The sequence below is a fragment of the Arachis stenosperma genome, chromosome 3, assembly GCF_014773155.1.
Source record: "Arachis stenosperma cultivar V10309 chromosome 3, arast.V10309.gnm1.PFL2, whole genome shotgun sequence".
Taxonomy (NCBI): domain Eukaryota; kingdom Viridiplantae; phylum Streptophyta; class Magnoliopsida; order Fabales; family Fabaceae; genus Arachis; species Arachis stenosperma.
In genome coordinates, this window is record NC_080379.1 from 161111063 (window position 1) to 161254778 (window position 143716).

The 143716-nt window shown below is 33.8% G+C and overlaps 12 protein-coding genes across 17 annotated transcripts; 7 read left to right on the top strand and 5 right to left on the bottom strand.

Annotated features, from left to right (window-relative positions):
• Window positions 1-7155: 7155 nt before the first annotated feature.
• LOC130969614 (cyclin-dependent protein kinase inhibitor SMR6-like) lies at window positions 7156-7967 on the bottom strand. The gene has a single exon (XM_057895418.1). It carries the CDS (start codon window positions 7671-7673, stop codon window positions 7308-7310), a length of 366 nt encoding a protein of 121 aa, XP_057751401.1. The 5' UTR covers window positions 7674-7967; the 3' UTR covers window positions 7156-7307.
• An 8120-nt stretch (window positions 7968-16087) lies between these two features.
• LOC130967112 (uncharacterized) lies at window positions 16088-18034 on the top strand. Its single transcript, XM_057891934.1, has one exon. It carries the CDS (start codon window positions 16088-16090, stop codon window positions 18032-18034), a length of 1947 nt encoding a protein of 648 aa, XP_057747917.1.
• Window positions 18035-27563: 9529 nt separating this feature from the next.
• LOC130969665 (uncharacterized) lies at window positions 27564-33023 on the bottom strand. Of its 3 annotated transcripts, none has more exons than XM_057895505.1 (10): window positions 32524-33018; window positions 31833-32318; window positions 31583-31740; window positions 31322-31405; window positions 31171-31223; window positions 30504-30585; window positions 30162-30269; window positions 29886-30009; window positions 29660-29745; window positions 27565-28240 (listed from the first exon to the last, which is right to left on the bottom strand). In XM_057895505.1, exons 1-10 carry the CDS (start codon window positions 32891-32893, stop codon window positions 28019-28021), a joined length of 1773 nt encoding a protein of 590 aa, XP_057751488.1. In that variant the 5' UTR covers window positions 32894-33018; the 3' UTR covers window positions 27565-28018. The 3 variants fall into 3 exon arrangements, with proteins under 3 accessions (XP_057751489.1, XP_057751488.1, XP_057751491.1); XM_057895508.1 differs by lacking the exon at window positions 27565-28240 and adding an exon at window positions 28850-29398 and having other exon boundaries at window positions 32524-33023; XM_057895506.1 differs by lacking the exon at window positions 30162-30269 and having other exon boundaries at window positions 27564-28240; window positions 32524-33022.
• A 16803-nt stretch (window positions 33024-49826) lies between these two features.
• On the top strand, window positions 49827-52884 carry LOC130967113 (protein POOR HOMOLOGOUS SYNAPSIS 1). The gene is made up of 8 exons (XM_057891935.1): window positions 49827-50102; window positions 50375-50491; window positions 50808-50873; window positions 50992-51095; window positions 51722-51921; window positions 52008-52054; window positions 52212-52239; window positions 52602-52884. The coding sequence occupies exons 1-8, from the start codon at window positions 49827-49829 to the stop codon at window positions 52661-52663; spliced, it is 900 nt and encodes a 299-aa protein (XP_057747918.1). The 3' UTR covers window positions 52664-52884.
• Window positions 52885-55364: 2480 nt separating this feature from the next.
• Window positions 55365-58371, top strand: LOC130970327 (lysM domain receptor-like kinase 3). 2 transcript variants are annotated; one of them, XM_057896380.1, is made up of 9 exons: window positions 55365-56156; window positions 56322-56528; window positions 56605-56744; window positions 56832-56921; window positions 57014-57119; window positions 57329-57480; window positions 57573-57670; window positions 57762-57903; window positions 57952-58371. In XM_057896380.1, the coding sequence occupies exons 1-9, from the start codon at window positions 55484-55486 to the stop codon at window positions 58231-58233; spliced, it is 1890 nt and encodes a 629-aa protein (XP_057752363.1). In that variant the 5' UTR covers window positions 55365-55483; the 3' UTR covers window positions 58234-58371. The 2 variants fall into 2 exon arrangements, with proteins under 2 accessions (XP_057752363.1, XP_057752364.1); XM_057896381.1 differs by having other exon boundaries at window positions 57970-58371.
• A 2309-nt stretch (window positions 58372-60680) lies between these two features.
• On the top strand, window positions 60681-64640 carry LOC130969205 (AP-1 complex subunit mu-2). The gene is made up of 11 exons (XM_057894842.1): window positions 60681-61118; window positions 61425-61571; window positions 61690-61752; window positions 61902-62078; window positions 62179-62282; window positions 62678-62785; window positions 62918-63014; window positions 63118-63215; window positions 63393-63534; window positions 63621-63743; window positions 64268-64640. Exons 1-11 carry the CDS (start codon window positions 60990-60992, stop codon window positions 64364-64366), a joined length of 1287 nt encoding a protein of 428 aa, XP_057750825.1. The 5' UTR covers window positions 60681-60989; the 3' UTR covers window positions 64367-64640.
• A 395-nt stretch (window positions 64641-65035) lies between these two features.
• On the bottom strand, window positions 65036-66740 carry LOC130967114 (tryptophan aminotransferase-related protein 1-like). The gene is made up of 5 exons (XM_057891936.1): window positions 66619-66740; window positions 66233-66536; window positions 65889-66151; window positions 65470-65771; window positions 65036-65359 (listed from the first exon to the last, which is right to left on the bottom strand). The coding sequence occupies exons 1-5, from the start codon at window positions 66738-66740 to the stop codon at window positions 65166-65168; spliced, it is 1185 nt and encodes a 394-aa protein (XP_057747919.1). The 3' UTR covers window positions 65036-65165.
• Window positions 66741-69409: 2669 nt separating this feature from the next.
• On the top strand, window positions 69410-71870 carry LOC130966144 (pentatricopeptide repeat-containing protein At1g60770). The gene is made up of 2 exons (XM_057890913.1): window positions 69410-69715; window positions 70443-71870. The coding sequence occupies exons 1-2, from the start codon at window positions 69488-69490 to the stop codon at window positions 71685-71687; spliced, it is 1473 nt and encodes a 490-aa protein (XP_057746896.1). The 5' UTR covers window positions 69410-69487; the 3' UTR covers window positions 71688-71870.
• Window positions 71871-73976: 2106 nt separating this feature from the next.
• Window positions 73977-79069, bottom strand: LOC130969474 (uncharacterized). 2 transcript variants are annotated; one of them, XR_009081856.1, is made up of 8 exons: window positions 78432-79069; window positions 78271-78357; window positions 77956-78171; window positions 77219-77383; window positions 76933-76986; window positions 76176-76322; window positions 74289-74719; window positions 73977-74114 (listed from the first exon to the last, which is right to left on the bottom strand). XR_009081856.1 is itself a non-coding variant. In XM_057895211.1 (7 exons), the coding sequence occupies exons 1-7, from the start codon at window positions 78597-78599 to the stop codon at window positions 74342-74344; spliced, it is 1215 nt and encodes a 404-aa protein (XP_057751194.1). In that variant the 5' UTR covers window positions 78600-79069; the 3' UTR covers window positions 74123-74341. The 2 variants fall into 2 exon arrangements, 1 of the variants encoding a protein (XP_057751194.1); XM_057895211.1 differs by lacking the exon at window positions 73977-74114 and having other exon boundaries at window positions 74123-74719.
• A 6869-nt stretch (window positions 79070-85938) lies between these two features.
• LOC130969475 (uncharacterized) lies at window positions 85939-87080 on the top strand. 2 transcript variants are annotated; one of them, XM_057895214.1, is made up of 2 exons: window positions 85939-86177; window positions 86605-87080. In XM_057895214.1, exons 1-2 carry the CDS (start codon window positions 86112-86114, stop codon window positions 86905-86907), a joined length of 369 nt encoding a protein of 122 aa, XP_057751197.1. In that variant the 5' UTR covers window positions 85939-86111; the 3' UTR covers window positions 86908-87080. The 2 variants fall into 2 exon arrangements, with proteins under 2 accessions (XP_057751197.1, XP_057751196.1); XM_057895213.1 differs by having other exon boundaries at window positions 85975-86177; window positions 86475-87080.
• A 137-nt stretch (window positions 87081-87217) lies between these two features.
• On the bottom strand, window positions 87218-101068 carry LOC130969473 (alpha-glucan water dikinase, chloroplastic). The gene is made up of 34 exons (XM_057895210.1): window positions 100816-101068; window positions 100309-100607; window positions 99775-99816; window positions 99561-99670; window positions 99363-99441; window positions 99160-99251; window positions 98905-99058; window positions 98296-98538; window positions 97801-98154; window positions 97575-97685; window positions 97368-97466; window positions 97136-97273; window positions 96945-97033; window positions 95947-96081; window positions 95588-95750; window positions 95421-95510; window positions 95156-95341; window positions 94736-94798; window positions 94577-94639; window positions 94428-94487; window positions 94177-94329; window positions 93693-93776; window positions 92541-92717; window positions 92354-92460; window positions 91996-92209; window positions 91277-91380; window positions 90757-90895; window positions 90472-90597; window positions 90028-90138; window positions 89719-89817; window positions 88648-88821; window positions 88428-88520; window positions 88020-88135; window positions 87218-87655 (listed from the first exon to the last, which is right to left on the bottom strand). Exons 2-34 carry the CDS (start codon window positions 100573-100575, stop codon window positions 87451-87453), a joined length of 4440 nt encoding a protein of 1479 aa, XP_057751193.1. The 5' UTR covers window positions 100576-100607; window positions 100816-101068; the 3' UTR covers window positions 87218-87450.
• Window positions 101069-129912: 28844 nt separating this feature from the next.
• On the top strand, window positions 129913-132224 carry LOC130969751 (H/ACA ribonucleoprotein complex subunit 3-like protein). The gene is made up of 4 exons (XM_057895621.1): window positions 129913-130030; window positions 130479-130556; window positions 131176-131218; window positions 131985-132224. The coding sequence occupies exons 2-4, from the start codon at window positions 130503-130505 to the stop codon at window positions 132080-132082; spliced, it is 195 nt and encodes a 64-aa protein (XP_057751604.1). The 5' UTR covers window positions 129913-130030; window positions 130479-130502; the 3' UTR covers window positions 132083-132224.
• The last annotated feature ends 11492 nt before the right edge of the window (window positions 132225-143716 follow it).

The following is a 143716-nucleotide window of genomic DNA, read 5'->3' on the forward strand; positions in this document are numbered from 1 at the left end:
ATTAAACATCCAAATTGGTTAGACTATCACCACTTCCATTTAGGGACATATTGCTTGCAATGTTTGTAATAATATGGGTTCAATATTGGCTCAGGGTTGCCTATGTTGTTGTAATTGTATAATCAATTAAGTGATTGACAAATACTCTGCAGTAAAGTCTTCCAATTGTACTAATTAGTTAATAACTCATTATAATACTTGTACTAAATAATAAATGTTAAGATATGATAAAATACATGACTTCTCTTATTTTATGAAATAATAATATATACAATTTTGCTAATAATAAATATCCTAAAAATTAATATTGAATATTTTTATAAATTTGATGGCTCTGTACTTATTTTATGTGTCTCGCAGATTTAAAAATAGGGAAAACTAATCCTGAAAGTGATACGGTTGTTGGAAGTACTTTTTCTCCAAGTGCAGACATTTCCGCTGCTATTGACGATGGTCTTTCTGGTGGAACATAGCAAAGTCCAGCTCCTCCATCGTTGCTTGCCTAAACTCCTTCATTAGAAACACAGATCAAAACTGCTGGAACTACTGGTGAGTCTCCAAAAGAGGTAAAATGTAAACCCAGTAAGGCACCTAGTAGTGTTTGGACTCATTTTTCTAAAAGTTCTCCTAATGAAGCCTGTTGTAACTATTATAAAAAAAAAATATGCATACAATAGTTCTAGTCATGGTACAACAAACTTGCATAAACATTTAAGAATTTGCATTAAAAATCCTCATTATAAGCAAGTTGAAGAGGGATAAAAAACTATTGCACTTAGGAGCCAATTTGAGGATGACCCTAATGCAATTACTATGAAACTTGTTGATTTTAATCAAGAGAAAACTTGTCTTGCTCTTGTAAATATAATAATTGTTGATGAACTTCCTTTTAAATTTGTTGTGGCTGAAGGTTTTAGACAATTTATGAGTAAAGCACAACCTAGGTTTAAGGTTCCTTCCCGTTGGACAATTGCTAGAGATTGTATGGCTTTGTTTAGAAATGAGAAAGAGAAGTTGAGAAATTTGTTATCAAAAATTGCCAAATGGTTTTCCTTACTACCGATACTTGGACCTCAGTTCAAAATTTGAATTATATGTGTGTGACTGCGCATTATATTGATGAGTTTTGGACATTGCATAAAAAAATATTGAATTTTGGTTTGATTACTGATCATAAGAGTGAGACTATAGGGAGAGCCTTAGAACATTGCTTACAAGAGTGGGTATTAGAAGGATATGTTGTGTAACTGTTGACAATGCTAGTGCTAATGGTGTTGCAATTTTGTATTTACTTAGAGACATAGGTGATTGAAATGGGTCAATATTATTAAATGAAAAATTCATGCATATGAGATGTTGTGCTCACATATTAAATCTAATTGTCGGTGATGGTATGAAAGAGATTGATAGCTCCATAAGTAAAATCAGAATTGCATGCAAGTTTGTTAGGTCATCTCCTACTAGGATGCAAGCTTTAAAGAGGTGTGTTCAAGAGGCTAATATAACTTGTAAGGTTAGTGTAGTGTTAGTTATGACAACTAGGTGAAACTCTATCTATTTGATGTTAGAAGCTGCTGACAAGTTTGAATCGACTTTTAGTCGGCTTAGTTATCAAGACTCATTTATTTGTTGGCACTTAAGTTTGAAGGAGGACCTCCTTATGCTAATGATTGGAAAAGGACACGTGTGTTTGTGAAGTTCTTGAAAATATTTTATGATGCAACTCTTATTTTTTCTGGTTCTTTAAATGTTACATGTAATAATTTTTTTAATAAATTGTGTGATATTTAAAAAACTTTGAATAAGTGGAGAAAGAGTAATAATGTTGGTTTGTAAAAGATGGTGACACAAATAAAAGTTAAACTAGATAAATATTGGGAGAGTGATGGCATAAATTACTTTTTTTGTGGCTAATTTTCTTGATTTTCGTTACAAGTATGAGTATGTTGAGTTTTGTCTTAATCGGGTGTATAGGTTGAATCAAGCCAAAGATATGTTGAAAAAATTGAAGAATATCATTCATAAGCTGTTTGAATATTACTCCATGATATATTTTCTTCCAGATGGTAGTTCTTCTAGTAGTTTTAATTCTAGCATTGCCTCTCATGATTATAGGGTTGGTGGTGAAAATGCAAATGAGGAGAAAGATGGCTTCGAGAATGAATTTAGATTGAGGGTTAAAAAAAAGTAAGGTGAGGTCAAAAGGAATGAGTTGGAAAGATACATGGAAGATGATGTGGAGGATAATATTCTCGGTTTTGACATTTTGCGTTGATGGAAATTGAAATCAATGAAGTATTATGCTCTTGCTTACATGGCTAGGGATTTATTGGCTATTCCTATCTCTACCGTGTTATCTGAGTCGGTATTTAGTACTAGTAGTCGTGTGCTTGACCAATTTAAAAGCTCATTAGTCCTTCTACTGTTGAGTCTTTAATTTACTCACAAAATTGGTTGAGGACTCAAAAGAAGATACGTTATTTAAAGCAAGAATTTGAGGACCAAGAAAAAATTGAATAAAGTAACTATTTTTAAATTATATTTCTTTAAATCATTATGTAATTATTGTTATTGTTGAATCTCTAATAATAATTTAATTACTGTTAATGGAGAGCTTTCAGCTTTAATAATATCTAATCAAGCCATTGGAGTTGATGTTGTTTACAACAATTTGAGGTTAACATTTTTTTACTAATTATTTGTTTGTTGAGTTACTTTTCATTAATCAATTTCATATATTGACATTAGCTAATTATATGCTGATTTTTTGAAGGTCACAACTCTTCTCTTGAACACGCTTGGTTGATAGAATGAAGGATTATGGAATGAAGACTTTGAAAACTAGACAAATATTTCTATTGCACTTTTGTATTTAACTTCTAATGTTTAAATTTTATTGTGTTTTGATTTTAGCTTCTTTCAAAGATTATTCACTAGACTTTTGTATTTAGCTTCTAATATTTCTATTGCACTTTTGTATTTCTATTAGACAAAGATTATTCACTATTAATATATTTGAATTTTAATGAGTTTAGTTTTAATGTATTTGGTGTTTAACATGTTTGAATTATTTCTATTGATATTACATGTTTATTATACTTGTTGAATTTTTAAGATAAAAATTTAGTTTTTTTTTATAAATTTCAAAGTCATTGGTACCTAATTATCCAAACCGAACTAATCCGTTTTTAATCGGTTTGATTTGGTTCGGATACATGCACAAAAAAATATATATCCAAATCAAATATATTTTAATTGATTCGGTTTTAATTTCACCTTGAATCTAAACCAAATCGACCCATGCTCACCCCTACCATTTGGTGGGCATGGAATCGACTTAGCTTCTCTTCGACGAAGCAAACTCGTCGCGCGCAGGTGGCAATGGAGCAGGCAACGTCAAGATCGCGCCTTCTTTTGGTGAGCCAATTTCTACCTCCATCTCGCACCACAGCCGCCTAGTTTGCATCCAACCCAAACGTCTTCAAGGACAATGTGTATGCAGCAAAAAAGAATGAGTCCTTGGATCTCTACGAATCTCTGTATAATTATTTTGTCTTTAAATACTCTGAAATCAGGGGGCGTAGTGGTGGTAGTGAGAGTTTTAAAAATTTAGGATTAAAAAAAGAAGTGATGGTGATGGTGGAGTTAAGGTTAAAAATAAAAAAAAATAATTTAAAAATTTTATTAAAAAGTTAACAAAAATTTTGAATTTTGATATTTTATCGTACAAAATCTATTTTTGATGGGTACAACAACGTTAAATCATTTGCTAAATTGGATATATATATATTGGTTCTTTAATTTATATATGTAGGGGCCCTTTTCCATTGTTAGCAGCTTATATGCACGACCGCAGTGGCAGTCAGGCAGTGTTTGTAATCGGAACACGTACAATTAATTTGAGTTTAGGGTACAAGGGTTTAATGTTGATACATTTATTTGACAAAGACGAAAGAAATTTAAATTATTATTTAATTAATTTTATCATATAAATATCTTTGAAAAGTATATCTGACTAAAAATTTTTGAAAACATAATTTTTTAAATTTTTACTATATTAAATATATTAAAAACTTAAGAAGTTCTATTATTATATTTTTAACATGTGTATTTAAAGTTTAGAATACATTTTAGCCACGTCTATTTTTTTCCGATGATTTTAACTTTAGACTATTGTAAAATAGAACAATTTTGTCCATTATCCGACTAATTTATTATTATTATGTCAATAAAAGTATTTGACTAAATTAATTTAAATCAAAGGGCTTACAAAACGAAATATACGATGGAATAACGAACAATAATACATCAAAATTATTAATAATAAATTGTTTATGTTAATGTAGGTATAGATTTTTGAAACGATCATTGTCACAGCATATATATTGTCAAATTAAAATATTTAGTTTTGAATGAGTCGTGAGTATTATTAATTATTTATTTGTTTTTGGAGAACTAGGAGTCTAGCATGCAACATGAAAAGATTTTCAGAAAGATAACGTACAAAAAAAATAATTATATTAGGTGTATACTAAAATCAGTTATTAAATTCAATAATTAATATAGAATATATATAAAAATATATAATATACGTAAAAATAAATTAAATTATATAAATATTTATATACAAATATATAATAAGTGATTTTAACGTATAAATATTAATTATTTTTTTCTTGCATTAAACTACAGCCACAAAATAGCGTTTGTTTTGAGGTACTGAAATAGAGATGGAGAGATTGAGATTCAGTATCATGTTTGTTGGTTCAGAGACTAGTACTAAAATTACTGTCTCTGTCTCCAAAATTTCAGTATTTCAGTACTTCTAAAATGTGAGAACCCAGGAAACTAAAATTTGTAGAGATGGAGACTGAAACTTTAATAACATTTTATACCTAAAATACCCTCATTTTAATTAATTAATTACAATTTTATTTTTTGTGCAAATTAAATTAGAGTTTCATTCTTATTTCAATTTCTGTATCTCATTTTGCACCAGACAAAATATTAAGATTTATTTCAATTTCTGTCTCAATCTCAGTCTTTTCGTCTCTATCTCTCCACCAAACACTACCTAATTGAAAACGGTGAAAAAACAAATGTTCCCCATTATTGGTGCAACTCTATTTTATTTTTACTATAATTAATATACAGTTTTCTTTTATAAATCACAAGGTAGTTCATGGTCCTTAAACCACCAACCAAGCCAAATCTTCTGGTATCTTTAAAATAAACAGTTAGTGGATAAAAAATAACTAATTTGCTAAAATTAATGCACATCATGCGTGTCTTTGTACCAATCAAATTTGGTTATGACCATGTGGTCTCCATATAAAATGAGACTGAATTGTGGATTAGTATAAGTATAGTAGTACTAATAAATAATAAATATACTTCAACAAAACCAAACAAAATCTTCTAGTTTTTTCTTTATTTAGACCTGTTTGATGAATGCTTTCCGATCCCAAGAAACCATTGTTTTAGATATTAGGTGAACTTCTTCTAGCTCATTCCCCACTTTAATTAGTAAACTAGTGATGACTATTTAAGTTCTTTTTATGTTGATGATCAACATTCCATATTTAATTATATAATATATAGTAGTAGTAATAGGTGATAACGAGAAGATAAGATAACAATGAGTTGGAAATTATTATGATAGAGTTCGAGTGTGGCAATTATTGGGCATGAGAAACTCTTTCGGCTTTAGAGGAGAAGTGATAGAAAAAGAGGGCCGTTCAAAACTAGCATAGGATTCTAATATTTTCCCTCCACATGTGCTTTGTCGCTATATTCATATGAGTCCATCCATGAACTAACTTATAATATATCACAAAAGCATTATAGAGTACCTTCCCCACTATCGATACACCAAGTGGGTGGGGGTCATTAGAGACACATAATAAGGTTTTTTATGCATATCAAATCGAATTGTTCATGTTTATAAGAGTAGTAGTACTATAGTCAACTAACTAGGATTGAACTAATAACTTGGTGCAAACTTCTTTTTATGAGAGGAATTTTAGACCTTACTCTGCATTGAATATTGTGCAAAAGAAGTACTTTTTTTTTCATATATATGGAGATGTGGGGCATATTGTGTGCACTTCTCTCGTGTATGTGCTACCCTAACTAGTAAAAAAAAATAGAGCCAATTATAGTATAATTTTTTTATTTTTTATTTTAAAATTTAAAAAATTAAGATAGTAGAGAATTATTTTCTTATTTTGTTGTGTAACAAATTTATTTTTAACTAGCTGGTTAGAATTGACTTTACCCTTAATTGATTATCTAAATAGGTAAAAAAAATGTGAAAATTCAGGTGCAGTCGACTTTATGTAAAGTTAGTCAAATAAATCAAATCATCTAACGACTCTCATTTATCAACTTCACAAAATCGACTGCATCTAAATTTCCACCGTAAAAAAAAAAAGAGTGATTTACTTTAATGTTTGAAGTGGTTCGCAAAAGATCATGAATGTATAATACTAGAGCTGAGTAATTTTAGTCAAAACAACAAAATCATGGATAAAGTATGTTATTTTTGTCTTTTGAAGTTTATTTTTTTTAATATTTTTAATTTATACTAAAATTACTTTTAAATATTAATTTTATCTAAAATATTAGGAATAAAATAAAATTTATATAAAAGTAATTTTAACACAAATAAAAAATATATATTAAGAAGAAAATTGAATAAAATTAAATCATATACATATTCTTAAAAAAATTGTAAACAGGAAAAAAATATATTTTACCGATTTATCGTAAAATAATAATTAATATTAATTGAAATTAAATTATAAGAGATAAAATATTAAATAGTGAAATTTGTGAAAAAGAATATGAAAATAGGACATAGGGTGGGGCTTATGATGGATGAGAGTGAAGAATGAGATAGGAACCGTGCAGCATCTGCCTAACTCTTTTGAAAAGGATTGTACCTCCCAACTTGCAAGTTTTGGATCACATTCTTCTCTCATATATTTGACTTCATATCTCTCATCATGTCTCTATTTTTTATTTTTTAATGTACGCGTGTTTGTGAACAGTAGTCACACATCATAGTCATCCATACATGGATATAGATACTAGGTTGAAAGTTGAATACAATCTCCATAAATCGCTATGGTAAAGAAATAAAACTAGCAACAGTTAATTAAGATACAATTTTTATTAATTAATTCTTTTTCCCTATACAGAATAGTCCTAATCTCCGATCCTCTAGTTAGGACTAAGGAGAAGTAAGGTAGACATAACAGAATGAAATGCTAGGTAGGTAGGTCTAAGATTGATGATTTTAATTCTCAACTAACATGGCGGATGAAGACGGTTTCTAAGTCAGGTGGGTTGAAGAACTCTCTGATAACACCAACACCACGAAAATTATTGCACTTTGAAGAAGGTTTTCGCTTCTTCTTTGGAGCAGGTGGGCACGTTAATATTGTTGGGATTCTTGATTCAACACTTGTTGGGGTTGTTGTACATTCATCCTCTGCTTCTGCTCCTGTCTCTGCTTCTTCTTCTTTCTGATCCCTGTCAATGTCAAGGGTAGTGGTGTTTATTGGCTTCAATGGTGCACGCAAAGAGATTCCAGCGATGACCCATTTTCTGTTACTGTGATCTGAGTCGAATCCTCCGTCTACTTGCGCCGCCTTCTCGGAGAGTCCCATGTTGTTCACTCACACACACACACGCGAAAAGAGTAAGAAAAAGAAAGTGTTTATATGTGTGAAGAGTATATATGTAAAGGAAGGGAATATATATAAGAATAAAGATGTTTTTGTGTTTAATTTCTTTTTGGTTTCTTTTTGAATTTGAGTGAGGAAAGTGTTAAACTGATGAAAAAAGAGGAACGGATAAAAGCAAGCTAAGGGTGGTTGGTTCAAAGGAAGAGAAAGAAGAGAATAGAAGGATGAGGATGAAGAAGAAGAGTGGAGAGTGGAGAGTGAAGAGAGTATAATAAATGAGGTTGAAAAATTGAATACGTTGAATGAATGAATGAATGTTGAAAGAAGTTAAAGGCCAATGAGAGAAGGGAGGGAAAGGGAACCCGAGGAAGAGAGCAGGAAACCCAAGCTCGTGACATAAGCAACCACTCTATACCCGACACCTAATTCAATTCAATAATTAAATTATACCACGGATTATTCAAGATAACAATATTTCTTATTCAATAATTGTGTATTAGGCATCTCCAAACTTAATCGCTACTTCGGGTAATGCACTATTCATAATTAAAATAAGGGTAAATTATTAAAATGGTATCGGAAAAAATTTAGTGTCGATAAAAAAAGATTTTAAAAGATGTAAAAGATAAGATAATTTGAAAAATTTTAAAATTTGATAAAAATATCTAAACATAAAAATATGATGTCACAATGAACAAAAAAATTTTAATAATGGTGACAGAGAATTTTGATGGTATTTTTCTTCTTTTCTTTCAATTTAAAATTCTTTTTATAACCGTTCATTCATTGTCAATTATAAGAGGTTTAATGACTCTGTTCCTTTTCTTTCAATCCAAAACTCTTTTCGTATCTTTGCAACTTATAAAGAAATCTTACGCTATAGAATTCATAATTGCTTGCTCCTCCAATAGAAAATCTTTTATGAGATCGGTGAACTTTTATTGTTGTGGTTGGTGGAAGTGGTAGTGACGTTATTGTTGTTATTCTTGTAAATATAACTTTTGCAGATTTTGTGGTTGAAGAAGATGAATCAGTGACGTCTAGGTGAGATTTAAAGATATAATATGAGAAAAGAATGGTTGAACAAAAGAGCATATTATCTCTTGCATATACAACGAGCTCAAAAGAAAGCGGGGATAGAAGAAGGCGAAGATGCGATCGATAAACCTCGGAAGAAGAAGGCGAAGATGCGATCAATGAGCCTTTGGAAAAAGCTTGCAGTCATGGTGGTGCCATTGGTGTGGCGAAGGCGTAAGAAAAAGGGTGAAGATGGTGATGGTGATTATGAAAACCTTCTATGATTGTTCGATAAGGAAGGTAATAAAGAAGAAAGTAAAAGATGTGATTTAAGGAACTTAGGGTTTAGGATTTTTTCTCTTTCAGCACTTTCAATTGGTAGGTAAGTATTTTTTGTTCACTATAACGTCATACTTTTTATGTTTGAGTATTTTTGTCAAATTTTAAAATTTGTTGAGAATTATTTTATCTTTCATCTTTTTCAGGATTTTTTTGTCAATATCAAATTTTTTTTGTACCATTTTAATAGTATATTCTTAAAATACAGATGTGTATATTTATTATGAATTTAGTTATTTGTATTTTAAGAATATATTTTAATAGTATAATAATAAAAAATTAAATATATATTCAATATATTATCAATAAAAAAGATATATTTTAATATATTTTAATAAAATATTTTTTTATATAAAAATATTAGACGATGAAGTATTTTTTAAACTAAGTCCAATTAAATTGCATGGTATATATGCACATTCTTTTCCTCTAGTTCTATGTCTTCTTCGTTAGTAACGTTTATCTATATCGTCTTTAATTTTTCTTCTTGCATATTCTTTTTTTTCTATTCTCCCTCTTTTTATGCATCATCATACATCTTTTTTATTTGTTTCTCTCAAAAAAAATATAAAGAAATAAAAAAATAATGTAACAATATTCATATTTTTATTATGAATAAAATATCTATTATCAAGTCAGAAATTCAATAAAATAAAAGATAATTATGTAAAATATATATATATATATATATATATATATATATATATATTTGTCATAAATACTATATCATCATAAAGAATTTTAGTATTATTTTATGAATTTTGACTACTAAAAATTTATTTTTTGTATTTTATATTGCCGTTCAAAAATCAATTACTTAATATAATATATATCAATATCTTAATTATTATTTTTTATAAATGTATCCATATTTAAATAAGTAGTCACATTTACATAAATATAGTTATTATAATAATTCTTGTGTAAGAATATATACACATATATATTATGTGAAACAAAATTAAATAGTTTAATATATTTAATTAAACTATTTATAAAAACACATTTATATTTTAATTATGGTCTTTATAACTATTTTTTTAAAACATTGATCAACTTACTTCTTCCTATATACGAAATTCTTAATTGTGAATTCAATTTCGAATTTTCAACATTTTTTTTGAGAAATCTTTTTAATTCTTGAACTACTAACTAAAATAGAATTAGACTATCCTTTATAACGACAATTACAAATGCAAATAATGTTTGCTTATGTCTTCGTTAGAAAACAAGGGAGGAGACCAGTGTATATACTATATACCAAGGGGGAATCCCCCCTCCCCCCCTCTTCAAAAATTTAATGTATAAATTTTTTTTAATTTTTATATTAGTCTTGTAATTTTAATTTTTTTTAGTCTTAAAAAAAAACCCTAATTCCACGGCCCTAATTCCACCTCTCATAGAGAATTTATATAGTATTGACACTTTACTGAGTTGCTGTATATGTGTAGACACCATTACAAGAAAAAAGAGCTATTTTAACACTTTATTTTTTAACACTATAATTAAATATCAAAATTAATATATATTTTTGACAAATATTACAAATGTCAAATTCTCTATGTTTTTTATGAATAATTTGATCGTAGAAAATTACTTCTCAATTTTGACACCCATTTGTTTTCAATTTATTCCACTATTTCTCTTCTTCTTTGGACTCTGTTAATTTTGACATCACACTGCTCTCAGTTTGAGATCATGCTACTCATTCTTTATCTTCAAAATCTCAATTTATTCTTCAATTTCAAGATCTCATCTCATTCTTTGTTAAAAAATTTTATTGAGAATATTTTATGTTCAATAAGTATTACAATAAATAGTATTTTTGACGGTTAACAAGTATCACAGAAAATATATTCTAAAATTTTTCTAACAAATTATTTTTAATAACCAATATTTATCAAAATAAGATTTAAACTTTTTTCATAATTACTTATATATATTAAAAAATATTAAAATACTTTCTATAGTATTATTTATTAAAATAAAAAATATTTTAAATGCTTTATATAATTAAAATAACATATTAAAAACAATTAAAAAGTTAATTTATGTTTTAATATCAATTAAATATCAAAATATCTTTATTATTTTTCTAAAGAATACATCATATTTTATATATATTGGTGTCCCCGTGTCTTATAAGATTTTAAAATTTGTGTATCGACATATCCCGTGTCATGTCGTGTGCTGTGTTCGTGTCAGAATCCATGCATCATAATTCATAGTAGTGAACTAATAAATTATCATAATTGATTGGTATTACGGTTGTTAAAAGGCTAAAAATATTATTTATATATTAAAATTGGTCACTAACATCAACTATTAATTTATTTGTGTATAAATATATATGTGATTTAATTTATTTTTAATATATATTTATATTTTAATATGTATTTTATATTTATAGTTGATTTTGATGGCTAATTTTAGTGCATACGTAGCATAGTTATTAAAAGAAAATCAGAAATTACTTTTGTAATACTATATATTTACACTAATATTTAAATATAAACAATTAAACATTTAAACCACGTTTAACTATATAAGAATCTAACGCAATAAAATTTATCGTCAAACATAATACCTAAATATCCTAACTTTAGAAGTTTAGATTACTCCTACAGACTTTTCTCAACCTATGATGAATAAGTGGTTGTTAAGTTAAAATTCTTAACCCCAAAATATTTAAAGATTGATTGTTTTAGAGTTTGATATAGTATTAGTTTAAAAAATTCAATCTTTTTTTTTTTTTAAATTGCATAATATATATTTGTACAAAAATGGTATAATTTTAGTGACTTTTTTAACACCCTTACATACGTGATAAATCTTAAAAAAAAAAAAAAAAGAGTTATATGTGATGGGAGGTAACACAGTGATTACTGATTACTATGCATGCAAGAGAGAAAGAGATGTAAAAGTAAAATAAGATTCTAGGGTCTGTGAGTGTGGGGGGTGCCCGTGAAATTTGCTGAGCATTTGACAGGACAAACATACGACGAATATTAGGATTGCCTCACTTCTTCTTTCATCCTTCTCATATATGCTACTTTTGCCTCTCATTCTTGTACCACCTTCTCTTTATTTCTTTGTTTATTGGGTTAAGCTTGTTAATGAGTAATATATAGTATTAACTCATCAACAACAACTACTGTTAAAGAAGCAAAAGTAAGAAGACAAATTTTAGATTTTTAATGTACTTTGATTATTCCCTCCGTCACATAATATATTTTCATTTTTTTTAGAGTTTTAAGATATTTTTTTATTTGCGATATTTAAAAAGTAATATTTTTTCTTTTATTGATTCCCCAATGTGAATATGTTGCTTGGTAATCGAGATCAAAGTGGCGATCAACATTTGTGGATGTTCCGAGGGGTTATTTATAAGAGACTACAATGTTTAAATTAGTAAAAACTTTAAACATATTTTTAGTAGATTGAATTTTGAATATGTTACGGCCTGGTCCAGGCCACTTGCGGGTCAACTCGACCCACTGATGACCCGACCCGAACGGTCGGGCACATACAACTCACTACGCGATCCTGACACGCGTCCCTGACAGCTCTCCACTGCAGCTGTGAGGAAGCTTCGAGAAAGGTAGTCCTGTCCTTGCAGGGCCCACCTCTGACGCGGTATAAATGGGGAAGGACCTGCCCTTCCCCCAAGGTACGTCACACTTTCCACCTAACCTATCCCCCGCCTGCACACTAGCTGACTAGAGCGTCGGAGTGTCTTTGCAGGTGGCACCCCCTCTCCCTTCCACAACGAGAGCTCGACTACCCGGCAGATCCGAACCCAGCACGATCGCGATTGAAGCGTTCTCACCCCCTCAAATAACCACCCGAATTGTCCGGTAACCGACGACCGACATTGGCGCCGTCTGTGGGGACTCGCCTAAATGGACGTCGTGCCGGGGCCCGGAGACCAAGACCGGGGAGCCGGAGTAGAAGGGGCAGCCTCCGTCGCTTCACTAAGAGGACGGCGAAGGTCCCCCCGACAACGCACTGAACCACACACGAGGGCACGACCCTTCGGGGGAACGGGCGGCGACAGCTCTATAATAATGCAGGAGCTACGCCACAGGGTCCAGAACCTGGAACGACAACTGGCCGACCAGGAGCACGACCGACGAACCACCGATCCCAGCTACTCCCCATCTCCTGAAAGCCAAGAGAGAGACTCCCACTGAAGCCGTCTACGGCGCGCCTCCGCATCCCGAACGGAAGCGGAGAGCACTCGTGAAGAGTCACCCATCCCGAGAAGACGAAATGACACAATCATCTACTCCCGAGGCAAGGAAACGCGCCACACGCGACGAGGTCACGAAAGTGGGGAAGGAAGGTCCGAGAGGACACGGCAACCCGTGATAATGGGCGCCACCCTGTTCCATCGATCCATCCTCGAAGTCCGGTTGCCGAAGCACTTCGACAAACCGACGGACATGAGGTACGATGGAACTCAAGACCCTCTGGAACACCTCACGGCCTTCGAAGCAAGGATGAATCTGGAGGGAGTAGGGGACGAGGTGAGGTGCCGAGCCTTCCCGGTGACCCTGGCAGGACCCGCGATCAGATGGTTTAACGGCCTCCCGCAAGGGTCCATCTATGGGTTTTCGGACATCAGACGTGCCTTCCTGGCCTAGTTTACAACACGAATAGCAAAGGCAAAGCACCCGATCAACCTTCTGGGGATAACCCAGAGACAGGGAGAGTCGACCAGAAAATACCTGGATCGGTTCAACGAATGCTTGGAAATCGATGGCCTAACCGATTCGGTGGCCAGCCTTTGTCTGACGAACGGCCTCCTCAACGAGAACTTTCGAAAACACCTTACCACGAAACCAGTTTGGACGATGCACGAGATCCAAACGGTAGCCAAGGAGTACATAAATGAAGAGGAAGTCAGCCAAGTCGTGGCTGCCAATAAACGGCAGTCCGGCTACAACCAGCCCAGGCAACAAGGTAATGGAGAAAGACTAAAAGAACAAGCCAGGGAAGGAGCGCCAAGCAGGGCATCCAGGCCATTCCCCCGGGTCGGGAAATTCACCAACTACACTCCGCTCACTCTTCCCATCATGGAAGTTTATCAGCAAATCGCCGAGAAAGGAATCCTGCTGAAGCCCCGACCACTCAAGGACCGTACGGGAGGAAACAAGAACCTCTATTGTGACTATCACAAAGGCCATGGTCACCAAACACAAGACTGCTTTGACCTGAAGGATGCACTAGAACAAGCGATAAGGGAGGGTAAGCTAGCAGAATTCTCCCATCTTATCAGGGAGCCGAGGAGGCACCATCGCGACCAAGACGAAGAAGGCAAAATCCGTTCGGCGAAGCGGCGACAAGAGCTAGAAGACAGAGATCACGGCCTCACCGTGATAAACGTAGTGACGGCCAAAAACGCCGCGCCAAGGTCACGATCGGCGCACAAAAAAGACGCTAAGGTCTTGGCGGTCTCCTCCTCGTTGGTGCGAAACTCCAAGAAGCCCCCCTCCATTTCTTTCGGCCCGGAAGACCAATGGTTCGACGACGCCCCTGAAAACCCACCCATGGTCATCACGGCCAGAGTGGGAACCGGTCTCGTCAAACGAATCCTCGTCGACACGGGGGCAGACTCGAATATCATGTTCCGCAACGTATTTGACGCACTGGGACTAAGGGACGCTGACCTGACGACTCACCAGCACGGGGTCATTGGATTGGGCGACCACTTCATCAAACCTGATGGAGTGATATCCCTGCCGGTCTCAGTGGGACAGACTCAAGGCCGAAGATCGGCGATGGCCGAGTTCGTGATCCTTCGAGATTCCACCGCCTACAATATCATCTTGGGAAGGAAAACCATTAACGATGTTGAAGCGATAATCAACACGAAGCTGCTAGTCATGAAGTTCGTTACCGATGATGGATCTATAGGGTCCATAAGAGGAGACCTCGAGACGGCAGTCGCTTGCGACAATGCCAGCCTCTCCCTAAGGAAGAAATCCAAAGAGGCGTCCGGCGTGTTCCTAGCTGACTTGGACGCCAGAGTAGACGACAAACCCAGACCGAAACCAGAGAGGGACCTGGAAAAATTTATGAACGGCGACATAGAGGAAAAATTCACGTTTGTCAACAAGAATCTCCCGCATGAGTTGAAGGAGCCCTTGGTCGAAATGATCAGGGCCAATAGGGATTTGTTTGCCTGGACACCAGCCGACATGCCGGGAATAGACCCCAGAGTTATGTCACACCATCTGGCCGTCAAGTTGGAAGCACGCCCGATAGCCCAACGAAGGAGAAAGATGTCACGGGAGAGGGCAGAGGAGGTGGCCAGGCAGACGGCCAGCCTCCTAGAAGCAGGCTTCATACGAGAAGTCGATTACTCGACATGGCTCTCGAATGTAGTCCTAGTAAAAAAGCACAGCGGCAAATGGAGAATGTGCGTAGACTACTCCGACCTTAACAAGGCATGCCCTAAAGATTGTTTCCCCCTCCCTAACATAGACGCACTCGTCGACGCTGCGGCGGGCTACCGCTACCTGAGCTTCATGGACACCTACTCCGGCTACAACCAGATACCGATGCACCGTCCAGACGAGGACAAGACAGCGTTCATAACGCCGGAGGGAACCTTCTGTTATAAGGTGATGCCATTCGGCCTAAAAAACGCATGGGCAACATACCAAAGACTGATGAACAAGATATTCCACGACCTCATAGGCAAGACAGTGGAGGTCTATGTAGACGACATCCTCGCGAAACCAACGCGACCCGACAACCTCCTGAATGATCTGGAAAATGTATTCGCGTCCCTCCGACAACATGGCATGAGGCTCAACCCCCTCAAATGTGCTTTCGCCATGGAAGCCGGAAAGTTCCTAGGATTCATGATAACCCAAAGAGGGGTAGAAGCCAATCCAGAAAAATGCCAAGCGATACTCCAGATGAAGAGCCCAGGTTGCATCAAGGACGTCCAGAGATTGGCAGGGTGACTAACCTCGTTATCCCGTTTTCTCGGAGCTTCGGCAACAAAGGCCCTGCCCTTCTTTAACCTCATGAAGAAAGGGATAGCATTCGAGTGGACGCCCGCATGCGAGGAAGCCTTTAGGCACTTCAAGGAAATTCTAGCGGCCCCTCCCGTGCTCAGGAAGCCAAAGGACGGGGAGCCGTTATATCTATACCTCGCCATAACAGGAGAGGCCCTGGCCGCGGTTCTAGTGCGAGAAGAAAGGAGGGCTCAACAACCAGTCTATTTCCTGAGCAGAGCCCTACAAGGGGCAGAATTAAGGTACAGCAAACTGGAAAAGCTAGCTCTAGCACTCTTGACCTCCTCACGGAGGTTAAAGCAATACTTCCAAGGTCACCAGGTTGTCGTAAGAACGGACCAGGGAATCCGACAAGTACTTCAAAAACCCGATTTGGCGGGAAGGATGATGACTTGGTCCATTGAACTTTCCCAATACGACATACGATACGAACCCCGGCAAGCCATCAAGGCGCAAGCAATGGCAGATTTCCTAGTAGAAGTAACGGGAGATCCAACCGAAGAAACGAGCACACGGTGGAAGCTCCACGTGGACGGAGCCTCCAACCAGACGTCCGGGGGCGCCGGGATCATTCTGGAAAGCCCGTCTGGGGTTGTATACGAGCAGTCGATCAAATTCGAATTCCCCGTCTCAAACAACCAAGCAGAATACGAAGCCCTCATAGGGGGCTTAGCCCTAGCAATAGAAGTCGGAGCGACGAGGCTGGAGATATGCAGCGATTCACAAGTCGTCACCTCCCAAGTAAACGGGAGCTATCAAACCAGAGACTCATTATTACAAAAGTACTTGGAAAAGGTCAAGGATTTGAGCCAAAAGTTTGAAGAGGTTACCATCCACCACGTGCCCAGAGAAAGGAACACATGGGCAGACCTCCTATCAAAGCTGGCCAGCACCAAGCCGGGAGAGGGCAACCGATCTCTCATCCAAGGCATGATGAGAGAGCCGGCAGTCACTCTGCACTTGTCAAGGCTAGGCCCCTCATGGATGGACCCCATCACCAGCTTCTTAGAAAACGGCAAACTTTCCGACGATGAAAAGGACGCCACAAAACTGAGAAGGGAATCGGCAAAGTACGCGATCATCCAGGGACAGCTATTCAAGAAAGGACTCAACCAACCCCTACTGAAATGCCTACATCCCGACCAGACGAACTACGTCCTTAGGGAAGTCCACGAGGGTTGCTGTGGACATCACATAGGGGGCAAAGCTTTAGCGAGAAAATTAATCCGAGCTGGGTACTATTGGCCATCAATGATGGCAGACTCCAGAGAGTTCGTCAAAAAATGCGTCAAGTGTCAAGAAAACGCCAACTTCCACAGGGCACCGGCCTCGGAGCTAAGCCTACTAACGTCCTCCCGGCCATTCTCACAATGGGGAGTCGATCTCTTGGGTCTCTTCCCAGTTGGTCCTGGACAAGTCAAGTACATCATAGTCGCCATTGACTATTACACCAAATGGATAGAAGCCGAGCCGCTAGCCAGCATATCTTCATCCAATTGCAGGAAATTCATGTGGAGGCAGGTGATAACGCGGTTTGGGATCCCAGAGATCGTTATCTCGGACAACGGCATACAGTTTACCGACAAGAAGTTCACGGAGTTCCTCACCGGCCTGGGTATAAGGCAAAAGTTCTCCTCGGTAGAGCACCCCCAAACAAACGGACAAGTGGAGTCCGCAAACAAGATTATCTTGCTAGGACTCAAGAAGCGACTGGATAATAAAAAAGGTGCTTGGGCCGATGAGCTTGCCTCGGTCCTCTGGTCTTACCGGACAACCGAACAGTCCTCCACCAAGGAGACCCCTTTCCGACTGACATATGGGTTAGATGCGGTAATACACGTGGAAGTCGGAGAACCGAGTCCACGACTACTCTTGAAGGGAGTGGAGGAAGCCGTGGAGAAGGACCTGATAGACGAAGCCAGAGAAATGGCCCACTTGACAGAAACAGCGCTGTAACAAAGAATGGCCTTGCGCTACAACACCAAAGTGCTCAAAAGAGAGTTTGAACCGAACGATCTCGTCCTAAGGCGTAACGATATCGGCTTGCCGACCCCAGGGGCGGGCAAGCTGGCGGCAAATTGGGAAGGCCCCTATAGAGTCAAAGAAGTGATGGGTAAAGGCGCCTTCAAGTTAGAAAGGCTCGATGGCAGGGAAGTCCCAAGAACATGGAACGCGAACAACTTGAGAAGATTCTACTCCTAGCGCATGAGGCGACATGTCGACCAAACGAGCTAAGTAGCTAATTCATGGACTTGTACTTTTCGTTATGGTCTATGGGCCTTTTATGCAATTACCGAATAAGATATACTTGTGCAAACTCTCTCTTTTTTTTTCTCGTTGTTGTTCTGTTCGTTTTTTCTGGACAACCCACTACGCAAGCGAATTCATCACAACTCAACGACAATGCGCAGCCCCGGGACTGATCACCCCAGGAGCCCATCAACTACCACAATAGCAAAACGGCTACACAAAAAAGCCACGACCCGGCCCAGCCGGAATATCATCAACACGGCAGAACGAACGACAGCTACAAGCCAATAACGGTTAATATAAACGATAACACGACCAGGCAAATAAGAAAATATTAACTACGATAAAACGGGCAAGCAACCCAAAGAGTCAATTGTTCACCAAAGCCAAAACAAAACGGCTAAACCAAAAGTTTTATACAGAAAAAGAGAATTCACTTCTTGGGTACGTCAACAATTTTGCCATCCTTGATCACCTTGAAGACACCAATCGCCGACATGTCAAAGTCAGGAGCAAGAACTTTGACCTGAGCTTTAAGGGCCTCCTCGGTTGCCAGGATCGCACCCTTCCCCTGCTTGACGACATCTTTATACTTTGTTTTTAACGCTGCCAGCTCAGCTTCCACAGCTTGCTTCTCCTTCTCCATCTCGGCCACCCGTTTCTGCGCCGCGCCGACCTGACTCTCTAAAGCCATTTCGCGCTCAACAAGACGTGAAACCGTGGCGTCCGACTCTTCCAACTTCTTCTTAGCGGTAATGACCTTCTTCTCGGTAGCAGTAGCTTTCTTCTCGGCGGTGTCAAGCTTCTCTTTAGATTGGGTCAGCTGCCTCCGGAGAGTTTCAACTTCACTTTTAAGCTCATTATTAGCCTTCCCAGCAGATTCCAACCTCCTACGAAGGGATTCCATCCCGGACAGTTCGAACTCAGCTTTCTGAGCTATCACTGTGCAACGCATGAGGGTACGATACATCCACCTCGCTTGCCCGGCAAGGAATGACTCATGAAAATGCTCTTCAGTACCAGGAATCAGCTGAGAATCTATAAAGTTTTCGGCGTCGAAATTCCTCTCCATGACAGTAAGAACCCCCTCAGGACTGGAGGACATCTCCCTTTTCCTTTTGAGGCTAGGGACCTCCTCCACCTCGTCATCGGCATCAGGGTTAGACGTCGAACCCCCAGTGCTGACCACCTCGCGGAAGGGGGAAACGTGAACCACCTTGTCACCTTCAATCGAGGCACCCTGAGCCGGGGTGCCGGTCTCGTCGACCACAGCCCCTTGCTCGGAAGCGGCCTTGTCCTCCGGGGGAGTAGCAGATTTCTCAGCAGCAGATTTCTCATTACCTCCCTCGTCGTCACTCGCACACAGGAAGGTTTGGAACAAGTTAGGGAGACCCGTTATCTCGGCAGACATTCCCACTGTAAAAAGAAAAAGAAGTCGGTCTGTCACAATGAGTTATTAGGAAAAGCAAGAAGCTAAGAGACAAAACAAGCAAAGACTTCTCACAAATATAGTTACGACCGGCCTCCCGATCACCCATGAGGAGGTGAGGATTCACGTGATTCCTCCCAAAGACTGCCATCAACACATCGGCAATCTTTTTGTCCACCGCAGACATGCCCTTATAGGATACTTTAACAAAGGCGTTGGACCCTGCCCCGAAGCTCCAATAGGTCGGGATAAGGCGTGCCCCCTCCAACGACAACCAAAAGGGATGACGACCTTTGACAGGGCGGACCTTGAAATATTTATCCTTAAATCCGTGATAGGAGTCCTCAAACAAACAAAAAATCCTCTGACCTTGGGCAGACCGGAAGGACATGAACCCCTTTTTATGTTTCCCTTCCTTCGAAGGGTTTGTAAGATTGAAAAAGAAAAGAAAGACATCTACAGACACCGGCAGCTCGAGATATTCACAAACCATCTCGAAACAGCGGATTGAAGCCCAGCTGTTCGGATGCAACTGTGACGGCACCACGGAAACCCGACTTAGAAGCGCCATTTGGATTGTAGAGTATTTTTTTAATGTCCTAAGTCATTAGGATATTACAAATTTTTACGAATTTATAATATATGGTGATTCGAATCACCATATAATTTAGGAGTACTATAAAAATTTGTAATATATGATTGACTTAGATCATTATAGAAATACTCCACATAGTCGATAATAATTTAGATCTTAAAGAAAAAATATTTTTATCATGTATTTACCTAAATCACTAGAATATTACAAACTTTTATAGTACTCATAACATTTTTTAAGCCATTTTTTAAAATTTTTTTATATTAGAATAAAATATATTTTTAATTGTTTTGTATGGAATAAAATATTTTCTTTCATTTCTAAATTATTATTGACTACATAGAGTATTTTATTTAAAATTTGGGTACATAGATGTATTTACCTAAGTTATTAGAACATTACAAATTTGTATAGTAGTCCTAACATTTTTTAAGTCATTTTTTTAAATGTTTTGCATAGGATAAAATATTTTTTGTAGTATAATTTAAATAAATTTATTAAAAAATATTCATGAGCTATTAAAAATGGACAAAAGAGTATTGTATGGAATTCGAATTGATAGATCACAAATATTTTAAAGAAGTCTCGTAACTAAATATTTTGTTAATTTTTTTTAATGTATGAAATAAAATATATATTTTTTAATTTTTAAATTATTAATTTTTTTAATAAAATTTTTTTAATAAATTATTAATTTTTTAACAGCATAGAAATTACTATGTGTGTAATTCGAACCAAGCTGGTTCGAATTAGTGTGTGCGTGTGTGTTGTGTATAATTCGAACCTATTTGGTTTGAATTAGTGTGTGCATGTGTTTGTGTATAATTCGAACCTATTTGGTTCGAATTATGTAGAAATGAAGTTCGAATCAAGTTGGTTCGAACTACATATAAATGTGCATTGGTAGATTCACGAAGGCAGATTTTGGTTTGGCGAATTTGTGTAAAATTTTGATCCTCTTAATTTATTATTGTGATTTACCCTATTTTTTATTAATATTTATATTTTAAAGTTAATGAATTTATTGACTTCATTTAAAACATAAATCTCAATAAACGGTTAGAAAACAAAAATGAAAACCACTCACATAAAAAGATGTTTAAAACGTCTTTTTTTAATAATTCAAATTTAATCTATATAATCGATTAAACTGTGTTATTTTTATTAAAATTAGACCAAATAAATCGATTTGACCGAAGAATCGATAAACACAAATCTTGAACCGATCTAAATTAATATTTTTTATAAAAATGACTACAATCCTCCTATTATAGAAAATAACTTTATATATATATATATATATATATATATATATATATATATATATATATATATAATAAGAGTATTTTAGTCATTTTTTATAATAAGAGTATTATAGTTATTTTCTATCTAAAAAAATATTAATTTAGATCGGTTCAAGATTTGATTTATCGATTTTTCAATTAAATCGGTTTGTTTGGTCTAATTTTGACAAAAATAACACAATTTGATCGATTATAGATGTTAAATTTTAATTATTAAAAAATATCTTTAAAAAAAGACGTTTTAAGTGTCTTTATGTGAGTGACTCCTAACAAAAATGATATAGTATGATTTATTCATATAATGATAGCATATACTGCAAAACATCTGAAAATATATTTGTTACTTATTTCATAGACTGCGCTTATGAAATAAACTTTTCTTTAATTTTATAGTCTCTGACTGCAAAATTAGCTAATAATATATAAAAAGGAGATGAATGAATTTTTTATTCAAATATAAAAAAGCCTAATCATAAACCCACGATAAAAAAAAAAAAAAAAACATAAGAAAATGAGAATAATGTGTGACGCAATTATCAGGATAGATTGAGGAGAGCATGCTTCCCTTATTCTAAATAGTTACTAATTGATCTACATTTATACCGATATGTCTGTTGTAATTGTTAGTTTTCTTCAACTTCTTATTATTTTTCATATTTATATTTCTATAAAATTTCCATAATTATTAAATATGATTTTATTAAATGTGAGAACGGGTAATAATTTCAAGATGACTTTAATGAGGAATCAAATTTGGTATTAGATTATAAAGATCTTTTACGCACAATCTTTAATCACTAAATTATGGTTGATTTTAAACTTTTATACAGTATAAAATATATGTATAAATACGGCTCTAGCAGCAAAAAGTGATTGATAAGGCACTAGTGTACACGGTAGCATTACATAGTTATATTACGTTACATACATAAATATACATGTATTGTGCATGCTTAGCAGATGACAATAGCCAATAGATAAATAGAATAATAACAGTTATGACGTATATACTAAAATCAATTACTAAAATTAATTATTAATATAAAATATATATTAAAAATAAATTACACAATATATATTTATATATAAATATATAATAATTTATTTTATTGACTAATTTTAGTATATAAATAATATTTTTAAAATAATAAATAGATTAAGAGAGACATGGGACTGAATTTGCGCGCCAAGTTTTTCGGGGGGAAAAACACAGCGTTAGAATTTGGCGCCAAATATTTAGGTGTTGGGATCAACTACGTTCCCAATTTATTCCCTTCATCCTAAAGTCTCCTAGGCAATACAAAGCACCTTTTTCTTTTGGCCACCCCTTTTTCAAGATGCCATTTATACTTTATACTATAGGGTATTAAATTTGTTGGTTTCTTCTTTGGTTTTTTCTATTATTTTATTTTCTCTGTTGTCAACTCATTCTTCTTTTTTCTTTTTTTTTTTCTTAAAGGGTTTAGAATTTATGTATAGATTCAATGTATATAAGGCGTTTTAGTAGGATCACTCAAAGGTTACAGAATATTTATAGGATCACTTATAATAAAATAATGGTCCATCTTATTAATAAAGAGGACTCGGCTCACGTTTTGATGAGAATGCATTGCTCCATCCATTACAACTTATTACAAGTTTTTTTTTTTTTTTTTCTATTCACCAATAATCGCCACGCACTAATGATTGAAGGTGCTGAATCTCTCCACGATGTTTTGTCCCTAATCCTCATAAAATTTGTGATAAAAGCTTTTTAAAGCTCTAAATTTAAGGACATTGATGCGAGCTAAGCTACTGCTCCTTATCTATTCATTTGTAAAGTTTCCCGCTATTTATAATTTTATATAGTTTAGAATTTTACGAGATAGATATAGCACATAAAGTGTGATGAAAATATTTTAAAAAATATATATCGGGAGACACACCAATTTTTATTAAAAACATAAAACGCTTTAAATTTATAAAAACTAGATCTAGTTATATTTGGATTCGAGAGTCTATATTTAAAGAATAGTGAAAACTAAATAAATGTCAATTTCACTTTTAAGATATCCATTCTAAAATTTTTAAGAATTAATGAGATGAAAATAAAAATTAGAATGATACTACACGTACAAGTGTGTTTATGGCTAAGTTTAACTAACTACACAAATCCTAAAAAAAAAACACGCATGCATGTGTTATCGTTTTTTTTTCCGTGTTTTTTCAGCATTTTTTTGTTGGAGAACATACAAATTTATCGAAAGAGCACATTAATTTTTATACATAGCAAAACTTTTATTAATATGGCATAAAATTTTTACATATAATACATACTTTTTTATCCATGGTACATAAATTTTTGTACATAAGACAAAAATTTGTGCTAAGGATATAATTTGTTGTTTGGACAAGTCAATGTTTTGAACATGTAGCGTGTAAAAATTGTTGTGCTATGCATAAAAAATTGTGTTGTGTGTCAATTATTTTGTGCTATATACCAAAATTTTTATACTGTATGTAATTGTTAGCTAGGTGTCAATATTTTAAATATGTAGTTCTTTAAAAATATTTGTGCTATGCACTAAAATTTATGTGTTGTATATTAATATTTTTGTACTGTGTGTATTTTGTTGGTTGAGTGTCAATGTGCAAGATATGTGATCATTGAAAATTTTTTGTGTTAGTGCATCAAAATTTATGTGCTGTGAATCAAAATTTCTGTGCATCTTTTGAACATAATAGGAGAAGAAGAAAATGACATCGAACGATGATGATGATAAATTGATAATGAAGGAGAATGAGAAGGAAAAAAAAAAAAGGAGAAGAAATCAAATAAAAAAACAGAAGAAGAAGACATTGAAGAAGAACAAGAGGACAAGAAAACGACGACGAAAATGACGATATTGTTGAAGAAGAAGATGACGATGATGATGACCACGACCACGATAATAAAGGAAGAGAAAAAAAAAGAAAGAGAAAAAGCGATAACAATGCATGTATACATATATTTGAAGAAGCGCACTATAACTTGGTTTAAAAAATTTTGGACGCCTAACTTTATTGTAAAAACTATTCATATATTAAATTAAAAGCATTTCATGAACAAGTGTAAGTGATAGGATCTTTTAATATAAAAATGTCATTTATTTTTTTTCAATTGATATTGTGTTAACAATTAAATCTTTTAAAAGATTAAATAGGTAGTTTAATAACAATGCTATGTTTTAGATTAGTGCTGGTAAGATAATGGTGGCGATTTTTGTATGTTCTCTCGCCTCTCTAAAGTTGATACACTCGCACATACTTGGTTAGTAATAGAGAAGGACAAAATAATTGGTGTGCTTTCTTTCTTTCTTTCTTTCTTTCTTTCTTTCTTTCTTTCTTTCTCACACAGTATTTCTAGCTTGAACACTCAGTCCATGTCGACTCCAAATGCTTCATATAGCCAACAAAACCAAGAACATAACAGAGGACGTTAAGAGTATTGACGTCATAAATTGGTCCAGATACAGGAATTCACTTTTCAGATGATTGTGGTGCTTGAGGAGGAAATAATTATTTTATTTTAAAGGACAAAAAGGATGAAGGGTTTATTTATGTTAATTACAAGTAGTTTATTGAAAATACTTTTACAATTTTATTATATATGCACTGCTAGCTACTTTTATAATTTCTCTAACCGTATAATATTTCCATCTCTATTTTCCCTTTTATCTTAATTGATAGCTTTTGTTTTTTATTTTTCATTTTTATTCATATATATAGGTTAAACAAATTATTGTTGGTACCAAGAAGGGTGGGGTGTAAACCCTGCAACATATATAATCAATTAATCATATTTATATTCAACTAATTTTGCTTGTTTCGTTTTCTTAGACACAGAGGTAAGCCTTGCTTATAATCCGGAGGGTTTTGGTAACTTGTACTCTAAAAACAAGTTAAGTATATCATAATTTTTTAATAAAAATTATTATAAAAATTAATTTTTTTTATTTCAATGCATTAAATACATTAAGCATTAAAAAATTTCTATTATCATATTTTTAAAATATGCTCTTAAAACATAAATGAGTTAAATCTTAAATAAGAATATAAGTTTTTCGGGCGGCGCCACCAAAAATAAGATTTACGCTAAAACATTCTCATTCAAGATATTTAGATTAATCGAAGAACTCCTACTGTTAATCATCTTTTATCCGCTGATGATTCTATATCTTTTTGCAAGGCTAACCCTCAATCTTGTGATCATATTTTAAAACTTTTAGAGACTTATAAAGAGTTTAGCGGTCAAAAAGTTAATTTAGATAAATTAGTTGTCTTTTTTAGTAATAATACTCCTGCTGATATCCGAATCTCTCTTGCTAATCAGCTGCATATTAGACACATAGGAGTTTAAGACAAGTATCTTGGGCTGATTAAAGAGAAAGTTAGGAAGAAAGTGCAAGCGTGGAAAAGACGCCTTTTGTCATCGGCTGGAAGACATATACTTATCAAGGCAGTGGGAGAAGCAATGCCTATTTATTCTTTATGTTGTTTCAAGCTCCCAGATACTCTTATTAAAGAGATTCACAGTATTTTAGCTCAATTTTGGTGGGGTCAGAAGGGTTCAGAACGGAAAATGGCTTGGGTTAGCTAGAATACTATGACGAGAGCTAAAAAAGAAGGTGGTTTAGAGTTTAAAGATTTAGGAGCTCAGAACCTAGCTCTATTGGCAAAATAGTGTTGGAGAATAGTCAAATAACCTTAATCTTTACCATCCAGAATGCTCAGAGAAAAATATTTTAGATACAGTAATGTAATGCAAGCTAAGATGGAAATATTACCTTCTTGGGGGTGGCGGAGTGTTCTTGAGGGTCGAAAAGTGATACAGAAGGGTCTCAGCTGGAAAGTTGGAACCGGTAATAATATCAAAATTTTTGGAAATCCTTGAGTTTTTCCTCCATATCTATACTATGTTCTCCCTTCTGACGCTAATTCTATACCAACTCAGCCTCTATTTGGGGTCCGTGATTTGATGCTACTTGGCAAAATATAGAACCAAAATTGAATTGAATATAATTTTTTAGAAGCGATGAGACGACAAATTTTTGCAACTAATATTAGTGATGGAGAAGATGAGATCATTCGGTCTTTTAATAAGAATGTAAAATATCATGTGTCTTCAGGATACTAAATAGCTTATCTTTTCCATCATTTATCTATAGACCTATGCCCTGAATTAATGAGAAATAAGGAATTATGGCGTGACCTATGGAAGATGGGTCTTTTTCCAAAAATTCAATTTTTCTCATGGAGATTCCTTCACGGTTCAATACCAGTAATGCAAGCCCTCCACCATCATATAACCTCTATCCATCCTATGTGCCAGCGCTGCAACAGAAAAAAAGCCTATAAATCATTATTTTTTTTATGCTCAATTTCAAAAGAAACATGGAAAAAATATAATTTACAGAAGATTTTTGATGCTGGAGAAAAGGATCACTTTTATCAAGCTTGGAACCACCTCAAATTGTTTTTCCAGTTAAGAGTTAATGGTGCTCAACTCCTCCATCTTGCGGTTATTGTGTGCTGGTGCATGGTGCTCAACTCCTCCATCTTGCGACTATTGTGTGCTGGTGCATCTGAAATGTTCGTAATCGCCGTGTATTTGAGAAGGACTCTTCATCATCGGATTCTATCATCTGCATTAAAGTTTCTCCAAAAACTTGCTGCTATCCCACATTGAAGTGCTATTTCTTTTTCTAAATTAAATCTTTCTTACTCTTTTGAGTTTATTTGGGAAAACCCCAATTCTATTTGTATTAGCTCAATAGTTGGACCTTTTTTGCAATTTTATTCATTGTTTTTTTTACAATTCTATTCGTAATGAATAAAATTCTTTGTTTTTAGAAAAATAAAAAATAATTATACAACTCCATTAACTAAAGACTAAATAGTAGAGTCAAAATCATACGCTATGCTAAAAATGTAGGTCAAATTGACAATACGAAAGTATACAATAAAATGAATAAACTATAAATACGATCCAAGACAGTGTGTGAGTAAAGTTTCAAAATCTCTCGGCAACGCGAATGGAATTACCTATGTTTACTTCCAGTATCTATGTTCACTTCCAGTATCTAGACTAAGACTGCTGAAAAATGTTGACAATTGACCAAGGCATCTATCGGTGTTTCGTTAGTATAATGGACAATCTTGTACAATTGTATGAAGATAACCTAAACCTCAAAAGCATGTGCAAAAATAATCAACCCTTTGGTTTATCTTTAGTTCTGTTTTCTACCTCCTTTTTGGATCGGGAACGGTAAAGGGTAACCTTCGTTTATTCACCAATTGTACAGAAAGGTTATATAGGCAATGTTCAACCACTTGAGACTAATTCAATCCACTTTGTGAGAGATCTTGATATAATTTAGGAGCCGTTTCAAAGCATTGCCACTGTCAATGGCCTCTCTAGCTCTATCCAGGGAAACAGACACGTCTTCTGCACCATCAGCTCCAAGCAGGTGATCCACCATGCCAGCATTCAGAACAATTCGATCATACGCTGGTCCCTTTTCTCCACGAAGAGCTTCTAAGCCCAATTCAATGTTCTTTGAGACCTTAAGTTTCATACCGAAACAAAAATGTCAGTCAAACAACTTTGGCTCTCGCCACCAGAAGAGTGGCTAAATATGAGGTGCTTATTACGAGTGATATTATATCATATCACAGAACAAAATCGTTTGGAGAGGCAGTAACAGTTGAATACAACACCAAAAGAACAAAACTCTCAACAAATCCAAAATAGATAGATCAAACTATAACATTTAAATAAACTTGGTTATTCTACACATTAATGAGAAAAGCAGCAAAAACATACATGGATGAAAGACTATTTAAGTATTACAGTTGCTGTTCAAACATTTGTTTCAAAGCTGGGTAGAGTTCACAACAGAAGAATACTTCAGAGCCTACGAAAATATAATTAAGACTAAACTTGGGAAGAGATCATTCTAATAGCTCAGAAATTGCAACCACAACATATTTTACTAGTATTCCTTACTAAAGTTTTTTTTTGGGTCTCCATGGAATTAACCACTCTTAATCAGGTCTTATTGCAAGGAACTGGCCTAATTTGATCCAACCCACCTGAGGTCTCTGAAAAGAGATAGAACTCCCACAACCAGACCCCCCCCCCCCCCTTTTTTTTTTCTTTCTCTCTCTCTGCTTAAGGACCCAAAGTACCTCCCACCTCGACTAATCTCACATTCGCTTTCCCTACCTTTTACATTTTGATAACTGTTTCCTCACTTTGAATTCAGTCTATTGCTTACAATTATTAGTCTATTACCACTCCATTAACATTATTAGACAAAATTCATGCGGTTGAAAGGACATACAAGCTTGAACAGTCAACTAGTCTATTAATCTGCTGCATAATAGGAAATGAAAAAGTCCCGTGATGCCCAATATAAAACAGGTGTTGCCAAATTAGAGAATTTGCATATGTATCCGGCAGAGGTTTTATCTTCTATGGATGATGTCATCAATATAGAGCTGGTAATTTAAAGAAGGTTTCTTTCCCTAACATAGTCAGAATGCTTGGGAGCTTCTCTGCTACATGAATATAAAATGCTTCAGGTTTACATGTGTAAGTTTTAATTGGGTAATTATAGGGGTTCATCTTATTGATTTAACCTTCTCCCGCTTGGCTCTTCCCCTCTCCAATTTTACTCCTCCTCCTCCTTCACTAACTTCAATCATTATCCCTGAAGCTCCTACAATTTTCACATCATCTGTTTCAACTAACAAACAAACTAGTTCTTTGTCAAGAATTAGTATTAAATAGTTTCTCACTGTCCCATATATGTTGAACTTAAAAAGCATTGTAATGCTTGATATAAAGAATAAACATCACTACAAGCAACAGAAAAATTTAGATCATGCTATTAAAGAAAGCGAATAGCGAGCATATTTCTTCCATGTAGATGATGCAGGATAGAATGGAACGAAAAAGGAAAACACCACAAAAATCTTACTGATCTATCAGTTCTTGGTGTGTCTGTAGGTTGGAAACCATAGTCCTTAGCATTAATCTCAAGATGAAAACCTTGACGTGTCACTCCTGAAAAATGAAATAAATTGTTTAAGCAGAATATGGCATTGGACAATGCAGTCAACTAAGTATTAGCAAGTTTTAGCAGTCCAATCAGATAATTTTTTAAGCAGGTAATATATAAGAAAACAAAGAGGCCAAATACATACCACCAGGTTCAGAAGTGGATGGAATGTTAAGTGAACGGAACCCTGAACAGTAGTTCACAGGAAGTCCCTTGCTTGCATTAACTGATCTCAATCTTGTAGTCATTGAAAGAGCTCCTTCCTCTCCCTATAATAAGAGCATCCCCCATAAACTAAGATTACATGAGGTGACTTATCTTGATATATATATATATATATATATATGACAAAATTATGATACAACATAGTTTATCGGGAAAAAAAAGTCAAAATGGTTCACCAACTCTGGTGAATTCCGACCTTCACAACTAAACCAGAATGTATACCCCTTCTTTTCATGAGCATTAACAATGGCTCTTCATAACCTTCATGGTAAAATCCAGCAACCATAGCTTCCTTACCACTGGCCTGTTTTAAAAAATAATAATAAAGAACAGCTTAAATATAAGAACAGGTAGCAAATCCCCCCCCCCCCCCCCCCCCCGGGGCCCCTTTCCTCCTCTTCCCACATCCCCAAAAAAAAAAAAAAGAGAACTAATTGCATATTATCATTATGGTACATCATACCTAAAATTAAAGATAGTAAACTAAAGTAGATGAACAGCTGCTAACAAGATAAGCTACTCGGACTCGGGGTGCTACCTTTACATATTGTTGAACCTTTTCAGTCGTTGCAAGTGGAGGACGTTTCTTTATGTGCTCCCTTATCCTAACTAGAGAGTAGCTGCAGAAAAAATAACAGGTTCAACCAACTTCATTCTGACATAACTGTTATAATGAATATACATATAGATAGCAAAACCATAATGGACATTTCCAAAAATAGCATTATAATTTATGTTAAAAATTACTCATTTTCATTTATTTCGCATTGTTAATTGTTCACACTATTTCAACTTTCAAGACGTCCCTACAGATTTTAGACGATGTAAAATAGTACCCAAAAGTTTCAAATATAGTAGTAAGGTCCCTATTTGGTACTTATGATTTCACTTCAAATAGGAAGCAACTTGGCCCTAGCTAACAGGAGATATTTTACATTGTTTGAAAATCAAAACTATTTCCCATAATTTTTAACTAAAGAAACTAAATTGAATCAAGAGAGAAACTAAAGGATCGAAGGAAAGTATAGTAGAATATTCCATATGTCTACACGAAGATGAATGACCAGGACTGAGCTTCTTTACTTAATGGAACTATCTATCAACATTTTAAAAACTTCAAAAGGAAAGCATATAAAGTTTCCAATAAAATCCCCTCCAAAAGTTAACAAGGATTAGAGTGATAACATTTGGTGAGATTTTCATACAGAGATGGACGAGCATCACGCTGACTTACATAAGCAAAACCAACTTCATCATCCTGAAAAGAATGCACAAAGATATTATATACAGTGGCTAAAAGAAGATACTAAAAAAAATATTGGTGGTGCAACAAATATTTGCAGGAAACTGAAGGACCTCAAGAAGTTTCTTTGCCTTTGAAGGGGATAAACTTATATTTGCCCCCATATACTTCAACATCTGCTCTTCAGTTACACCCCCCTGAAAGCCAAATGTTTATTTCATAAATAAAAAATTAATTCCCTGGATGAAATATTAAGGTAGATATGCTGCGAATAATACAATACAATGTGCATGGACAAAATTAACTTCAATAGCACAATCTTAGTTTGGTACTAAAACAACCACGACATCCAATAGGGGAAATAATTGACACACCTTGGGTGACATCCAGTCTACACCATGAAGTAGACAAGATTCTCCATAGCAGGATCTAACTGCAGCAACAAATAGCGTGCTCCTGAAGAAGCGTGTATTTCCATCATAAGGCTCACCATAATGAGTCAGGGATCTGACATCAGCAATAGGAGCAGGGCCTGATAATCAACTTATAATATATTAACAACAAAGATTTAAGAGAAGTGGCTAAGTTCTGGCCAGAACCAAATAATCAAATTAAAACTAATACCATATTCATCATCAAATGCAAGGCAGTATGCTTTTAGTTCACGGTCAGTTTCCCTGTTCATGCGTTGACCTATTAGAAATGCGGAAAGCAATGCCTCACTTACTCCTTGTGGTGGTTTTCCATCTCCCTCTTGGAAGGGTAGAACTTCCTTCAACACACCTTGGACTTCCTCAAACCCAAGATGGCCTCCAGCCAGCACTTCCCTAAGAGCACCAACCAATCTCATCTCACTGGTGCCATTACCAACATATTGTGGCCCGATTGAGCTACCCAACCCCATCATCGATCCTTCAGGGTCCGCCACAAATATCACGTCAGAAGGAAGTGCCCTGACTAGAAGTGGCCAGAAAGTCTTCATAGCACGTGTTTCCCCCTCGCTCCATTGCGTCGCTTCTGGAAATGCATTCGCACGGATTGTCATCCCCGCAAAAAATGCTCCAAGTTGAGCTTTTGAAACTTCGTCTTCGTCTTTCAGCTCTCCCCTAGCTAAGATTAAAGATAACATATTATCAGAAAAATTAGCATGTTCAAATTTGATTAGATGAATAGCAAAATAAGTTAATCCATACCAGGAATGAATTAAGCTTTTGATTTGTCAAACTTAGCATAAATTAGTAACATGTAAGAATTGGAATTCCGCTATGATTACAAACGACTGTAACGTATTGAATGGAAGGAAAGGAAGAAGAACCTGATCTCAGAATTGTATCAAAGACCCTGAAAGCTTGTTCCTCGTCGAGTGGGCGAGTCTGCGTGGGTCCAGTGCAAACCCTAGCCTGGGCTTCCAACACCGTTTGGTTCGGCTTCGGCATTGCTGGATCACGGTACGAGGAAGATAGAGCCGGGTTCCGAAAATCGAACTCAGGGATCTCGAACTGCTCGACTGGGGCGGAATCCAGCACCGCTCTCGCCGGCGAAGACAACCTCCGCACGATCCATCGGCGGCGACAGAGCTTGGGGAGCAGCAGAACCGGTAAGCGAGTGGAGCTTCGGGATCTATCGGCAAAAATCGAGCGCGTGGGAAAGAGAGAAGAAGGTTCTAGATTAAGCAGGACTTTCATGGCGATGACTGATAAACTGATGCAGCTATTTTTCCTTGGAGATGGTGCAATGAATGAAAAACTCGAAGACAGTTTGAAGTGAAGAATGAAGATATAGAGGATTAGGATGAAAGAGCTATATGCAAAATTTTAAATCGAGTGGAGAGGATGATAGCGTGTGACGCAAATTAAAATGACACCATGTAGTCTGCAATTTACTGCTTTATGATTGGATGACTGGCTCGGGATTAATACGTGGTTTTGTGTTTATCTTCGTTCCAGCTTGGAAGGTTCACCAAAGTCTCTGCCCGATTTAATCAGCAGCATCAGCAACTTGCTTAAACGGGAATAATTAATTCCACAGTTCAAAGTTGTAGTAGCAAAGTTATGGCAACTCAAAGTAATTTGCTAATCGAAGATGAGCGGTGGAGTGAGTGGGGAAGAGACTTTGAGGGTGAAACACGGTGAGGCAGCCGATAATGTCGGCGGAAGAGATAAGGGGGAGAGCGGGGGAGGGATTGCATAAGGAGAAAAGGAGGATCATATTTTGGGAGGGGTTTCTAAACTTTTGAAGGTTTCTTTCAGGGACAAAGTTGTAGGTTCCAAGATTGCTAAAGCTTTTTCACTTGTTGAAACTTTATCGGGAGATAACATTGCGGTAGTTTCTGGGAAGTAAGGAGATCTCTTACCACCGAGTGTCACATTTACCCAAGAAGCTAAGAATTGCTTGGCAGAACCTTATAAGGATGCTATAGTGATTAAGGTGCTAGGTAAACATTATAGCTACACTGCATTGTCTCATAAACTCCGAACGGTATGGAGGATTAAGGGAGGTTTTGATTTATTGGACGTGAGATTTGACTACTTTCTTGTGAAGTTTGATGTGGCTGAGGAGCGAGAAAAGGTTCTCTTAGGAGGTCCATGGATGATTGAGGGAAATTATGTGGCTGTGAAGCCTTGGGATCAAGAGTTTAGATCAAGTGAAAACTGTTTTGGAGCAACTTTAGTGTGGATTAGAATTTCTGGATTACCAATTTGGTGCTACCAAGAAGATGCAATGCTCCGTGTTGCGGCTGCAGTTGGCATTCCCGTTAAGGTTGATTTGGCAACAAAATTAGCTGAAAGAGGACGATATGCTCGAGCCTGTGTGTTCAGATAGATTTAGGATTGCCGGTGACTAAGAAGATTCTTGTTGAAGGTGTTGAATATGAGGTTGAATATGAAAGTCTTCACCTTATTTGTGGCTCCTGTCTCAAGTTTGGTCATGATATGAAGGTGTGCAAGATTGACAGCAATGCAGGAGGAGGAACTAATGCCCAGGTGATCAGCGATGTAGCAAAACAGCCAGAAAGCTCAAATTCAAAAAATTCAGTGCATGTGGAAAAGGCAAGTTTTCATTTTGGCAAGAATCTTGGAGATGAGACTGTAAATGTTACTGTCCCGGATTTGGTGGAGAGTGATTTGCATGTTGTTCATGTAGACCATGCACAACATGAGGATTTGGAAGGTTGGACTCAAGTGATTAGGAAAGGAAAGTATAAAATGGGTCAAAAGCCTTCTCCTAGTACCCATCAGGTCCAACCAAAAGCAAAGAAGACTCCTAACAAGGCTACCAGTACTTGGACAAGGCCTAACCACCAACGTACAACACATGCTACTGGATCCAAAGTAAAATTAAGCAGGGGCATCAATATTGGAAAATAGGTTAGTGTGGCTTCTTCGGGGACCCGGCACAATGTTCATCATCAGCAGCAATGTGAGACAACAAATGGCACTGTGCGAAAGCGTCCTCGCCCAAACTCTTTGCAGAATTCACCAGTAGATAAGGATGGAGCATCGACGGCAGGTATGGTGCAAGTTTCGACAGAGAAAATTGGGCTGCCACTTGAGAGTCCATTAAAGGCAGGATTGTCGAAGACAGGGACAACATGTTGAGTCTCGGGTTTGTTATTGGAGCTCCCTTTTGCTATTTTTTATGGATAGTTTCAATATCATAGCCTGGAATGTGAGGGGTGCATCTAACAAGATGGCCCGTGTGCATTGCAAAAATTTGGTGAGAATATATAAACCATCTTTCTTCTTTCTCTTTGAGACTCATACCATGTTTAATAATTTAAAAATTTTTTGGGATAAGTTGGGTTTTCATTGTGTTGGTATTGAGGAAGCAGTAGGACACAGGGGTGGCATTTGGTTTCTATCTTCTATTGCTAATGCTTCTTGTGTGGTTATTGATCAAATTGACCAATGTATCACAGTGAAAGTGAGTGTGGGTAACTTAGTTTGGCTTTGTAGTGCAGTATATGGGAGTCCTCAATTCGAAAAAAGATGTATGCTTTGGGATCATTTGCGTTCTATTAATTCAGGCCATAATAGACCATGGATGGACATTGGTGATTTTAATGAGATTGTGGCACCAGATGAGAGTACAGGTGCTTATTTTTCTTCTCACAGAGCTAGTCTATTAGCTACTACTCTAGATGACTGTGAGCTCTTTGATCTTAAAGTGACTGGTAGGAGATATACTTGGTATAGAGCAGTTCAGGCTAGCAGGGACTTGGCTAAAAGGTTGGATAGAGCTCTAGTTAATGAGGCGTGGATGTCAATGTTTCCTGAGGGTTATTCTGAAATTCTTAGCAGGCTTCATTTTGATCATTGTCCTATTTTAGTTCGTTGTCATGGTAGCCCCAGAGTGAAAGGTTCTCGTCCTTTTAGGTTTCAAGCTGCGTGGGCAACACATCCTTCTTATAAACATGTTATTAGTAAGGCTTGGAATCAAGAGTTTGGAGGCGTTACTGAAAGGCTTAAGATGGTTCAACAGGCTTCTTTGGACTTCAACTCAAAGATTTTTTAGAAATATTTTTGTGCGAAAAAATAAGCTGGAATATCAGATTGATCAGATTCAACGGCGTTTGGAGGTTACCGATGTGTTATCTCTGAGAATTAAAGAAGCTGAACTGAGGGAAATTATAATAGGATTTTATTGCAAGAGGAACTTTTTTGGTACCAGAAATCTAGAGAGCAGTGGGTCAAGTATGGGGATAGAAACACTAAATTCTTTCATCTTCAAACTTTGGTGCATAGAAACCATAATAGAGTACATGGATTATATGTTAGAGATGGGTCTTGGTCTACTGATCCAGATATTCTCCAGGAAGAAGCCCTCTCTTTTTACAAGAATCTCTTTGGTACAACGGAAGAGGTTGAGGTTGATTGTTTAGGGGATGTTCCGATGCCCACTCTAAGCACTAAGGCTTGTGCTAGGTTAATTGACCCTGTCTTTTTTGCGGAAGTCAAGTCAGCAGTATTCAGTATGAGCCCTTTTAAGGCTCCTGGTCCAGATGGCTTTCAAGCTTATTTTTTTAAAGAATATTGGGAGATAGTAGGCACTGAGATTTGGAATATTGTCCGGAGCGCTTTTTTGGGAGAGTTCTTAAATCCTAGCATCATGGAAACTCTGATTGTGCTTATTCCTAAAATTGATAATCCTACCTTTATGAAGGATTTCAGGCCTATTAGCTTGTGTAATGTTGTTTATAAAATTATCACTCAAGTATTGACTAACCAACTTCGGCCTTTTCTTCCAGATATTGTTAGTCCTTTACAAGGAGGTTTTATTCCGGGTCGTGGTGCTCCTGATAATATTATTGTGGCCCAAGAAATTTTGAATTTTATGAAGCACACAAAATCCAAGAAAGGTACTCTTGCTTTTAAAATTGATCTTGAAAAAGCTTATGATAGGGTGGATTGGAGGTTTTTGGAGAGTACTCTCATTGCTTTTGGTTTTCCTATCATCACTGTTAATTTGATTATGACTTGTGTCCGTGCATCCTCTCTTTCTATTATGTGGAATGGGAATAGATTGGATAGTTTTGCTCCTAGAAGGGGGCTTAGACAGGGCGATCCAATGTCTCCTTACTTATTTGTGCTTTGTATGGAAAGACTTGCCTGCTATATATCTCATAAGGTGGTCGAGGGTGTGTGGAAACCAGTTTCTGTCACTAGGGGTGGCCCAAAATTTTCTCATTTGATGTTTGCAGATGATTTCTTACTCTTCTGCCAGGCTACAAAAAGTCAGGTCCAAATGGTCATGCATTCTCTTAACATTTTTTGTAAGGCATCTGGCATGAAAGTGAATCTTGAAAAGTCTAAAGCTTTTTGTTCTAAAAATGTGACTGCTCGTAGAAGAGATATTTTTACTAGTGTTTCTTCAATACGTTTTGCTTTGGACTTAGGAAGATATCTTGGAGTTAACCTTAATCATTCCCGTACCAGTAGGGCTTCTTTTCATTCGGTGATTGAAAAGGTGAGGGGAAGATTAGCTAATTGGAAAGGAAGGCTTCTAATAAAGCAGGGAGACTTTGCCTGATCAATTCTGTTGCAGCATCCATTCCTGTCTATCATATGCAGGTATCTTTTTTTCCAAATTGGGTTTGCGATAAATTATCTTCTATGATGAGACAGTTCCTTTGGAAGGGTCAAGTTGATGGTAGAGGTCTTTCTCTTGTTAATTAGAGGACCGTGATCACTCCAAAAAAATTTGGTGGCCTGGGTGTTAGAGACCCTGCGTGTGTTAATATATCTTTACTTGGTAAATTGGTGTGGCAACTTTTTCATTGTCAGGACAAGCCTTGGGTTGCTCTATTGAGGGCGAAGTATCTGAGGAATGAGGGAGTTTTAGATGGCCCTGTCCCTTGCAATGCTTCTCATGTTTGGAAGAGTATCTCAAAGGCTTTTGGTGCTCTTAAGGATGCCTTCTCTTGGTGCGTTGGGTCACTTGATCAATCTTTTTGGTTTGACAATTGGAGTATTGAGGGCCCAATTGCTCAAGATGTCCCTTTTGTACATATATCTGACTCTGATTTAACTATTAGAGACGTTTGGAAAGATGGTCAATGGAATCTCCATGATATTTTCTCTATCATTCCAGAAGATGTCAAACAGCGTTTGAATGCTTATAATCCGGATTTGAATGCTGGAGAGAAGTGGGGTGTGGCATCTTCTAAACTCTACTCAACTAGGAGTGGGTACAATTGGCTAGCCAAAAGAAAGTTTGACTGGAATGAGTATGATAATTGGTTGTGGGTATGGCGTCTGCATATTCCTGAGAAGTATAAGTTCTTGATTTGGCTCAGTCTCCATAATGCTATTCCTACGGCAGAGTTTCGTTTGGGTCGTGGTTTAGCTTTATCTAGCACCTGTCATCGGTGTCAGAATGGTTCTGAATCCATTCTTCATTGTCTTTGGGAGTGCCCTAGTGCCAAGGATGTCTGGACCCTTTTAGGCCTGTATTCAGATAACTCGAATTTACATGATTGGCTCTACAGAGGTGCAAGGAGTGGAGATGCTTTTCTTTTTTTTTCAACCATCTGGTGGATTTGGAGAAGCAGGAATCATGACTTATTTAATATAGATGATTCATGGAGTGCTAGTAAAGTGGTGAGTTTGATTCGTAGTTTAGTAAGGGAGTTTCACACTATTTTTGCTATGCATCAATCTCTGTCTCCTCCTTCACTTTGTTTGCATTGGGTTCCACCTCCAGTTCATTCTGTTAAATTGAATTGTGATGCTAGTTGGTTTGCTCCTTCTGGCTATGCTGGTTTTGGTTGTATTATTCGCAATCCTGATGGATGTTGGTTGAAAGGTTGCACTGGAAAAGTCGAAGTGTGCAGTGTTCTTTTTGCTGAATTGTATGCAATTTGGAGAGGTTTACTTCTTGCTTGGGAGAGTGGATTTCGTGAGGTTATTTGTGAAACAGACTGTTTAGAAGCTCTTTTCTTGGTAAACCAAAGAATGCTTAGTAAGGATATTCCGGAATGGGATTTGGCAAAGCATATTCAAGAGGTTATGAATTGGAATTGGAGAGTCTCTATTCTTTTAATTCAGAGGACTGCAAATAGTATTGCAGATTGTATGGCTAAAGCAGCTGCTTCTATCGCGGACATTCACTCGAATTGGAGCCAACCATGGAGTGAGCTTCAACATCTAATAGATTTAGATATGACCCTAGCCAATTAATTTGGTTTTGTCTCTTTTTTCTTTCTTTTCTATTTAGTCACCAAAAAAAAAAAGTAATTTGCTAAAATGTCATCCCTAACATTACATCACTTAAGTCACTTTTAATTCAGCATCGTCTTTAATCATCCCATTTGATATAAAAAAAACTCAGTCAAGCATCTCATAGGCTATATAGTAGGGAACTAGGGCGTATAAGAACCAGTGAAATTGGATTTATCCTTGCTCGAAATAGCTTTAAATAATAAATATTTGTTATATCGAAAATAATATTTTCTATAAAAATGTTATTGAATTATTTGACAAGTCAATGTTCGATAAGTTAGACTTTTATTATTGTCAGTTAAGTGCTAAAATATTAGAATCGACGAACCTCCAAATATATGTTAGAATTAACTTTGGATTGGAGTTAATAAAGTACTCCCTATTAATAGATTGACGCAAATGTGAAAATCGAAGAAGCAGACTCGACGGAGGTCAGCTGATCGAAAAAGAGGTTACAAACGTCACTCAGGGAGTTCCCGTTATTCAAGGATTAACGCATGTGAAAGTTATATCTGAATTTGATTGAAGACTTTTATAAATACGTAAAAGATTGGAAAAAACAAGGGTTGAAATCTTTTTGGAGAAAACACTCACACTCACTCACATCCCCAACGATTTTCTGAGACAGTTAAGAGTCTTTTTCTTTGAAGAGTTCCTTCCATGTCCTTTCATTTCCTTTAAATTCAGCAACTTTTACCCTTTTCAATCTTTACCTTTTAATTTGCAATTTATTTTTCCAAACACTTTTTCTTTATATAATTTGATTTCCCTTTTATCCAAGCCATTTAAGTTTTATTGTTCATTTTGAATTTCTGCAAAACTTTGTTCTTTCTTCTTCGTCATTGTCAAAGGCATAGATTTTGATGCAAATAAAACTAGTACTCGCAAAAGAGGAGTAGGTTTCGCTCCCAGACCATTAGAATCGAACCACAATCGATTTGCTAAAAAACGACAAAACAAATTGGCACGTTCAGTGGGACAGTTTTAAATTTTAATTGTGTCAAAATTTGTTGCTTTCAACTATTGCATTGTGCAAACAGTGTTGATATTTGGTGCATGCGATTAAGAAGTGGTAGAATTGTTACCATGTCTGACGAAGTTTCAAATGGCAATGCAGAAACAAGTAATAATGCCCCAATAACTGCTACACAATTGTCTGCAAATTTGATTCCACATGCAGAGTATAATTTTGGGGAGAATATTGCAGTTATTGATGCAAGTGTTAGTGGTAGTGGGCAAAATTCACGCCCTAGGATCACCCCAGTGCAGAATCAACCGCAATTAACTGCAGGTTGGCTTCCATTTGGCCTTCCTCCTCGCTATACGCCTCCTATGAGCAGTTACACATTTTCAGTCAACTTTGAAAATGTGTCAGGATCGATGGCTGAGTTTCGACAATATATTGACGAAAGCCATAATGATTTGGTCAACCTGTTGACTCACCAGATGACTACTATTCTGAATCCTATCCTGGCTGACAATGAGTCAAAATATGATCGACTGGTTAAACAAGTCAAGAGAATTGCTCGAATTGTCGATTATGATGACGGTCAGCCTATTCCCCAAGATTTAGTAGTAGAGCAGGAGAACCTAGGATATAATGAGGATTGAGGAGAATGTATTTAACAATCCTGAAAGGAAAGTAAATATCCCTTATCTCGTTCGACGATATCAAAATGCTGATGAAGTTTTTAATAGACTTCAAACAGAGCGTGGATATCATTACCAGGTAACAAGGATTGTCAAGGATGTCCTCAATGGAATGTGTATCAACGTGGGTCTCATGCATCGACCATATTTTGTTTCTACTTTTCCTTCTGCAGTGCAGATGACAGAAGTGCCAATGGGTGTAAAAAATTCTAAAATAATTACAAATTTTGCAGGAGAGGTTGGAGAGTCAACTGTCGAGCATATAGCTCACTATATGATCGAATTAGGAAATTTGGCAGTTAATGAAAACCTGAGAATGAAGTTTTTTCCTGATTTATTAACAAAAAATGCTTTCACTTGGTTTTCAAATATGAGATCCAGTTCGATTTTAACGTGGGCACAATTGAAAAATGCTTTTCATGCTCAATTTTATAGAGCAGAATTAAATGTCTCGTTGACAAATTTGTTTGCATTAGAACGAGATGATGGAGAATCAATAGATGACTACATAATTCGATTAAAAAATGCTCGCAGTCAATGTTATGTGTCAGTCCCTGAAAACGAGATCGTTAAAAAGTATATGTATCGAAAATTACTCAATATGCATATTCCTGATTTAGCCTATTTGGCAGAGAGAGTTCGACAAGTTGAAAAAATAAAAGAAGAAAAGAAGAAAGAAAGAGAAATGGTTGAATATGAGTTTGTCGAAAACAATATTCAATGATGATAAGTATTTTTGCTTTTGTCCATCTAGCAAAAAAAAATATCAAAAATAATATTTTCGACAAGATATTGTTGAATTCTTCGACAAGTCAATGTTCGACAAATTCGAATTTTATCAAGTTACAAGTGCATATTAGAACACTTTGGAAGGAGTTGCATACTCTATTAAGGTATGTACAAGTTTGTCTGTAAAAAGAAGTTTTTGAGAAGCGGTTATTGGCAGTTGTTAGATATAACTGTGGAAAAAAAATATTTATTCAACTTTAAAACTCTATAAAGTCGATCAAATTTCAGATAAGAAAAAGCTTCTCTGTTCACTTTGAAAATTGTGAAGTTGAAAATTTGGAAAAAAAACTCTTGATTATGATATTTTCGAATCATCAAATATGACAACTCTCTAACCACAATGATCCGAGAAAGAAAAGGGAAATTACCATGATTTAGGTAATATGTTGTCATACAAAAATTCGATGAGGTATCGAAAATGAATATGGCTGAAAATATTCAACAAAATGTCAAATATCCAATAGCTCGACAAACAACCACTTTGCTTCAAGAGGTCGAAAGCGAATACTTGGGGGCATTTCTTATATCGAAGATAATTTTTTTCGATAAATTGAAAAACATGTTATTATCCTTGGCTCTTCAAGAATGGCATGATACTTCACTAATATTTTATCATGCACTACGTGAAAATATTTGTAAAAATTTGTACAATATATAAAATTGATCAAATAATTATTGGGCCAGTTTTAAATTGATCAAGCCATTGAAAATCAGTTCGACAAAGAAGATGAGAGAATATCAACAGCAACAGGCTCGATATAGTTATTTTGGTCGACGCCGTGATAGAAATACCATCTTTTCGAGATTGAATTGGTGATAACCAAAGTGGTCGACAGTTACATCGTGTTCCTTCTACTTCGACTGATCGAGGTAAAGTAGTTGAAATTCCATTCCTAAAAATGGATTAACTATGTCGAGAAAAATTTTGAGGAAGAAGATGAAGAAATGACTAGTACCGCTCTCGAAAATATTGAATAATAGTAAGTATTTATATTTTCTTCCTTCTAGTCGAAAAAATAAATACTTATGGGGCATTTGTTATATCGAAAATAAAATTTTTAATAAAGATGTTATTGAATTCTTTGACAAGCCAATGTTCGACAAGTTAGATTTCGATCATTGCCAAGTACCAAAATATTAGAATCGATGAACCTCCAAATATATATTAGAATTAATTTTAGATTGGAGTCAATGAGGTACTCCGTTAGGTACTCTCTATTAATCAATTCACGCAAATGTGAAAATCGAAGAGGCAGACTCGATGGAGGTCAGTTGGTCGACAAAAAACTGAATCGAAGGCAAAAGTTTCAATCTCTAAAGCAATTTGTTAGTTGAAAAAAGAAGTGAAGATTAACTACATAGAATTCATCGAAGATGGTCAATCGATGAAGGAGAGGATTAGATCGACTAGGACTCATCAAGAAAGAGTGAAGCAATCGAAGAAGTGAAAAAGTTAATAAGTGAAGATGGTTAGTGGCAGTTACAGACAGCACTCAAGGAGAGCGGGAACAGTTATTTAAGGATTAACGCGACTAAAACCCCATAGTGGTCCTCGAGATTGACGCCGTGCACCAAAATTGCCCCTGAGATTCAAATTTCACCAATTACGTCCCTGAAATTGTGAAAATTGCACCATAGTAGTCCCTGACCCGTTTTCCGTTAACGGCGTGATGACGTGGCTTGATGACGTGGACCTTTGGTGACACGTGTCACCCCATGGTTTGTGTAACGGTATGCTGACGTGTCGGTCAACGACACTTGGCATGCTAACGTGGATGAGTATGCCACGTGTCACAGTGCTATTTTGCCACGTGTCAGATTATGCCACGTGTCGCAATGCTATTTGTCCACGTGTCATCTACTATGTCATCGTTACATGTGCACCAAATTGGTCCCTTACTTTGCATCAAATGACTCATTTTAGTCCCTGAAATTGAATGTCGTACACCAAATTAGTCCCTTCATCAGTTTTTTTCTAATTTTTTTATAAATTTAAACTTCTCATTATATATTTGAATACACTAATTTTAATTATATTTTTTATTATACATATTTTATAATAAATTTTTTAATTAATAGTGTTAACTTATATCATTAGAGTACATGTTAACTAAAACCAAAACTTTATTATTACCTCTTGTGTTTATTTGTATCTGTTTTAATGTTGTTCAAATCATGATTATAATAAATACTTATATTGATTAATAGTGTAATATATGAAAAAGCCGCCTAACTAAATTATAGATAAAATGAATTATTATAATCGACAGTATAAATCTATCTTATTAATTTAGTGAGAAGTTAATTATATGGAAAATTGGACATTTTTAATAAATATTTTATGAATACTTGATAAGGCACTAATTAACTAATATAAATTCGTTATTAATTAATATAAATTCGTTATTCCCATCCATTTTAAGAATGTCCGATTTTCCATATAATTAATTTCTCACTAAATTAATAAGATAGATTTATACTGTTGATTATAATAATTCATTTTATCTATAATTTAGTTAAGCGGTTTTTTCATATATTACACTATTAATCAATATAAGTACTTATTATAATCATGACTTAAACAGCATTAAAACAGATACAAATAAACACAAGAGGTAATAATAAAGTTTTGGTTTTAGTTAACATGTACTCTAATGATATAAGTTAACATTATTAATTAAAAAATTTATTATAAAATATGTATAATAAAAAATATAATTAAAATTAGTGTATTCAAATATATAATGAGAAGTTTAAATTTATAAAAAAAAATAAGAAAAAAACTGATGAAGGGTCTAATTTGGTGCACGACATTCAATTTCAAAGACTAAAATGAGTCATTTGATGCAAAGTAAGGGACCAATTTGATGCACATGTAACGATGACATAGTAGATGACACGTGGACAAATAGCATTGCGACACGTGGCATAATCTGACACGTGGCAAAATAGCACTGTGACACGTGGCATACTCATCCACGTTAGCATGCCACGTGTCGTTGACCGACACATCAGCATACCGTTACACGTGGACAAACCATGGGGTGACACGTGTCACCAAAGGTCCACGTCATCGCGCCGTTAACGGAAAACGGGTCAAGGACTACTATGGTGCAATTTTCACAATTTCAGGGACGTAATTGGTGAAATTTGAATCTCAGGGACAATTTTAGTACACGGCGTCAATCTCGATGACCACTATGGGGTTTTAGTCGATTAACGCACGTGGAAGTTATATTTGAATTTGATTGAATACTTCTATAAATACGTGAAAGATCGAAGAAACAAGGATTGAAATCTTTTCAGATAAAACACTCACACTTACTCACATCCTCAGCAACTTTCTGAGTCAAGAGTCTTTTTCTTTGAAAAGTTCCTTCCATGTCTTTACTTTTCATTTAAATTCCCTACAACTTTCTTTTCGTGCAATTTATCTTCCTTGCAATGTTCTTTCATTTTCTTTAAATTCAGCAACTTTTACCCTTTTCAGTCTTTATCTTTTAATTTACAATTTATTTTTTCAAACACCTTTTCTTTCTTAATTTGATTTCCCTTTTATTCAAGCCATTTAAGTTTTATTGTTCATTTTGAATTTCTGCAAAATTTAGTTCTTTCTTCTTCATCATTGTTAAAGACATAAATTTTGATACAAATAAAACTGGTACCCGCAAAAGAGGCACTCCCACACTATTAGAATTGAATTACGATGGATTTGCTAAAAATTAACAAAATAATATTAATGGATCTATTTTAATTTTTTTATTTAATTGAGTGAAAATTGAATTACAATAACACCGAATTTAATCAGGGTGAAAATAAATTTAGACAAAATTTTTACCAAAATTACGATATTTACATAAAAAAATATTCGTAAGTAATAATCGAAAGATGAAATTTTTTATTTAAATTAATAAAATATAATATTTATTAAAATATGTAATGTGTAAATAAATTACAATTTTAAATATTCATTATATATTCTAGGTATACAGTCTAAAAAACTATTAAATAATTTGCTATAATATAAAGCAGTATTTAATAAAAAGTTAAAAATTGACAATTTGTACTTTTATGAATCAAAAGTATTTTTTTTATTTGTCACAGGTACCTCCAGAAATTTGTTAAATACCAAAATGCCTAGTATTTGAGTGATTCACTGACCGTAAACATAATATGTAATAGAAATTAGCCATCATTAACCTTCAATCCTAAAAAAAAAAAAATTGAAATATGTTTTTATTTTTTGTTAATACTCTCATCTGCAATGATGAGTCCATCGAGAGATTTTTTTTTTCCCCATGAAGTGTAAACCAGTTAGGACACTGACTATTTTAACCAAACTTAAAAAATAAGTAAAAACTAATTTTTTATTTTTTGTATTATAATACAAGTAGTAATTTTAATAATATAAAAATTTAATATATTTTTATTTTGTATGAATACTATGAATCTAAATGTTAAATTTGTAGTTTTAATTTACAAATTTAAGGGTCAAATTTATATTTTAACACTATAAGATTTTTTAAACAAGCAAATCAGACCCTTTAATTTGAGTTTTTTAAATTTTTTTTGCTTTTTATTCAAAATCGACCCTCAATTTTCTATTTTTGTCCGAAACTGATCCTCAATTTTTTATCTTCATCCAAAATCTGATCCTTAATTTTCTACTTCTACCTAAATCTGAATCTCCAATTTATAGTTTTTAATTAAAAAAATATTTCTATATCAATAAAAAATACATCAACATTTTATAATTATGCATATCACACTTCTCTGATTTATTACAAAAAAAATTAGCTGTAAAAACTTTCCAACTATTTCGACTACAGGAGTTACATTGGTATAACTATTCATTGGGTTGTAAGACTTGTAACCTCCCACACAGAAAGAAATAACTTCTCACCATGATAAAATAAAGATCACATTGCTGATTCTTTAATCCATTATTATTTTTTTTATAAATACCTCAATAAGGTATTTCACCTATCCAATTCTCACTTAAATTTATTTAAATTTTTATTAACTTAAATATCGAAATCTATTATAAATATTTACAATTATTATTTTAAAGCTGATGTGAACTCACTTCAAACGTATTTATAATCACCTCTAACCTCTTTTACCAAATTTATTTACACACAATTAATTTCAAATACACATAAGAATGTTTTACCTTCAAATAAGTTTGCACATTATGATTATTTTAAAAGATATTTCATTTCAAGTTTTGTTTTTCTTTATACAATTTTTTCATTTTAAAATTTTTACTTAATTAAACATTATTTAGATATAATCTAAAGAAATTAAAAGTGAATTTGTTATAAAGAATTTCTCATTATTATTATAATTTATTTTAAATTTGATAAATTTTGGAATTTTTTATTTAAATTAAATAAAGGCATAAATTATGAAAATACATAAAACATAAAGTAATTATCTAAATGCACAACGTATCACAACTCAAATGTTGAGGGGTGAAGTGAAAAATAATAAGTGTTAAGTGAGAGATTGAAGACTGAGTATCTGACATATGCATAAATTTAGAAATAGGTTTCAGTATCCGATATATGTTTAAAACGTGTAATTTTGGTCTAAACATCCAAGATATGCTCAAACGTGTAATGTGACTCTCAACACTCGAAATATGTGTATTATGGTGTTGGTATCTCTACACTGTAAATATCTTGGAGAAAAACTCTCTATATATCCTCCCATCTTCAACCATTTTCTCACAATTCACAGTTCAATATTTTCTTTCTCCTCTTTTTGTTTTATTCTCATGAAAAATAATAAGTTATTTTTTGTTGTGATTTATCCTAATGAAAAAAAAAAACTCTATATATATCCTCCTGCCGTGCATACTCAATCTCCTCGTCTGACAGCTGATCGCATACCCTTTGAGCCGGTCTCCAAACATCATCTCGAGCATGCCTCCTAACCCATCGTCTCCGATCTGGGGCATCAGGTGGAAGCTGTAAGTTATCTCTCTGGTCCAAGGCCACAGGGAGGATATCAGCAGGCGGTGTTGCTGCTCTCGGATAAGCAAGAATGTCCTCCCCATATTAAAATCTAACTCTATATACCTGCTACCACCATGTGAGATACTTCTATGTCGGACGAGGATCAAGGTGGCCATCGATGGTCACCAAGTAGTGTAGCGGGTAACGTCCCGTAAACAAGTCGTACCACTGGCGGTGCACATCGGGCTATCAGGCATCATCTCCCCTTGTCGTCTTGAAAAGATACTTGTCGACGTTCACTGGATCTGCTGACCTGTGCTGTTGTCCCCTGAACTGCCTCTTCATCCTGTCAACATGATGAAACTCTACAACGTGAAAGTAGACGAGGGGGACAACAACCATCAATTTATAAATCTCTCTGTCACTAGTAAGCCAGTTAGGCTTAATCTGAGCTAACTGGAGATCCTCATATGTTGTCCGTCGAAACTAGTCATGTCGCATTAAAGTACAATAATTAAGAACGACATACCAATGTATGAAATAATGTATAAAACAAAACATGTCTTACTTGATCAAAGGTGAGGCTATCGATGCAACGATGTAAAGTCTGGATCCTGCCATCGTGGCGATTCTGACTTTATTGTCCTAGTTTTTCCAACTTACACACATAAAAAATTATTGACAGAAATTAATTAATCACAATAATTAAGTCGTATCCACTGTGTATTAGTTGTTAAATTAAAAAATAATTACAATAAGTACATACTTAACTGCAAGTGGGAACTTAATGACGTTATATCCGCCGGACAAAATGACGGGAACATATAGTAAATTCAAGAGACAACAAGCGACATGCAACCCGTAATGTCGGTCATATCACGCCCAGCTGCGGTGCAGAGTAGTACATATATGCCAGCAGTGCAGATCCCCAAGACAATTGGCTGCAACAATGAAAATCTACCAGCAATGACAGCCATCTCAAAGGAACAAGTGTAGTAGACTTGTCTGTGAAAAGAAACCCTCGATAAGCATCATCAAGTAGCACCTGACGTACTTACATAGTGTATCTGGATATGCCCCAACTGAAATGTATGAAACCTTGTTCCTCAGCCAGGTCATTCTGAGATTGAAAACCTACTTCCCTCCCTCTGGCTATGGTGGCAGCTTGGCGCCAAGTAAATCTTCAATCCACTCTCATGTGGAGTGTCCATGGTATTGTTGGAAGTCTCTGGTACAACTCCCAATTGGCTCGCCCTCAGTGTGCAAATCAAGGTGGTAGACAACATCTTGAAGCGTAATGATAACCTCACCCCATAAAAGGTGGAAGCTATGGGTCATAGGCCTCCACCGCTCGACAAATACGGAGATTGAGAAATTGTCAAATATGAAATTCTTCTACTCTACTGCATGCCCAAATCCCGCCTCCCTGGTATAAGGCAATAGGTTGTCCGGCGAGGGGAGATCCAAGGTCACGCGGCATGGCAATAGTAATCGAGGTCTCTGAAATAGTTGCAACATTTACTCTCGCATATTAATCTTATTTGAACTATTAATTATGTTTAATAATTATTAAATATTGTAAACCGAGTAGCTAAATATCATTAATAAAATATTATACTCTATACAAATATAATTTTCATTGCTAATATTTACAGTACTAATTAATGAAAGGACAATTAAGCAAGATTTAAAAAATAAATCATTTATGTTGTACTATTCTAATCTGACTGTAATTTTCTAGATGACTTTAATTCAACAATAAATTTAGTAGAAAATATGATCGAATAAATGTTTTAATATATAATTTATGTTTAACTATTTGATTTATTTAACTTAAGTTACAATTAGTTACAATTAATTATAAAAATATTAAAACATATTATATCTAACTAAGTTAATATAGATTAACTTCTAATTTATCCTATTAAAAATACCTAACGCATTAACTAAGTTACTAAAGTCTAAACATCTAAACTAATTATTAAAACTATCCAAATGAACGAAAATCTCTGCTACTGTGGCCTTATATATACCTCCGAGCATATCTCGGATGCTAAGACTAGAATTATGCGTTTTACACTTATCTCGAATATTGAGACCATGTTCCAAATTTATGCGTATCCCAAATGCTTTGTCACCATTCTTCCGGTTAATACGTATCTCCGTCGCCAAGATGTACTTATTTTTTACTTCACCTCTCAATATTCCAGATGTGATATATTATACATTTAGCTAATTATTTCATATTCTATGTATTTTTACGTTTTATTATGTATTTATTAAATTTAAATTAAAAAATCCTAAATTTTGTTGGTAATAATTAGCCTAGGACGGTCCAATGCTATTTAGAGTATTTTCCCCCAGAATAAGAAGAGCAGCTGCACCTCAACTTAAAAAAAAAAAAAAAAAGGAAGAAGAAGAAACCGAATGACTAAATTTGAAATCCACGGTATAAAAGAGAGCACTGAAGCGCGAGTTTGGTACTCGAAAGCGGGAAAATGGCGGGATCTCTGGCGGTGATACCAAGCAACGACGTTGATAACTCAGCAACCACCATCAGAGACCAGTGGGAGATCTGCTTCGCGCGCTTTGTTCCCTATCCAACCTCATCCCCATCCTCCTCCGCCGGCCTTCTCCCTCTGCCTCCTCGCCTCCGAAACCGTTCTCCCCGCGGCAACTGGATTTCCTCCCCTTCCGTCGCATTCCTCCGCCTCCTCCCCGACCTCTCCCACCGCGACGTCATCCTCACCGTCTCATTCAATGCCAGCCTCCTCGTCAGTCCTTTCTTTCACTTTTACTGCATTCTGCACCTTTCCATTACTCGTTAGCTTGCTTAATTTGTTACTTCCGGCGATTTATCTTTTCTCGCTTCAGTTTTTTCCTTTTAATTCGGAGTTCTTTTCAGATCGTATTTCTTTTATTCACATCTTTTTTATCTGACAAGAATTGCTTGTGATTACGCTTCAATCGAAAGCCATTTTAGTGGATGAGCATGGAGTTTTCGAATTTTTAGATTCTGATCAGTGTTGTGCGGTTTTTGTGGCAGGAAGAGCACTACGTTTCGAAACTGCATTTCTCGTGGCCTCAGGTGTCATGCGTCTCTGGATTTCCAGCTAGGGGAATCAGAACTGTGCTTGTGAGCTTCAGAGATTCCGTAGGCGAGGTAAGATTTTTGCTCTCGATGCTGTGTATTTTGGTATTGTGATACTATAACTTTATATTGTGGTAGACTGATAGGTTTACTTTTTTCTCGCTGGTCACTTTCCGATCTCCATAGTATTATTGTTCTGTTGTAATCTGTAACATCATACACAGTTGATTCTGGGGGTTTGCAGGGCGTGACAGTATTGTTAGTTTATTAATCTCACAGCACACATAGCTATTATTTTCGGCCATGTTTGTTTTTCTCAATTTTCGGTCACCAGATAGTTATACGAGTTGTTACGAGCTTTACACTTACTTTTTATTTTATTTGTCAGATTCAAAAGTTTGCTTTGCGGTTTCCATCACTATATGAAGCACAGTCATTTGTAAATATTTTGAAGGTGACTTCTACCGTTGCTTATCGTAATATAATAATCTCCATTCACCCACATGGAACCAGGGGCTGGACTCTAGAAACCATAGTACTGATTGTCAACTCTTGATTATGTTCCCTTCCAGGGGCTCCTGAAAGATGAGAAGGATCCAGAACCTTTAAATACTGACTTTGGATCTGAAATTTCATCACAGTCAGAGTTCGTGTCCTCAAACAAGCACTGCCACAGGTATAAAGGAGTTTTGTGTAATTGGGCTATATTGGGAGGAATGTGAGGACGTGACAATTATCATTGTGTTTAATAGTTAGTACATAGCCTTTCACTCCACTGTTCATATTTTCATGGACATCCTTTGTTCTTTCGTCTTTTCCCTTCAATTGTGGCCATAGGAGTAATATATTTTTCTCATGAGCTATTTGAAGTATGAGTTGACTAAAGGTTTAATTACTTTGTTAGTTCCTATAGTTTTACCAAATTTTTAATTAGGTCTTTATATTTTTTTCCTTTCAATTGAGTCCCTGCTTTTAATTTTGTAATTACATCATTTTCATGTTAAAAATGTTAAAATTAACATAATATTTTTACCAAAATACATGCAGTCAAAGATTTAATTAAGTTTTTAATTATAAATACCTTCAATTTGCGAAGAAATATTCAATTAACTCTAATATTTTTTACACTAGAAAGGACTTAATTACAAAATTAAAGCAGTGTAGGGACCCAATTGAAAGGAAAAAGATATAAGAATCTAATTAAAAATTTGATAAAACTATAGGGACCAACAGCATAATTAAACCTTGACTAAATTGTGATGGAGGGTGGAGACTATATATTGAGCCTTCCTGTGACTGTAGACCCAGCGAGGAGGCCAGCTTTATGACTCCCGTTGACACTTACAAACCACAAATGCCACGAAGTATTAAAACCGAAGAAAAGCAGCCTTCAGGCACCCAAGAAATGGAAGCACCACCTGGTTTCAGCATTGCAGGAATCCTCCCAGCTTTACCACCCAGTTTTACCACACTTCTGATGGATTGCTCTGAGATCAACCATAGTGGGTGAACTTTTTTGTTTTAACATAATACATGTTCTAGTTTCATACCATAAACTTTTTCATTTGAACAAAATCATGTCTTGCAGCTCAACCAATTGCTTCCCAGGAAATTGAACTGAAGTCCCAAATTGTGGTACATATCTTGAATTTTAGCTAAGAAAGTTGGATTATGCTTTTGATCACCTTATTCATGGTGCTTCTATTAATAATATACTATATAAGGACAATAATTGGGAAATACATTTTCTCTGCTGACCGTGTTTCATGTTATTTATTTTCCTTTGATGTAGAGGTACATGGAAGATTCTTCCTTCCAAGGTAACAATCTGTCCTCACTTATATCTGTTAGGATTACTTAATGGTTATTTCTGTTTCATTCGTTCATTATGATGTGTCATTTCTGTTTATTTAATTTGTCTTGTCATTTTTATCTTCACTCCTATTTTAAAACATGAGTGGAAAACCCTGAACGCTTCTTACTATTCTTTGGGCTGAATTTGGATATTTCTGCACCGTTTCTGTGCACCTCAACATCAGGGGGAATTCGTGTAATGCTGTTTATGCTAACATATTAGTGGTCTGAACTTGAACTGACTTGTGTGGAACGCATTCTTTTGTTAATATTGCAAGATCTGCTAACATTTTCCCACAATACTTATGTTACATGTTCATGTTACTAGATATGTTGGTTAAAGTGGAGAAAGTTATCGACGAATTGGGGGGTGATCTGTCGTTGCCGTAGTTTTCCGAGGGGCATTGAGAACAACACACTGAGCAGCTTAGCATATCCTGCTGGCTGCCGAAGCATGGTGACGTCTATCACAATTTGCCCAAATGTACTGTGGCTTTGTATGTCCTTTCTCATTTTAACAACAAAGCACAGACTAACTTACTGAGTCAAGGTTAAATTTCTCGTTAGCTTCCTCTTCTGTTCAGTAAATAGCAATGCCAGGAACCAGGCAATGTAAGATCAGCTTATAGATATACAAATCATATCATGTGATTTCTGTTTAGGAAGTCATAGCTATAGAGGTGATGTCAGAAAATTCGAAGCAAAACTAGAAATCAATAACGGATTGACCATTTTCTTTTTCTTTTATTTTTTAACCCAATCAGATTTGCTTATAACTTTCTGGCCTTTTGCACTTTACTCAAAGTGATTCTTCTCTATTAGCATTAAAAAAGGGGTGAAGTTCTAGTTTGTTCTTTGAAATTGTAAATAGTTTTTATTTTAGTCCTTAAAATTATCAATTTAGTCTATGAAGTTGTAATTTGCAAATCATTTATGTCTCTTAAAATGATCAGGAGTAGAATATAATTTGTAAAGATTATGACATGAAATGTATTAGGAAATAAATTAATATCCTTTGAAATTTATAGATTAAATTAATCATTTATTTACTTAAAAAGAAGTAGATACACTCAAGTCAACTTAAAGCTAAGGACTAAAAAAGTAAAAACGTCATTTCCGGCCTTCAATAATAATTAGACTTTGTCTGACGCGCAAATTCACTCAGCAAAACAAACTATAACAGCTAACAGAAAAAACGAACCCTTTCTTGTCATGTAGGACGAATTGACAGTGAGGGGCAGGATCCTCCCACGAATATTTTAAATTGTTTGTCTCTTGTCTACGTTCTCCTTTGTTAAAACAAAAAATCCAAGTGAACGCTCAAATTGATTTTAACCAATTTGAGATTGAATCCTTTAGTTTTTTATAAATTTTTTATTATTCTATAATTATTTGAGAATCATCTTTAGATGGATTGATCTTTCATCACTTTACAAAGCACTAACTTATTTTATAATAATATTTTAAAATTTAATTATATATAATAAAATTTAGATTTAGCTATTATGTATTTTAAAGACATATATTAAAATTATCATTAATAAAAAATTTTAAATTTTTTTATCTTAATAAATGCAAAAAGAAAAAGAACATTAGAAGCTAAACTTTGTATCATTTTTTTTTAAAAAAATTGATAAGTTTAATTTATGTATTTAGAACACATATTAACTAAATTCTAAAATCTATTAAAACATTATTTATCTAACGTGTATACTAATAAAAAATTTATTAAAAGCAACCGAAAGAGCCATTTGAGTGGTTACACAAAAATGAAAATTTTATTTATCTACCTTGTCACTAACTTCGTTTCCATCATTATCATAGTTTTATCTATATCTGTTTTTTTTTTAATTTATATATCTTGTACCCTAAAAACACATATTAAGTTTATAAATTAAAAAATATTAAAAATATAAAAAATTAAGTTTCTAATATATTTATTTTACATTCTTTAAATAAAAACATTTAAAATTCTTAAAATAAGAATATCCGAAATTGAACTAAATTTTTTTTTAATGAATTTCATACTAAATTTATTTAATAACTTACTGTAATATGAACTGAAACGAACTGCTATAGGATTATTGGTTCTCTGGCATTACTCTTTGTAATATTCTTAATAAGTAGTTAAATACCCGATTAAAATAAAAGCTGCAAAAGGTCAACGGAGTGTTCGAAATTAAGATTGTCTGACTTGTTGCTTCCTGGCATGGATACAAGGTTTTGCAACACTCGTCAGCTGTCTCTTGAAAGAAGCATGCATCACTCGAAGCCGGCGAGGTAAACAAAGTCAGGGGAACCTAACAACTTGCTCCCAGCTTATATGCACTTGAAGCATTGCATAAGACATGACATCATCAACCAAATTAGGTTAGTCCACTAGTTAACTCACTATTCTGCATAAATAAGTATCGGGATCGAATCTCGCCTTATGTATGCAGCAACTCAATAAGCCACTGTCACACTCTTAAATAAAACTCTAATCCACGACGAATTATTCCTGGACCTGTTGGGTTGGAAAACGGTAGAAACACAAAAAAATATGACATAATTCATTATTTAAAAGAACAAAAAAAAATTCACACCAATGTATTCTATTGTAGAAACCTCAACTTAATGACGCGTTTAACAACAAAGTTATCCAAAGATTGGGGAGGTTGGTGTTAACTGTTTAAGAGTCACATAATTGGATATACTCAGACTCAAAACTTTACAAAATGAGAACCTTTCTTCATATTAATTGTATAGTAACATCATCAATCTAGGATGAAATTGTTCCTTAAATTGAACTTAGTTAAGCAGTTTTTCATGTAAACACAAAATCAAGATTCAGGTGGCACTAATTAATGGAAAAAGAATCAAGCAACTTGCATGGAAAAGATAAAAGTAAAAATAAAACTGCCGTTGTGGCCATGGTATCATGACATTTGTTGGCACTATCTATGCCGGCTTAGAATTGTAAACATCGAGCAGTACTTTGCAAATTCCAGGGTGACATACTCCTAATCCTAACTCTACACACTTCTGGAATAACAAAATGGTTCACTCTACTCTATTCTAATCGTTATTGTTATCGCTGACTAATGCTGAGTTTGAAATAAATTTCAAAACTACAAGACAAAGGGTCACGGATTACACCATTCTAGGAACCTAAGGATGTTTGTGTCCATAATGATTTCACTCAATGATCACAAACAAAGTTAAACAACCATGGCTTCTTCTCTCAATAACCTTCTTTGTCTTCTCTTCTCTCTTATGGCAACTTCATCTTCTATCAGAGTCTCTGCATTTCGTGTTTCAATGAAAACAACATACATGGACCCGCTAAGTTGCTCTGTAGAGGCTGCCAATACATGCACTGCCTCACTCTACCACATAACTCATGATGATTACAGCCTTGAAGAAATTGCATTTTATTACTCTGTTAACTCTTCACAAATCAAGCCAATTAAGTATGGAACAAGGCAAGATTACCTCATAACAGTTCCTTGTTCTTGCAAGAACACACAAAACCTCAGCGGGTATTTCTATCATACAACCTACAAAAATGTGAAGCATGGTGACATCTTTGTGGACATATCAGCTTCTGTTTACAGTGGACAAGCCATGCTGATCACCCAAAGTTTAATTCCAGGCGAAGATCTAGAAATAGACATTCCATGTGGGTGTTCCGAGGATGAGGGTCAAAGGGTTGTCACATATACAGTGCAGCAGAATGATACACCAGAAACAATTTCCCTTTTGCTTAATGCTACCCTGCCTGCCTTCCTGAGAATGAACAAGATTCTAGCTCAGAAACCTGGTTTCATAGATATTGGTTGGGTGCTCTTTGTTCCTTTGGAATTGAATGGGGTTCATGGGGTTCCTCCACAACCCACACAAAGTAAGTTGTCTCAGATCAAACTCAACTCCTAGCTAGGTCCATGTTTTCTAAATGATCTATTTCCACTTCATCTGATAGTGCTTCTCATAGCTAAAAAATTCGGATGCATTGATGTTAACAGTGATCACTTTGTCTTTCTTTGTATTTCCCCCTCCTTGTTGGCAGAAACGAAACGGAACTGGCCAATGATAGTTGGTATCGTTGTGGGAGTGCTGTTACTTTCAGTTATCATTATCACCATTCTCATAATTCTTTGGAGAAGGAGAGTCCATCAAATCTCCAGAAATGATTCCACAGTTGTCTCTAAAAGATCATTTGTCAACAGAAATATTACCCTGCATAACTCCATCCTTTACAAAGAATATATGGGAGGTAATTTAGCAAGTGTATTTGGAAACAAAAGGTTTATTGTTCAAACATGAATAAGGAGACTAAAACATTGGTGCAGATGTAATGCAAATTGAATCAGAAAGGCCAGTGATATATGGTCTTGAGGAGATAGAAGAGGCTACAAATAACTTTGATGAAGCTCGAAAAATCGGAGTTGGCGGATATGGGAGTGTTTATTTTGGAATCTTAGAGCAGAAGGTATGCAAATCCACCTTGAGTTCTTCAATGGACCAGAATAATACATTAATCAATGTGCTAACTTGGAGAATTATAATTTCCTTGCAGGAGGTTGCTGTGAAAAAGATGAGGTCTAATAAGACTAAGGAATTCTATGCGGAACTCAAGGCCTTGTGTAAGATCCATCATATCAACATTGTAAGCAAATAGCTCTCAAGTGTTCTTTGACATGCAAAATCATTCAATTTTAGTTACATATATATATATAAATAAGTAAATAACTGTGGCAGGTGGAGCTATTAGGATATGCCAGAGGAGAAGATCACCTCTATTTGGTGTATGAGTATGTTTCAAATGGATCTCTCAGTGAACATATTCATGATCCATTAGAGCAAGGTATATTTTGGCTCCAAGATATCTGTGTTGGGATATAATTAAAACATAAGAGACTTGTTTGAAAATGCCATATAACAGAAGACTTGGCAGCATTACATAATGATCATATTGTACTTATTATAAAAATACTATACTACCTTAAGTAGTACAACATGAAATTAAGCATTGTGTGAAGAAATCTAAAGCATGGTAAATTGGTAATGGAGCAGGGCACCAACCTCTTTCTTGGAATGCAAGGGTTCAGATTGCACTCGATGCAGCAAGAGGTATTGAATACATACATGATCATACAAAAGCTCGATATGTGCATCGCGACATAAAGACTAGCAATATTCTTGTTGATGAGAAGCTCAGAGCTAAGGTTACAACTCATCACAAGAAATAATATTCTGTGTGCTTCATAGTTGTCACTGTTTATGTTACATGTGATATTTGATATGATATGATATTCAGGTAGCAGATTTTGGACTTGCAATGCTGGTGGACAGAAGCAATGATGAAAATTTCATAGCAACAAGGCTTGTTGGAACACCAGGATACCTTCCACCCGAGTAAGCTTGATGCCATGCCTAATTGCTTTTCAACCATAACTAGGATCTTGTTGCATACAATTTCAAGTTTTAACCAACCTTGTTGTTTAAGATCTGTGAAGGAGCTTCAGGTGACCCCAAAAACCGATGTGTTTGCATTTGGAGTGGTTCTAGCAGAACTGATAACAGGGAAACGTGCACTGTTTCGGGACAACAACGAAGAAGGCACCAAAATGAAATCACTTATTTCACTTGTAAGTGTATGTTGACATGATCATTTAGCAGTATTTCAAATGCATGAGACTTTTTTTCTTCATCAGGTACATCAAATATTCCAAGATGCAGAGGCAGAGAATGGTCTAGAAGATGTGATAGATAAGAACCTTGAAGCAAACTATCCCATTGAATACGTGTTGAAGGTAGCAGAGATAGCAGGTCGGTGCTTGCAAGAAGATCCAGTGGAAAGGCCTGAAATGAGGGACTTGGTTGGAGCACTGTCACAGATAGTGATGAACTCCATAGAATGGGAAGCATCCCTTGGTGGAAACAGCCAAGTCTTCAGTGGTGTCTTTACTGGAAGATGAACTACACAACACAACTCACTCTTTCTCTTGTAATTAACTAATTATTGATCTTATTATGGTTTACATGTATAAGCAAATGATTTTATATGACAAGAAAGAAGAAACAGATGAACATTTTGGTAGCTAAACAAAAAACAAATACAGATATCAGTAATTCAGTATGTGTATCACACTCTTGTCACTTTTTTGTTTTTGATATTGGAGTGGCAATAGTATTTTTTTGAAATGTGGACTATTAGGGTGTTATTATGAAACCGTTTAATTAAAAAGTAGAAATTGGATCGTCCGATTTGTGAGAGGAATAGAAATCGAATCGTTTGATTTCTGTTAAAAAAATAAAAAATTTTGAGGTACCGAAATTAGACCTCCAATTTATGTATTTTCCACCATTTTAAAAAATACCACAAATTACAATGTTAGGGTATATCAATATTTTTATTTCCATAGAAAAAAAGAAAACTGACTCTTGTAAATTACTATCTACAAATTTAAAAGAAGATAATCAATAAACTATCAAGAGACAAGAGAGTTAGAGAAGCTTGGAATGCAAGTATGCAACTAAAACATGAAAGAAATTTTCCTCAATTTTTTATTTTCAAATCATATTATAAAAAATATAAAAAAAATTGACAATCTATTTAGACTAATTAGTAATTAAAAATAAATAAATAAGGTTAAATTACACAGTTGGTCTCTATACTTTTAGTGAAATTATAAATTAGTTCCTACACTTTAAAACTTTGTAATTGGATCCCTAAAGAAAATTAAAATTTGCAATTTAGTCTCTGCCATTCAAAAAATGTTTGATTTAACAGAATATTCTCAGAATATTCTCTATTTGGAACATGTGAGCTGCACATGTTTGACAACATGGACCAATTTATAATTTTAGTGAAAGTATGGGGACCAACCATGTAATTTAACCATTTGAAGTGACCAAAAACTCCTTAGGCTATCTGAACCTACCCGTCCCTCCCCAACTCTCTCACTCTCACTTTCTCACTTTCTAAAACGACACCCCAACCCCATCGCTCTCTATCTCTCACCTCGGTTCACCATCGCTATGCTGGATCCACCGCATTTGTGCTCACGAGTCAGGTCTCGCCTCCTTCCTCCATCTCGCCTCTCTCATACGACAACTTTTTCTTCTCTTCCAATCCTGATGACTTGCATCATCTACCCCTTTATTTTACCTAAAATGACCATAAAAAGAACACAAATGTGCCACACCAGTTCAAGTGCCACTTGAACACCAAGGCGTGCCACGCCAGTTCAAGTGCCCAGGAAAGAGGAGCAAGAAGATAAGGCCTGGGCGTGCCACTTGGGTTCGAAGGCGTAGCACGCCAGGCTAACCATTGTGTAAAGAAGACCCTGGGCATGCCACTTGGGTTCGAAGGCGTGGCACGCCAGGGATGTCAACACAAGGGGCGTGCCACTTAAGAAGTTGGGCGTTCCCCTTATTCTTATCTTCCACATTCTTTATAGCATTATTTACATTCTGCTATTCGCTATCCCCATTTACAATTCAGTCATTTACGTTTCTGTTCTTTACATTCTTACTATTTACTTTTCTACACTTTATAGCTTTCTTTTATTTTTGAGCCATTTACAATTCTGCAATTTAATTTACAGCACTCAATATTCTCCACTTTGGTTAGCTTAACTAATTAACTCATTAACTAAAACTGCTCAATCAATCAAATCTCTGTGGATACGATCCCACTCCACTGTGAGTTATTACTTGACGATATTTGGTGCGCTTGCCAAAGAACGGATTCATTACATATGTGGATAGTGATTCTGGTACATCAAATCCCAATACTAAACACCGATAAATGGAAGAGAACAATTCCAATCCCAAACATGCTCAAAGCGAACAATTCAATGTCTAAGAAAAAAATAGCAACAAATCAACATAAAAATAGCAACTCAATTTATTAGTTAATCCGGCGCGATGACGGAGGCGAGAGGCACGACGATGGTGAGCCAAAGTGAGAGATAGAGAGCGTTGGGGTTGGGGTGCCATTTTGGAAAGTGAGAAAGTGAGAGTGAGAGAGTTGGGGAGGGGGTGGATTCAGATAGCTTAAAAAATTTTTTGTCATTTTCAAATGGTTAAATTACAAAGTTGGTCCCCGTACTTTTACTAAAGTTGTAAATTAGTCCCTATTATGACATGTGCAGCTCACATGTTCAAAATAGAGAATATTCTGATAATATTTTATTAAATCAAACATTTTTTGAACGGCGGAGACTAAATTGTAAATTTTAATTCTCTTTAGGGACTCAATTACAAACTTTTAAAGTGTAGGGACTAATTTATAATTTTACTAAAAGTATAGAGACTAAAAAGGAAACGACATGGCTTTTTGTATTTTTCATTTGATGAGTTAGTTTTAGTCTCAAGACGGCGTCGTTGGGGTCCATGCGTATAGGCTAGAGCACTTTCAAGTTTCAATTCATTTCAATTTTCAACCCAAGGTAACATGTTCCTCAGCTCCATCCATTGCAAGAAACAGAGACAGACATCAACCCGAAGACGAAGCTCCAACCTGTAACTGCACACAAACACAAGACACAAGGAATCATCTCTTCATCTCTCTCTCTCTCTCTCTCTCTCTCTCTCCCTCTATGGTTCAGCTTCCAAGCATGCCTCGCTGAACCCTAAGCGCTTCTTCTTCCTCCTCTTCGGAACTCTTGATCTGATCCAGATCCCGATCTGGTTCTGATTCGGATCCTAATTCCGATCCGATCTACAAATGGCAGGGGCAGCCTCTGCTCTTTTCCTGCTCGACATCAAAGGCCGCGTCCTCATTTGGCGCGACTACCGCGGTGACGTCTCTGCCGTCGAGGCCGAACGCTTCTTCACCAAGCTCATCGAGAAAGAGGTACTTAATCCTTCTCTTTCTTCTCACCACTATCTCTTTCTAATTGCATAACGAGAAATTTAGCTCACAACTAGCAGCTCAATTATCTTGACCTGTTTATTGATCCTGTTTTCAACAATCCAATGTTATTTATTTTTAATTTGAATTTATTCGATTCAGCCTTTGTTTTTGTTATGCGGTTGCTCATCTGAGTGTTAAGATTTGGCTAAGTTTTATGTTGCTTGAGGCGGTGATATAATGGAGAATTTGCAGCTTTCAGTTTGTTTTTGCCCTCATAATTTGTTGTTTTTGGAAATTGTGGTATAGGGGGATCCGCAGTCTCAAGATCCAGTTGTGTATGATAATGGTGTGACCTATATGTTCGTACAACATAGCAATGTTTACGTCATGACAGCAACAAGGCAAAACTGCAATGCTGCTAGCCTTCTTTTCTTCCTGCATCGTGTAGTTGATGTGAGTGTCACTGCGTAGTTATGATTTTGAATATTTTGGATTGCCATGGTTTAGAAATTGAGTTTTGTGTAGTTTAAGCTCTAGTGATTGATTTGGATCATACGTGTCTCTGTGGCAGGTGTTTAAACATTATTTTGAAGAACTGGAAGAGGAGTCTCTTAGGGATAACTTTGTTGTTGTGGTAAGTCTCTTAGGGATAACTTTGTTGTTGTGGTAAAGTGCCAGTGTAGCTTTGGATTCAGTAATTTGTCAATTGCATTCTTTTGTTTAGGTTTTTCGTTTGTTATAAAGAAGATAAGCAACACTGCTGATTTATTGTTTCCTTGGCAGTACGAATTACTGGATGAAATTATGGACTTTGGTTACCCACAATATACCGAGGCAAAGATTCTTAGCGAATTTATCAAAACGGATGCTTATAGAATGGAAGTTACGCAGAGACCACCCATGGCTGTAACAAATGCTGTGTCTTGGCGCAGCGAAGGAATAAACTACAAGAAGAATGAGGTTGGGTTCTGAAAGCTATATTATATGTGGATCATTTTGAATTGTAATTTTGTGATTTGAGTCATCAATGACTATTATTATATTTCTTTCATTTGTTTAGGTTTTCTTGGATGTTGTGGAGAGTGTTAACATACTTGTCAATAGCAATGGACAAATAATTAGATCTGACGTTGTTGGGGCTCTGAAGATGAGAACATATTTGAGGTTTGTTTTTGGCTCTGAAGATATTAATTAAGATTGGTTACTGGTGAAGTAGGTATATGTTAGCAATATGGCCTAGCCACAATTTGAGAAAGGCAAATGGTTGAATCAGTTAACAAATTGAAGTATGTTGTTTTCTTTTGTTACTAATTATCCATGCTTTGATTGCTTCATTCATACAATACTTTTAATGCTTTCTTAGGAGCAGGTGTTAAACCTTACACCAGTAGATATTTTTAACGTTGATCCAAAAACTTTACTCATGGGATTCTACTTTTAGAGTTGCAATTGATTCCGAAGAGAGACTTTACACACTGAAGTTTCTGTATACCTAACCTAACCATACCTCTTCGTGAGTATTTATCCGAGAACTCAATCTTTTTGCTTATTTAATACAGTGGTATGCCGGAGTGCAAACTTGGCTTAAATGATAGAGTATTATTAGAGGCACAAGGTAGAGCAACCAAGGGAAAAGCGATTGACTTGGAAGATATCAAATTTCATCAGTATGTGTTCTTAATTCTTTTGGCTATATAAACTGATCAGTCTTTTATGGTGCAGATTGCTATAGACTTTGTGCAAACATGTTTCTATCTTCTTATGGTTCTTTTAAAATGATATGCTGGCATTTGATGCAGGTGTGTTCGTTTGGCTCGATTTGAAAATGATCGAACAATATCCTTTATACCACCTGATGGATCATTTGATTTGATGACATATAGACTCAGTACACAGGTTCTTCTTCTCTAAATATGTAATAATTTATGTTTGATGGGTAGACATACATGCATGAAATGAATTTTGAAGTCTCAGTTGATGCTAACGTACTTGGTTTCAGGTTAAACCCTTAATTTGGGTGGAAGCACAAGTTGAAAGGCATTCAAAAAGCCGGATTGAGATTATGGTAAAAGCTAGGAGTCAATTTAAGGAACGTAGGTACTGATATTATTTGATCGTCTTACTCCTCCTGCTTCTCTTTTTTTCGATAGAAGATGGGAGATCCACTGATCTTAAATTTATGTAACATGAGATAATTTGCTACTTTGCTCTAGATTTAAGATCACGGTAAATTTCTTTACTTCCACAAGCACTCATAGAATCCAATTTTTTCAGCACTGCCACAAATGTAGAGATTGAGCTGCCTGTACCTGCCGATGCAACCAATCCAAATGTTCGAACCTCAATGGGATCTGCATCCTATGCACCCGAAAAAGATGCATTAATTTGGAAAATAAGATCGTTTCCTGGGGGCAAGGTATAAACCACTTGGAAATGGCATTAAATTGGCACCTTAATTGGATTGTGATTAATGGATTTGGTTCTGTTGTTTGATACATTCAGGAGTACATGTTAAGAGCAGAGTTCCGTCTTCCCAGTATAACAGACGAGGAAGCAACTCCTGAGCGAAAAGCTCCTATTCGTGTAAAATTTGAGATACCATACTTTACTGTTTCAGGGATACAGGTAATGCTACATATCCAGAAGATTTTTCTTATATCCTGATTTTTATTAGTTAGTTACACCAGTTTTTATTATTTTAGAATTGGTGGATGGATATTTCAACCTGTTCTCTCTATTTGCCTTTTTAGTTTACTGCTTGAACTTATCTCTCTTGTTTCCTTCTGACATGAGGGGTGATTTGTGAGCTGCATGAATTTATTAAAATTTGTTTTGTTTTCATAATTGAGCTGATATTTAGGTCATGACAAGGGTTCATCTATGATATTGGATTAGTAAATAATTAGGAATGAAAGTAAGGATTTTTAACAGAACCATAAACTAATACAATTTTATACATTTTTCATTCTTAATGATTTTGTGCTGGAGTTTATTTGAAATGCTTTAGATTATGTCTGCTAGAAGTAAAATCAGCATCGGCTTCATCTGTTTTTGACGTCTTTTCTTTTTTCATTTATGTTCTTTTAAAGTTAACTGAAGCTTTGATTATTTTGATCGAGGAAGTGATTGACATGTAATTTGGTTTGTAGGTAAGATATTTGAAGATAATTGAGAAAAGCGGGTACCAGGCTCTTCCATGGGTGAGATACATAACAATGGCGGGCGAGTATGAATTGAGGCTTATATGAGATCCGGTTTCCCCATTTGGTGTTTGAAATTCACCAAATAATTGTATCATTCAATGATTAATGGCTTCAAACTGGTGGATTGAGGAAAAGAGTATTAAGAGTAATTAGAATTTATTTGGTGAACCATCTTTCTGTTGATGATAGCTGTTCTGGCAGCATATAAGTTGCTCATTGTCTAGTAAGTTCTTGTCAACTGAAAATCATGAATTCCCAAGGGTTAAGCCAGAATAGTCTTTTGGTCAACCCATTTTCGATTGAGAATTTTTTTTTTTTTAATTTGCATCTCTGTATTCACAATCTTTCCAATTTTTTTTCTGTCATCAAATTGTAATTTGGTTTACATTTTTGAGGGGTTATTTTGGCCGGATTTTGTATTACCACCAAGTAAATGACTTATAGAGACCAGTTACAGAAAGGAAAATGATTGGCCAGCCCGTGGGTGTAAAATTTTTTATTGATTAAAAAATTTTTTCGGATCAAAAGACGGCGTTGCATTTTGATTTGAGTCCTATTCGTGTAGAGCTACGTCAAAGTGTGCTCAGCATCAATTATTGAATGTCTGTACTCTGTTGCGTTTGTATTTCCTTTGTCAAGACGAAAAATAATGTCAATATATTTGGATTTGGATCCTTAAATGCTCAAAATTAACAGTAACAAGACAATGTCTATTTTCATGTCCACTTTGTTGAAAGGGGTATTACATTCGCAGACAATGATAAAGATATAAACATGATCTTATTCTTTATTACTGGATCCATGCCCATGTTTTAAAATCTTATTAACCACCATTTCCACTCATCTAATTATATTCCCGTCTAGCATTTAACAACCTAGTCAACAGCTCATCGAACTCATCGTTCGTACTCAACATGCTAATCCTAGCAAACTCCGGACCGACACCGAATAGCCTCCCTGGTCTCGCAAGTATTCCCAAGTTCTTCAGATATGTTCCACAATCTTCTATGCCTCCCACGCATTTCACCCACGCAAAGGCTGTAGGAATTGGAAAGCAAGTATATTTAAATTATAATCATTGTATAAGCAGTAAGGGATAAGTAATTGAATAGGGAAAAGGAGAAAGCTCTAAGCAGTGAAGAAGGTACCAGAGTTTGTTTCAAATGATTCCTTAGTGAAGTTACAGTAGGCACTAGAGGGTTTGGCCACAGTGAAGACTTCACATTGCCCAATTACTTGCCTCATTCTATGCCACCTTTCCCTCAGGAGGCGTTTACCATAATCAAAGAAGTGTTCAGATCCTTTGGGTCCCAAACTTTGGTAACTATCACATACCACTCCTAGTATCTTAGCTGCTCGAATTTGAGATTCTTTTGACACACCAATGGTGCTTACTTGAATGAAGTGTACCATCTTCTTGGCCACTTCAATGTCCTTCACAATAGCCCACCTTCAGAGCCCCCCAAAAAAGAAAAAAGAAAAAATCAATTATTAATGTAGGCATATAAACAAACACATACAATCGTTTAGACTTTATAATGAAAAGGTGGTGCTGCCGAGTGCTGACCCAATACGTGAACCAGCATGGCCAGTGCATTTGGAGAATGTGAAGAGCATAAGATCATGATCAGCATGGTGAGTAATGGGAGTGTATTGGGGCCAATAATATGCCAAATCGTGAATCAGCTTCCCTTGAGACGCAGATCTCACAACAGGGTTGTTCTGTGAGGTCACCATCTCAATATATGGTTCATCTTTATCGTACGTGGCAGCATCACCTGCCCATTGGTACAGCCCTGAACGCAGCGCTTTAACCCCATCAAGGTAAAGCTGCAAATTCATTAACCATAAAACTAAGTTGATGGAGAATCGTTTTGGGGTACAAGAGATTATTAGTGAACAAGAGCTCACCGAATAGAAGGGAGCAGCGCTAACGATGTTAATGGGGCGAACGGAATCCGAAGAGGAGAGGGCAAACCATGCAGCATGGAAAAGCTGGGTGGAACCGGTTCCCACGATGATGTGCTTATCTTGAATGGCAGCGTTATGAACCAAACTGTGTATCCTTTTAATGGCGTCTCCCAGTTCCGGTAACAAGTATTGGCACACATTGCTGGCGTCACTCTCATGGCTCATGAACTTCCACCCTTCAATCACCACGCTGCACTTGTCACTCATCATCTTCCAATACGGTACAAACAATTTTGGGTCACCCCTGTTCATTCACAATAGTACATCACATAATTAAAACACAAACACACAAGGCTATCTATCAAAGAAAAATGCAAGAAGCTAACATTTCAAGGCGAAGAATAAGGTTGGATGAGTCTGTGATGAGAGGGTTTGTGATTGTAACATTGGAACAAGGCAACCAATTTTGGTTTGCAGGATCAGAAGCCTCGCCTTGTAGAGTAACCATACTGAATACTACTTGTGTTAATTGGAATGTGCTTATCGTTTATTTATTTCCCTTGTTACAATAATAATGGCAGCCTCACTCGTTCATTATGTCTGTGATTTGCTTACATATATATATGTTTGGAATCTTGGTAACGTTCTTGAAAAATAAGGGGAAAAAAAAAAAAAATCTTGGTTACATATTTTATCCATGAGGCCAAGACAACGTGTACTGGCTACAAGATAAGCCAGAACTCAAAATGGTTAGCCACAGGGATGTTCGCGATGCGGTTTAAATTGGTTTTATGTAAAAAATTTATCTAATTTAAATTCTAATTTTATTTGCGATACAGTTTAGATTAAATGATTTTTTTTAGACAATTTAATCCAATTTTAAATGATTTGAATTAAATTTATATTTTTGTAAATTAAATAAACTATAAAACTAACAAAGTTTTAACATCAAATCTCATTTTAAATTTATAAAATGTTCATTAAATAATAATAATAATAATAATAATAATAATAATAAGATAAAATGTATAACAAATTAAATATATTATCAAAGAAATTTTAAATATAATAAAATAAATATTATTATATTGTACGATTTATATTGGATTGGATCAAATTAATTTTAAAAAGTAGATCCGAAATTTAATTCAATCTATGCAATTTATCAAAAATATTAAGATAAAATCCAATCAAATTTAAATTAATAGGATTTTAATCAGTTTTTTTTATTTGAATTAGATTGGATGAGCGATTTAATTTAGATGGTTTGAATTTGAATACCCTTTGTTAATAATACATTACTCTATGTTGGATATCCAAGTTAATTAAATAGAATAAAACAACTAAAATTTGTAGACAAGAAATTAATGAAATTGAACCAAATAGTTTAGATAATAATGAAATTAGTATGACTAAATGGTAAAGATTATAATCTCTCAATATACATAGAGAAATCTATGACTCTTTTACATATTATGAAAATTCATACAAAGAAACTACAATATAAAAAGTTTTACAATTTTTTTTTAATTTTCAAACACTAATTTTATGCAAAACATAGTATATATTAACAAATATTTTAACTACTTATATATAATTTGCCAAAAATAGTAATATGAAAAACATATAGATTACGACTTATTCAATCATTTTATCAACTTGTCATCTTATACAGTTTTGTTAAATTAACTTTATCATCATGCATAATTTATTTTCACCACATGATTAAGTTGTTCTTTGACTAAGTACAAAATTTTAAATTAAGCTAACTTATTTAATTTTGACCAAATTAAAAGTTGTAACTTAGCTATATATTATTCAAGATACAAATTTATTTATTAATGTATATCATATTTAAGGTTTGGTGATGAATCTAGACAAGTCATGGCAAAAAGCATTGCATATACAGCAAAACTGATAATTAAATGAAATTTCTTCTATAAATGTATGCATTTTAATTGACTAGATTTGGTAACACGTTTTAGGGAAATGAATTTAATTTTACAATAATATTTGAGACAAAAAATATCAATCAAAATAATCTAAATTGATCTTACTTAATATTTATTAATTATTACTATAATTAATACATGTTAGATAAAGTAAGTTTAGGCTATTTTTATTTTTCTAGCTTTAATTTTAATACAATGTATAGAATATATATATAAAAAGTAATTACCTTTTTACATTGTGTGTTGAATAATTATCTAAAAAATGAATATAATTAAATGATTATATAAAATATTTTAGATAACCGTTAAAATAAAACTCTATGGAAATAGGTTATAGATAAATGATTCGGTTATATGAACAAAGCATATCATGAAGGATTCGGTGATGTTACTATTGTCCTTAATTGATTTATTGAATTTATAAACTTCCATATATTAATTAGTTTGGCATATTGATTTGAACTCTTAAAATAGAACTCTTTATGAAATAGGTTATAGATAATAGATTTGGTTATATGAACAAAGCAAATCGTGAAGGATTGGGCGATGTTACTATTGTCCTTAATTGATTTAAGGAATTAATAAACTTCTATATGTTAATTAGTTTGGCATATTGATTTGAATTATTTTTGTTTTGGTAATGCCAGGGAGGAAAAATAATCAAAATTTATTTTATTTAGAAAAAATGAAAATTTATTTTATTTAGTATTTATTATTATTGTAATAATTAATAAATATTAAATAAAATAAAGTTTAACTGTTTTAGTTATTTTTTTTGTTATCAAATAATTTTTTATTTTGTCATACAAAGTACAAACACATTCACACACACCAACTTAGTAACTACTAGAATTCGAACCCAGTGTGCTTGTTTTTGAGGCAAACAACTTTTTTTTTTTTTGTTTCCCACGGTATCTCCCAACCCGACAGGTCAAGGACTAATCCGTCGCGATACTGAACTCCATTTAAGGGTTTGCCGCTGGCCAATGAGTTGCTGCATGCACAACTTTATCACTACATCACATGCTTCCACCACTTATTTGAATAATTTGATTACATACTTGGTAATAACCTTTTTTTTGGGTGAAGTAATAACCTCTTTTTTGGTAAGCATACAGGCCGAAGCCCAACAAGCCCATAAAGTAACAGAAATTGGGCCTCGAGGCCGAACTTTACTTGAGCCCAATTGTTTAGCCTGAGCAGATCCTTCTCTCTCCTCCGAAGAACTAGGGTTTTGGGGTTTGCTTCCTTCCTTCCTTGGAATGTGAAGATCAGAAGCAGGAGCAGCAACGTCAATTCGAGAATGTCGGTGATGCAGCGTTACGGGCGCACCAAGAGCGTTCTGAAGCGTTCGAAGAAGTACTTGGACGAAGCGCTTTACTTGAAGCTCTTCAGGGAAGGTTCCTCTGAACTCAACGTGCGGCAGCAGCTGAACCAATTCTTCAAGAGCGGAAAGCGCGTTTACAAATGGGAGGTCGGCGACACACTCAAGAAGCTTCGCCAACGCCATCTCTATTCCCCTGCTCTCAAGGTTTTCTTGTTTTTTGTATTAAATTTTATCGGTTACTTGTAAGTTAACGATTTCTACGTCATTTTTGAATTCGTAATTTTTAGAAAGAGAACATGATATAGTGGTCAAATTAATGTAATCTTAACTGTGTTTTGATCTAGTGTTAGTTTGAGTTTTATTCCTGAGAGATTATAGTGCTGATGTTGATGTGATTGTTTAGAAGCTATGGATTTATGTGATTTATGAATGTGGATGCATCAAACCTAGTTTTGTTGGTTGTGGAACAGTTCATCAAAAGAGTGGCAGTGAACTAGTGATAATACAAAATCATATATGCAGAGGAGTGGTTTTCGTTCATAACCTGAAGGAATTTGAGATTATGTAGGCCCTAGTAAGGAGACTGAATCAGATAAGGGTGGTGGTGGTTCAGTAGCTAGATTTTTTATAATAGGTTTGGACGGAAATGATTTGAATATGAATATAATTTATGAAAGAACACTATGGCATCACAAAATCCATATGACTGACCCTGCCTAGTCTTAATGGAAAAAGGTTTGGTTTGCTGTTTCCGTTTCAAATTGAGTAATTAGGTGTTGAATTTTATGTTATGTTGTTGCTGGGTATGTATGCTGCTGGTCCGGTGTGACACTAAGCTAGAATTAAATCTAGAAATCATAGTTGGCAGACTGTAGCTTCTTTTACTTAAATTATTTATGGAAAAAATGTGTCTTTTTCTCCAATGTTACAGCTCTCACAAACCATCGCTAAGAGGAATATGAACAAGACAGTCAGTGACCATGCTATACATCTTGATTTGCTTGCTAAAGCTCAAGGCATTGCTGCTGCTGAGAATTATTTTGTTAATCTCCCTGAAACAGCAAAAAATCATCTATGTTATGGAGCCCTTCTCAACTGTTACTGTAAGGAATTGATGACTGAAAAAGCAGAAGGTCTGATGGAAAAGATGAAGATTCTCAAGCTTCCTTTAAGTTCCATGTCTTACAATAGCCTTATGACTCTGTATACTAAAGTAGAGCGGTCAGAGAAGATTCCCTCCATCATAGAAGAAATGAAAGCTAGCAGTATAATGCTGGACACATACTCGTATAATGTCTGGATGAGAGCTCTTGCTGCTGTTAATGATATTTCTGGTGTTGAAAGGGTTATGGATGAGATGAAGAGGGATGATCAAGTCACTGGAGATTGGACGACATATAGCAACTTAGCATCAATCTATGTCGATGCTAGCTTGTTTGAGAAGGCAGAAGTAGCACTCAAAGAATTAGAAAAGAGAAATGCTCGCAAAGATCTCTCTGCATACCAGTTTCTAATCACATTGTACGGGAGAACAGGTAACTTATTAGAGGTTTACAGGGTTTGGCGTTCTCTTAGGCTGGCATTTCCTAAAACCGCAAACATAAGTTATCTGAACATGATTCAAGTGCTGGTTAATTTGAAAGATCTTCCCGGAGCAGAAAAATGTTTCCGGGAGTGGGAATCTGGATGTCCTAAGTTTGATATCCGAATTGCAAATGCTCTGATTGGAGCATACACAAAACTAGATATGCTGGAGAAGGCCAAAGAGATCAAGGAACGTGCTCGAAGGAGGGGTGCCAAGCCTAATGCTAAGACCTGGGAGATCTTTCTTGATTACCATCTTCGAAAAGGAGAATTTAAGTTGGCTGTGGATTGTCTAGATAATGCAGTATCAATTGGTAGAGGAAATGGCGAGAAGTGGGTTCCATCATCAGAGACCATTAGTGTTATGATGAAGCATTTTGAGCAAGAGAAAAATGTTGATGGTGCAGAAGAATTTGTAGAGATCTTGAAGAAATCTGTGGAATCTCCTGGTGCAGAGGTATTTGAATCCTTAATTAGAACTTATGCGGCTGCTGGTAGGACCAGTGCTGCTATGCGACGACGATTGAAGATGGAGAAAGTGGATGTGAGTGAAGAAACCAAGAAGTTGCTTGAGGCTATCTCAGTGGAGTGAATAGTGATAGTCTCATCCTTCAAGTTTTGATTGCTGTAAAATCAATGAAGCCGTGAACGTTGCACACATTTTGGCTTTGGTAATAATATCTGGTATGTCAATTAAATTCAAACCTGTTGAGGTGACACATTTTTTCGACCATTGAATATGGGAAATGGATTAGATGGATTTTGGATTCGGTAATGCTATTTGGTACCAAACAATTCCCGAAGGGAACTACGGTTTGGCAACGATCAAACATTTGTGTTTGGGTATTGTTTTGCCTGATTTTTATTCGACTTCGACACAAGTGCCGATCAAGCTTGTATCTAAGATGTTAATTCGGAAAGCAGATTTGACTCTAAAAAAATGAGTTCAACCCGGGACTTATCGGCTTTAATGTTGAAATTAACTTTGCAAGTAGTGGAACATGAAATTCTTGTATTATTAGCAATAAATTGATATAAACAGAAATTTAACATGAATTGATGGCCAAAATTTAATTAAACAATCTTAAACGTGGAATTAAAATAAAGAAATAACAAAATGCTATAAAAGAGGAAATGAATAACAGAGCTGGAAACAACAATAAATTGAAAAAACACCAAGCTGGAAACTATTTGCTTTAGTGTGATTTGTGGTGTTTAGTGGAAGTCTCCCTTAAACTATTTGCTGCTACTCTTATTTCTAGAAAAACAAATTCTTGAGCTGAAAAAGCATTTTTTGATAGTTACCGAAGTTTACCCACGTTTTTTCTATTACTTGCTCTTCAAGGACAAACCCCCAGATTCTTACTACAACTTGAGAATCAAATAACATATCCTACGTTTGTGGCAGTTTTATCCATTAGGATAAGATTGGTTTTTAAACATCTGTTAATTGTGACATCTTTACTTCAGCCTCTCCGCTGTTATTTTCCACCATCAAGATTTCACTACGATGAGTATTCTTCAATTTTTAACCCTTTTTGTTAATTACTTACAATACTCCCATAGAACTCATAGTTTATGCTAACAGGTATTATCAACTTTCGCCATATGAACATAATTATATACAACAATCTGCTTGCCCATAAAACCTTCAACTTTTATAACCCTAAAATCAATTTCAAATTTTTAAATCTAATAAATTACATTATATGGACACTTCTGGTTAAAAAGATGGAGACTTTTTTTGTTGGTAAGAGTAAAACCAAACCATACATGAGACAAACGAGAAACAGCATCCAGGTGTGTGATCCTAAGTTCTAAACAGTTCTGCATTGTAAAAAAAAAAAAAACAATAAAGTAAATTAAATCACATTAAAGAAAAAGCATAAAACCAAAATATAATAATGTTGTGTATATATGCCTCTGTTCTTCAAACAGAAAAAACACTTGATATTTTTTCAGTACTAAACCCCTTTTCTATGCATTGGCTTGTGGTCCAAGTGAGAGATACATATGTATAGCACTCACTGAATCTGAATGCGAAAGCCTAAATGAGCAGCGCCTCATTCATCTGTCACAAATTATAATTGCCTTCAAAGTCAATTCTCTCTTCACCTTATTTATTTATTTGGTAACAAAAAAGAATTAGCCAAAAACCGCCAAAATTTGTCTTATTTAACATTCAATAATTGTTATACTTGTTATATAACAATTAATAAATATTATATAAGACAAATTCTGGTGTGTTTTTTTTTTCTTCCTAACATTACTGTTTATTATTATATTCATTATTCGTTCATATATGCTATACATTAATTTATAACTACACTACAGACATATTGCAATTAACGGGACAATATTATTGTTTATGTGTAGCATCTTATCATGCATGGATTAATGATAAGATATACATTTACATTAATTGCTTAAATGATGGCTGGCAGTAACGTAGTCTTTAAGGAAAAGATAGCTGGGTAATCAACGCAGGTAAATACTATCAAGTTGGACACAATGTGCGCATACTTGTTATTATTAGAAGCTATGATTTTGCTGAATGGTGCATGTTTCAATTTGAGTACTTTAAGGATTTTGGACGTTTTACAATCATGATAAAGATCGGAATTGCAACGCATGCTGCTGCATATGTGGTCACTTACAAGTTACAACTCTTCAATCAATTCATGAACGAAAAACATATATATCATTACAAGAATTAAAACTTTAACTCTATTTTTCCATATAAGTTTTGTCTTGTATTGTCTCTCATTCAAGAATATAAAAAGACTAATTAATTAATTAAATGTTAAAACTTTATTTGCATCTGGCATTCTTCTTTTTAAGTTCAAAACTGATTAACGAAGAACAATAATAGAGGAAATGAGGAAATTAAAGCATATATGAAAAATTAAATAGTCCAATATTTTTGGGAGGGATACCAAGAATCATATAGTATATTTACTCTTTTTCCTTCCAAGATTTACAAAAATTTCCAGAAAGCAATATGTGATCAATGGATGACCTGTTAGTAAAAATAGAAAAGAAAAGAAAGGAATTAACAATTTAGAACTTTAATTTAAACATATAAAAATAAATTACCCAAGATCACTAACTAAAAGAACTTGAGAGGAAAATGGGTACTATCCCAAAATTGAAAAAAAAAAAGAAATTAAAAGAAAAAGAAGAAAAGATTCACCTCTATCTAATATCTATATATAATTCTTCTATATGATTAATTAATTAATTCCCTTAGGGACACTTGATGTTTCTTCCAGGACCACCATAGTAAAAGTAATTCCCCCAAACATTATTAATGCCTCCTTGTATATCATAGCAATTTGGGTGATCTGCCAAAACCTTTAGATTGTTCAATGGAATCAAATTGTTATCCCAATCCACAACTTGCAAATTCCTAAAGTATGAAGCTTTTGCAAACCCCTCCTCAGCAAAATGTCCACTTCCCATTTGGGTGCTTGTGTGAGACCCTGAAGACCTTGAATTTACAACTTCACCCCCAAATTGAACCATGCTTGCATGGTCCCCTAAGTGTGAGAACAAGAATGATGGCCAGTACCCTACTAACACCCCTGACCCAAATTCAAGCCACCAATTCCCATGCTTTGGATCCTGTCATAATCAAATTTTTAAATAAACAAATAAACAAATAAAATTTGATTTTGATAAACTAAGAACATTTTTAAAAGGAGGATTTTTAGAGTATCACTTTTGATACTTTCAATAAATGAATTGATTTAGAATTGAAATCTGCGTTAGAATTAATTGATGAAATAAAATCGGTATCACTTTAATAAAAAATCAATAAAATTTGTCGTTTGTATAATTATGTCGATGAAATAATTAAAAATAATATAAAATTTTAGTTGAATTAAGACTAAGTATTGGATGCACAAAATGAAATTGAAACTAGCAGCACATGCTCTAACTATTAACTACTATATTGTCATTTAATCATATTTATTTATTTTTAAAGGTAATCATTTAAGTAGTAAATAAAAATAGTAGTTTTGTTTACTAAGAAAATAATATATAATTAAAAAAAACAACTCCTCTTCAACGGTACACTTTATTTGTTTTTGTGGCAAAGCAAAGCTACTCAAATCGAAGACATAATGATTAAGTGGCACATGTTAGCTAGCATGAGAAGAAGTGAAATGGGTCAAAAAGATATCAAGAAACTAAAGGTGGTGAATGAAATATCCAAAATATTGGAATTTTTTGTTAAAATAATATTAGATGAGGATTGAGGGAGAAGCAAAAAGGGTGAGGAGCTCAGAAGTATAAGCTCTTTAATTTGAAAAAGAAAGAGAATCTTTCAAAGAAGTAAACAAAAAATCATAAGAGTTTGCAGGACATTATTCGAATTCACCGAGTGATTTCATGAAATGTTCCAAAGTAGTAATAAAGAGAGTAAAGTGGTGCACATAGAGTAACTAGAATAATTTATGCACTACAATTTATTCCTTTATTTTTTCTATTTTCTTTTAAATATTTAACTATTTATCAAGTGAAAGTTTATATTAATCATGCTGCCTTTGCTTCTAATGTTATGTAACAAATTTCAAATACACATTGCGAGATTTTCATAATAGACCATCCTTTTCAGTTTGGCTGATTTGCCAATAGAATTTGCATATTTTGTTGAAGTTGAAAAAAATAAATAAAGTATTCAAATCCAATGGTATGCATTCATCAGTCTTCTTCTGACATGTCTCATTATTAAAACAAAATCTCTTTTATCCTTTAGATGGGTTGGACCCATAATCTGATCTTGTTTTAACGCACTCATTCTCTCACAAAAGGACTATACTGTAAACCAAGAACAAGAATAAGCCAAGCCTAATTAAAACTATGATAATTTTATAGTAACTATTAATTTGCACAAAATAGTATAAAAGTTATATATATATATATATATATATATATATATATATATATATATATATAATTACTGTATTACTTCATTTTAAACTTTAACCCGTTTCATTAAAAAAATGTATTATTGTTTCCTAAGGTCAAAAAATTCGGTAATTAACCAGGAGAAGTTAATCTAATTAGTAATTACCTTCCAAATGAGTAAACTAATATCAAATTGTCCACCGTTATATGAAGAAGTTGGAGAGATTGCTGCCCCAATTGCAATTTTATTGTTAACTTGAACAAAGCCAGAGCAAAGCAAATTGTAACAGCCGGTTGCTTGGTAAGCATCAGTCTGCAGAAAGAGATATATATGAAACAACAACAATAAATACAAATATGAATCATTATTATTCTCACTTTTCCTATCTATCTTACTCTTCAAGCAAATATATATTTCTTAGGGAAAAGTATAGGTAGACAATGAGAATACTAAATAATGCGAACAATGAATATGTCAGATGTTCAATTTAATAGGTATGCAGATGATTATGTTCATTATTTTTAATTGAAAGATTATTTCTTTTGATTCGATTTACTCATGCACAGTTAACAATAGTTGGATGTTCAATTTACTAGGTATAAGGTTTATGAGATAATTTAAAGGTGGAGTGTTTTTTTACTTTATTAGGTCAATTCTAAAGTCTATTGTTCACATTGTTTACATAAGTCATTATCTACTTAGCAAAACCAATTTTTTAGTTGTTCACGGTATTTTATAACCCGACAGAACAAGGATTAATGATCACTCAACCAACCCAAGTTGGTTTCAAATATATATATATAATAGAAGAATACAAAAGTATATATAGCACATGGTATCTATATATAGTTTGACACCCCATTTAATATGTGATTATTGCTTCAATTAACTTAATCATTACATATATTACATATATACATACCGTCCAATAAGTAAAGAATCTTGGAAAGCTGTCCCCATAGAGCTCAGGGCTGACCTGCATGAAATTTACTTGAAATTAACATAATAGAATAAGTTACAAAATTCAACACATGAATGAAAATGAGAGGTAGGTGTATAGTAGTTGCATATGCTAGCTACCTTACCTTGTGAGTACTAACCAAATATATACAGAGGAAGCATGCATTTTAAGAAATAATAAGTATACTTAACTTTTGAATATTATAATAAAGTAAGTAATTGAATTGAAGAAATTGAAGAGTGCATGCCTGCCAACCAGCTTCAATGGTGTTAAGATCATCCCCAAAAGAACCAGAAATGACCCAAATTTGAGATAAGCTGAATTCATATTGGTTTTCTACAAGAGGTGCCCACACATTTATGCTTGCTTTTGCTCCATAGTATTCATCTCCACTCACATACCCTACTGCATGCTGTGTATGTATGTCAAATATTATTAACTATATATTTTTATTTGTAATTTGTAATAACTTCATTTTCATCAATAATCCATAATTAATAAGCTGAATTTATTATTAATTACATCAATTTACATACACAAATATTTATTTATTATTACTAAATATAATTATTTAATTAAATATAACAATATAAAATAAGTTTATTATATCTCACAAGGTTAGGATTTTGTAAAAGTTAAATAATAAGAGCCTCTTATTGCTTTGGAGTTCGGAGCTGCAGGGTGAAACAAACCTGAGGAACCATGGAATTCTGTGATCGCTATAAATAGGAAAAGGGTGATATTTCACTATCAAAAGAAACAAAGAAGAAAAAGAAAATAGTAAAAAAAAAAAAGACACACAAGTTATGCTTTTGTTGTCAGTATAGTATCCTTTTTTTTTTCTCTTTATTTATATATATGTGAAGAAACAGAAGTTACTCTTACTTGTAATATTTTTAATATAAATGCTGCTTTAATTTAATTATAGTTTAAATGCATTTAATGAAAATAAGTAGAGTGATGTGATGATTAATTAGTAATTACCTCATGTCCATCACCAGTTGTATCCCTTCTAAAGGAAGTGATTAATTTTCTTCCAAAGGTGGTAACAGAGGAAGCTCTTAATAAGTCATTTTCTGTTGTTCTTCTGATTGGAATTGTTCCTTCTGGACATGATTCCCCAGAGAAGCTCCACACTTGAAAATTCTCACTCATTTTTTCACTCTTACTCTTATGTCCCTTTGGCCTTTCTGGTGGATCCTGCACACATACACTCCCACTAATCCCAATTAAAAATGTTATTCATTCTAATAAGATATATTAACCTTAATTAATTAAATTGTTGAATTAATTAATTACCAATGGTTTCTGGCCTCTCAATAGAGGATGATCAAAAGCTGGTTGCCTATGAGACACAACACAATCTATGATATCACCATCAGGACTCTGCAAATAATGAATTTAGAATCATATATATATAGGCTTGGCCTAATAATGCATTTAATTATTTTGGTATGTACCTGAATTGTTTTAACACTTGGTTTGTTGATTTGCTGAAGATGGTTTCTTATGGTTCTCAACTTGCGTAGCTCCTCCAATGGCCTAAAGGTTTGATTTTCAAAAGAACATGCCACATGACAAACCATAAGAAGAAGAAGAAGAAAAGGTACTAGGATTGTTGTTGACATGCTTGAATAATAGAAGAAGAAGAAGAAGAAGATGATGAAGCAGCTTCTTTTCACACTTATATCATTCTTCGTTCTTGTAGCTCCATAAACAAAAACAAGACTAGCTTGCTTTTATCTTGATTTTTTTTTTCCATAACAATTAATTAATAATCTTTCACCATTTTCAATGCCTTGGGAACTCACTCAGAACAATATTAGTTCCTTAGCTTCTTCTACTCTCTTCTCTCATATATATCAAAATACGCAAATGGGGTTGTATGTAATCATTAGAAATGAAATCATCTTAGTTTTATATGTAAAAGAAGTGAAGAGAGGAGGGTCTACTTTACACGCTTTGCGTGCCAAGTGGATTTTGAAGGTCTATATATGTATAATAATAATAATTAATTGGAAAATTCCGAAAATGGAAAATTCTCAGAATTTTGTAGAGTATAATTTGTTCCATGGAATACGGAACTTGTTTTCTCTTAATGGAGTCTGGACTATAAGAAAATCTGTCATATAACGTCTGTTCAAATATAAAATAGGCATAGAATGTAGAAAATTATTGTACCATTCACTCGAATTTGTAATAGTTAATAAAGATCCAATTTGAAAAAAAAAAAAAAAAACTTTCTTTTTCAAAGATTGCTTCTTAAGGTTGGTTTTCTAAAAATTGCAATAGTTATACTTGATAAATTAAAATAAAAGTAATTATTGATAAGCACAAAGTATAATATAATTGTGTTCGGTAAAATTATTTTTACAATTTAAATAATTTTAACAGGCACAAAAAATAGAAATGAATATAGACATTGATTAATATGTAGAATTATATTAAATTATTTAATTTTGATATTAGTTTTAAAGATATCTTTTTATTTATTAAAAACAACAAAAAAGCATATTATCCTTTTTATTTATCAAATATAAAGTAAAATATTTGTACTTTTCAAAAATAAAAGTATCTTTCTAAAATAATCATACAAATGTTAAATTAGGTAGAATTCTATAATAGAGTCCAAAACTCTGAAAAATAGTCATAGAGACTAAAATAAATTAATAATCAATAATATTTGAAAGACAATAAAAAATCAGTTCAAACCGTTTAAATTTATTTTATTTAATATTTATTAATTTAAAAAAATAAAAAATGCTATAAAATAAAAAATTGGGCTGATATTTTATTGTCTTCTAACATTACCGACCATATTAATATTGTATTCAATACTCAAATTTATTATTAGTTGAGATATTTGACTTAACGATAATTAATATAATTAAGGTGTAAGTAAGTAACTAAAAACAAATATATTAAGAGATCAGATTGAGAATGTATCTTCATCTTAAGAGCGAAATATTTCTCACTAGATTGAAAGATATAATTATTTAGTAAGTAGTGTAATTTTACTTCAGTTTTTCATAAATTTTCAAAATTGTATTAAACTAATTTAAGAGACTGCACACATTATAAACATTACGAGTCAAAATGGTAAGCTTTGCATAAACATTAAGAGTAATACTTGTCCAAAAATAAAACGAGTTCTTTCAATTATTATAACTCAATTTAATTAAGCATCAATTTCTTCCTTGGCTATCACATTTGTTTGACTTTCTGATGTTGTTTTTTTATACAATTCTTTACATATATGTATGAACCCATCTTATAAGAAATTGAGCAGTTTGTTATCATGACATGGGTGTAATTCCTTGACTTCTTCTCTTGGATTTATTAGAAAAGTGATGAATCCATGTCTTACCCGTTATATATACAAGGCAAAGAGGTTAATCAAAAGTTCTTATTGCTTCCTTTGGTCACCTTGTGGGGCTTCAATTCAAAGTCAAAAGAACTTACCACATTCCTCTCCATAATTACATGTGATCCCACTTTAAAAAGTGGAAAATCTCTTAATTTAGGATGCATAGTATTATTAGGTTAAGAGAACAAGATTTTGTAAAAGGTAGACATGATTCAATTAAAATATTTCTTCAATCCTTTACTTAGCCGTCAAGATTGTTACTATTTCCAATTCATTATATAGCAATATAATTAATTCCATAGAGTAGTTATAAATTTATAATGATGGCCAAGAAACAGTAATATTAGAGAAACAAAAAATAAAACAGTGAGAATTTATTTTATTTAGTATTTATTAATTGTTGATATAATTAATAAATGTTAAATAAGATAAATTTTGACTATTTTTTGTTAAATTTTTTTAGTTACCAAATATTTTTGGCTAAGAAATTTCAGCAATTTTCATCCGCATCCTAAGCTAATTAACACGCTAATTTCAGCTATCTCAAATCATGAAAATGATGCTAGAGGGATAGAAGATCATAGTCATAGAAATACATTATATTATTCCATGTACCCTATCTACCTTTCATAGCGTATTACATTCCATGATGCTGGGATAGCATATAAATTATGATTTATGAAGGCACCTAACTTTAGAATTTTATCTGTTTAAAAAGGAGGAATATTAGTAAAGTGGCCATTATTTTAAAAGAACAGAATAATAGAATCATGAGAAAGAATGGTAGATGCTTGGGTTTGAATGATGATGAAACGACATATAGAAGATGATGCCTTCCTAATTACATGAATTAGTTTCCAAATAATAAGGTTCATTCAATCGATTCAAACCTATTTCTCTTTGTGCGTGCATAGTATAATATTCAAATTCCCAAGAGAAACATGCATGTATGTCTAAGGCTTTCAAGAATGGAATAGTGATTAGGCAAGCAATGATTTTGTATAATTAAGGAGCTTATGGGACAGAACATGCTTAATGCTAATTCCTAATTAAATATACAATTACAGTACGACTTAACTTAGAAAATTGTTGGTTCTCTTAGCTTTTTGGCATACAAAGTTGTTCGGTTGCTCAGTCCCGGCATGGGTCGGGTTTACCTGATGCTTGGTGATGACGAGGATGCTGGGTTTGGTTCATCTTCGTGCGTTAGGATAGGATGAGGTCGGGGGCGAGATCCCGCCGAATTACTATTTGGTGTGGAGGGTTCACCTGCAAAAAGACTTCGACGTCTAAGTTAATGTCCGTACAAAAGCGGCAATTAGAGTAAACGATAAATGATATATCTGGGAGAGGGGTAGGACCCTTCCCTTATATAATATGTATTAGAACGGATCCCACATGAACAGATCCACCTTTTAAAAAGTTTTTTTTGGGGTCAGATGCCTCATAAAAGGGGAGGTGACGTTCGGATCGCCTCCCGGTTCGGGTCACGTGAGGCCATCGGGTCGGCCGGCCACTCGAATACGGCCATTGGGCCAGCTGAGTCGGGTTGAAACAGAAGTCTTAATTACTTTGTAATAGATTAAAAAAAAAACTATGTACCAAATTCAAGTGACTTTTAATAAACTAACTCTCTTTGGATTTAACAAAGTGATTTATAATTTTAATTAATTCATACCATCTAAACGGTTTTTTCTACGGAGAGACAAAGTGATTGAAAGATGTTGGGAAGCATCTAATTAGGTCCCAACAGAGTGTGTGATGAAAACTAAAGACTATGATTTAGGAGTGTGGGATTATTGTTACTAAGACAAGAATGTTTCTCTTTCCCATTTGCTTCACTTATGATGTGCTGCATGCTAGCAATAACTCTTGGGTGGCATTATATATTCATCTCTCTAATACTACTAATTAATACATGTAACATGGCCATCATTCATGTTTGCCAACCATATAGTTGGAATGGGAATTAATAATGTTGCATGTTTGGGGGACACAAAATGATGGTTAATCATGTGCTTTTAAACATGTGTGCATGGATGGATGTCACATAATAAAACTACCCCAAGGAGAAAGCTAGCTACCTCTTCCTGTAGCTGCAAACCATGCATGCTAACTTACAAAACTTAACTTTATATGGACCATATATTTTCAATACAGTTCATTTATTTGGAAAAAAAATATAATGAAATGGTATTCTCTTATATTAAAAATATATATATTTCAATGTGAAAATGCACGTGCAGTTATTTTCATCTAAAATTACTAGTTAAAAATCGTTAAATGATTTAACATATTTGATTAAATTATTATATAATAACTTTTAATTTTTAAATTCACATAAAAGACAATTATATATGAGTGTCACCTATTTCAAATGAACCAAAAGATAACATAAGTTTTTCTCTAATATACTTACATCATTTTTAGAATAAAAGTCTACTACGACATATTAATAGTTTGTTACTGAGGCCCATTATAATTTACAAAGAACTTAGTCATTTCTTAGTCACTGACTCGGCCTCGTTTTAGTGTTTTTAGTTTTCTGTTACTTTTTGAATGTGGGCCATTAAGGCTGATATAACCTTTATTGATTAACAAGCTACTACACAATTCTGACAAAAACCAACACAGCCGTCACCATGATATGAAATAATATTAAGCTCATTCATATATTGTCCATGACAGGGTGAAGCCCAACAACTTAGACAGCGGTCTTTATGAAACAGAAAAAAAAAAAAATTCAGTTTAGAGCAATAATAATAAAAATAACTACAAAAAATGTACTTGAATTATTTTGAGGGTGACAAAAATAAAAAATGTTCTTGAATTTTATTATCAACAAAAATATTTAAAAATTATTTAAATACACGATAAAAATATCTAATATTAAATATATATTCTTAAAATATATTTTAGAGCTAAATTTTGATATGATTTTTTATAAGTATAATTTAAAAAACAAAATATTTTTATCCTTAAATTTTAGTAAATTTTTATCAAGTATATATTTTTTTATAATTTTTGTCAACAATTAATAATATTTTTAAAAAATAAAAAATTTAAAAATCAAATTTTCATCCGATTTTTTGTGTATATTTTTTCAATAGTTATCAAATATTTTTATATATTATGAATTAAATACATAAATATTTTGTCAAATATAAAAATTATTTGTCACTTATAAAAAAAATATTATTCTATTTAAACATTTTTATCATATTTTTAAATAATATGAGGACATTTTTATCGTTAACGAAATTTAAAACCATTTTTTTGTGTCAAAATAATTCGAATAATTTTTAATGACTTATCCTAAAAATAATGGTATAATTATTTTATATTGTATTGACATATATTACTCAGACAAATATATAAATATAGAGAGCCCACAAAAATATTTAGTGGCACTAAAACAGAGGAATAATGCTAGATGTATATTAAAATTAGTTATCAGTATAAAATATATGTTAAAAAATATAAATATATATTAAAAATAAATTAAATTACATATATATTTATACATAAATATATTAATAACTAATTTTAATGACTAATTTAATATACAAATAAAATTTTTGAAAAGGGAGATATGATATGATTGAAAATCTAAACTGCGGTGTGCATCTAAATAAGTAGCTAGGTAGGACACTGCTCTATCTCAATGTCTTATGCTATCATATCTCAAATTGAGTTTTATAATTTTAAAATATGAAGTAATCAAAGTACAAATAACCTTATTTTAAAGATTACTTAGTACTTAGTGGTATCAATCAATCCAACAATCTTAGATAATGGTATAAATCTTTGTCCCACGCATGCAATGATGTGTCAGTTGGCTTGAGCTGCCACATGACATGTGTACAAAAGAATCCTTCCTACTAAGTCAAGGAATACGGCTTGTTCTTCTCACCAACACCAATGCATAATTGAGCATTGTGATAGGATAACACACACGACCAATATTTAAGATTAAAAAAGTATATAATATAAGTAAACAACATATGTAAGATATCTTATTTGATACACACGGAATGAACGATGATATCCACTGTACCAAGCACAATATAATAGTGTATATATTTAAAGTTATTAATAACTCCTAAAACATACCAAAGCATTAATCGGATCATTGACATGTCAAAAATTGTTGTCTTTTTAATGGGGAGGATAATACAGAAAACTCATGACGAGCCATGATTAAGGTTGGACTGAGATCAATCAAAACACGTCTATCATAGCGTACTGCCCCACTTATGGTTCCTTGTATATATATGCTGGTACGATAATATGTATGTGATAGATAATGGAGTTGCTAAATTTGGTTTTGATTCTGCTAAATTTGGAAAGAATTTGTTGATGTGTTAATTTAAAGGAGAAGTGGGAGACAACAAAATCAGAATGTGAAGGAATAAAATCTCCTATGACTATATAATTCTAAATTCATAATCGCAATCATAATCCTTGTGTTCTTCCATAAAGATAAATAGAAATCATTTATTCTCTTAATAAGTTAATAGGAATTATAGGACCTTCATCTTTGGCTTAAACCTATGATATGATGTATGGACACCGATACGAATACAGGACACAATATGATATAGGACACGCCGACACGGCGACACGTGAATTTTAAAATCTTATAAGATACGGTGACACACATATATATAAAATATAAAATATTTTTTAGATAAATTATAATGATATTTTGATATATTATTGATATTAAAATATAAATTAATTTTTTTAATTATATCAAGTATCTAAAATACTTTGTTTTAATAAGTAATAATATATATACTATATCTAAATTTATTTCAAGAATATATGTTAAGAATAAGATTGGACACACTGACACAGTAACACGTGATGATATTGAGGTATGTGAACGTGTCCAGAAAAGAATTTTTATTTTTTATTAAGATACGGTTGGACACAGCAGACACGCGTATCAGACGAGTATCGGTGAATATCGTGTCCGAAATGTGCCTGACACGTGGACACGACAACTCAACGAAGTGTGCGTGTTTCGTAGACTTAAACATTTCAAATATTAATTACTTAATAAATAAATAATTCATTTTCTTTCTTTTTTATAGATTTTTAAAATGTCTGAAAATCACACAGAAAGACACAATAAAAATAAAATAAAAAGTTAAAATTAAAATACCAAATCCTTTGGTTAGGCAATGATAACATTATTTGGGGCCATGGCATCTTTTGTATACTTTGGAAAGTAGCTAATTTTTCATAGTTTCATATCTTTTATCTATCACCACTTAAAGAACTAGTTTTAGCCATATATTCTATAATCTATATAGCATAAGATTTTCGCTTAAGTGGCACTTCTAAATGATTCGAAATTAAATTATAACATCTTTATGATTTCAGAAACATCTTATTATAATAAGATTGAATACAATATATATAGTACCAAGGAATCATAAAAAGCACCATTTCATGCCAGACATCGTACAAATAAAGTGGTTAATGACGTAAAAACCCACTTAATATTATCATTGTCTGAGTTGGCTCTATGCCTATAAAAATCGAGGTTGCAAATCATTGTTCAAGTAAAATCTAATAAGGGTCATATAGAAGTTAAGAAGTACCTCATGGAAAAGAAAATAATCATGTGCTTGCTTCATTGCTTGTCCATAGTAATGTGTTGCTTGTGTGGCAACTTAGTAACAGTGCATGCAATTGAAACACCAAAATACACAGTCATAAGGTCTGAATCAGATTTCCAAATCAGACTCTATTCTGAATCCACATGGATGTCAGCTCTTGTTCTTCCACCAACTTCCTTCGACAACTCCACCAAAACTGGATTCCACAGGTCTTGTTTCCTTTCTCTCTATATATTTTAAGCATCATAAAACAATATAAGAATTATTTTTTAATTTTGCTCTATATTATCGACACTTTTCACATTTGCATTTTGATATGATTCTCACTACAGCAGAACTCTAGGTAGTCGCTTTTATATTATATTTAATATCTATAGACGCTTAAATTTTTATTGTGCAAGTTTGTTACATTTGAAGAAAATTGCTATATTATTATCGGGAGATTGAATTAGATATGGTATCATAATATTTTTAAAGAGTTTTTATGCAAAAGAAGGGCCGTGCAGGTTGTATGAATACATTCACGGTGGCAATTTGAATTCATCAAAACTTGCATTCACTGCACCGGTCTTAACCAGCATGCCCTCATCAGGGGATGACTATGTTGTGAGGATGTATGTATCTGCTAGATTTCAGGGTAAACCGCCACTGCCAAATCAAGAGCTGAAGTTGCAGGTAGAGAAGTGGAAGGCTCAATGCATTGCAGTGAGGACCTTCAGTGGTTTTGCCGCAGATGATAACATTTACAAAGAGATCGAAGCTCTTATAAACAGTGTAAATAGACGGCGCGAAGATGGAAGAAGTTCAGGGACAATACAAGATAAGGGGTCATACACCATTGCTCAGTACAATGGTCCGTCTCATAACACAGGCCGCCTGAATGAAGTGTGGATCAATGTGTCTGGACTTATTTCAGAAGGTTGTCCACCTTCTCAGTGATTCTTTGTGTCGTTCGTAGTGCTTGGAGTTTCTTCTTGTTTCAGTGACATTGTGTTGGAGTCTGTTTCCGTGTTACTGTAATTGAGTATCTTGCTCTTTTTAGTATTTTCTGTCAATGCGAATAATGCAAATAATGCTTGTGAAGAAAATATGCTTGCTACTTCTAACATTTGGACGACAGTGCTGATATTTTATTATAAACAACAGCTTGGAATTTGTTTAGAAACTTGGAACCTGTAATTTCGTCATACGCATTACCTTTTCAAAAAGCAAACTAAATTAAACTAACCACCATCCGTAGACCTTTGACTAGGAAGAAGAGTATAGGGCAATATATTATAATTTACATTGTTTTCGCGATCACATGGTTACACGTGGAATTATTTTTTATTCTTAAATATCTATCACTTACATTAAGTATATAAATATAAGCAAATTTGGTAATTCGCAGGTGTACTCAAATTCACAGAAGCTACCTCCCTCCCTAACGAAGCTTCATGTTGCATGCGATGACATAGTTGAGGTACATGGAAGTGTAGTGGCTTACATTTGTGGTCTGGTCTGGACAACATAGAGTTTCCCATCCCTGATTACACCTTCAATGTCCTGAGGAGAGCCATACAACTCTTCGATTGCGCTTCCTGCACGAGCAATGCTTGAGAGGATTGATTGTCGAAAATTACCATCTGTTATTAATGGGTCAGATGAGTAATCAAGCACCACCTTCTCCTCCTCGTCCATTGGCACACTGTTCATAGAGGAAAGTTGGTCATAATGTCACAAAACCTTTTTACAGCAATTGAGCAACAAAACAGGGACGAGGAAACTTGATCCTTTTTTTACATCAGGGTTGGTATACCAAAATTTGAAATGTACTTCTTTATTCAGTTATATACTCTTATCTCTACACAAACTTTTTAAGATAAGCTAATTAAATACCACGTTCAATTAATTTTGAATTCTGCATCTTTAATCCAAGTTTTGGCAGAAATGGTGAATCACTTCATTCAGAATTTGGGATAAAATGAAATAGTTTGGAGGCATTTTTTTCACTAAATTTATGTTTAGTTAAATGAAACATCGAGGAAGTGGTATGAAAGGCAAAGGTTTACCTGTCGTAAAGGCCAGCTCCAGCATAACCTTCTAGGTCTTCACCATTGGAATCAGATCGAAAAATAATTGACCGTCTAATGAACAGGCCAATAGGTTTGCTAGGATATCCCAAGATCTAGAGAAGCCCAAAACCATCAGCAAAATAACAAAAAATTCATGCAACAGATGTAGTACTGGTACAGGTAATTTCCCATGTTTACTCTGATTTTCTTTTACTTGATTCATACAAATGTGAATTCTGTTGGTGCTAGGTTATTTCCCCATATGCAACACGTTCAAAATGATCTATGTAGTCAATAATGGGAAAATGCTTGATTGTAGTAGTTGTCGTTGTGACATAATCTTAAAAAAGAATGATAACTAAGGATACGGATTTTACTGAAAAAGAGTGGTCATTAAAAAATTACCTGAGGGGAGTTCAAATCATGTTTTTTGCTTATAAAACTCAAAGCACGTCCAGGATAAGCTCCGACGAGTGTTTCTCCGAGCCCCTTTACCACCTATGTCAAAAAATTTTGACACTTAATGTCTTGCTGCTTTTGTCCTTTCAATTCTTTTTTCAAATAAATATGCATCTTGAAGTGTGTGGAGGCATAAGCTCGAAAACATAAAATCAATTAATTATACCTCAGCATATATTTCTGATGCGTCTCCAGAAGATGGATTGGTTGTGTGGATGACAAAAGCATAGTCCGCATTTATCACTTCCTGTACAAGGACAGCCATGGAAAGATACTCGTGGTCGAGTTTTACTTTTCTTGTGCTGAAGTATGCTCTTTCGTTCCACTTTGAGCCCCAGACCTTTTTGGAGAAACAAGAAAAAAAAAATCAGAGGAGCATTACAAAGATAATTTTTCCTAAAATTTTAAATCAAGTTGAACAAATCATCTTCAATTACAGTCGACATTTGTTTGATCACACATTGCTAAAACGTCCAACTGCAACAATTTGAGAAAATCTAAGTAATTCAATGAGGAAAGAGGAAAATCAACAGAGCAGATTGCTCGTAAAAGTGTACTAGAACTGAGTTGAGCCTAACCAACCTAAAAGCGAACTCTAAGGGAGGGTTGGCCAAGACTTAAGTCTATCTAGTCCTTATCTCTAGGCAAGGTGGGACTCTAATGACCTGGAGCATGAAATTTGATTGACTAGACATATAAAGGGTAGACCAATAAGGCAATAACAACAATTAAACATACTTTGATACCATATTACGGAATATACTTAACCCCAAAAGCTACCTATAGGGGAAAGTTACACATGACTTATAAAAGCTACCTATTACAATGATATTTAATTATATATGAACATATCAGCGAAAGTATGTGATATAATCGATTACATAGTAAAATCTTCTTATAATGACAATGTATTAAAATTATTCTCTTATTTGTAATTACTAAAGCTAATTATTTTTACAGTTACGAAATGTGCACTAAGCATTGACTATTGACTGATATACTGTAAAAAAATTGTCTTATATAAACTTTCTAGTAATTTATTATTTTATTATACAAAAGCAATTTTTCTTTTATACAATCTAAACAAAACATATTATCACAAAATCACTTTTTATTCATCGAAACATTAAATTGAGTTTATCATAATCGATTGTAAAAGAAAATCTATTACACTTGAGAAATTTTAGTGAAACAACAATCTCAGTTAAGAAAAATGTTACACACACGTAAGCCTCACCTTTTTTATAGCTTTCCATGCTTGCTCCCAGCGCTGTTCCCCTTCATCACCTGGCCAAGGCATTCCAGAACTCTTCATCTTAGTTTTCAACTCCTCTACCTGAAAATAATATCCAATTAGGTAGGGATAGCTATATAAATCAAATAATGCCTTCAGGATCTATCAAAAATCAAAAACCAGATTTTCAATAAATTTGTTTAGACTTTGGCATAAGACCTTTCATATTCAAATGCAACTATAATATTCAAAAGAAAGAGATATATTCCTTGTGACATGTAACTGTTATGCCTAATTCTAAAAAGAACATACCAACTTGGATGGTGCATTCAACTCTAAAACAGTTTCACGGATATCCTTGAGGGCACTGAAATCCTCTTCAGTTAACTTCCTTTTGAGAATATTGATCTTATCAGCCACTGCCTGTTAGTTAACATAGCGTCCAAACTTTCATTTAATCATTAGCAATACTAGCATATAATATTAAAAAATGGGTTAAAGTAATAGCTGTTGCACATGCATTTACAAAATTTCAGATATTGATTCCAAACAACAATAAAGGTTCAACATACAAGTTTGCCACTGCCAGAATGCTATCTTAATACACCTAGACTATAATAATAAATGAGTAACATTTTGTCATGAGAATTGAATTTACGATCATAGGGTTCAAATTCAAATTTACTTCTGTTTGTGCCTGCATGTGTATATGTGAAGAAAACCACAAAGCTTGATATAAGAGATAACATGCAGAACCTTATTTGATTTATCGGATAGAACATGTTCAAAAACTCCAAAAGGTATGGCAACCGAGGTAGGAATTCCAATCCAAGAAGGTACTTTTCCTTTTAAATAACCAATGTTACGCGATTTAGCTCCAACCTGGGAAAGCACAGTATTTCACAATGTTATGCTGAAGGTACACAGTAAAAGGAAATTACGTGTCTGGTGTTTGGCCAAATTGATGTCTAGAACCAATAGAGACATTAGCAATAGCAACTATAGCTGTTTAAAATTGATGCTACATTTCTAAAATCTAACCATTTCATTGGTGAATTCCTCAGACGAGATAGCATATCTACCACTAAACTTCTTTCTGACCAAAGATATGGGTGGCACAGAATCACCTTCTTTCAAGTGAGTTGATTTCTTATCAGTAACTTCACCTTCCTTCACCTCACTGTAAGAAATGAAAAATGAATATAATAATAATATGAAATAACAAAAGTGAACAATATAAGAAAGGAAAAAAGAAATCCAAATTTTGGTTCCCTGGTGAGAGAATGAAGAGATTGTTCTATTAGAAGACATTTCATCTCACATAATGTGATATGGGTACAAATGTATGAACCAGTTAAGCATGTTGAAGACTTGAAAGTTGTTCATATATTTATTCATATTATATATCTGTTGCTTGATTTAGGATGATAAAAATTGACATTATAATTAGAAAAGGAAGTATATTATTCTTTTGCTGTAAATGAAAGCATTAATCTCAATATATTTCCATGAGGCAGATAGGGTTTTCTACCAAGAAATTGTACATGACTCGGTCTGTTACCTATAAACTACATCAGCTGATGTTGGTTTTAAGCGTAAGAGCTTTCCTTTATTTGCTTGGATGTCACCCAGGATATTTGGATCAAAGCACGTAGCAAAACACACCTGAAAAACTTGAAACCTTAGTGCATATAAAAATCTTTATAGCAACAAAATTTATCCTGCATATAAGATTTTTCATTAACCAAACCTGGGTCTTACTCTGTTGATATATCATCAGACAAAATTTTTCTTTATCAACATGAAATATCAACTACATACTTCTCATTGTATTCAATTTTGCTAAGAGGTGGCATGCAAGATCAACATGGTAATTCTTGTATTATTTATTTTTCAAATTTATTATAATCACATTCAGGGGTGGGTTAAGGGATGGTGCAAATATTCAAGTCTTACCATACTGATAATTGGTCAAGCATTAATTTTATTACCATATCAATTCAAGGAATATTAATGATTGGAAGTTGAATCTACTAAAATGAAGCTAACTTGTTTAAGATAATGACTAACTATAAAGTTAAGATCTGGCCTGAGTGCACTAAGCTAACTAGAAGTTTGACCAGTTCCTAATCTTAGAATATTCATTATGCGTGACGGCAAATTATTTGGGTTATACACTGATGACGCACCAAATTAGACATAAAATAAACAATTTCATCATTTAATGTTAGCAGCGTTAGATAGTTACAACAATAAACCTGGCTATCCAAACCATTCTACCTTGCTGTTTCTTGCTCGTACAGAAACATGAGATAGGACATCTGGCATGTCGGGTGTCAGCACAGCAACTGTACCATCTGGAATTTCTTCCTCCCCCTTCACACTCTTTGCTACCAAAATGGTTGGCCGCTCATATGATTTGTTCTGAACTGCAAGCAACTCATCCACAACCTCAACATATCCAACTGTTTCAACTGGGCTAATGACCTGCCAGCTGTTCCAGACAAGCTAGAGTTGGATTAGAAGGTTATCACTATCAAACAACTGAAAAGTGATATGACAATATAACATGTAAATCACATTATATTGAAGGAAAAAAAAATCAGGGAATAAATTTAAAAAGCATGATTCATTCCACCTCCCAAGATTCGCTGTCTTTCTGAGTACAGGATCCAGTCTATTAACAAGAGTAGACAAAGAAGCAGCCGAGCCAGCACGGATAATTTCTTCTGTGAATATTTCCACCTGCACAAGGAAATTTAAGAAGAGAAACAAGGGGGAAAATGGAAAGAAGACAGCATGTAAAATAAATTAAAAGGACATACAGCCCATCTGTCCACGCCTAGTAGTGATCCAAGGTACTCTGCTGATGGTTGTAGAATCTGATGGTATGACTCTGCCTTCTTTGCGAGTGCAAGGCGCGTTCTGTCAAGAACTGATTTTGCATACAATGCCCAATGACTGTCTGTAGTCTTGCACATACTCAAGGCAATATCCCATCCCTTCAAAAGAAGCCCCAAAAAAGAAACAATAAAATATTGTGGTGGACATTTTCCATTATCTAAACAAATAGATCACGAACATCAAAATTCTATAACATCACAAGTTACTCAGCACCAGTATTTATACAACACCTGTGATATCATACTATTCTTGTCAGTGTTATGATTAGTGCTTAATTTTGCTCGATGAGTTTATCTATATACTGCTGCTGCTAAATGAACATCCACATTTTTTGTAAGCAATAATCTAGATTATTGTAAACTGTGTAACTGACCAAGGGAGAAACATATTATTAAATAATGAAAAACTATATAAAATAACAAAGGTCATGAAAGAGCTGAGTAACAACCTAATCACACATATATTTATACTACCAACCTCCTTTCTAATTTGGCACCATCTATTATATTTAGCTTGTATCTAAAACAAACAATATGTGTAAAACAATCAGTCAAGAAACAGTTTTCCTAAAAGCTCATTTAATAGTTTTATATTTAACATGCCCCTCGTGTAAGAGCCCCTTGGGCTTAAAGCATGGGCAATACATGGTCATATCCATAGGCAGCCAAAATTGAACTTTGCATTACTTAATACTTAGTCTAGGCTTTGACATTATGTCAGAAACCAACACTATTCAAAGTTAAGTTGTAGCTGAAGGTTCAAAAATAGGGTGGCCCAGCACATGAAACTCCCCATCAGAGGATGTAGATAAACTTTCCCTCATAAGCAAAGAGGTTGTTTACAGGATTTAAATCCCTGAATTCCAGGTCACAAGACCACAACCTTACAGGGTCTCAAATGGTTTTATGTTTAACACGTGCAAAATTCATCCTTACTGTCAGGTCATAATATTTCAGATGACAGAACAAAACTAAGTTTTTACAAGCATAACTCTGCACCTTGAAATCATGACGACGACACTAATAAGAAGTTAAGCACAAATAAAATGTACATGAGCTGCAACATCATTATACCTTCAAACAATAGATAAGATCCTCATTGTCATCTGATGAAAGTGCAAGATTTTCCAGGACCAAGGATATGAAGTACATTATTTTCTGCATTGTCCATACATCAAATCAGAGTATTCTTGGCATATTTTAAGTTCATATATATATATATGTGTGTGTGTGTGTGTGTCTATATATGGTGAAATCAGCTGTGGCTACAGAATCAATGACTATAGTGGCTATACTTCAACATTAAATAAATACCATAGTAAAAATTAGTAATAAACTTTTCTTTTAATGAATACAAACATCATTCAAAATAAGGTAAAATATTGAATAAATCTCCACGTGTTGTACTCCAGTTTCAAGACCACTCATAGCCACTATAGTTAACAAATTTTCTAGCCACCCTAAACCTCCCCTATAAACTTATTTTGAAATAATACATAAAGAAAATAAAGTTGGCAAGCAGAATTTAAGAACAATTAGGTCCTTAAAATAGGGTCACCTCAGGTCCAGCATTGTTTAACTCCTCATATCCCCTTTCCACTGCTGTTCTAACTGTAGAATCAAGAGCAACATCCAAAAATAGAAGATCTTTCAGACGACTTTGGGATTTACTGAGTGATGGTCTGAGTTCTTGGCGAGCCTCCAGCAAACCCTATTGCAACATATAAATTAGAGGGGAAGTCAACATTATATTTTCAACAATAATGAAAGAAAAAAAAAGAATATGCACTGTATTCAAGCAACATTAACCTCGAGAAGGGGTTCAACATTCTTATCTTCAACGTGTTCCAAGACATACTGAAGTAATTCCTGCTTAGACACAAGTAACAAGTAATTTTCAAAATTCAGAAGGCATAACAGCATCACAAACAGTCATATGAAAAGTTAGATAACATTACAGGAAAACCAGAAGGCAAACCAGACACTGGATTTATCTGCACCCCAACCATGAAGCCCTGACCCTGAAGAAAAATAAAGCATAAAGAAATAAAACGAGGATCTGCCAAAATATATACAGATGATACCCCGGGAAGCAGGTGTATTTACAGGGTTGTTACCTCAGCTTTGTAGCCCATGCAATTCGCAATAGCAGATTCAAGATCTGCACCTGAATGAACTGCCTGCATATGATGTAACCAAACCATAATCATCACTTGGCAAAATATAATCTACAGGTGAGCCAAATGTGTCAAGTAACAAAGAATTGTAGAAAAACCACCAACAAAGGAATGATGAACAAATATTGCAATAATGAGCTCCCCTAAATAATGCAAAGTAGAAACCAAATGATGTGTGCACAGCAACATTTCTCTCATGATCAGACTCAATGTACATGCATCCACATTAGAATATCAACAAGCATATTGCAAAAAAGGAACAAGAAAGAACAATAAAGTGCAACCGTGGAAAGAGAAGAAAAAACAAAAAGAAAGAAGCAAAACAAAAAGCGGAATCGATGCCACATGTATGAATCTAACCTTCAAAGTCCTCATGTAATGTCCTAGATCACGCAGAAGACCTTCCTTTTGATCTCTTCTGAAATTTGGTTCAGAATGGATGGCACGGTCATAGCTTAGCAAACGTTCTTTTGTTATTCCATTGTCATTCAATGTTTTCCAGTAGACACCAACATCAAAGTCATTGTTTATATAATCAAGTAGTGCCTGTAGACATTTACCAAAATAAAAGGTGAGAATGATAAGGCAAGCCACAAGGGATGAGAGAGATCAACACCTTCATTACCTGACAGATAACAACATCATCTGGACTAGTGTTATTGTGCAACTTCTGGTGCCATTCCTCCATCATTCCACCCTTGCAATCATTGTTTCTCTGAAAATCAGACAGAAATATTCAATGTTATTTAAGATCAATATATGACGACAGCAGGGGAAAAAAATCATACATACTTGGATAACAAGGATTTCATCTCGAATTCGCTGTCCGACGTCACCTTCACCTCCACGACCAACAGTAGACAAGATCATCCTCACAAGTTCCCGATGCTGTGGATAACTTGCATAAACATCCTGGAGCAAGTCTGTAAGCCTATCCTGCGCTTTACTTATCTCGCTGTTCCAGTAGGCAACAGTACTTGTGATTAGAAAAGGGGAAAAAAGCACAAATTTATGACTAAACCAACCAAATCTAAAGCAGAAAGTCAGATATTCTGATTCATGTTTTCTACTTTCCAGAGGGGGGTTAAAAATCTCTTTTGTCCAGAAGTGCATATACAAAGTGATAATAAACATTTTTATAGGAAGTTTACCGTGGCTTAACGTTGTAATTTTTATTCCATATGAGCTGCCTCGTAGCCATGAATCTCATCCACACTAAAATACCCGCGAGACCCAGTTGACCAGAATTTTTGGCTTGATCCATCAAATCTGATGCAATGTTAAACCTGGGGGGAAAATTGTATGATTGATCAACCAAGATCCAACTGAATAAACAATATCCTAAAAAATACTTTGGTAAGCACACTAAATTAGCAATGATGCTATGTTAGATGTTGATGAAGGGCAAATTTTCAAGATCATGTCATGGATTCATTAGAAACAAAATAATATGCTAAGGAATCCTCATTCAGGGAAAAATAAAAAGGGAAAAGGGGGAAGATAAAGTTCATACCGAAAGAGACTAATTATTTGGAAAAGAATCTACACTATGACCAAAAAGCAAAAAAAAAAAAAAAGTGAGAGGAATAACCTAGGAAACTCCCTTTGTTTACCAAATGTATGATTACTTCCTTTCATGCGTGTTTAGGAGAAGCATTATTTTCAGCCATGTTAAGAACATATATGTGTGAGCTAAACCTTTGATGTATGCATGCACATAACACAGACATAACTTGGCAGTTATATTTGTAGCCCAGGAATTTGCCTTTAAGGTTACAAGTATGTTTTGGAGATTAAGTATAAATCATAGTGAAAATTTAACATAACGAGGTCATGTTTAGGCAGACAAACATGGTCACATGGGAATTGCAAATATATTCTATTTTGGATTTTTATACAACAAAGTAATTTAAATAGAGGAACAGAGCAAAGGTAATGTGATGTGAGAATAGATTACTAGGTCAAATAAAAATATCACACAAGAGGATCCATTCTCATTGGAGAACCTAGGCCATTTTGCACATCCGTTCCCACAAAGTAATAGCAAATGATTTTCCTAAAGATCCTTGAACGTTGACCATATTCTTGGATTTGATGACATATGATGATAATTCAACAAACCATTAAAAGTATTTACAAGATTACTCACCGATGCATAAAGGACTTTTGTGCCTCGCCTTCCATTTCTGCTATTTTATCCAACAAAAACTTTGCAGTACCCTTTCCATCACCAACATCCTTTCAATGGGGGAAAAATCTTATCAGTTTAGATGATAAGGTTATACAAACCAAGACAGATTGATTAAGTGGAATCTCTGTTACAGTTTCAGAAAGTGAAACCTTTGTAATCTGCTTCTTCCCACCAAATTCAATATAAAAGTTTGAATCATTGTTCTTTATCCAGTTTCCATCTGACTTTAGGACAAACGGTATTCCTTTAAAAGTATCATCTTCAACCTCTATATCTAAGGATTGGACCTGAAAATTAGATTGATATTATTAGCTTTCTTCATCACAGATCTAAAAATAATAAGAGATTAAAATCACAACGTCAGATTAATTTTGAAGGCACCTCATATGAAGGTTGAGATGAAGAACCAGCTTTAAAAGGTGTTTCAGCAGCCTCATTCATTGTAACAGAACCAGGGGGCAGAGTACTTGCAGGGGGCACCTAAGATGACCATGGTTTTCCATGAGAGGATATAAAAAAACAGCAACTTTAACATCCAAAATCATCCCATCAGAGTTAGAAATAACAAACAAATAGCCATATACTCACCAACCACTCTCCAGGTGTTGTTCTAGATAAGGCCCAGTGAAGTGTAATAGGCATTTTGGAGTCTGTAGCCAGGTGAACCTTTATCTTTCCAGCATCCTTGGTAACAAGGACCTTAAAAATATGAAAGATTATCAAAATTAGGATCATCATCTAAAAGAAAGAAGGACCCCCTTAAGAGAAAGAGATGACAAAGGAAGAAAACATCAATGTGATCAAAATGTCTCACCAGAAGATCATCATCAGCAAGCTTGTATATTGTCTTATTCAAAACAAGACCCTTATCATGTTCTTCCCTTTCCTTGGCATACCTTTCAATTACTCTCAGGGCCTTTGGAGTTTGTTCAACAACACTTTCAGAGACACTTTTAGCATCACTTTCAGCAATGTTTCTGTTGATCAGCTGTGTTAAGTCTCTCTTTTTCCGTTGTATTCTTTCAACACGAAAATACTTTTTCGTTTTCAATTGCTTGGCAACTTTAGTTTGTATCTCTCCTTTGATAATCTTCTTCTGTATCTCTTCCAGAGAAGAGCCCTTATCAAGTTCAGCTAGTAATTCTCTTCTTGCTTCCTCAAATTCCAACTACGTCAATTGCAAACATTGATTGCAGAAAATTTAATTAGATACAGAAAGCAATAAAATGGGAATTATAATTTTGACAATATAAGTAATTAATAATCAAAAGAAAAAAATGTAAGATTAAAAAGGATATTATAAAGTTACAAGTTGTTGTTCTGGGGAGTAGTTAGGCTTCCCAGCTTTTTCCCAACGTATATAAGCTTGAATCTGTACAAGTTCATCAGGGATGGTCTTTGTTTCTGAAACAGAAGGCTTTGTTTCTGAAACAGAAGGCTCCTTTACTTCAGTGGAATCAGTTTTTTTGGTTAGCCTCTCACGGAGGTCTTGTATAGAAGTACCTCTAGCTACTTCTTCCTGTAGTTCACGTCGAGCTGCTTCATATTCCTCCTGACATAATACGGGTAGAAATCAAATACAGGTAGTAGATGGGCAGACAAAATGTATTAGTTTCAACTCAAGCATAGTAAAAGCCATAGACCATATAGTGTGGATTTTGAATACTAACACCTCAAATTAAAGAAAAGAATTGTGATTATCAAATTCGAGCATGTGGAGCCATGGAGGGCTTTCCCTCTCATGTTGCTGAAATATTGAAAAGTGATGCTGTATAGATATCTCTTGGCTATTGTATGGAGGACTTTCTATCCTCCATATCCTTGTATTCCTCTTCATCTTAGTGATATTATTATTTTACCAAGAAAAGAAAAAATAAATAAATAAATCGGCTATGTGCATATCTGCTTCATTGCTGACCTTCTCTTGCTCTGGAGTGTACAGCTGTTTACCCTTTCGTTCCCACCTTAGGTATGCTTGAACCTGTACAAGGTCTTCAGGAACTGAAACTTGTTGAAGTATCTTGTCCTTGACTCCTAACTTGATGTGAAAGTTCTCACCATTGTTTTTATACCTGTGTGTAGAAGAAAAAAGGATGATGTTCAATATCACAATCACAATAACATTTTGAGTTCAATATTGCAGAGAAAACAAGCAATACTATGTAATGCGCACCATTTATTCTGAGCTTCGTCAAGTATAAGGAACTCAATAGCTTGTGCAGCAGGTTCATCAATTTCAATTTTAAGGAAGGATGCTGAGCCAGACTAATAAGAGCAAAGTAATAGTAAAAAAATAATCAAATCTATAAGTCAATCAGAATCCTGGAAAGTGAACGGTAAACCTTTTCACTCTTCTAGTTATTAATGGAAACTCACTTTCACAAAAGGTGTTCTAAGAGCTCTGTTCTTGTAATTTTTAGTTCCATCTGGGCGACGAGAAGGAAGTACCCACTTCCTGGAAATAGGAAATAAGTATAAGTGGACAAAATCTTCCTCAAGTAACAAGATCCACTACATGTTATTACTCAATAGTCCAACTACCTAAAACAATAGAGGAACAATTACTAAACATACCCTTGACCATCACAAATAACTCCCCAATGCAAAACCAGAGAGCCACTACTACTTGAAACCTGAATATCTACTACTGTTGCACCTTCTGCTGCTGGAGAGCTAACACCAACCTGCTCCATCAATCACGAGCATCAATTAGCTGACAGATTACTACATTACATTCCCGTATTTATTATTAGTAAATAAAATTCAGTAGTTTGGGGCAGTTGTCTACCTGCAATTCGACATTTCCTTCAAGGTTGAACTTCCCTGAAAGCTGATCCATGGCCAAAAATGAGTCAATACTCAATAACATTTAATTTCAAATAAGCACATCCTACTGTCTCAGACAAAAGATATACAACTCTGGCACTGTAAGCCAGTTCTTGTTATGCCTTAAGAATCAGCTGTTCTCACCTAGGGGCTAACCTTTTGCTTGAAAAAAATTGATCAAGATTGAAGAGTCTTCTCCTGAAGCTAAATATAATCAAATCTTATTTTTTGAATACTTTTAACAACATGCTTCGGCCTTTACATCACGCTTTAAAAACAAGAAACATGCCTACTTCTTTTCCCACACGTAAAAGGTAATCTGAGCTTACACCTTAATTGCATAATTGCATTATACTAATAAGTAATAACAATGCCTCAGCATCATATAAAAAAAAAGTGAAAATCACATTTACAATAAAAATAACATAAAATCCGAACGATGTAGCCACAAGGAACATGGTTCAATACTTCGGTAATAAGTGCTTATATAGGATACCTGAGAAGACGGATTGGTGGTTAACACAGCGCGTGGAATAACCGCTTGATGCCTGAGCTTTCCCATAGCTAACCTGCGTTTCCTGGCACAGAGCCTGTTCCCTCGGAAATTTGTCGAGAGGAGAAGCTTCTTCGGTGGATACGATCCTTTATTGGCGCTCCAAGCTTGGAATAAAGAGTTTGAAGAACCAGCCTTACTTTGATACTCCGAAACCGCTTGACAAAGCAGAGTCTGGTGGAATATACTATGGCTCACACTGTTGCTCATATTCGTGGATCCACTTCTTCCTTCTCCTTATGCTACACAAATCCAAAAAAAAACTCATGATCAACACGCCATTAATCAACGCAGATTATAGATTACACAACAAGATAACTAGAATTAGTAATTGCTGAAATCAACAATCAGCTAATATCGAACGTAAATCAATCAGAAATCGTAAAAATGCAGCGATGCGAAGAAAAGAAGGATTCAAGTTCGTGAAATGGAGTGGAGACGGAAAGGAACCTTGTTGAAACAAAGCTTCTTCAGCTGGAAGCCTGGAACTGTATGAGATCGGAATCGTGTGAGATAATGAGAGAGGTGCGAGGAATGGAGAACGCGAACGAAGAAGACGAAGAAGATGATGATGATGATGACGTCGACGACGTGGCGAAGGGGAGAGTTTATTTTTTGTTCGCGCTTTGGAATCAGAATTCAGATTTCAGAAGTGTGATTGTGTGAATGAATCATGGATGAATGATAGCTGTTGGTTCGTTCACTCGCTCGCTCTCTTCAGTACTTACACTCCGAGATACTAATATCAACGGTGACTGACACGTGGCGGGAAATGATTGCATAGGGATCGGGCGTGGTGGGTAATCACGTGCCTGTCCCGTGGAGACTCGGCTCGTTTTCAGAGAGGATACTTTCTAATTGTTAATTTCCGATTTTTTGGGTAGTAACTTTTTCTTCATCCTTGATCTCCCCTTACTCTTTTTGGTTATTTTCGAAAATACCATTCCTCCTTTGATATTTTGTTTGATAGTTCTCACTGCTTTAATTTCTCATAATCATGTATACTTTTTCTTTTTCTTTTTCTTTTTTCACAATTATTATTGACCTTCGTTAGTTGAAATCCTAGGAGACATGAACATATAAGTCATTAATAATATGGAAAAGTATAGGAATCGTGGAAAAAAATGAATATATTTCATAAAAAAAGTTTAATTATTTGGATTGTTAATTTTTTTTATCAAAGATAGAGAACTTGAACACATAACTTCTTAAATAAATATAGAGAGATTATGTCATTTGAGTTATAACTCATTGTTAATTGTTAATTATTTTGCTATAACAAGAATTTAAAATTATATATAAATATAAACAAATATGTGTTAATAATTTTATCAAAGATAGGAATGAGACTCGAACTCATAACCTCTAAAAAAGAATAAAACTATAATAGAGGCATTTTGAGAAATATTTTTTTATATTTATGAAATATTTTTGTTGGTTTTTAAAATTGAAGTTCAAATAATTTATTTAAAAAAATATTCAATTATATATGATTATTTGGTTTTTTATGATTTTTTTTAGTTTGACAAATTAAAAATTAATTCATCACATATTAAAATTGTATTTAAAAATTTATCGTCGACCAATAAATTATTATATTACTATAAATATAAAACAAAATTCAAATTTTATTTACTTAAATAAATTAATAAATTAATTATTAGATCATCCTAAAGTAGTTAGCTGTATATGAGTATAAATATGACTGTTTTCTTTATCTTAAAAACAATAATAGAAAGTTGAAATCTAACCTAATACAAACCGTCACTGTATAAAAGTCTTTTAAAATTTTATGTAAATAACAAAAATGTTATATTATTACACATTTACAGTAATAAAATATTTTGGTTTGTCTATACTCTATTGGCTTATGTTATACCAATTTTGTAGTTTCATGCACTTTATCGACCCCACTTTGGTAATTTTAAGAGACCGCTTTTCTAGATTCCGAGTATTTGAAGGATCGAAGATGCATAGATATTTGATAAAATATTATGTGATCAATTCCATCGTACATTTATTTTACACATGATTAATTATGACTTTGAATCACTGAATCAAAGGTCGTATTCAAATATCTTATCCGTCACTGCATTATTATTTATACTCAATTATTAATTTATTATCTTCTCAAGATCAATAAAATCTTAATTCAACACGCTGGAAAATATTTCTTTTCATTTTTAGCCGAAAATGACAACTTCCAAAGAAACTACTATTAAAAACTATAAAAACAAGTGTCATCATATAAATGAATATCATATAAACAGAAGTATATCGTCTGATCTTTAAAGTAAAACCGTTAATTATTATTACTTTATTAGTATATATAATATATTAATATATATGTTTATCAATCATCACGGAGAAAATGTGGGATGCAAACAGAATTAGGTGTAAGCATTACAAAAGGTACACAGTGGTGTTGAAAATGAAGAGCTTTCACAAGTGAGGAGCTGGAAAATAAAGCAAAGTTGATAAGAACACAAAAATGGAAAAAAATGATTTGTGGTTAGTCACATGAAAACGGACGGTAGCAAAACATTAAGATGAGAGACACTTACCCAACCACACAAGCAAAGCCAAACCCATTTGTTAACTTTATTTTTGTTGAGGTATGGCCTTGGGGTTGTAATTTTGTTTTATTTGAGTCGCTCTTAATTTGCGGCGAATTGTATGTATTTGAATTTTAGTTTGTAAACAAGAATTTGCATAAAATTAATTTTGTAAATTTGATTTTAATAAAAAATAAGTTTATATTAAATTGCTTTAACTATTGTACTTTTATTCTTGAAATCTTAAAAAAGTAATCATGGATATTTGAATCCCTTTTAATTTGCGGCTAACTGAATTATTTTAGATGCTCAAAAACAGCCTAAAAAGGGAAAGAGAATTGAAGAAGAAAAGAATCCTGAAATAAGTAACTTTTCTTTCTAGAGAAAAGGAATCCAAAAATAGTATTGAGAAGATGAATTAATATAATTGATACAGATATTTATAATGCAATCATGTAGTTGTAGAATGCAAGTCACCCATATGAAAAATAATATACCCGACACATGGACCGGGCCGATTTTAGTTAGATTTGGATATGATTCTAAAATTTTATTGAGTTTATTTTTAAAAAAATATATTCATTTTTAAATTAATTCAAAATAACTAGGTTTAAATTGAGTTAGTTCAATATATAATTAATGTATACTATTTTGGTAATTATATGCCTGCTACACATATAAGTCTTTTTGGCTTACAAATCTTATAAGTTGGTACAAGCTCAACAAAAAATACGTATTACACTTCCACATTTAAGAGTAAATAAACGCACGTTATTCAACCACTTCCTGTTTCTAAAGCGCGCCACTCACCATGCATTATAAACGACTCTTCTTCTTCTCCCTCCATGAAAACGAGTTTCTTGCCAAATTTGAAGATAATGAAACTTCAAAAATACACCCTAACGATTACAGAAATACATTCAAAGGATTACAGAAATACACCCAAAGGATTACATAAATACACCCAAACGGTTACAGGAATTCACCCAAACGATTATAGAAATACACCCAAGGATTATAGAAACACACCCAAAGGATTACAAAAACTACACCCAAAGGATTTAAGAAATACACCCAAAATTCGTTGAAGTACACCTTATGCATAATTCAGAACTCTTTCTCTTTTTCCTCCTCATCTTCTGCTGCTTCTTCTTCTTCAAAAACGATTTCAGAGCATGATGTCAAAAAACAATGGAAATCGAGAATAATGAAGAAAGAAAACAGAGAGAAAAGCACGTAAATGAATAAAGAGAAAGAGAAGGCAAGAAATGAAAGAAGAAGAAGAAGAAGAAGGTGCAGTGAGTAACGGTCGAAGAAGGAGAAAGAGAAGGCAAGAAACGAAAGAAAAGAAGAAAAAGATGAGGAAGAGGAAGAAGAACATGCAGCAAGAAAAAGAAGAAGGTGCAGTAAAAACGTTCAGTAATGGTTGAAGAAGGAGAAAGAGAAGGCAAGAAACGAAAGAAAAGAAGAAGAAGAAGAGGAAGAGGAAGAAGAACGTGCGCAAGAAGAAGAAGAAGGTGCACTTGTAAAGATTTGTATAAAAAACTGCTTGGATGTAGAAAATTTCTCTATAACAAATTAATAAAATTTTATATTTGAATATTAAATTTAGGATAAAGCAAAAATAACAATATATAGTATAAAAATATAATACTTTATTACTAATCTTACTACAAAGTATGTGTTTTAATTATGAAACATGACTTTTGGCTAAGTCAAGTTTACTAGAAGTATAACCTGAACTCGATTTCAAAAATAACACTAAATACAAATGATAAATCTAAACTTGACAAAAATAAATTTTGGATTCGACTAAATCTTGAACACCTTTATTGACAAGTATTTTTCATATAAAATTTTCAAAAATTAATACTACATGATAAAGTTATTGACAAAATTCATTTAAAATACATTTGGCAAAATTGATTAATTTTCATTAAAGGAGCCTAAATATTATTGGAACTTAATTATCTAAACGGGAGTAAATAAAAATTTAGATAAACATTTTAGATTTCAAATGTGAAGTTGTAAATGAAATGATTTATATATGTGAGAATTTTCTAGGCCTCGTTTTTCGCCCTAACTTAAAATAAAGTTCAATTAGAAGAAGTGTATTTTTGTTAAGCTAGTTCTCATATACAAAGGTTTTTTTAAATGAATAAAAATTTTATGATTACACGTTTAGATAGAATTCTAGAATGGGAGTACAAATAACGTGAATAACGGGCTGCATTCTTAGACCCAAATGACTATGAAAAAAGAATCTCAACCTAATTATTTATTTATATTTTTATTTTTACTTTTTATCTCTATTAAACTTTAATTTCACCGTTGCTGTCTCTTTCTCCACGTCGCGCCGCCGCGTCTCTTCCCCTTACATCGTGCACTGCTGTTAATCCGCTTTTGAAGTCTGCAAAGCGGGACCTCTTTCTCTACCTCGTCACGCTGAAATCTTCGTTCTATCACTGTTCCAACACTGCATCTCTGACCAACCCTCTACGTCGCGCCGTCGAGTCTTTCCTATTTTCCACCATGCGTCACTAGTATTCATTCACTCCATTAGTATACAGTAGATTAGTATATAGTATATATTTAGAGTTTTATGTTACTGAGTGTTAGAGTATAATTAAAATTAATTAGCATCAATTATAATTATTTAGCATATCTATATATTTATTATAGGATATTACACTTTTATTACTTTGATTCTTCTAGCATCTATATATAGCCTTGTATATTGTATTATTTTTCAATTCATTGAATAATAGACAACCCTTTCTTCAGATTACTCTCTTGCTTCTAACATGGTATCAAGAGCATAGGTTATTTTTTTTCCAAGAAAAATCGTTCCTAGCCTTTCATGTTTTATTCTTCCGATAACCTCTCTTGTACCTGTTTTTGATCTCTTTCTCGATGTTTTCCTTTGTCAGTGACCACCCCATTCTCTTCGTCTTGTCATCCGTAGTCCAACGAGCCCAACCACGTCGCCGGAAACGCCCTAATGCGCTACCATGTGCCGCCGCAAGCTCCCTACCCGCCATCACCTCTTCTTCATTCCAGATGCATCCAGAACTATTGAGCTGCATCCCAAATCAATGCTCCATAACTGTCCACATGTCAAAGACACATTGCTTCAATCAACCCGCGATCCACATCCACGCTCTAGCTCACTGTCATATCATCCTTGACGTGTTTTTTTCCCTCTAATTTAGCGTCACCACGTGTCCTCTTCTGCTGATGTGGCTACTGACATGACAAACAGTGAAACCCTCTCTAAGATTTTTTGGTGAGTTTTTTTCAATTTTGTCCTTTATTTTCTCGATTTCTATCATGATTTTGCAGTTTCTTCTCTCTTTCGTCTTTGTCTCTACTATTATGAAAAAATCAGATATTTTTCAGCCTACAGACAGGCAGGCATAAATTTTGCTGAAATTGTTATCGTTTTTGTCACTTACTCCCAGATTGCTCCTCTATTGAATGTCGAAAGTGCAAGCAGAAAGAACATATTGGCTCTAATTGCCCAATATTGTGTTGCCATTATTGCAAACTCTCGGGACATTTAATTATTACATGTCCTACATGCCCACCACATCCTAATCAAATTAAGTATCATTCTCGTCCTAACTTCTCCAAGAATGTGCCTGCTTCTGCTGCTGCTGCTACTGAATCTATCAGATCTGCTTCTCTCAACCCGTCTCCTGTCTCTCTATCTGATATTGCGTCTCTTTTTAAGTATCTTCTCTTCTCTTCTGGTAATACTCTTGCCATTTTTTCCACTCCTCCAGATAATTCTAAATGGTATTTTGATTCCGGATGCTTTCATCACATTTCTCCTTTATGTCCTCTTTTTCTCGTCTTTGTCTACCACTACAAATGCACCTTCTGTCACCACTGTTGATGGTTCCCTCTTGCATGTGACATATAAGTGTTTTATTTCACAGTCAAATCCTAATTTCCCTGATAGTTATTTTATTCCAAAATTAAACTTTAATATTATTTCTGTTGGTCAACTTGTTAATCTCAGTTTTGATGTCAATTTTTCTATTTCTGATTGTCGCGTGCAGGATCGTCGGATGGGACAAATCATCGGGACTGGATGTAAGGTCGAAAGGTTGTTTGAACTCGAGAATCTTTATATTCCTCATACGTCAAATCTTTGTGTTTTTTCTTCTCCGTCTACCTTTCACTTGTGGCATCATCGTCTTGCCCATAACTCCTTAGAAAAATTGCGTCCTCTTGTGTCTAAGAATATTTTAGGTCAGGTTAATAATGAGTCTTTTGATTGTATTTCTTGTCAAACTGCAAATCAACCAGCTTTATCTTTTCACAATAATTCATCTCTTGCTTGCTTTCCTTTAAATCTTATCCACTTTGATGTTTGGGGCTCCGCTCCCACCACTTATATGGGAGAAGCTCAATACTTTGTAGTTTTCAGTGATGATTATTCACGCTTTACTTGGTTTATTTAATGATTAATCACCATGAGCTACCTCAGATTTATATTAACTTTGCCACTATGATTAAAACTCAGTTTTCTAAAGTCATTAAAGTTTTTTGACGTGCTAATGTTGTGGAATATCATGACTCCAAACTTTTAAATTTTCTTGCTGAACAGGGTACTTTGTCTGAGTTTTCTTGCCCTAGTACGTCTCAACAAGACGGGTTGAATACAAACACCATTATATTCTTGACTCTATTCGCGCAATGCTTATTTCTTCTTCGTGTCCTGAGCGTACTTAGGGTGAAGATGTTCTCACTGTTGTCCATGTTATCAATAGACTTCCTTCTTCTATCCTTGGTAATATTACTCCCTTTGAGCGTCTTTATCATACCTCTCCAAATTACAGATCTCTTTGAGTTTTTGGTTGTGTCTGTTTGGCTCTTCTTCAGCTTCATAAACATAGTAAATTTGAACATGAGTATCGCATGTGCTGTTTTCTTGGTTATGGCATTGAACACAAGGGTTATCATTGTTGAGATCCTCTCTCTAGACGTATTCGTATCTCTCGCCATGTTGTATTTTGGGAGCATCACATATTTTCTAGGTTCTCTTCATTTGAGTCCATTCCTCCTACTCAGTTACCATTTTTCAATAACCCCAATGTTAATCTTTTTTCTAGTGATGATTCTACAAGTTCTATCTCAAGTCAACCTCTCGAGCCACATACTTTTTCGCCTTTGCCTTCTCCCGATGATTCCAGAGCGGACGATGATCCTACTCCTGCTGTCATGCCTCCTTCTTTCCATTATTCTTCAAGGATAAGAAATCCAGCTCCTCATCTTTTTGTATCATTGTTTTTCTACTATTTTTCATCACCATGAACCTAAGTCATTTCGAGAAGCCTCCACAAATTTAAATTGGCAACAAGCAATGTAGGAAGAAATTCAAGCACTTGAAAAAGCACACACTTGAGACTTGGTTGATCCTCTTTCTGATCATAAAATTGTGGGTAGTAGATAGGTATACAAGATCAATACTCGCTTTGGTGGTTCTATTGACCGTTATAAGGCACGGTTGGTTGCTAAGGATGTACGCAAGAGTATGATATTGATTATGAAGAGACTTTTGCTCATGTTGCTTGTCTCGCATCTGTTCATGCTCTCCTTGCCATTGCTGTGGTCAAAAAATGGTATCTCAGTTAAATGGATGTGAAGAATGCATTTTTTAATAGGGATTTGAAAAAGAAGGTCTATATGAAACCACCCTCGGGATATCCTTATCCTTCTAGCAAAGTCTGTCTCCTTCGTAAGGCACTTTATGGTCTTAAGAAAGCTTTTCGTGAATGGTTTGACAAGTTCAGTACCACTATATGCAATCTCGGTTTTACTTGTAACCTTTATGAGAATGCTCACTTTTTTTTAAGTGAATGTGGGGTTGTCCTTTTACTTTTGTATGTTGATGACATCATTATTTGAGATGATGTTGATGGTATCTCTGATTTTAAAGCATCCCTTCACCACACTTTTGAGATGAAATATCTTGGTTCTCTCAGTTATTTTCTTGACCTTGAATTCATTTCCTCAGATGACGACATCTATTTCTCTCAAGCTAAGTATGCTTCTGACATTCTTACTCGAGCTGAATTATCAGATAGTCGCACTAAGTCTACTCTTCTTGAGCCTAATGTTCGGTTTACTCCTATCGATGGCTCTGTTTTGGATAATCCAACTCTTTATTGATAGTTAGTTGGAGGTCTTATCTACTTGACTGTCACACAACCATACATTGCCTATCCAGTTCATGTTCTTAGCCAGTTCTGATCAGCTCCTCGTAATACTCACTATGTTGTAGTTCTTTGCATTCTTCGCTACATTAAAGGTACTCTGTTTCATGGTCTTCACTTTTCTGCCTACTAATCGTTAACTCTTGAGGCGTACTCAAATGCTAATTGGGATGATGATTTCACTGATCGTCGTTTTACTACTGGTTATTATTTGTTCTCGATGACTCTCTCATTTCCTGGCGAGCCAATAAACAAACGTTCACTGCTCGATCAAGTACTGAAACTAAATATCGTGCTTTTACTGACACCACTGCTGAGGTTGTCTCGATTCATTGGCTTCTCAAAGACTTGGGTGTCCCTCAGTCGTCCCCAAGTGATGTTTATTGTGACAACTACATTGCTATTCAGATTGCTCATAATTATGTTTTTCATTAACGCACCAAACACATTGAGATTGATTTCCATTTTGTCCGGCAATGTCTTCTTATTATGTTGTTCGTCTCGTGGCTGTTGAGACTCTGGATCAGACTGCTGATATCTTCACGAAAGCTCATCATCCTACTCGTTTTTATATTCTAGTGTCCAAACTCAAGATGGTATCTTTAGCTCCCACTTGAGTTTGAAGGGGATGTTAGAGTATAATTAGGATTAATTAGCATCAATTATAATTATTTATCAAATATGTATATTTATTATAAGATATTATTCTTTTATTGCTTTGATTCTTCAATCAATATATAGCCTTATATATTGTATTATTCTTCAAATCACTGAATAATAGACAACTTTTTTTTTTAGATTACTATCTTGTTTTTAACACTGAAGATGTTTCTTTTCTCGTTAAACTGTGCTTCTTTTTATATGCCATGGATATTTCTTTTTATATATATAAGATATTGGATGTTTCTTTTTATATCACGGGATGTTTCTTTTCTATTCATGTATTATACTAGATATTTCTTTTTAACGCGCACCTCGTGTTAGATCTCCGGTGATGACGATGAACTATAGAGGCAGAGACGAGACGCGGTGTGATGGTGCGATGAGAGAAAATGAGACGTAATGTGAATATGCAGTGTGTTTAGAGAAAGTTAAGTTGTCTAATTCTAATTATTTAAATTTAAAAATTTTATTATTTCTAATTAATTAAAAATATAATTTTTAAAATTAATTTAATATTTTTTTAGTTCGTTGTTTATTTTGTTCACAATGAACGTTATTTTTTTATATTTTTTCTAGATAAATGTTGTAAACCCTGGTTAAATTAGTAGATAATTAGTCAATAAATTAATTTTTAATAAGAAAGATTAGAAATGTGAATATTATATTAAATTAGAATAGAACTCATCAAAACGAGAATTTTGACACCAATTTCGAAGAAATCGGTCCAAGATTGGACCGAACGGGTCGAACCGGTTGAACCGAACTCGAACTGGGCCGTCGGTTCAACCGGACCAACTCATTAAAAGCAGCCGAACTCCTTTCTCTCCCTCATTTGGATGCAGCAGCGTGAAACATTTCCAGGGAGGGGAGAAAGCTTCCGTAACGTTACGGTAAATTTCCGATCCCCGTAACTTCTCCGTCCGAGCTCCAATCGCCGCACCGTTTGCGACCACGCGTTCACCGCGTCGAACTCTACGTTTCTATCGGAACAATTTCACTGGTAACTTGTTTAATCACTCTCAACCTTCTCTTCCCCCAATTTTCAAATTTTAAGTGGGAATATTGAATTTCTTTGATTTTTGATGTTTTAGGATCCAATTAGTTTGAGGAAAACGTTCACTCTTGCTTATGTGAAGCTTGGGTAAGGTGAGGATACGATAATTCTATTTTATTTTCTTTGAATTGAGCTTTGAGTATTAAATTGGATATATATGTGTTATGAATGTGTATTAGGTTGTGAATAAATAATTGGAGCTTGAAATTATGAATATTAGAACTTGGAGGAAGCTGATTAGTTGAATTTTGAAGGGGATGCCTTGGTTTTAAATAATTTGCTTTGGTCGTTACGTGGAAATCGGCCAAGGTATGGTTTAGGTTTCTTGCATTTAATATATAATGTTTTGTGAAAACTTAGGCTAGACGACCATAGGATAAGTTGGAATGTAGGTGTATGTTTAATGTTTAGTAATTTGTCGATGAATATATTTGGTTGAAGTTTATTGGATAATTAGTTATTAATTTTGGATGGTGAATGTTGTTATGTTAATTTGGAGAGAATCATGGTTGAATGTTATTGTTGATGAACATAGTTGGTTAGGTACTTGCTGATTAACTAATAATTTGGTGAATTATTGATTTGAGGTATTTTGTATTAGAAGCCTAGGATTAGTGAACTATGATCCTTAGTTGAATTTTGGTTGTTGGATTTGAATATTGTATGAGTATAATTGTTGATCTGAGGTAGATTTATTGTGGTGACTGTTATGATGATGAGGAAGGGTATGTTGAATTGAAAAGAAAGCAGGTTTGGACCCGAAAAGGGTGGCAAAGTCTGAGTTTTAGAGGAGATGCTGCCAAATTTTTATAAAAAAATTAGAGATTTTGTTTATATGATTATTTAAAAAGATTTAGATTCAAAGGGTTATATGATTTGATTTAGAGTTATTAAGAAATTAAACATGTTTTAAATATGATTTATTTAGAAAAGAATAAATTATGTTTTGAATTGGAACTATTGATGGACGGAATGGGAGGTGTGATAATGAAGGATAAGGATTGAATATGATTGACGTATAATGATGAATGAAATGCGGTTGAGAACGATGTGGATGTTGATGAATTATAATTAAATTATTTATATGGCTTATGAATTTGAATAATCTGAGATACGAGATTCCCTGGATCAAATGCCGTGGCTTGCCACCACGTGTACCAGGTTGAAAACTCGATACTCTGTTGACCCTACGACGTAAGTGTGACCGGGCACTATATAAATTCCCGGGAATGTTACCCCCATTGAGAAATATTGATTATTTGAGATAAAGCTATGCATAGACTCTTGAGGATGCACGTCGGGGGACAGTCTAAGGACAATTCAGACTTGTCGGGTTGGCTGGATAACCGACAGATGAGCCTCATCAGCCATAGGACAGGCATGCATCATATGCATATTACTTGAATTACTTGCGTGTGTATTAACTGGGTGTGCCTAAATGTACTTGCCATTGTTAAATGTATATTTATTATCTGCAGTACTTGTAACCTTCTTGTGCTTGCCTTTGTCTGTTTAGTTGTCTGTGAAAATGCATGATGGAGTTGGAGGTATGGCAGAATGGCAGAATGGGAATTTAGATTTAAGGTTAAGTTAAGTTAGGTTTAAATATCCTTAGTAAACCACCTTTTATGGCTTCTGTTTAATACTTTAAGCTCTACAATCTGAGTGTCGGCGTTCTAGGATTGCCTCTGGCATTCCCAGAACCTTATATATTATGTGTGTGGCACCTTTACCATACTGAGAACCTCCGGTTCTCATTCCATACTATGTTGTTGTTTTTCAGATGCAGGTCGAGAAGCATCTCGTTAGGCGTCTGGACCCTTGAAGTGGAGTGGTTACTGAGTTATTTTGTTATGCTATGATGTATATATATGTACTTAGCTTTCTCTCTACATAACTTATTCTTTTTGATCCTCCTAGAGGTGTATGGAGAGGCAGGATTTTGTTTATGTACATTTGGGTTTTGGATATGTATATATATGTATATATGTGTGTATATTCTTCGGCCAGTCTTGACTTCGCAGGCTGAGTCAGGAGCTCGTTATTTTGTATCTTTGACTCTCTGTTCCTATTTTGGGTTACTTTACACTTGACAGTTGTAGCTTTCTTAGCACATAAGTTAACTCACTTATCGAGCGTTGCGCTTTTATATTCGCGATTTTTTATTTCCTCTATTCTTCAAGGCTCCTAGCATATTATAATTCTTCTGTTATTATGTGTACTCATTTTATTTTAGAGGTCGTAATACCACACCACCTCTGTTTTACGGCTTAAGCGTAAAGCTTAGTGTGGTAGGGTGTTACATTATTGTATCAGAGCAGTTCGTTCCTATAGAGCCTGAAAGACGAACTGATTGTACTTCTGTGCATTCTCTGTATATGTGTTTATGTGCTATTAGGATATCTGACTGATATATATGGCATAAACGTTTGTAAGCATGCATTTGGAACTTAAAGCATTAGACATGCGATATTGAGACTGATCAACTTAATATCACTTGTTTGGTGTGTATAGGGACCAGATGTCGACTCGCGGACGCGGTCGCGGGCGAGGTTGAGGTAGGACAGGCACCGTTACTCCTGCCCCTATAGGCACTGATCCAGTAGACTTTATGGCTGCCCTGGAAAATATGGCTGCAGCTATGCAGGCGACAGCCGAGGCACTGGGTAATCAGATAAATCAGGGTAATCATGGGAACAATAATGATGAGGGCGGTCCAATGACACTTGCTACATTTCTGAAAGTTCATCCTCCGACCTTCAGGGGAACCTCAAATCCCACTGACGCAGATAATTGGATTCAGGCTATGGAAAGGGCGTTACAGGCACAACAGGTTCCTGAAGAGCAATGGGTTGAATTTGGAACTTATCAGTTGCAAGGTGAAGCTCAGTATTGGTGGCAGGGAACACGACGTATCCTGCATCCTGATGGTGCTGCGATTCCTTGGGAGGTTTTTCGGACAGAGTTTTATAAGAAATATTTTCCTAATTCAGCCAGAAATGCCAAGAAACTTGAATTAATGCAGTTAAAGCAGGGACAAATGACTGTTGCTGAGTATACTAGTAAGTTTGAGGAGTTGTGTCGCTTTTCTCGTATCTGTCAAGGTGCGCCTGAAGATTTTGCTGAATGGAAGTGTATTAAATATGAAGGAGGTCTTCGGAGTGATATTCTGAGCTTCGTTGCCCCAATGGAGATCAGGGTGTTTTCTGAATTGGTGAATAAGAGTAGGGTGGTTGAGGATTGTGTGAGGAAGGCGACAGCAGAGAAAGGAAGTTTGAGGGTGCCTTTTCAGAGGCCTTCAGGGAGGAACTTTGCTCCGAGAGGTAGGAATTTCAAGCGTGGAGGCTTTGTTCCGCAGCAGACTCAGGGTCAAGGTAATTACAAAAGGCTGAATACCAATGTTAATCAGGGAAGAAGGTTTGGGAAGCAGCCACAGCAGGATCTGAATTGTCAGAAGTGTGGAAAGTATCATCCTGGAGTTCCGTGCAGATTAGGACTTGGAGTATGCTATTCCTGTGGACAGCCCGAGCATATAGCCAGTAATTACCCGGAGAAGAAGAAGTATGAGACTGGTAGGGTGCAGCAGCCAGGGAGAGTATACACCACTTCTACCATAGGTGTTGAGGGATCTGAGATACTTATTAGAGGTCATTGTGAAATGGCTGGTAAAATCTTAAATGATTTATTTGATTCAGGAGCAAGTCATTCATTTATTGCATTTAAAAAGGCCCATGAGTTAGGATTGAGAATGGTGGTTTTAGGTTATGATTTGAAAATATATAATGCTACTCATGAAGTTATGGTGACTAGGATAGGATGTCCACAAGTTCCCTTTCGAGTACAACAGCGTGAATTTCTGCATGATTTGATTTGTTTGCCTATGACTGGTCTTGATCTCAATTTGGAATTGGATTGGTTATCTAAGAATCATGTTTTGCTTGATTGTTCTGAGAAGTTAGTACAGTTTATGCCGGAAGGGTCAGAAGCACCGGTTGTGGTGAATAGTTACTATTTGAATTCTATGATAGTAAACTGTTCTGGAACTGAATGTCAGGGTATTATGTTATTAACTGCGGGAGTATCAGGTGATGATCAGAGTTTAGAGCAGATTCCGGTTGTATGTGAATTTTCAGATGTGTTTCCGGATGATATTAATGAATTCCCACCTAATCGAGAGGTTGAATTTGCAATCGAGTTGGTACCTGGATCTGGTCCAATTTCAATTACTCCTTATAGGATGTCACTTTTAGAAATGGCTGAACTGAAAGCTCAGCTGGAAGATCTGTTAGGTAAGCATTTCATCCGACCAAGTGTTTCTCCGTGGGGAGCACCAGTGTTACTAGTAAAGAAGAAGGATGGGAGTATGCGTTTGTGTGTCGACTATCGACAGTTGAATAAGATCACTGTGAAGAACAAATATCCGTTCCCTAGAATCGATGATCTAATGGATCAGTTACAGGGAGCCGGTGTGTTTTCTAAGATTGATCTGCGATCCGGATATCATCAGATAAGGGTTAGAGATGAGGATATTCCGAAGACTGCTTTCAGGATGCGTTATGGTCATTATGAATATACAGTAATGTCTTTTGGGTTAACTAATGCCCCGGCAGTATTTATGGATTATATGAACAAGATTTTCCGACCGTATCTGGACAAGTTTGTTATTGTCTTCATTGATGACATTCTTGTTTATTCTAAGACTGAAGAGGAATATACTGATCACTTGCGAACTGTGCTGCAAATTCTGAGAGACAGGAAGTTGTACGCTAAGTTATCTAAATGCGAGTTCTGGAAGAGTGAGGTGAAGTTTCTCGCCCACATGGTGAGTAAGCAGGGAATAGCTGTGGATCCTGCTAAGGTTGAAGCAGTGATGAATTGGGAGCGACCAACTTCATGACAGAGATCAGGAGTTTCTTAGGTTTGGCGGGGTATTATCGCAGATTCATTAAGGGATTTTCACAGCTCGCCTTACCTTTAAGTAAATTGACTAGGAAAGATACGCCTTTTATCTGGACTCCAGAGTGTGAGGAGAGTTTTCAAGAATTGAAGCACAGATTGACTACTGCACCCGTATTGGTATTGCCCGAACCAAGTGAACCGTTTGAAGTGTATTGTGATGCATCTCTGAAAGGTTTAGGATGCGTTCTGATGCAGCACCAGAATGTTGTGGCATACGCCTCACGGCAGTTAAGGCCACATGAAATGAACTATCCGACACACGATTTGGAACTTGCTGCTGTTGTGTTTGCTTTAAAGATTTGGAGGCATTATCTCTATGGTGTTAAGTTTCATATTTTCTCAGACCATAAGAGTTTGAAGTATCTTTTTTAGCAGAAAGAGTTGAATATGCGTCAGAGGAGATGGATGGAGCTTCTGAAAGATTATGATTTTGAATTGAATTATCATCCAGGAAAAGCGAACGTTGTGGCGGACGCTTTGAGTCGGAAGTCTTTATATGCAGCTTGGATGATGCTACAGGAGGAAGAATTACTAAGGGCATTTCATGATTTGAATTTGGGAATTAGAGAAGAATCTGGAATCCTGTGTTTGAGTCAGTTGCAGATTTCAAGTGATTTTAAATTAGAACTTTTGAAGGCTCATCGAGAGAGTGAAGCGTTACGTAAGGTATTACCAGCAGTTGAACAGGAAAAACAGTGGAGAGTGTCAGAAGGTCAGGATGGTTTATGGAGGTTCAAGAATCGGATTATTGTGCCTAATATTGGAGACCTGCGACAAAGTATCTTGAAGGAAGCTCATAAGAGTAGGTTCTCAATTCATCCAGGGAGTACTAAAATGTATCAGGATCTGAAAGCGATGTTCTGGTGGCCAGGGATGAAGAATGATGTGGCATTACATGTATCTAAATGTTTAACATGTCAGAAGGTTAAGATTGAACATCAGAGACCATCAGGAACCCTTCAGCCTTTAGAGATTCCACAATGAAAATGGGAGAGTATTGCAATGGATTTTGTGATATGTTTGCCTAGAACCCGGTCTGGTTGTGATGCTATTTAGGTGGTTGTGGATCGACTGACAAAATCGGCTCACTTTCTTCCTATCCGAATAAATTGTACAATGGAAAAATTAGCTCGAATGTATATTAAAGAGATTGTCAGATTGCATGGCGTGCCTTCTACCATTATATCTGACAGGGATCCTCGCTTTACATCAAGGTTCTGGGGAGTTTTTCAGCGTGCATTTGGAACTCAGCTAAGTTTGAGTACTGCGTATCACCCTCAAACAGATGGTCAGTCAGAGAGAACTATTCAGACCTTGGAGGATATGCTAAGGGCTTGTGTTTTAGACCAGCCAGCGAGCTGGGATCGGTATATGCCATTAATAGAATTTGCTTATAACAATAGCTATCATGCGAGCATTGGAATGGCTCCATATGAGGCTCTGTATGGCAGAAAATGTCAATCTCCATTGTGTTGGTATGAAACTGGAGAAAAGATTTTATTAGGGCCTGAGGTGATAGCTGAAACGACTGAGCAGATAAAGAAAATTCGTAGTCGAATGCTTATAGCCCAAAGCCGCCAGAAGAGCTATGTTGATCAGAGGCGAAAGCCTTTGGAATTCGAAGAAGGAGAACATGTCTTTTTGAAAGTTACACCAACCACTGGAGTGGGAAGAGCTATTAAGACTAAGAAACTGAATCCCCGTTATATTGGACCCTTTGAGATTCTGAAGAGGATTGGGTCAGTGGCTTATAGAATTGCCTTACCACCATATATTTCGAATTTGCACGACGTGTTTCATGTGTCTCAGCTTAGGAAGTACACTCCTGACGCAAGTCATATTCTAGAACCGGAACCAATTCAAGTGAGAGAAGATCTAACACTTCCAGTAGCTCCGGTAAGAATTGATGACACCAGGGTTAAACGATTACGAGGAAGGGAAGTATCATTGATAAAAGTAGCTTGGAGTCGAGCTGGTATCGAGGAACATACCTGGGAGCTCGAATCAAATATGCGAAAAGACTATCCATATCTCTTTTCAGGTAACTAGATTTGAATTTTGAGGGCAAAATTCTTTATTAGGTGGGTAGGATGTAAACCCCGGTTAAATTAGTAGATAATTAGTCAATAAATTAATTTTTAATAAGAAAGATTAGAAATGTGAATATTATATTAAATTAGGATAGAACTCATCGAAACGAGAATTTTGACACCAATTTTGAAGAAATCGGTCCAAGATTGGACTGAACGGGTCGAACCGGGCCGTCGGTTCAACCGGACCAACTCATTAAAAGCAGCCGAACTCCTTTCTCTCCCTCATTTGGATGCAGCAGCGTGAAACATTTTCAGGGAGGGGAGAAAGCTTCCGTAACATTACGGTAAATTTCCGATCCCCGTAACTTCTCCGTCCGAGCTCCAATCGCCGCACCGTTTGCGGCCACGCGTTCACCGCGTCGAGCTCTACGTTTCTACCAGAACAATTTCACTGGTAACTTGTTTAATCACTCTCAACCTTCTCTCCCCCCAATTTTCAAATTTTTAAGTGGGAATATTGAATTTCTTTGATTTCTGATGTTTTAGGATCCAATTAGCTTGAGGAAAACGTTCACTCTTGCTTATGTGAAGCTTGGGTAAGGTGAGGATATGATAATTCTATTTTATTTTCTTTGAATTTGAAATTTGAGTATTAAATTGGATGTATATGTGTTATGAATGTGTATTAGGTTGTGAATAAATAATTGGAGCTTGAAATTGTGAATATTGGAACTTGAAGGAAGCTGATTAGTTGAATTTTGAAGGGGCTGCCTTGGTTTTAAATAATTTGCTTTAGTCGTTACGTGGAAATCGGCCAAGGTATGGTTTAGGTTTCTTGCATTTAATATATAATGTTCTGTGAAAACTTAGGCTAGACGACCATAGGATAAGTTGGAATGCAGGTGTATGTTTAATGTTTAGTAATTTGTCGATGAATATATTTGGTTGAAGTTTATTGGATAATTAGTTATTAATTTTGGATGGTGAATGTTGTTATGTTAATTTTGAGAGAATCATGGTTGAATGTTATTGTTGATGAACATAGTTGGTTAGGTACTTGCTGATTAACTAATAATTTGGTGAATTATTGATTTGAGGTATTTTGTATTAGAAGCCTAGGATTAGTGAACTATGATCCTTAGTTGAATTTTGGTTGTTGGATTTGAATATTGTATGAGTATAATTGTTGATCTGAGGTAGATTTATTGTGGTGACTGTTATGATGATGAGGAAGGGTATGTTGAATTGAAAAGAAAGCAGGTTTAGACCCGAAAAGGGTGGCAAAGTCCGAGTTTTAGAGGAGATGCTGCCAAATTTTTATAAAAAAATTAGAGATTTTGTTTATATGATTATTTAAAAAGATTTAGATTCAAAGGGTTATATGATTTGATTTAGAGTTATTAAGAAATTGAACATGTTTTAAATATGATTTATTTAGAAAAGAATAAATTATGTTTTGAATTGGAACTATTGATGGACGAAATGGAAGGCGTGATAATGAAGGATAAGGATTGAATATGATTGACGTATAATGATGAATGAAATGCGGTTGAGAACGATGTGGATGTTGATGAATTATAATTAAATTATTTATATGGCTTATGAATTTGAATAATCTGAGATACGAGATTCCCTGGATCAAATGCCGTGGCTTGCCACCACGTGTACCAGGTTGAAAACTCGATACTCTGTTGATCCTACAACGTAAGTGTGACCGGGCACTATATAAATTCCCGAGAATGTTACCCTCGTTGAGCAATATTGATTATTTGAGATAAAGCTATGCATAGACTCTTGGGGATGCACGTCGGGGGACAGTCTAAGGACAATTCAGACTTGTCGGGTTGGCTGGATAACCGACAGATGAGCCTCATCAGCCATAGGACAGGCATGCATCATATGCATATTACTTGAATTACTTGCGTGTGTATTAACTAGGTGTGCCTAAATGTACTTGCCATTGTTAAATGTATATTTGTTATCTGCAGTACTTGTAACCTTCTTGTGCTTGCCTTTGTCTGTTTAGTTGTCTGTGAAAATGCATGATGGAGTTGGAGGTATGGCAGAATGGGAATTTAGATTTAAGGTTAAGTTAAGTTAGGTTTAAATATCCTTAGTAAACCACCTTTTATGGCTTCTGTTTAATACTTTAAGCTCTACAATCTGAGTGTCGGCGTTCTAGGATTGCCTCTGGTATTCCCAAAACCTTATATATTATGTGTGTGGCACCTTTACCATACTGAGAACCTCCGGTTCTCATTCCATACTATGTTGTTGTTTTTCAGATGCAGGTCGAGAGGCATCTCGTTAGGCGTCTGGACCCTTGAAGCGGAGTGGTTACTGGGTTATTTTGTTATGCTATGATGTATATATATGTACTTAGCTTTCTCTCCACATAACTTATTCTTTTTTATCCTCCTAGAGGTGTATGGAGAGGCAGGTTTTGTTTATGTACATTTGGGTTTTGGATATGTATATATATGTATATATGTGTGTATATTCTCCGGCCAGTCTTGACTTCGCAGGCTGAGTCAGGAGCTCGTTATTTTGTATCTTTGACTCTCTGTTCCTATTTTGGGTTACTTTACACTTGACAGCTGTAGCTTTCTTAACACGTAAGTTAACTCACTTCTCGAGCGTTGCGCTTTTATATTCGCGATTTTTTATTTCCTCTATTCTTCAAGGCTCCTAGCATATTATAATTCTTCTGTTATTATGTGTACTCATTTTATTTTAGAGGTCGTAATATCACACCACCTCTATTTTACGGCTTAAGCGTAAAGCTTAGTGTGGTAGGGTGTTACAAATGTACTACTAGTATTTATGTTTTGGTGTAGTATGTAACAATTTTGCAATTATTGATTGTAAACTTATAGAAAAAGTAATTTTGCATATGTTGCATGCGAAACAGTAAAAGAAAGTCTTAAACATTATTTTATGTTTTATGTCTGCAAAATAAGAAAAAAGAGATATTTAAATAAGACAGACATCATCAGCGTTGTCGTTTTTATATTTGGTAAATTTTTGAAGGTGAAATATATGGTAAAGATGTTGTTTTAAAGATGTGCTTATGTGGCAAAATCTAAACCACACATTCTAAAACCACACTTTTAACTTAAAATCGTAACCCTTCACAAAGAAAAGCGTCACCTAATGGAAAAAAGTAAATTAGAAGATTTAAGAGAAGAAATAATTAAATTATCAAAACTAATAGATCAAAAATTAATGATTTTAACCAATGTTAATTGTAATGACACTGAATTCTTAAAATCAATACAAAATAATTTTTCTCAAAATCTTTATTTTACTATAAGTTTTATTGAAGGACTTCAAAAACCTGAAAAAACTTATTTTTCACATGGAATTTCTAAAAAATGCTACCATGGAAATGATTCTCCACATCTTCATCATACTTTTAACCCACAATTAAATTCTATAGTAGATATGCTTGAAGAAATATTAGTATCTATAAAATTTCAAAGAAATAAGGAAAAAGAGAATCCCAAAGAAGAAAAATTTCAAAATATAATCAACATAACAGACTTAAAAGTAAAACCACCATTGAAATTATGAATATTGAAGAAAAATTAGAAGAAGTTATAATGCTTTTTAAACAATTAAAAATGGCTCAAGAAAATAATATTATGGAACATGGTTTTCAAATAGAAGAAGAATTAGTAAATGTTGAAAATATAGAAAATGAAGAACACATTCTAGACTATTCAAGTGACGAAGAACCAGCAATTCCAATACAAGTAAAAAATGAAGCTGGAACATCTAAAGATAATCAATCTCAATTTAAATGGGAAACAGGTTTTGATAATTATGCTTTTAAAAAAGGATTTATAAATAAAGATTCAAAATATACAAAAATACCATCAAAATACGTTCCTAAAATCTAGGAAATGGAAGGAGAAAGAATGCTCGATTTAGACTGCAAAAAGAACGAAAAAGAAATTTTCGAAAACTGGTTGAATTCCTTCTTATTAGAAGCCTTTACTAATCCAAAACTTAGTGAATTGTCTGGAAGAGACATTTGGAATTACATAGGATTTCATACTAAAGGAACTATAAGAGATTATATGACATCAATAGAAAACCAAATAATAGAAGAATTAGAAACAAAAACAACAGCTTATGATAAGATATTATATATAATGATGATTCTATATAAAGAATTTTTTAGAAAAAATATTATAGATCATAGACAAGAAGTCTATAATAAAGAATATCAAGAAGCAAAAAACCATTTAGCTAATATTCAGATATATGATTTATGTAATGTGGAATCTTATATATGTGAATATAGAATACATTATTACAAATTAAAAGAAGAAGATAAAAATCATTATCTCAGTATGTATATAACAAAACTTCCATATCCTGCTAATGAATTTATAATGGGAAGATTTATAAGAGAAATAAATAGAGGAACAATTGAAAATAATTTTGGTGGAGCAACCTCTGCAATAAGAGAGGAAATAAAAGAACGTTGTATGCAAGAAGCAACTCAAAAAAGATTTGCAAATATAATTAGAATTTGCTGTCAGGATAATGAAGAGATACCTCAAAAATATGGTCTTAATAAAAATTTTCAAAAAAAAAGAAAATATCAATTTAGAAGAAGAAAATACTATCCAAACTGGAGAAAAAAGAGATATTTTAGGAAAGAAAATAACAATAAAAACAAAAGACAAAGAAATAACTATTGCCCGAATAAAAAAGAAAATTGTAAATGTTGGTATTGCCAAGAAGAAGGACACTACGCAAATGAATGCCCAAAAAAGAAGGATAAAAAGGATCTTACTAAACAAATAGAAATTGATAAGTCTTGTTTCATGGAACCATTAGAAGAATCTGATGATAACTTAGACTATATTTTTGAATATGTCTCAGAAACAGACTCAGAGACTGAGTAATAATGCTACATTTATTACTATGAAAATAACAGAAAAATTTATAAATGCTTTCATAGGTTCTGGAGCAACACAATGCTTTGCTAGTTCAAATATAAAACTTGATTGGAAAAAATTAAAGAAACCATTAAGAGTCAGAATAGCTGACAAATCAATACATAAAATTGACCAAAAAGCAGAGATGGTTGAAATTTTTATTCAAAATTATAGATTCATTGTTCCATCTATATATATGTTAGATTCTGGAATGGATTTTATCATAGGAAATAACTTTTTAAAGCTATATCATCCATTCATTCAAGAATTAACATATATAGTTTTAAAAGCTCCACACGATTCTTCAATAAATCAAAAATCAAAACGTATAAAAATACCAACTACTACTATAGATAAGATCTTAAAATTTAAAATATTTTCTATATTAGAAACATGTTATTTAAATCTATACTTTCAGATAAATATTCCAAAAAATAATCTTGAAATAAAGATAGAAGAACTTTTGGATAAAATTTGTGCTGAAAATCCTTTAGATATTAAAAATACAAATAACGAATTAGTAAGCATTAAATTAAAAGATCCCGCAAAAGAGATAAATGTTCCAAATAAAATTCCTTATTCCGCAAGAGATAGAGAAGAGTTCTCACTAGAATGTAAAGATCTTTTGGAAAAAGAAATTATAAGATTAAGTAAAAGTCCTCATGCGGCTCCAGCTTTTTACGTTGAAAACAATAATGAAATTAAAAGGGAAAAACGAAGAATGGTAATAAACTATAAGAAAATGAATGAAGCAACTATTGGTGATGCTCATAAACTTCCAAGAAAAGATTCTATTTTAGAAAAAATCAAAGGAGCAACTTGGTTTTCATCTCTTGATGCAAAATCAGGATATTGGCAACTTCGTTTAGACGAAAAAACAAAGAAATTAACTGCTTTTATTTGCCCAACAAAAGAATCAACAAGTGTGTTGCTCTATGAATGGAATGTATTACCATTCGGATTAAAACAAGCCCCAGGTATTTATCAAAGATTTATGGAAGAAAATCTAAAGGAGTTAAATGAATTTGTTTTAGTGTACATTGATGATATACTAATTTTTACAAAACAGGATAAAGAAGATCATCTTCAAAAATTATTAATAGTTTTAGAAAGATGTAAAGAAAAAGGATTAGTTCTTAGCAAAAAGAAAGCAAGAATAGCAAAACAAGAAATAGAGTTTCTTGGATTAATTCTATCCACTGAAGGAAAGCTAAAACTACAACCAAATGTTCTAGAAAATGTAAATTTATTTCCTAATAAAATAGAAGATAGAAAACAATTACAAAGATTTTTAGGGTGTATAAATTATATTTCTGATTAAGGATTTTTAAAGAATATAACAGAATACACTAAAAGCTTATTTCCAAAAATAAGTACTAAAAAAGAATGGAAATGGGATGAAAAAGATAGTATGCAAATTCAAAGAATTAAAGAATTATGTGAAAAACTTTCAGAACTTTATATTCCAGAAGAAAATGACTACTTAATAGTAGAAACAGATGCCTCAGACATAACCTGGTCAGGATGTCTAAAAGCTAAGAAAGCTATAAAAAGCTTAGAACAAGAAAAAGAATCACTAGATTCTAAATATCCCCCAAAGGAATTACTTTGCAGGTATATTTCAGGAACTTTTACTCCAACAGAACAGAGATATACCACTCATGAAAAGGAAACTCTGGCAGCAATTAAATCTCTTAAGAAATGGAAAATCGATTTACTACCCAAAGAATTTACATTAAGGACAGATTCAAGTTACCTAACAGGTTTTATACGATATAATTTAAAAGTTGATTATAATCATGGACGATTGGTAAGATGGCAATTATTTTTGTTACAATATCCAATAAAAATTGAATATATTAAGGGTGACAAAAATGTTATTGCAGATACATTAACAAGAGAATGGAGTTCGTCTACAACGCATTAGATCAAGAAATTCAAAAATATGAACAAGAACTCGAAAAATGCAAGCATTGTCAGCAAATAAGGATACAGATCCAATCCCTCAAGAAGGCCATCGAAGCAATGAAATCAACACAACAACCAAAACCATCAGAGTTCAGCCAGCTAAGCGTGGTGGACAAATCAGGTGAAGAAAAAATTCCAGAAAATAAAACAATTGCTGAAATTATCAAAAAATCCACCCAAGATAAAAAATATTATGTAATTTATAATGGCCCCATGAAAGGAGTATATGATGCATGGGAAAAAGCAGCACCATTTACACATCAATCAAGGATAATTCATAAAGGAGGGTTTTTAACACTGGAAGAAGCAAAAGAATCCTTCAGGGAATATGAAGCTCTTCATCCAGAGCAAACCCTAAAAAGAGCAGATAAAGCTCCAATTCAAACCCAGAGAACAGGGATAATAAGAAACATTCCTACAAGGGCTGAAATCAAGGAAAAGAAAAGGGTCTGTAGATCAAATCTCAGAGAAACCCTTAACATAGTCCTAAATTGGACTGAAGAAAAAAGGACAATCCTGGGATATTATCCTATTGCCAAAGAACAGCTAACAAAGCTGGTTATATTTCTAGATGCTTCCCCATCTGACACCTATCAGTTTTTCCAGTATGGATTAATTGATACAATTTTAATTTTTAATGATTTAAAAATTATTAGTGAGTTTCCTGCAGGATTCGTTGATGCAGTAAAGAGATTTAAAAATATGATTGACAACGTAAATCCAAGGGATATATCCCTAAAATTTACGAATAGTCAACCTATTTTTAATGAAGAAGAAGAATGCTTGGTTCCAGCACATCAAGTAATCTTCATGTCTGTCTTCCCAGGAAATTTTCAACCAATTGATCAAGTTCAAGATTTAACAATCTACAGTCATGAAGGAAGACTAGCCAGCACACTAGCAAGGGTCTTCGAAAGAACTCAAAGGATAACAAGGGAATCTCACACAAGAATCAATTATAAAAGCAGAAATACTTTGCTTGTATCCAGTAAAAGGAATGAAATTGAAGAAAGAGAGATGAGACTCTTAGTGGAATTTGAATCAGCATTCTACAACTTATCTGGACTCTTAGAAAAGCTCCCCGAAGGGATAAAGAGGAATCTCTGCTATTTGATAAAAGACAGAGAAGACCACAAGTGCCAGCTATGTGTCTCAGAGTTATCTGAAGAAAGCAATAATGAAACGGAATCAACCCACATGATAAAGGAAGGAGACAACGCATCTGAAGGCCACATAATGAAAGAGGAGGACAGCACATCTGAAGCATCTCTCAACATTATTGCATAATGACGTAAGCGCTTAGGTCATAGAGCACCAACAATGTAGCTGGTGCAAGATAATAAACAATGACGTAAGCAATGACGTCATAAGAAGGGTAAGGATGGGAATTGTCCATCAGACTCAACCATTATAAATAGGTTGCTTAGGCAATTGTAGAGATCATCAAACCATAGAAAGCAGGAGGCTAAGAGTACTCATATGCTAGGAGAGCAAGGAGGAAGCTGCCGAGGCGATTCTATAGTTTGAAGAAGAATTTCCTTAGGAAAAACCAATTCTAAACTCCCCTCTGGAGTTAGTATCTACAATCTCCCCTCTGGAGATAAAAAACATCTTATGTAAAATATTCTAAATAAAAGAAGTTTTTTCTCCAGAAAGGTACGCCTTTATCTTAATCTCTTAGTTATGAATTATTTAGAAAGTTTAGAATTAACGGAAGAATCTGACTATTATAGATTATCTGCATTATTAGATAATGAAAAACAGGCTGTTCTAAAAACAGAATTAAATCTCAAATCAAATGAAAATTTTAATAAACAAAATCTTTTAAAAGAAGTTTTTAATAGAAAAAATATAATATATTATGGAAAAATTCAACTTGAAGCCCCTATAAAGATAAAATCTGCCAATGGAGAACTTGAAATAGCTTTGATAAATGATGAAGAATTGAGTAAACAGATTGAGAAAATTAAGGATCAACAAAAAAGATCTAAAATTGGATGGATCCATATTAGTACTATACAAGTCTTAATCAAATCTACATATATGAAAGGAATTAATTCACCAATAAGCTTAGTAATCTGTGACAAAAGAATTACTGATGACCCAATAGATCAAATAATTGGAATTGTTCATGGAAACTTGGCAAACGTAAATGTTAAATTCAATGCCCATCTTGGATATGCTATACCTTTGTCAACTGAAAATCTTGGAAGATCTATAAGTTTGGCTTATAAATTTCACAGAAAGAATCTAATGGAACAAGATGATGAACCATTTTCAATTACATATGCAATAAATTATGCTTTAACAAATAGCCATCATAGTATAATATTTAAAAACAGAGAAAGAATTTATGTTGATGAATTATTTCAGAAAATTGTAAAGACAGAAATACCAAAATATAAAGCTATTGAAAACCCAGTTCTTTTACTAAAAGAACCATCAGTAAAATTAGTTTCATCGAATTTTCAAATAAGAGAATCCAAAATTAATAGCCCTTTAAGTTTATCTAAGTTAAAGACAAAAGAAGAAAATTCTGAAATAAAAGAATTAACAAAAAAGGTCGAAAAATTAAATGAAACCCTAAACACTAAGTTATGACAATAAATAAAGAAAAAATATATGTAACCTATCAAGACAAGAAACAAGAGCTCTTTGAAAGAGAAAATCGATTGAATTATTTACAGTTTTCTGAAATAAATCAAAGAGCATTTAAATCTCTAAAAATAATCTATGACAAATTGAAAAGAGAAGTTGAAGAGTTAGAAAAAATAATAGAATCTCTAGAAAACAGTGATGAATCGATGATAGAATTTGCAGAAATTCTAAGATAAATAATGAAGTTTACAAAGATTGAAAGACCAGAAAACAAAATAAAAAAAAGGGCGAAAAAATTAAAAAGTAAAATAAAGGAGTATAAAAAGGAATTAAATAATCTTCAGTTCGAGATTAATGACCTTATAATAAAAAGGATAGAAATAAGAACAAATATAAACAAGTTAGAGCTAAACTTAAAAAATTTATAAATGCCTGGAAAACCATATTATGACTTAAAAGAATTAAAGCTGTTGAAAGAAAAAATGGAAAATGAAGTTGAAAAATTAAAAAGATATTTAGAAACAACAGAAAGTGTAGAAATAAAAGAAGTTTTTGAGGATTTGAAAAATTATATTAAAGAAAAGGACAAACAGATAAAAGATTTTATATACAATAATCCATGCAAAAAAGAATATTATAAATTAAAACAAGATTGAAAAACTATAAAAATGAAATCAGAATTAGTAATAGTAGAAACAGTCAATACTTTTGATTATGAAACTGCAAATTATAAAGTACCACCAACCAAATCTATACAAATTATAAAAGCAAAATACGAAGAGTTAAAATCTATACAAATTATAAAAGCAAAATACGAAGAGTTAATAGAAATTTTGAAAAAGAAATTACATTTTAAAAATTTACGAAGAGTTAATAGAAATTACATTTTAAAAATTGGTATCAGAGCCAAGTTAACGATTAAGGGTAACACTTTCTCTTTAAGCAACACTTTTAGTGATACGCTTTTAAAATCAACAAATAATCATAAAAGACAAAAATCTTTACAAATGCATCTGTACACTAGATGCCCCCATTTTTGAATGGTGTAAACAGTGAAAGAAAAAAAAAATAAAAAAGTAAAAAAAAAATAAAAAGGACGAAGATAGAAAGTAGAAGAAAAGAAAAAGAAGCAGGAATGAACTAATAATGCATAATACTAACATTAATTGACTGTAAAATTATTTTTTTAATTTTATTTTATATTGTATAACAAAAATAATTTTAATCATTTGAATATGTTATATTATTTGAATATAGATTAGGAATATATAATAAAATTTAGATTTAGAGTTTAGAATTAATATCTTATTTGAATTTAAATTAGAAAAGTTAAATTTTAGATTATGTTGATTAAGCTTTTATTTTAGAAGTGAAATAAGATAAATTAGATTTTATGTCATGTTGACTAATTTTTCATTGGAATGCGAAATAACTCTATTTTGCTGCCAAAAAATTTCTCTTCAACAAAAAATTCTTTAAATTTATTTTGTATGTGATAAAAGTGACATTAGCCGAGTCAAAAGTACAATATTTTATTCCCTAAAATTTAAAAAAACACACTACGTTAGTTTTATAACCATTTTTTGTCAACTGAGCGATAACATTGTAAGCAACATGACACAATCTTTACCATGTTGGACATACTAACGGCTATGTAGCTGAAGTAGCAAATAAGTCTTATTACACCAATTTAGCCATTGTCTCTTTTATTACCCCAAATTTATAAAAACATTTAGGTTAACATTCTTCTTTTTTTTCCTTTTTATTCTTCTTGTCGTTGGGCAAGAGATTGGAGATTGATCCATATTGAAAAGGGCGTAAGAGTATAAATAGAGGTATTGGAAGACTTTGAGATTGTCAGATTGGAGATTTTTTTATTCAGATTGATCCAACGTGATAAGAACTGTCATGTCGCTCATTGCATTAACATTCAGTTGACGAAAAATAAATGTAAAATTAACATGGTCTATTTTTTCAAATTTTAGGGACTAAAATAGTGAAATTGGAATTTGGAAGACTATTTCAATATGATCCACCAATTTCAATGTCCACTTTAAAAATTGTAGGTAGTATCTACGAGATTGTACTCTCTATCTATTGTTATATACCACGTAAAAATATAAATAATGTTATATTTGTCTAACGGTAAATATATTTTTTTAAAAAAAAAGGCCCATATACGAACGGTAGAATAAATTAAAAATGATATGATTTATTTTTCAATCAACAAAATTATTGGCAGTGCACTTTTTTTTTTTGGTCAGATTGGCAGTGCACTTTCAAATTATCTATTTTATTTCATTTTATTTGCCAATTGATTTTTTTTTTGTCCCAAGAGATTTCCAATTTTTTTAAAGATTGGGCGTTAAGATTCTACTTCTTGGGCTTGTTGGGTTGTAACTTGAGAAGGTAGTTAATGTCTTAATGAAACAATGGCCCAAAATAAAAATTATTGAAGGTTGCGGAAATTACACGAGGAAAACCAAAAAATAAATAAAAATAAAAAATAAAAATCAAGGAGAAATATCCAACAATATAAAAGTAATATATAAATAAATAATTTGTTTAGGGTTTAGGGTTCTAGTCTTCAAAGTTAAATCACACACAGAAGGTGAAAAGGAAGTGGCGCAGGATCGATTTGAAGGTTAGGAGCTAATTGGTAAGTCAATGAATCTTCAAGGCAATTTGCTTAGCATGTTCTGCTTCTATTTTGTTTGGTCAGTCAGAAAATGAGGCGAAGAATAAATTGGAGAAAATCTTGTCATGTTTTATATTATAATTTTTATGCGTGATGAAAAAGGATTTCAAGATTTCTTTGGAAAAAGGAATCTATTTTTCATTACTTTCTTTTGTTGATAATTTTTCTCTGAACACTCTCCCCAATTTCCAAGTAGGCACCCATGTGCATATATTTACTATCTTATTTCAGTGTATATCGTGAACTAGTTGGTTAGATGCACATGACTCTTGATTATTTCTCATTATTTTCATACTTTGCTGTTATTAACCCTAAATCCTAGGTATAGAAATAATTCTTGTATTTGTTATTAGGTGTTTCTACTTTATGTGCATGTTGATGCTCAAGGTTTTGTATTTTTCCATTGCAGTAATTTACTGAGATATTATCCACAATGTATCTTCAGTTTTACATAAATGACAATGGTGATAAAGTTTACACTACCAAGGTAAATTATCCCTAAATCCATATTGAGAATGTAACATGTTTTTATTTTTTCTTTTTTAAATTGAACTTGGTAGTTCGAAAACTCAACTTGTTAATGCTAATTTAAGTTCAGAACATGGAAGTATTGAACAAAAATATCATGCTATTTTTTCTCCATTTGAATTGATTGTTGTAATGATATATGATTCTTGAGAGTAAACTCCGGTGCAAAGTCTTGTGCTAAACTTGTGCCATTTTGGTGTTATAGATAAGCTGTTTATTATTGACCCTCCACAACTCCCGTAAGGTTTTTATGATAAGATTACCTGAACATTGATATAAATAAGATGTTTGAAACATTGCAAGTTTGTAGACATTTAACTTGCAAATTTGACAACTATGCTTGTAGACATGTGCCATTGAATTTTTCTTTTTTGGTTCTTTTAAGCAAAGCTTTATGTGTCCCGAGATAAAAGAAATCGCTTTGTGATGACACGAATGATATACTACCGATGATTATTCAATTGTCAATTGGGCCTTCTCTTTGTGAATTCATTGCATGAAAGACAAGTGTGGACATTGTGGCCTCTTGATTGTAGAAGTTTAGGTTGCACTAAATGTTAGCTGCTTTGTGTTTGCAGAAGGAAACACCACTAGGTTTGGCCACACAATCTGCTCACCCAGGTAGCTATAAATGAGTAATCTCTGTAGTTGTTTATCTCTGCTGCCCTTGCTCTGTTCAATGTTTTTTTGCATTAACTGAAGATTTATTTTTTTATTCATTTATATTTTCTGGATAAATTCTAGAAATCAAAATATATATTTAAGGGCCCCACTTATATGTAAGTCTTGTAAATGAGTTCGAGTCATCCGTTCTTGCTAGCAATCTGAGTTGCTCTATTGAAGGCTAGTACTTATATTTTATACATGCGGTACAGAGGTAGTCATGTTGGAAATTGGAACTTAATAATTGGGACTGATCATGTCCTGTTTCACTAATATCTTAGTCATCGAGGTTTGTGCCTTTTGTATTGCGTATTCATGGTAGAGGAGCCAAACTTATTTTAGCAAGTGCAAGAACACCTCTAACCCTTGCACTTAGACACATTAGTGTATGCTGTAGTCCTTGTTTCATTTCAGTCTCAGGTCATCAACATCAAACATGTAGTGCAGCTCTTTTGAAATGAGAGGAAATGCTAATGATAGTTCAATCTGAAGCTCATTTTTAAGAGTAATGATATACCAATTTATCTTCTTAAATCTTAAACATCCTCCTAATTTAAAATAAAAGCAACAAGATAAGGATTAGGTGCATTATTAAGTTGAATCTCTCAGTGGATAAGTTATGTGGATTTTCTTTTCTCTTTCCTTTTATTTTGCTTTTGAAACAGCATTAATTGATTAGTTTTGGTTCATTGATGTGAGTGTATTATTGTTTCTTGATATGCAGCACGTTTTTCACCAGATGACAAATACTCCCGGCAAAGAGTTCTTCTGAAGAAGCGTTTTGGTCTGTTGCCAACACAGCAGCCACCGCCCAAGTACTAAGATATATGCATAACTATTATTTGTGCCATCGGCTTTCACTCCCTGTTTGTTTTGCTCCTTGTTTGACTTGGTGTGAAAGTTATGTATCTCAGATATTATTTGCCACATTTAATGTTAAATGAATTAAGCTGTTGAACATTTAGTTTGAGGACTGTATCTTAACAAGTCTCGTATATCTTTTGTTGTTCTGTGCAATTTTTCAAACTTATGACGAATATCATAACTCTGAAAAGGAAAAATAAGGGTTTAAACACAAATTCAGGTCTCTACTTTCTTGAAAACTAGTATATGATTCAGATAGTAGCCACATACATTAATATGCCTTGTTGAATCAATGTGAATTAGGTTGGTTTCTTTGATACATTTCTGGAGGCATATTAAAAATTTGAGATGTGGTTAATTTTATTTCACACGTCAGCAGATTTTAGTAATACGTTAGTATTTTTTAAAAAATAATTAAATTGTTGAATTTTTAAAGGAACAAATAGATTTATAAATGGTTTTCCAAGAACTATTAAGAGCATTAACCGTTAGTTTATGTTATCTGATTATAATCGTGAGGTCTTTATGGCAAGGACATGCCCAGGGTCAAAGGCAGCGTGAAAAACATGTCAAGTAGAGGCGTAGGTAGCTAGAAAGCTAGATGAAAATGGGCCATCACCCAAGAACTTGATGATCATATGCATGTTGAAAGTTTTAGATCAAAGTGGGTGGAAAAAATTCCGTGTCTAAACCAACTTGAGTTGGTCGAGTGATTAGCTTACTCGTTTTCTTAGGCAAGTGCCGGAGGTTTAAATCTCGTCTTGTACATGTAGTAATTCATTGGTTGATAGCAGACTTTTAAATAGAATTTAGATCAGCGACAAATTAGTTATTAGTCTATTGAGTCAAAAAATACTACAGACAACAAAAAAAATTCCCAGAAATGTGTGATTTTGTCGGGGGAGTGTGTGAGATTTTGTATTGATGATTCTGAATTGTGTTTCAGTGGTTGATATTCTCTCTTTTAAAACTTGTGTGTAAAATTAATAAATACGAAGCTTAGAGAAATTAATAAATTAACTTTGGTGAATGGTGATATATTATATGAAAAGAATAATTAGGGTAAATAAGAAGCGTACGAACATGTAAAATATATCGTATTACCTTGAGTGAATAATTAAGCAAAGTGACTTACCGGTTAGTACAACTGCAACTACGTTATTGTTTTTTTGTATGTGAACTTTCTCCTTCTCATTATTTAAATAATATAGATAGAGATACTCACAACTATTAAATAAAGGAAGAATCCATTTTTTTAAGATTTCAGATCATAAAAAATTTACCTATTAATTTATAAGCATTTAAAAGAATATTTTATAAATATTTTTTAAAACAATCATGCTACATTTTTCTTATTCTAATGTGGGTATATTATTAGAGGGTAGTCAACTAAATTAATCTGTTCTTACAAAACGATGTGGTGTCATTGGTTATGACTTATTATAACAAGTAACCTTTAAACTATATTAAATCAATCAATTTGATTGGATTAACTAATAGATTATCAGGGATCAACGTGACAAGGGAATTTGAATGAAGCTTAGTTTTAATAGCGGTTTTGATTTTCTGCACATATATTCTCTAATAATCTATTAAGGATAATAACGAGACATAGAAAGCAAATTTTATTTATATTTATTATAATTTATTTATTGTTTTTTAAATATTCTGATAAAAGTATGTTTGATACCTGTCTTGAGTGTCTATATCCAGACCAAAATAATAAAGTCAAGTTAAAAGGTCTAATCTAATAGATTGGCTTCTACTTTTTGTTCGATCTTCTTTAAGAGGTCGGGTTTGACGTAAGCAGACATTTAACACTTATCTAAGTAAATAACTGTTTTCATAAATTTAGATCTTAACAACCTTAAGATAAAGGAACGCTTATCCACCATTAATAGTGGAATTACTCCAACTGTGATTATTGACTCATCCCCTATAAATACACTGATGTTCTTAGGTATACTTAAGTTTCAATATTCTAAACATGTTCAACCCATTACTGACTTAAGTATCAGAATATCTTGTCGGTACTATTCTCTACCTATTCAAGCATACAAACAATTCGAAAAGTGACTAACAGACACAAATCAATCAAAAACTACTTCTTTTTAACGTTTAAACTGTTAGAATTTGGTTGAATTAGTCCCACATTGCTTAGGATAGCAAATGGAGTGAGTGACCTAGGCTATAAATATGAGGCTAAGTTCTCCATATTTTTTGTACCAGTCGGAAACACTTAAAGCTTGTATCTGACTTTTATTTTTCTCTATATCTTTTGATTAGAGAGTGTTGTGAGGTGTAGTTAAATATTTACTTTGAGCGTGTGGGTGTACTGGGGTTTCGGTGTTAGAGAGAAAGAAGTTTATGTGTTGTAACAATTTTCACATAGTGATATTCTCTGGTTGTCATTTGGCAACGGCCATGGTTTTTTCTCCAGTAATTGGAGTTTTCACGTTAAATTCTTGTGTTGTGATTGTGTCTATTTTATTTCTCTGTGAAATGTATTTTCTCAAGGGAGAATGGTGTATTATTCCCAACAAGTGGTATCAGAGTTTCGGTTCGGTGGGATTTATTCTTAGTATGCTCTGTGGTTGCAGCCTAGTCTGACCTTTCACATCAGAAAAGAATTTTGTCCTGTAGCTTGAGGTTGATCTTTGGTTGCTGTTGTTGTTGCTGGAAGGCAGTGTGACACTGTGAGAGTGCAGTTTGAAAAGGTTCTGGCTAAGAAAAGACCTGGTATTTAAGTGTGTCTATTGTGATCCACCTTTCTTTCCTGGGGACCCTTTCTAGTGCACAGTCTACAGTTGAGTTATACTATTCCAGTATACGGTTGCAACAATATCAGGATATTCAAGTGCTGTGAAGTTTGAAATAGAGAAATTTGATAGAAGAATCAATTTTGGCTTGTGGCAAATACAAGTTAAGGATGTGTTGATACAATTAGGTTTGCACAAGGCGTTGAAGGAGAGGATCTCTGGTATGAAGAATGAAGAATGGGAGGAACTAGATTTAAGAGTTGCAAGTGCTATTCGCCTGTGTTTGGCTAAGAATGTTCTTTCAAATGTGCACGGAATGAAAACAGCCAAGGAAATTTGGGATAAACTTGAAGGGTTGTATCAGGCAAAGGGCATCTCAAATCGGTTGTTATTGAAGGAGCAGTTCCATAATCTACGCATGGATCACAATGTGAAAATCTCCGACCATCTTAGTGCTATCAATGGTATTGTCTCTGAATTAGAGGCAATTGAAGTAAAAATTGATGATGAAAATAAGGCACTGAGGTTCATATTGTCTCTTCCTTCTTCCTATGAGTATATCAAACCTATTTTGATGTATGAGAAGAAAACTTTGAATTTTGAAGAAGTTGCCAGTAAGCTCATTGCTGAAGAAAGAAGAATGAAAAATGAGGGTAGCACTTCATCAAATTTGGCACTTGTAGCTAGAGGTGACAATTATGGAAAAGGAAATCGTGGAAGGAGTGTAACATGTTGGAAATGTGGAAAGCCTGGGCATGTAAAGAAAAATTGTCCAAGTAATGCGGTTTCAGAAAAAGGCTCTCAATCTGATACTTGCAATATTGCTCTCTCTATGAGAGAAGATGATATTCTCTAGAAGACAAGAAGTATCCTCATGGTATTACTGCACTGCCGTGGATAAGGATAAGTTGTGGCAATCGGGTCCACAATTGCACACGGATATTGGTTGGCGTTGAGATGCAAGGTGTGTGGCGGAGTTATGTCGATGGCCGAAGAACTTTCAGGAAAAGCCAATTTGGAAGTTGCACCATGAATTTTCAGCAAAGTTTCGATCTGTACCAAGGCGAAATGCTTGGAGTAGTCTAATTCCAAGTGAGTATACTTTCATGGTGGAGTATGATAGTTCTTTGAACTATGATTGTCGGTATAGACAATGGCAGCAAAGAATTGTCGGTGTTGACTATGGAAGTTGAAGATGTGTGACTATTTCAATCAAGGTGGAGATTGTTAGAATTTGGTTGAATTAGTCCCACATTGCTTAGGATAGCAAATGGAGTGGATGACCTAGGCTATAAATATGAGGTTAAGTTCTCCATATTTTTTGCACCAGTCGAAAACACTTAAAGTTTGTATCTGACTTTTATTTTCCTCTATACCTTTTGATTAGAGAGTGTTGTAAGGTGTAGTTAAATATTTGCTTTGAGAGTGTGGGTGTATTGGGGTGCTGGTGTTAGAGAGAAATAAGTTTATGTGTTGTAACAATTTTTACATAATGATATTTTCTGATTGTCATTTGACAACGGCCGTAATTTTTTCTCCAATAATTAAAGTTTTCACATTAAATTCTTGTATTGTGATTGTGTCTATTTTATTTCTCTATAAAAAAATATTTTCTCAAAAAAAAAATGATATATTATTTCCAACATAAACCACACATTTAAACTTAACCAATCCAATTTTAGATAACTCCCGAAACAGTAGCCTTTTGATACTATTGTCTGATAATATCAACCAAATGATTTCGATGTAGAATGAATATACTATATTTATTTATACCCCGAATTCTACTAGCATTCCACCTTCACCGGTTCGACTTTAATTCAGGAAAAGTAATTAATAATAATCGGATTTATCTGAAAAATGAGACACGTGTTTTAATTTGAACATATCCAGCGCAAGTCTTGTGGACTTACACCGTTGAATGGATTTTTATACACAATAAATTTGATCAATTTCATTTTAGTAAGAATATTCTATAGTGATTTATAATCATTATAATATTTTTTAAAAAAAGTTAAAATTAAAATAATATTTTTTATTATTAAATAAGATTTTTTAAAAAATACTATTAAAAAATGTTATCAAAATTTAAATAAAAGCCATACTTACATCATTATCGTAACATATTCATACTCTAATCTATATATATATCATTATATATTACTCCACCTTGGAGGAGGCAACTTTCGCGGTATGTATTCTGGCACGAAATGAGGACACTGAACACATACCTAAAGTCAAAGGAGGAGCATTCAAATTCAATTATTTATTTTGAGATTCGCCAAAAGATTTGGATGTGGAATGAATATACCCTACCTTATAATAATAATGCTCACGAGATTCTGTATATACCATTGAATATTCTCATTTAATTTGCATCATCTATCGTCCCCTCGCCTAGATTTCAATGATATTGATTAACAGTGTAAGAATTGGTCAACACAATTGTAATTGAAATCATCTGTTTAGACTTTTAGGAGTTTATACTTCTCAAGTTTCACATATACAGTGTCCCACAGTCACAGCTCATCATAATCTTGGACGAAGCAATTCTCAAACATTAATGATACACGTTATTATAGGAGTACGATGGAAAAAGATTAAGAAAAAATATTTAATAAGAGAATAGAAATCATTTTTCATCCTTAAAATATATATGCCAGAAGATATGAGCTAGCTGGGTACAAAGCAATCACAAAATTAATTAAATTTTACTAGTGAAAATTGCATGCTTTAAAAGACTAGTCTAACTCAATTTTCATAAATTGTATAATTCGACAAATATCACTTTTTCCATGAAAACTTTGTTTATTATATATATTTGTATTCTCTTCTTTGTTCCTTAGATTCTATCATAACTTTTTAGGCTATTATATTTTCTAGAAAAAGTGATGATAAGAGATTATTGTAGTGAGACTAGAAGTTTAATTTACATTAGTGTAAATAAAGTTAAACTTGAGTAACAATCTCGTATATTAATATATTCTTTCCGTTTGAAAAGTCGAAGTGGTGTTAGGTTAATAAGTAGCCGACAAAATCATGTGAAAAATGTGCTTGTTTCTAATTATGTTTGTGGATTATGACCGAGTTACCATAAACATGAAGACAAATAATATTTACTTTAATAACTTATACTCATATATAAACATGTCATATCTAAGAGGGGAAATTAAAGAAAAAAGAATATATTCCTTGAAGTATTATCATTATGATTTAGATATAATTTTGTGAAGTGGAACCTTGCTTAAGCTGTGTTGAATATGTATCTCGTGGTTAGTGTTACCCAGATGGTTGTTAGAATTTTATATTCTAATGTGTTATTAAAATTATTAAAAAAATTTATTAGTTAATTATATTGGTAGTTGGTTACTTATCTAATGAAGAGAATACCATTATTCATAAAAAGTATAATTTGAGTTTTTAATTCTAATCATCATAACAGATTCTAGTTCCATCTTTTTGATAATTCAAAAATTAAAAGTCTCAAATTTGAATTAAAGATTATTAGCAAAGGCTAAAGGTACGCAAATAATTAGTTCAATGAAATAACCAACTATAGTAAAATAGTTCGCCTTATTAATATGTTAAAAGAAAAAATATAAAATATAACGATAATACTAGAAAATAATAATTAAAAATTAGTTAAAATAACTAAAATTTATTTTATTAATATTTAGACTATTTTTAAATAATATTTTTTAATTTCCAAAAATTTAAATAGATTTCTAAAGATGGAATAGTTGCTGCATTCAGAAAGATTCAACATTCACACACTTTGATTGTCAGTTTTCCTTTGTTTTGAGCATTGCATTTCATGATCAGTGATGAGCCGGCCACAATTATATTTTTCTTCTTTGTTTTCTCTCTTTTGTTTCTACCTTTCATTCTCCATTTTATTATTCATTTATTCTCTCTCTTTCGTTAATACAACTGTATTTATACACGCTGCTTAATTACTTTATTTAATTCTTTGTGGTTTCATATCATCCCTAAATATTATCATCATCGCATTTAAAAGAAAGAGCATATGCTGTAATGTACTTGTATTGCCTTGGAAACTTTAGAACCGCTAAATAATATGCTAAGTGCTTCTTGTAATAAATGAATTCAAATATGTTAATTTTTGGTCAATCTGTGTCTAAAAGAAGAGGTCTATAAAAAGATATTTATCAGAGGAGATCTATAAAAAGATATTTATTAATTATAGACTTATAAATAAAAAATCAGCAGGTGAGAAATAGAATGATAAAAAAATTGTCTTTAAAAATAGAAGATAAAAGAATAAAAAATTTGATTTTAGAAGGATAATTGACTGAGCTATAATGTGTTAAAAGGATATTTTTTCACAATTTTTTTCGGTTTCAAACTAAAACGAATATGTAATTAGGAATTGTGAGTTCTGGGATAGGTTATAATGAAAAAGAAAAATGTTCTAATAGAAGTAGGAATTAGTGAATTAATTTTATGGGGTGTTACAATCTGTCAATTTAACACTCGAGAGAAATAATAAAATAATATAAAAATTTGATAGATCAAATATTTATTCTACTAACTCTTTTGTGCAGGTTTTATAGGTTTCATCTAACACTTCCGGAGAACATTTTTAGTTATCGCTTCACTTGTTCCATTTTGAGGGAGTTGATTCCACCAATAGTGGAGTTATTCACCTGATTTGTATTAGTTGGTAGGGTCAATGCTAAGAACAGATTAAGCAGATTTGGCATTGTTGGTCAAAATGATATTGATTGTGTGTTGTGTAAAAAAGATTCTGAAAAGGGTTATGCTAGGTAACCAATAACTTTTTTGAACAACATGAACAACCACCAATCAAATCAAAACACACTACACCTTCAAATTACCCACCTAAATCTTAATATTAGAATAACCATCCGTACACATAATGAAATGAACATCCGATATATCAATTGTTCACATTGTTTAGTATTTTCATTGTGTACTTATACTTTTTCTTCTGAAAATGATTACCATTTGTTTTCTGGGTTGTGAGTTTACTTGACGGGTGTGGTGTGTTTGGTTGTTTGCCTATAAGAGATTATATATGGTATGTTCCAAAAACAATTAAGCAACACTTTAAGAGTTGGACATGGACTCTTGCTAGGAAGGATGAACGCAACTGGTGGTTGACTGGTTTTTGTGCTATTATCTGCCTATCTGGAATATTTGACTGAAAATGAATGACAGGATATTAAAAAATCAAGAAGCAAGTGTTGCAAAGATTATCAACAAGTCGATTATGAGCTACAAAGAATGAGTGATTTTGATCCTTCTAGTTATTAATGTTAATATTGGAGATGACTACAATTTAATTTTTTATTTTGTTACCTAATAATTTTATACTTTTTAACTGCTCCACCTTGTTGTGTTGAACTTTTTGTTTCCAAAAAAAAAATATGCTAAGTGCTTCTCTCGGATTTGTAAAATATTGTATGTTCTTTTTAAATTTTTTTAAATTATAGTTCAATAAAATTTAGAAGTCTATTTTAGTTTTTTTTTAATAATTTATTTGGCTAATATTGACGTGACAAGTTAGATAAATACTAAATAGTAGCATAAGGTTGTCATCTTATGAAGAAAAACAAAAAACAAAAAACAAACATGTAAACTCATATATTTTGAGTTAATACATATTTCATCATCTTTATATTTTATTATTCTAATCTAACTACTTACAATTTTATCTTTTATTGTTGCATTGAGTTAGGATCCGGAGTACATAAACAACTAAATACGAACAAAATAGAAATATGATTAATTATTAATATTAGCTTCTAAGAAAAGGAATATCCAAGAGTTTAACGATTACTTACCTAAAATTATGTAGAGAAAAAGAATATCTCATGCTACATAGTCAAGAAATGCGATTAAATTTCCTAAAGTTGATTCTCACTAGTCACTAGTTAGTTCTCCAATCAATGAATGTTTGGAAGGACAAAAGATATCTCAAGCCGTTCATTGGCAACTTGGCATGAAAAAGGCCTCTATGCATGTTTCCATGAACTACAAGTCAAAATTTGAATTTTCATGGCAATAAAACAAGAACAAGTTGTCTATGATCTAATTTCAAGGTTAAAATGTATGAGACTCGGCGATTAGGAATGTTAAAAATGCCTCCATTGCACATGAGAAGTCGTGTGTCACCGTCTCAGTTTTATAAACAACGCATTTATGGGGAGTTTCAAATTCAAAGCTATACTTTTTAATTTTTATACTTTCCTTACTTATTTGCCTTAACTCGATTTCAACTCTTTTAAATAGCCAATAACAAGTGCAACTACCTGGCTACCTGCTATCAACTAGCAACTTTTTATTTTATTTTTTAGAGTAAATATGAATTTAAATTATTATAAGAAATATTTAAAATTAAATGAAATAAAACATTCAAAATTTAAAAAATATCTAAAATTAAATAAAAACAAACGTCCAAAATCATTGTAAAAATAATATCCAAAACCTAATAAAAAAAATTTAAACCGTAACAAAAAAATCTAAAACCTAACAAAAAAAAGAGATATCCAAAATTATTTTAAAAAATTCAAAACCTACAAGAAAAAGAAGAAAAATGGCACTGTAAAAGAATATCCAAAATCTAATAAAAAATTTGAAATGTAATAAAAATAAATATTTAAAACCTAAGAAAAATGAGATATCAAAAATCATTTTTAAAAAATTTAAAATCTAATAAAACGAGACATCCAACATTATTAGAAAAAGAATATTCGAAGACTAATAAAAAAATCTAAAACTATTAAAAAATTATCCAAACTAAAAAAAAAATATCTAAAATATAAGAAAAAGAAGAATCTAAAACTAATAAAAAGAGTTGTCCAAAACCAAGAAGATATTGCAAAGAAAAATATCTAAAACTATTAAAAAAATTATCCAAATCCAAAAGAAAGAAACATTCAAAACATAAGAAAGAGAAGCATTCAAAAGTTAAGGAAAAAAAACATCCTAAACTAGTAAAAAATATTGTCTAAAACCAAAAAGATCCTGTGCGAAGAGATGGAAAGAGAGGTCGCGGCTAATTGCAAAGATGTGGGGAGCACGATGTCCTTTTCGTCGTCCACTAGCATGGAAAATAGTATGGTTGGTAGTGGGTCTCACTCACTGGATTTATGGTGCGTTGCCATGGTGTGATTCGCGACCTTCTTCTGCGTTTAAACTCATGCGACGTTGTGGTGTTTGCGATGGAGAGACGTTGAGGCGGCCAGTGGCAGAAAAAGATCGTGTGTCGTTGGTCAGCAGCATAAGTAGTGGCCTAGATATGAGACGAGTGAACAACGCCATGTGTGGCTATGGAAAGAGAAATAAGAGTTTGTGTGGTTTTTTTTAATGGTAAAAATAAAATTAAAGTGATTTTATAAGTGTTATTTTTATTTTTTGTATGAAAATTTATTTTGAATTCCGCTAGTGAGACAATGAAAAATCTTGATAATGTGTACAATGGATTTTGAATTTAGCCTATAAGAAAAAAAATAGTAACAAAATTTTTCAAATTATCTAAACCAAAAAACTCAAACAGTTATTTTAAAAAATTAATCATCCTAACTGTAATTTACTAAAGCATTTCGCCCAAACACTCTCCTCCTCTCTCCAATTGTCTGTAACTCCCACCTTTATCAATCATCCACCTCTCCGGCATTAGAAGCTCTTTCATTAGTTATCGTTGTCCACTCTTAGTGAAAATAACCATCTAATTAAGATAAAAATAATCATCCATATACCTAATGAATTGAATATCCAGCGTATTTTAATTATAAATATATAACTATACTCAATTCAATCAAAATAATCATCCGTATACCTACTAAAATGATCATCCTAAACTAGCCATTAAAATAACTTTGTGTATATATTACTGGAAACGAATTATGTCACGTTCTATTTTCCAAGTCTTCCAAACGAAGTTGAATTGGAAGTTCATTGGTCAAGGGATGAGCGTGGTGACGTTTTATTTAGCCACGATTAGAAAGAATTTGCACAATTTCTATCTCTTCAAGCGACACCGTTTCTCTTGTTCCTTTATGAAGTGAAAAAAACTATTACATAAAGAAAAAAAGATTGGTGATGATGATGTGCAGCGGCGCTTGTCAACGATGAAGCCAGTGGTGTAACTAGCACCGGCAGACTCAATGTCGAAGGAGCGGCATGTGATTGTGGAGGAGGCTGCGGCAGCGTCGGTATAGCCGACGGCAATGCAGGAACACGAAATGAGGACCAGAGAACGATGACGACAAGAATTAGCCGTGTATTGGAGATTAGAGTGAGATTATGAATAACCGTGCATAGTGTGAAGGAATTTAAATGCTAATCCTAATTTTTAAAATTTTAAAATTTAAAATTAAATAATTAATTATGTGATTTTTAATTTAAAATTTATTTTTTTAATTTTATTATACATATTTACACTAAAATCATTATCTCCCAATACTTTTTTATTTTTTTTAGTTGACTGTATGACTAATTGGTTAGGTATAATATTTCTAAGTCTAATTTTCAAACATCACATTCTTTTATATAAATTTCAAAACAATGTCCAAGTTTCTTACCAGACAATTGCAGAAAAAAAAGCAAAAAAAATAAATAAAGGATAAATTTGTCGGTCCCCTTGACACACAAGATTCGATATATGTAGTCGCTAAAAATATTACCTATTCTTGTGTGAGTAGTCGATTTTAAGGTAGAGCTCGTTTTTTTCTGTTCAAACTCACTTTTTCTTAGACAAAAAGAATGATACGTTAATTTTTTTTAAGAAAGGCAACGGTGGATACACTCAAACGTTCAAGTTAGTAAAAGTATACGATAAATACGA

What these genes read in the sequence shown, in the direction of transcription:
- LOC130969614 (XM_057895418.1), bottom strand. Translation starts at nt 7,673, where the DNA reads ATGGGACTCTCCGAGAAGGCGGCGCAAGTAGACGGAGGATTCGACTCA.
- LOC130967112 (XM_057891934.1), top strand. Translation starts at nt 16,088, where the DNA reads ATGAAGAAAGGGATAGCATTCGAGTGGACGCCCGCATGCGAGGAAGCC.
- LOC130969665 (XM_057895505.1), bottom strand. Translation starts at nt 32,893, where the DNA reads ATGAAAGTCCTGCTTAATCTAGAACCTTCTTCTCTCTTTCCCACGCGC. An exon ending in ATTCTGGTTTAGTTGTGAAG is followed by an intron (nt 30,010 to 30,161) that starts GTCGGAATTCAC and finishes CTCTTATTATAG; the next exon opens with GGAGAGGAAGGAGCTCTTTC. An exon ending in ATCCACTTCTGAACCTGGTG is followed by an intron (nt 29,746 to 29,885) that starts GTATGTATTTGG and finishes TTCATTTTTCAG; the next exon opens with GAGTGACACGTCAAGGTTTT.
- LOC130967113 (XM_057891935.1), top strand. Translation starts at nt 49,827, where the DNA reads ATGGCGGGATCTCTGGCGGTGATACCAAGCAACGACGTTGATAACTCA. An exon ending in TTGCTCTGAGATCAACCATA is followed by an intron (nt 51,922 to 52,007) that starts GTGGGTGAACTT and finishes CATGTCTTGCAG; the next exon opens with CTCAACCAATTGCTTCCCAG. An exon ending in GGAAGATTCTTCCTTCCAAG is followed by an intron (nt 52,240 to 52,601) that starts GTAACAATCTGT and finishes TCATGTTACTAG; the next exon opens with ATATGTTGGTTAAAGTGGAG.
- LOC130970327 (XM_057896380.1), top strand. Translation starts at nt 55,484, where the DNA reads ATGGCTTCTTCTCTCAATAACCTTCTTTGTCTTCTCTTCTCTCTTATG. An exon ending in AGATCCATCATATCAACATT is followed by an intron (nt 56,922 to 57,013) that starts GTAAGCAAATAG and finishes TAACTGTGGCAG; the next exon opens with GTGGAGCTATTAGGATATGC. An exon ending in TGAAATCACTTATTTCACTT is followed by an intron (nt 57,904 to 57,951) that starts GTAAGTGTATGT and finishes CAAATGCATGAG; the next exon opens with ACTTTTTTTCTTCATCAGGT.
- LOC130969205 (XM_057894842.1), top strand. Translation starts at nt 60,990, where the DNA reads ATGGCAGGGGCAGCCTCTGCTCTTTTCCTGCTCGACATCAAAGGCCGC. An exon ending in AAGATGAGAACATATTTGAG is followed by an intron (nt 62,283 to 62,677) that starts GTTTGTTTTTGG and finishes TATTTAATACAG; the next exon opens with TGGTATGCCGGAGTGCAAAC. An exon ending in AGTCAATTTAAGGAACGTAG is followed by an intron (nt 63,216 to 63,392) that starts GTACTGATATTA and finishes CAATTTTTTCAG; the next exon opens with CACTGCCACAAATGTAGAGA.
- LOC130967114 (XM_057891936.1), bottom strand. Translation starts at nt 66,740, where the DNA reads ATGGTTACTCTACAAGGCGAGGCTTCTGATCCTGCAAACCAAAATTGG. An exon ending in CATGCTGGTTCACGTATTGG is followed by an intron (nt 65,772 to 65,888) that starts GTCAGCACTCGG and finishes GGGGCTCTGAAG; the next exon opens with GTGGGCTATTGTGAAGGACA. An exon ending in ATCATTTGAAACAAACTCTG is followed by an intron (nt 65,360 to 65,469) that starts GTACCTTCTTCA and finishes CAATTCCTACAG; the next exon opens with CCTTTGCGTGGGTGAAATGC.
- LOC130966144 (XM_057890913.1), top strand. Translation starts at nt 69,488, where the DNA reads ATGTCGGTGATGCAGCGTTACGGGCGCACCAAGAGCGTTCTGAAGCGT. An exon ending in TCTATTCCCCTGCTCTCAAG is followed by an intron (nt 69,716 to 70,442) that starts GTTTTCTTGTTT and finishes CCAATGTTACAG; the next exon opens with CTCTCACAAACCATCGCTAA.
- LOC130969474 (XM_057895211.1), bottom strand. Translation starts at nt 78,599, where the DNA reads ATGTCAACAACAATCCTAGTACCTTTTCTTCTTCTTCTTCTTATGGTT. An exon ending in CCATTGAAGCTGGTTGGCAG is followed by an intron (nt 76,987 to 77,218) that starts GCATGCACTCTT and finishes AATTTCATGCAG; the next exon opens with GTCAGCCCTGAGCTCTATGG. An exon ending in TTAGTTTACTCATTTGGAAG is followed by an intron (nt 74,720 to 76,175) that starts GTAATTACTAAT and finishes TGATTATGACAG; the next exon opens with GATCCAAAGCATGGGAATTG.
- LOC130969475 (XM_057895213.1), top strand. Translation starts at nt 86,002, where the DNA reads ATGTGTTGCTTGTGTGGCAACTTAGTAACAGTGCATGCAATTGAAACA. An exon ending in ACCAAAACTGGATTCCACAG is followed by an intron (nt 86,178 to 86,474) that starts GTCTTGTTTCCT and finishes AGGGCCGTGCAG; the next exon opens with GTTGTATGAATACATTCACG.
- LOC130969473 (XM_057895210.1), bottom strand. Translation starts at nt 100,575, where the DNA reads ATGAGCAACAGTGTGAGCCATAGTATATTCCACCAGACTCTGCTTTGT. An exon ending in AAGGAAATGTCGAATTGCAG is followed by an intron (nt 99,671 to 99,774) that starts GTAGACAACTGC and finishes TTGATGGAGCAG; the next exon opens with GTTGGTGTTAGCTCTCCAGC. An exon ending in TATCCGATAAATCAAATAAG is followed by an intron (nt 90,139 to 90,471) that starts GTTCTGCATGTT and finishes GTTAACTAACAG; the next exon opens with GCAGTGGCTGATAAGATCAA.
- LOC130969751 (XM_057895621.1), top strand. Translation starts at nt 130,503, where the DNA reads ATGTATCTTCAGTTTTACATAAATGACAATGGTGATAAAGTTTACACT. An exon ending in ATAAAGTTTACACTACCAAG is followed by an intron (nt 130,557 to 131,175) that starts GTAAATTATCCC and finishes TTGTGTTTGCAG; the next exon opens with AAGGAAACACCACTAGGTTT. An exon ending in CACACAATCTGCTCACCCAG is followed by an intron (nt 131,219 to 131,984) that starts GTAGCTATAAAT and finishes CTTGATATGCAG; the next exon opens with CACGTTTTTCACCAGATGAC.